The sequence below is a fragment of the Marmota flaviventris genome, chromosome 17, assembly GCF_047511675.1.
Source record: "Marmota flaviventris isolate mMarFla1 chromosome 17, mMarFla1.hap1, whole genome shotgun sequence".
Lineage (NCBI taxonomy): Eukaryota > Metazoa > Chordata > Mammalia > Rodentia > Sciuridae > Marmota > Marmota flaviventris.
Window position 1 is genome coordinate 35,085,239 of NC_092514.1, and position 121,896 is coordinate 35,207,134.

Sequence of the window (121,896 nt, forward strand, 5' to 3'; positions counted from 1 at the left end):
TGGCCTTTGCCTGGCAATCACAGCCAGGGCCCCACTCTGCCAAGCCTGATTCGATTCTCCAGTTTGCCCCACCCCTTCTTTGATTAGTGCTGGCTCCTGATGGACTATGACCAACTCATGCAGATACACGCTGTCCTTCTTCATTCCTCAGGACTTGGGTTCTTGCTGGAGACTCTCCAAGCACCCTTCCTTCTCCGTGGTAGGTCTCTGTATTATCTCGGGGGAAGTCATAACCAGGAAGCTCCTGCCTTGCACTTTGCTCATTGACCCTCCTGGAAAAGGCCAACAGAGAACAGCTGGAAATCTAGGGGAGAAGAGATGTGCCCAGTCTGCAGGTGCCAGCTTGTCCCCAGAAGTAGATGGCTGATAAGCTGGAGGTAAAGCTGGGGCTGGGGCACAGAGGTAGCTTTTAAGGAGTTCATCCCTAGACATGTGGGGTGGGCATTCAGAGGCTCCTGAGACAACTAGGGTTGAGCAGGCTAGGTCTGGAGCCCACTGGGGCACATCCCAAGCAGTTCAAGAAGGCAGGGATAGATGGGCTTGTTTTCAATTCCTGGTACCCAAAAATTGAATCCAGAGGCCCTTAACCACTGAGCCACGTCCCCAGCCCTTTTAAAAATATTTTATTTAGAGACAGGGTCTCGCTGAGTTGCTTAGCACCTTGCCGTTGCTGAGGCTGGCTTTGAACTTGTGATCCTTCTGCCTCAGCCTCCTGAGCTGCTGGGATTATAGGGAAGCGCTACTGCTCCCAGAGAGATGGATATTCTTGTACCAGGAATGATTTGTAAGATGTGGGACCGTCCAGCCTAGAGGACAGAAGACAAGGTGTAGGGAGAGTTAACAGGTCTTTGATTGAAGAAGAGGCCAGGGATGTGATCAAGGAGACAAAGAGAGGACCAGAAGGCAGCAGGGCTGGGAGGTCACACTGGGACTGTTTTCAAGAAAACCATTCTCCTGCAAAAGAGGTGCCCTCCTCCCAGGAGGCCTGACAGTAGGGAGAGGTGGAGGAGGGGGATGGGCATCTTGCTCACAGCTCTGAGAACCCTGGACCCCAGATCTGACTCCAGGTGCTGGACTGCACCCTCGCCTTTCACGGCCTCTCTCCCTGGCCCACAGTTTGTCTTATATATGTTCATATCCACCACCCCTCCCCCCAACACCTGGCAAAGTGCTCAAACATCCCTACAAGATCCAGTCCTTGCTTTCCGCCTTGGCTCAGCCCTCACCACTTTTGCCTCTGACCCAGCAATAAGCCGGGCTCCACTGTTTTCACATCCTCCTCCGGACTCTGTGTATTCTAAACACACCAAGGAGCTTCTCTTAGGCATGTTGTCCCTGCTCCTCCTCCCCGCTTTATTGGTTCCATCTTGTTTATCTTTCAAGTCTCAGCCTAAGACTGAGCCTCTTTTGTGAACTCTCACTACAGCCTGAATTAGGGCCACTGCTTAGTGCTCTAGATGATCCCCGTCACACCTGTCCCTGCACGTAACACACTGCATTGCATTCTCCTGATCACCTGCCTGGATCCCCCTCTAGACCATAAGCTCCATCAGGGCAGCGACTGTCTGTCTGGCCCTGAGGTGGAGCTGGTACCCAGCAAATATATGTTGAAAGAATGAATGGGCAAATGGAGGGGTAGATGGGTGGATGGAATGCCCATAAGAGAATTGATAAAGATCACACCAGAGAGCCTGCCCCACCGACTAGCATGGTCTGGTCCCTGCAGTTCCAGTTAAGATATACGTGGGGGCTGGGGATGTGGCTCAAGCGGTAGCGTGCTTGCCTGGCATGCATGCGGCCCGGGTTCGATCCTCAGCACCACATACAAAAAAACAAAGATGTTGTGTCCGCCGATAACTAAAAAATAAAATACTAAAAATTCTCTCTCTCCCTCTCTCACTCTCTCTTTAAAAAAAAAAAAAAAAAAGATATACGTGGGCTGTTGCTCAGATAACAAGGTGAAGAAGTGAATGGGTTTTTACCACCATCAAGATGACAATAAGAAGCCTCTTCTCCTAAGTCTCTATGCCCAGCTCTTTTTAAAAATTGCAGTAAAGATGGACACAGTGGAGCACACCTGTGACTCCGGAGGCTGAAGCAGGAAGATTGAAAGTTTGAGGCCAGCCTCAGCAACTTAGTAAAACTCTCAACAACATAATAAATTAAAAAAAAAAAAAAGATAAAAAGGGTTCCTGGGCTGGGGATGTGGCTCAAGCGGTAGCGCGCTCGCCTGGCATGCATGCGGCCCGGGTTCGATCCTCAGCACCACATACAAACAAAGATGTTGTGTCCGCCGAAAATTAAAAAAAATAAATATTAAAAAAAAAATTCTCTCTCTCTGTCTCTCTCTCTCTCTCTTAAAAAAAAAAAAGATAAAAAGGGTTGGGATATAGTTCAGTAGTAGAGCACCTGTATTCAGTCTCCAGTACCCTCCCAAAAGTAACAAAAATACACATAAGAGAACTGTACACATCTTAACCATTTTATGTGTACAATTCAATGCTATAAAGTATATTCACTGTTGTTCAATCAACTGCAAAACTTTTTCATCTTGCAAAACTGGAACTCCATACCTATTTACCAGCTCCTTATTTCTCTCTCCCCTAGCCCCTGGCAACTACTTCTACTTCTGGTTTCTAAAAGTTTGCTGTTAATACTTCCTAGGAATGAAATCTTACTGTCAGTCTTTTTGTGACTGATTTATTCACTTAGCAGCATGATGTTCTCAAGGTTCATCTGTGTGCTACGATTTCCTTCCTTCTTTTTTGAGGCTGAATGACATCTCGTTGTATGTATGTGCCACGTTTTGTTTATCCGTTCATGAATGCTTGAGTTGCTTTCACCTTTTGGCTATTGTAAATAATACTGTTATGGGCTGAGATTGTGGCTCAGCGGTAGAGCGATCGCCTAGCAAGGGCGGGACCCGGATTTGATCCTCAGCACCACATAAAAATAAAGGCATTGTGTTGTGTCCGTCTACACCTAAAAAATAAATATTAAAAAAAAATTCTATAAAAAATAATACTGCTACAAATATCTTTTTAAGATTCTGTTTTCAATTCTTTTTGATATATTCCTAGCAGTGGTATTGCTGGATTGTATGGTAAATAAACATTTATATCTATATCTAAATCTATCTATTGTTTGTTTGGTACCAGGGATTTAATTGAACTCAGGAGTGCTTAACCACTGAGCCACATCCCCAACCCCTTTTATTTTGAGACACAGCCTCATTAAGTTGCTAAGGCTGGCCTTGAACTTGCAATCCTCCTGCCTCAGCTTCCTAGCATCCCTGGGATTACAGGGATGTATATTTATTTTTTGAGGCACTTTCATACTGTTTTCCACAGTGGTTATAACATTTCTATTACCTCTAATAGTTCACAGGTGTTCCAATTTCTCCACATTCTTTCCAATACAGTGCATTTATTATTTTAACCTAATGGGTGTAAGGTGATATTTCGTTGTTTTGATTTGCATTTCCCAAATGATTAGTGATGTTGAGCAACTTTCCATATACTTGTTGACCATTTGTATATCTTCTTTGCAGAAATATCTATCCAAGTTCTTTGCCCATTTAGGTTATTAATTTTTGTTCTCGATGTTGAGTTGTGGGAGTTCTTCATATATTGTGGATATTAGCTTCTTCTCAAGTATATGATTTACAAATATTTTCTCCCATTCTGAGGGTTGACTTTTCACTCTCTGTCCTTAGATGCATATGCTTAGCTCTTTTGAAGCCTCTCTCTGTTATCTCATTTAAATTTTCCTTTGATATTCATTTTTATTCTGGTTTCACCATCTTAACATTGTGAAGAGGTTGTAGAGATAGGAAGAAGTGGTAAGATTAATGCCAGCTTCCAGTCTTTGGGCCCCTGAAGCTGACGCCAACCACTCATGTACTCATTCATTCATTCATTCAGCAAATATTGACTGAGGGGCAAAGCAGGGTTTTACAATCAAACAGATCTAGCTTTGAACACTGGCTTTATAAGCTTCATATCTATGTGACCATGGATAAGGCAACCTCTCTGATTCCAATTCTCTCTGTAAAGCAGCAAAGAAACTGGAAATGTAGTTGGAAGAAAACACTTGAGGGCTGGGAGTGAAGGTCAGTGATAGAGCACTTGCGCAGCATGTGTGAGGCCCTGGGTTCAATCCCCAGCACGGCAAGAAAGAGAAAAGCTAAGAACAGAAGAAGAAAAAGACTTAAAAGTGACCTGCTGGGTTGTTGGAAGAACTGGAAGCACTAAGGAAAGGTCCTATCTGGTGAAGAAGAAGATGAAGAAGAAGGAGAAGGAGAGGAGGAGGAGGAGGAGGAGGAGGAGGAGGAGGAAAGAAAGAAAGAAATTAATACTTCCTTGGAATTCAGCTTCAGTTTATTTGCCCAAGAGATCATTGGCTGCTGACAAACTAAGCAGGACTCTGTCTGACCAAGCTTCTCCCCACAGAGACAGTGACAAGGTTTTCCTTCCATCAATGTTCTGACCTTGAAGGCCCGTGTTTGTGAATAATGGAGACTTTTTATTTCCTTTTCTTTTTCTTTTTTTGTGGTACTGGGGATTGAGCCCAGGGGCTCTCTATCATTGAGCTATTCTCCTAGGGTCTCACTCAGTTGCTTAGAGGTTCACTAAGATGCTGAAGCTAGCCTTGAACTTGCAGTCCTCCTGCCTCAGTCTCCAGAGTCACTGGGATCACAGGTGTACACCACCATACCTGTCCAAGCAGAGCCTTTGGTGAAGGTTTTGGTGTCTTTTTCCTCAAGACGAGCAAGTCTCAATCAGATTGTCCTGGGTGGGGAGTGGTAACAAGGCTAAGAGAGCTGGACACTGTGACATTCAAATTGGTGTGTGTGTGTGTGGGGGGGGGGGGGTCTCAGCAAGGAGAGCAACTGAAGCACCTCCCAGATGAGGAGTGAGGCTCTTCTCAGTAGAAACAGGTCCTTCCCCTCTTCACAGGCCTGAGGGCCCTGAAATTCTGACCTCGGCTCTGCCTCTCTCCAGCTGTGCAATCTACTCTTGGCCTTTCTGAGTCTCAGCTCCTTCATTTGTGAAATGAACACGAGAAAATGATGCGGAAAGGTGTGCTGCTTATGGGAGGGGGTGTGTGCAGAGCACCTGGTAGGTCCTGCAGCACAGGTGGTCTCCCTCCTTCTCCCTTCCCCCCTAGTCCTAACCTCCACGGGCACAGGGCTCCCCACCCCACTCCTGCTGAGCTGAATGGGGCCTCCACTTCCAGAATGTGTTGCCACCCCCTCTTCCCTCCATGAAAACTCTCCCCATCCTCGAGAGCCCTTCACACGGGCCACGCTTGCCTGATGTCTCAGCCCATCCTGACCACAAAGTCTCCAATACCCCTTTAGGGACATACCGGCTGCTCTGGTTTCTGGCACAAACTGTACTTTTGGTGGTTACAGTTGTCCCTGGCGTGTTCCCAATGAGACTGTGGGAGCCTGGGGGGCAGGGCAGAGGTCTGATTCACCTCCCTTGGGTGGCTGGTTCAATGTGCGCTTCGTCCAGTGCTTTTCTTGGAAAGAGGATCTCATCAAAGGTGCCTACTGACGGACTATACCTGGCTGACGGGTGGACCCACTGGTTACCCTTACAAAGCATCCGGTACTCCACACCCCACCCACCTGCACACACTAAGCTACTTCCTTCAGCCAGTTGTCGAAGTGAGGGCTGGGGTTGTAGCGTGTTTGCCTCACAGGTGTGAGGCACTGGGTTTCATCCTCAGCACCCCATTAAAACAAATAAAGATATAAAAAAAAATTCAAAAATGGAGCCCCTTATCATTTAATTTGCAAAGCATACAGGACTCCAGGGAGAGGGGTGTCCTCACTCTGTGGATCTGTCCCCAACTTTGACACCCTTAAGACTCTATAATGTAAAGCCCCTTAAAGAGGCAGAAGGTACCCTGACAGTTCCAGCCACAGAGTTTTGGGAAGGAAGAGCTGGAGAAGAAGCTAGAGATTAGCCAAGCCATTTTTCTCATTTCCTGCTGAGGAAACTAAGGCTCAGAGAAGTGAAGAGATTCTCCGAGGGTCACACACACGTGGCACATCCTGAACTAGAACTTGGGCTCTTCTCTATGATTTTCATTTTGAGGATTCAGCCAGCAGGAACATATCCTTACCGTGGATCCAGCCTTTGTTTTCTTATTCTTCCCCCCCAACACACACACATTTTTATTGGTGCACTATAGTTGTACATGATGATGGGATTTGCTGTTACATATTTGGACACGCACACAACATAACAATATGATTTGGCCAATATCACTGAAGACTCACCGAACTCCCACCAAACTGCTTAAATTCGAGGTTATTACCACTCACTGAACAGAGGTAAACTCAGGCTTCAGAGAAAAGGAATGGCCTCATATCTGGTAAGTCACCAAGTCAGAACTTGAACCCAGCTCCTTCAACTGGTAGTTCAGCACCCTTTCCACCATTCCACCACCCCTGCACCCTCTCCTTGGCCACACCAAATGTTTGCTCTCTGTGTGTGTGTGTGTGTATGTGTGTGTGTGTGTGTGTGTGTGTGTGTGTGTTATTGGGAATTGACCCCAGGGCCTCATGCATGGTAGGCAAGTGCTCTACCATGGAGATACCTCACCAGACTCTCCTTGGCCATACCAACAGGTTGCTGGGAGAGCTGGCACCCACACCTAGCAATGAGGATGGAGTCAAGGTTAAGGCCCATTGGAGACAGTGGGTGGCACCACTGATGGCAAGGGGCCCAAACGGTGGCCTTCTGGCAGAATATGGCTCTGTTTTACATAACATGCAAATACGGATCTCATTCTTCTCAGGAATGCTGCAGGACAGCTCCCTGGCTCCCAGCAGCTGAGAGCAGGCAGAGTCCTAGCTAGGCCCTCTTCCAAGCAGCAGCAGGGTTCCACCCCCACACCCTCCCTACACATCACGCCTCCTGCTGGACACCTTCTTCAATGCAAGTATCATCCACACCCAAACCTAAGGACAATATTTTTACCATTTTTGGACCTTGGCTTCCTGGCCTCAATTGAAATGATGACGTTATACACAAAGATTTTATTTTTCCTGAAATACCACTTTATGGATGCCAAGTCTCCATTAAAATATCTTTCTTTAGTCCCCACACATGCTTCATAATAACTACAGTTATTGCTTATTATTCAGCATCTACAATATTCGGGAACATAGTTACATCCTTGCAACGTCCTGGTTCAGATCACACAACAAACGAATGATGAAGCTATGATTTATTTGTTTGTTTGTTTGTTTGAGTTGGGGTCTCACTAGATTATCTGGGCTGATCTTGAACTCCTCTGCTCAAGTGATCATCTCATCTTAGCCTCTCAAGTGGCTGGAACTACAGGTACATACCATAACACCTGGCTACAGGTAGGGTTTATCTCGGGATTATCCAACTCCAAATTTAGGACTCTTTCCATGACATCAGGACATCTTTGTTATCTTCTACTCAAAGTCTTGCTTTTATAAACTGTCTCAGCTTCCTTTTCTGTCTTATTCTGTTTTCTGTTGCTGTGCCTCAATACCACATGCTAAATCTATGTAGAATAAATGCTTATTCCGCTCACAATTCTGAAGCTGGGAAGTTTAGGATCAGGCAGCCACATCTGGTAAGGTCCTTGCCTGCCGGTAAGAACTTTGCAGAATCCTAGGGGGTGCAGGGCACTACATGGTGAGACAGAACAGACCAGGTCAGATTCTCCTCTTCTTACAAAGCCATTAGATTAAGGCCCAACCCTTGTAGCTTCATTTAACCTTCATTACCTCCCAAATACCAAAGCCAATCGCTTCTACCTTTTTCAATACCTCGTGATTACATTTTCTTTCCTTTCTTCTTTTCATTTTTTCCCCCAGTGCTGGGGATCAAGCTGGGGATCAGAGTATAACTATGTATTTTTGTGATTGTACATGATGTGGAGTTATACTTGTCATGTAATCATATATGCATATAGGAAAATAATGGCTGATTCATTCCCATTCCCCTTTTTGCCCCCCACTCCTCCATGTCTGTCGCCAGCTGGCTGAGCTGGCAAGATGAGCTGGGTTCATAGGAGCTGTTTGTATCAACAACCAAGAAAACGGTGAAGAAACCATGCAGCACACGAAAATGAGTTTCTAAGATTGAGGGCGGGACTTCTCGGTGACCCCAAGGGTCAGCTCCTTGCTGGGCAGCATTGAAAAAAGAGAGTGTACCCGGATTCTATTTATTTTTATAGGGGGGGACACATACAAGGGAGGTTCTTCATCAAATAAGGCAGGGAATAGGGTTTCGAAGGTGGAGTCTTGCTTTGTGATATCTTGTGGTCAGCAGATTGACTGACATCTTGGCAAGTCACACCCATCTCAGGGGCTGTGTGGGATCACAGGCAGAGTGAGAAGAAAGGCACTCCTTCGTCACACAGCCCAATCAGCACGCAACTCCAGACCAGTCCCCTCATATGCTCAATGCACTTAGCTCACACACACAGCCCATGGATGGCTGGCGACACCTGTCCAATCTGGTGAACCTCTCCTTCTCCCTCTCCCCTCCCCCCAACTATTGTGAGTCTGCATTCGACATGGTTATATTTGGATGTATGTTTAGATACATATAATTGTAAGTATGTGGGATTTATGATATACATAGTCCATCATTGACCAAAATGTCATTCTATAGCCCACAACTCTGTGTGTATGTTATATATTTGTGTGCATGTATTATATATATGCACTATATATACAATACAACCATGTATAAAATATGTGTGTACATGTGAGTGCATTTATCAGTGTGAGTGTGTGTGGCATGCACATGTGTGTGCCTATTAGAATGCTTGTGTCTACATGTATATATTCCATTAAAGGAGAGAATTTGACAAGTAAGTATTTTGAAGAATCGATGTTCCTAAGGAGAAAGAAAAAAAAAGGAAAAGATTTTGGCAGCTTGTAGCTGGCTGATAGAAAAATCAAGTGTCCAGTTTTCCTAAGACTCTCCCAGTTTTAGCACTGAAAGTCCTACATCCTGGGTAAGGCCTTAAGCCCAGATAAACCTGACTGGTTGTTCATCTTCTGGCCTGTCAATCAACAGCTGAGCTGTGGTGTTCCCATGCTGTACATGAAAGAATATCACAGAATATCAGTGTCACATGAGGTGGCTCTGTGACCATGATAAAACAAAAAAAGGATACAATGCAAGTGAAAAATGACCAAGCACCCTTCCTTCTCAGCTAACACGAAAGATTGTTGCATCGTTACCAGTGTCAACTCTTGCTCTGCTTTGGCCCTCCTGCTTCTTAGATAACAATTACTAAGATTCCCAATCATCAGATTGCCCTTGCTTCCTGACAGCACCCAATACAGAACACACACTTCTGCTTTCTTAAGAACCTGCTACAATCACCCAACACAATTCCAAACAGGCCTCTTCTAATTGCCTCTTACTAACAGTTCCTCATGGTGTGTCTACTGCTTTGCTAAACCTGATTAATTACAGATGTATACCTGGTGGTGCTTAGTTACTGGACTTTATCAGAGTTAGAGTCTAGCAAGATCTCATGGGGGGAAATGTATCAGTTCGATTTTGATTCACTCAGCTGATCACTAAGCATTTACTATGTGTCAGGCAATTATGCTGGGCAATGGAACAAACCCATCCATTGCCAAAAAGAGTCTCTAGCTTGGGGAGAGAGAGAAACTTAAATAATGATAAAAATAATTATGCATTTAAAAATAACTCTAGACACTAGGATCCATATTTAATGGGTCATAGGATATTTAACAACACCTAACCCAGTCCTGCCATTCAAAGAAAAAACCTGGATTTCCCCCAAGTCCTTGTCTTGCCAGACCCCCACAGACTTCTTCAGTTGCTAAGATTCTACCTGCAGCTGGGCTTAGTGTCACACACCTGTAATCCTAGCGGCTTGGGAGGCTGAGGCAGAAGGATCAGGAGTTTAAAGCCAGCCTCAGCAATTTAGCGAGGCCCTAAGCAACTCAGCAAGACCTGTCTCTGAATAAAATATAAAAAAGGGTGGGGGATGTGGTTCAGTGGTTAAGCACCCCTGGGCTCAATCCTACAACAAGCAGGGAAGGAAAAATTAGAAATTCAGTGGATTAGACAAAGGGGAATGAAGGGAATGGAGGGGGAATAGGAATAGGAAAGACAGTGGAATGAATCTGATATAACTTTCCTACGTACATATGTGAATACATTACAGTTAGTCTCACTGTCATGTACATCCATAAGACTGGTGTCCTAATTAGAATAAGATATATTCCATGCTTGTATAATTATATCAAAATGGACTCTACTTGTCATATGTAACTAAAACGAACCAACAAAAATTTTAAAAAAGATTCATCCTTTCAATTAGGCCCCAGGAGCCCCAGGGAGAACATCCTGCCCTAGAAGGTGTTGAGGGTCCTAGTTGCAGCTGTAGGTTGGGAAGGGGAAGCCTAGACTCTCCCACCGAGTGGGCCTTACCCCTCTCCAAGCCTAATTGGGAAGAGGGATAAGCCCTGCTAGATGGCAGGGTCTAGGGTCTATAAAATACTCGAGACCTGAAAATAAAAATAGAGTGGCACCATGTTAAGAGCCACAACCAAGTCAAGATGGCGCCTGGCTCTTTGCCAGGGGGAGTGGTTTGTGAGGTAATGCCAGCGAGCCATTAAGATGATGATAATTAAGTTAAGCTGTGTATAATTCTTAAGATAATGACTGCTTGCTGTAACTGGATGATGCTAAATTGAAACAAGCTGTGTATTCAATTGTGTATATAAACCTCTGCTGTCCGGCAATAAGGTGGCTCCTGCTACCTCGGGTGCTCGATACTTTTGAGTTCTCGTGGAGTTCCCGTTGAGTTTTCGCGGAGTTCCCATTGGCTTTGGGCAATAAAGTAGTTCCTGTTTGAACCTACAAGTGGCTCATGACCTCCCAGTTATTTGTGCCCAGCCAGACTGCGGCATTTGGTGGCCCATATGGGGAACGCCTGAAGCTTAGGGGTAAGTGAAACTGCTTGCCCCTTAGGGCAGGGCGAGAGATTGGGTGACCATTTCAAAAAACAATGTGTTCTTGTTTTGATTTGTTACGTTTCTGTTTCAAGCTGCCTGCACCTAGAAATAAATAGGATGCTAGAAAAGTTGTTCAGCCTTGAGGAAGAGAGAGATAGACCACGGATACACATGCCAAGAAAATAGAAAAACTGATACAATGAATTTTTGTTCCGTTTTTGTTTCGGTTTTGTTTTGTGTTATCTTGTTGGGTTGCGTTATCTTTATAGCAGTAATACGGAATTAAAAATTAGTAACAATCAAACCGAAAGGGTGTTAAGTAAATTGCTGAGGAAGGAGGCATCTCAGTAAAATCAAGAACAGTTAGGGCATACGTTAAGACGATCCAAAGGTGTAGCCCATGGTTCATTAAAGAGGGGTTGTTAAATATATCACAATGGAACCATTATGGTGAAGACTTAAAAAGAATAGAAAAGGAAAGCCCAGGAACTCTGCCAGTTGGCACATTACCATTGTGGACGTTGGTACAATCTTGTTTGCTTAGTCTAGGAGAAGACATCCTATATCAAATAAAAGAGGAAGTCTCTCGAGTTAGTCAGACAAGGGAAAAAAGTTTAGAGGAGGAAGGGCTATCAGGGGAGAAGTTACAATGGGAGGTTGCTACTAACACCTTTCTATCACCAGAGGGCGTGGGTGTCCAACCAACAGCTCCACCTATGTATACGGAGACAACATATGCTGAGTGGCCCTCAACTCCCGTAGTTGATAGATGGGATCCTGAGACAGGACCTCAAAGATTAGCATGCCCTGTATTTGAGGAAGCAGAAGGGCAGCGAATTCACCATGCTTTAGATTTCAAAACAGTGAAGCAGCTGAAAGAGGCTGTAACAACCTATGGTCCTCAAGCACCCTTCACTGTAAATATGGTCAAATCCATTACCAACTTGAACATGACGCCAGCAGATTGGGCTAGTGTGTGCAAAGCTATGCTAAATGGAGGACAATATCTGTTATGGAAGGTTGCCAATCAGGAATTTTGCATGGAGATGGCTAGGTGAAATGCAGCAGCCGGTTATCCTCAGAGAAATCTAGATATGATGTTAGAAGAGGGACCTTATGAGGGTCAACTGCAACAAATTAGATATGATCCTGCCATATACTCACAAATCACTTCAGCTGCGGTTAGGGCATGGAAAACTTTACAGGGGTATGGAGATTTACAAGGTCAATTATCTAAGGTAATACAAGGAGCTAATGAACCTTACACTGAATATGTAGATAGGCTTATACAAACAGCTACCAGAATCTTTGGGGATGTAGAACAAGTGATGCCATTAATAAAACAACTAGCCTATGAAGAAGCAAATAGATGGTGCAGGGAGGCCATTAGACCATGGAAACATGGAGATTTAAACACACATATTAAATTATGCAGAGACATTAATGAACAAGGGCAAGTCTTGGCAGCTGCAGTACAACAGGCTTTAGGTGCCAGGCGAAAAACATGCTACAATTGTTGACAAACAGGACATTTTAGAAGGAGTTGCTCCATAGGAGGAGGGTTTAACAAAACTGGATATGATCAAAGGGGTAGAATACCGGGTATTTGCCCGGGATGCCACAGAGGGAGACATTGGGCTAATGAATGCCGTTCTCAAACCATTATAGAGGGTACTCCGTTATCAAAAAACGGACAAGGACCAGGTGTTTACCCATGATATTGTGGAGAAAAACATTGGGCTCCATTGCCAAAAAACAGACAGGGGGGTCCAATGCTCCGGGGCCCACAACCACAAATATACGGGGCATTGGAGGAACCCAGCAACACCATCAGGGTAGTGCCCAGGACACATTATCCATTAGATCCCTCATTAGACAAACCAGAGGGAGCTCAGGGTTGGACATCTGCGCCTCTGCCAGAGCAGTACTAACTCCAGAGATGGGAGTTCAAATCATTCCCACAGGGGTAAAAGGACCTCTTCCCCAAGGAACAGTAGGCTTATTATTAGGTTGCAGTTCTTCTACTCTAAAAGGACTTATGATAAGTCCTGGGGTAATTGATCCCGATTATGAAGGTGAAATAAAAATTATAGCCAGTTCTCCAAGGGGTATATCAGTAATTTCACCAGGAGATAGAATAGCACAGTTATTAATAATACTCAGCCTACATGATAAATTTTCCAGTCGTACTATAGAAAGAGGTTCCAGGGGATTAGGCTCCACAGGTGTAGATTGGGCTATGCTTTCTTTAAATTTAGATTCTCTCCCCATGCTAAAACTAAATATTCAAGGACATGAATTTAATGGGCTACTGGATACAGGTGCAGACCTTAGCATTATCTCTCTTCAAGAATGGCCAAAACATTGGCCATTACAACAAGCCACTCAAATGCTTCGAGGCCTAGGAGTGGCAACTAATCCCCATAGAAGTGTGATGGTATTAGATTGGAAGGATCCTGAAGGATGTGAAGGAACTATACAGCCATATGTATTGGATCATCTTCCTATAAATTTATGGGGATGAGATGTCCTAGATCAATTAGGACTAACATTAACAAATAACATCAATTCAAATGCGCCCACTATTATGGCTAGACAAGGTTTTAGGAAAGGAAAAGGATTAGGAGAAAAAGGACAATGTATAGTGGCACCAATACAAATAGATCAAGAAATAGATAGACATGGATTGGGTTTTCAGGAGGGGTCACTGAGACAATAAAAATTACTTGGAAATCAGAAAGACCAGTGTGGGTTCCTCAGTGGCCCCTAACTAAAGAAAAGATACAAGCAGCCCATGACCTGGTCAAACAACAATTAGCAGAGGGACATATACAATCTTCCGTATCTCCCCATAATACTCCCATTTTTGTCATTAAAAAGAAATCTGGTAAATGGAGATTATTGCAAGATTTAAGAGCTATTAATAATGAGATGGTTATTATGGGACCTGCTCAATCGGGGATTCCTCAATTGTCTGCTTTGCCAAAAACCTGGTATGTTTTAGTTATAGATATTAAAGATTGTTTTTTTTTTCAATTCCAATTCATCCTGAGGATAGTCCACGTTTTGCATTTACTGTCCCTGCGTTGAATCATGAAGGTCCTGATCAGAGATATGAATGGCAAGTACTCCCTCAAGGGATGGCTAACAGCCCAACTATGTGTCAAATTTATGTTAACAAAGCAATCCAGCCACTTAGAAATCAAAATCCTGAACTACAAATATTTCACTATATGGATGATGTATTATTTGCACACAAAGATAAAAACACATTGCTAGAATGTTATGCCACACTTACAAACTTATTAAAAAATTATAATCTAGAGATAGCAATAGATAAAGTAAAATTAAATTTTCCAGTTAATTATTTAGGAGTTCTATTATCCTCGACCATGGTCTGTCCACCAAAATACGAGTAGATCAACTCAAATCACTTAATGACTTTCAAAAGTTATTAGGAGACATAAATTGGATAAGGCCTTATCTAGGCATACCAACAGGAAAGTTGGGACCTTTATTTGATATCCTAAAAGGTCCATCAGATCCAAATTCACCCCGCATGTTAACACCTGAAGAAAGAAAGACATTAAAAATCATTGAAACATATATGGAAAATATGCATTTGGATAGAATTAATATGTTTGCCTTTATTATTTATTGTATTACCAACAAAAAATATTCCTGCAGGAGTATTTTGGCAAGAAGGTCCATTATTATGGATACATTTATCTTATTCTCCTAACACTATTCTTACTAGGTATCCTGAGGCTGTAGGACAATTAATACTCAAAGCAATAAAAGCAGCAAAGGGAGTGTTTGGAATTTCTCCCAATAAAATTATTAATCCATATACTATGGATCAAATTGATGAGTTAGCTAATGAGTTAAATACTTGGGCAATAATCATGTGCAAATCTAATGTTTCATTTGATAACCACTTACCATCTAATCCTTTGTTGTCTTTTTGGTCATCGCATCCTGTAGTTTTTCCAAAAATGTCAAGAAAAACATCCATCATGAATGCTCCAAATATATTCACTGATGGGTCAAATAATGGTACAGCAGCATTAGTTACCCCTGATCAAACTTTTACATTTTTAGTACCCAAATAATCAGCTTAAAAGGTAGAGCTTAATGCAGTATTACAAGCTTTTGTGATGTTTAAAGATTCTGTATTTAATTTATTTTCTGATAGTCAGTATATAGTTAATGCTATAGTATCCCTTGAAGATGCTGGTAGGATTTCCCCTTCCTCTACTGTTTTCTCTTTGTTTTCCACTCTACAAAGTCTAATTTGGGACAGAAAAGATCCATTCTTTATAGGACATATCAGGGCAGATACAGAATTGCCTGGAGCCCTTAGTTTGGGCAATGATTTAGCAGATAAAACTACACATGACATACATACTTTTTCTATGCTAGAAGAAGCTACAAATTTTCATAAAAGTTTCCATGTCAATGCAAATACTTTAAAAAAAAAGCGTTTTAAAATAACTAAGGAACAAGTTAGACAAATAATAAAACAATGTCAAAATTGTGTGACCTTTTTACCACAAGTTAATCTTGGAATCAATCCTAGAGGACTGATACCTAACCATATTTGGCAGATGGACGTCACACACTTGCCAGAATTTGGAAAATTAAAATATTTGCATGTTACAGTTGATACTTCTTTCGGATTTTTCATGGGCTCCCTTCATGCTGGAGAAAAAACTAAAGATATTATAGCTTATTGCTTACAAAATTTTGCCACTGTGGGCGTTCCAAAACAGTTAAAAACAGATAATGTCCCTGGTTATACTTCTACCTCTTTTAAGCAATTTTGCTCATCATTTGGCATTACTCATATAACAGGAATCCCATACAATCCACAGGGACAAGGCATAGTTGAAAGAGCTCATCAAACTATTAAAATGTACTTATTAAAGCAAAAAGAGGGAATTGGGAAGGGGTATATATCCCCCAAAGATAAACTTAAAATAACCCTTTTTATTCTAAACTTTTTAAATTTGGATTCATCAGGGCTTAGTGCTGCGGAAAGGCACATGTGTCCAAAAAATGTACGTAAGCCCAAGGTACTTTGGAAGGATATTCTAACAGGACAATGGAAAGGTCCTGACCCAGTGATTGTCTGGAGTCAGGGGTCTGTTTGTGTGTTTCCACAGGGAGAACAGCAGCTGATTTGGATTCCAGAGAGACTAACTAAAGCGATTTCTACAGACCAAAAAGAAGATGACTTGGCTCAAATCCATAACAGCTGATATCCAGAACTTCAGTTTAGCTATCCTTACATCTGCGACAGTGGTTCTCCCACACCTGGAGGCTAATGAATAATGAACACCATTAAGGCCTATTTCAAATGTAAAAAACCTTGGGGCTTGCTTGTGGGAATACCTTCAGACCCATATGCAAGTTACAGGAAGAAGGATGGGGTATCAAAAGAAGAGTCAAACCCAGGTGGTAACCAGGATGCTTTTTTCAATATCTATTTTATTATTGCCCTCTCCCACATCATGAAGTTCTATTTTATTTTTTGAGCTCATACAGACCTAGGTTAATGTTTTTCTGATCAGTTCTATGTTTTGACTGTGGAGTTTTTAAACATTGCAATGGAGATTTCACCTGTGAAAAGCTACAAGGCCTTTACTATTATGTTATGTGTTGTATGTATTGTATTATGTGTGCACACTTGTGTTTTGTGTTGTATGTCTATATGTGCGTATGTCCATATATCATATATGAGGAGCGCTCATGAAAAAATGGATCCAAATATTTTTTTTTATTCATGTGATTTAAATGGTTTAATTTAAATTGGGTAAACAGCTGTTGAGGATTGTTTTAAAATGTGAACAAAAAAGGAGGTTAACAGATCTGTTTGTTTACTTTCACCTTTCCTTTTCATTATATCTAATTCTATTCAGGATACTAAATTGTTTAGAAAATTACTTTTTTTTTTTTTTTAGTGCCTGCTGGAATGTTACATAATTTTTTTTTTAGCCATCATTGCCAGAATTCCTATCTTCATCCCAGTGCCGGTGAAGACAAACATAAAACCAAACTACAGCTTCTGCGATAACTATCACAACAAACTGTATAAACTGATGCATCAGTGAATAATAACTCAACAAGTGATGCTCAATCAAGGGAGGAAATGGACATATTAATAGATTCCTCTGCTTTGAACTACTTGCAGAACTATGTATCACTTGTATGCATTGTGAACTATCTGTTGGTGCAGCGAATTGTGGTCGTGCCGGGGTATCTTTGCTGTTGGTGTCATCGGTGGTACAATTTTTCCAAAAGGAGCTGTCAATTGGCTTGGTGTCGTGGCATTTTGTATCCTCCTCCCTTCTGCTTGTGATGGTCATTATCCACAAGTATGGCTGAGTGTGTTGGGCCAGTAGTCAAAGACGTGTAAGATCCAATTACAATGGTACCAACCTAAGACAGGAGGCTGATGATTTGAGGTCAGACCATCCAATGACGGGTAAGGACCATATGTAGTATTGGACAACCTAAAACAGGCACGGTCCCTTAGCCACATACTTGTTGTTTAATTAAACAAAAGGGGGGAAATATTGAGAGCCACAACCAAGTCAAGATGGCGCCTGGAACTTTTCCAGGGGGAGTGGTTTATGAGGTAACGCCAGCGAGCCATTAAGATGATGATAATTAAGTTAAGCTGTGTATAATTCTTAAGATAATGACTGATTGCTGTAACTGGATGATGCTAAATTGAAATAAGCTGTGTATTCAGTTGTGTATATATAAACCTCTGCTGTCTGGCAATAAGGCGGCTCCTGCTACCTCGGGTGCCCCATACTTTTGAGTTCTCACGGAGTTCCCGTTGGGTTCGGGCAATAAAGTAGTTCCTGTTTGAACCTACAAGTGGCTCGTGACCTCCCGGTTATTTGTGCCCAGCCAGACTGCGGCAGCACCAAAATTTACAATTCAAATTGTAAGAGAAAAAAAAAAACCTCAACTAAATTAATTGAATGTCTCCCTGAAGAGACATGCCAGGGCCATTCAATTAAGTGGTTAAAGTTTATTTACTGTAGGAAGGGCATCTTATTAAATAGGGGAATGTCAGGTGGAGCTTCCAAAAAGAAGGCCTTCAACTGGCCCCGGTGTGGAGGACCCTGTGGCCCCTCTGTTGACAGAACCTCCCAGTTCTTCTGTGCAGGCTGAGCCAGCCCTGTGCTGGGCCACACTCATCTCCACAATCGTTCTCTCCAGGACTGAGTCTTCCCTACAGGGTGGCCAAAATGTACCTTAGGGGTGGCTATAGGGAGGCAGGTCAGGTCAGGAGGTAAGATACAGGACCTGTCACCCCTGATCACAGTATCACTTCAGAAAGTCACAATCAGAGAAAAGGGGCCATCAGAGTTCCCCACCCAGCTGCAGCTGTGGGGCGCTGTGGGATATGGTGCAGGGAGACAGGGAAGCCTGGCTTCAGCATAGTAGGTGAGAGAGTAACTTAGGGTCCAGTGGGGCATGGCAGAACCACCAAGCCAGCCCCAACAAGGGCCCTTAAAACCAAGGCATCAAAACTCCTCTGGCAACATGAGGAGTTTTGATGCCTTGGTTTTGTTTTTATTTTTGCCTTCATTTTCCAGGACTGTATTAGTTGCATGCACCTTCATAGTTGAATCTTCCTGGCAAATTGAACCTTGTATCATTATATAGTGACCTCCTTTATCTGTGGTAAGGCTTTTGAAGACTGTTTTGTTGGATATTTTTACAACCATTCCAGCTTAATTTTGTTTAATATTTGCTTTTCTTGTATTTTTCCATCCTGCAGTTTCAAGCTTAAGGTGTCTTACATCTTGGGCTTATATCTTGTCAATTGAATACAGCTGGAGCATATAGCTAGATTTTATTCTTTTTTGAGATAAGATCTTGCTATGTTGCCCAGGCTGACCTTGATTTCCTGGGCTTAAGTGATTCTCCTGCCTCAGACTCCTGAGTAGTTGAGACTATAGGCATATACCACCATCCTCACTTTAATCCTCTAGGTTTCTTAAAGTCTATTTTATTTTTCCCATTTTATTTGCCTCTTTGCCAAATTTGGAGTATTTCTTCAGTTCTATCTTCTAGTTCACTAATTCTCTCTTCATCTGTGTCTAATCAATACAAATGATATTTATAGTCCATCTGAATTTTGTTTACTTTTATGAAAAAGAAAAACAAACCTAATCTATCTATCTATGGTATAAGTAGGACAGGATGAGGTGGAGGAACATATATGGGTAAAGGAAGTTTTTTTTTCCTTAAGATTGAATCAACTTAGCATGCTCAAATGCTGACAGGGAAGACCTAGGTGGGAAAGAGAGAGAAAGACATTTTCTCATTCTTCCTTGTGTGGTAAGTATGACTCATTGGCAACTGTTGGATTATTCATTCTTAGGCTCTTAATTACAGTCACAGCATCTATTCTGATTTAAGCAGAAAGAAGTTTATTGATAGACATCTAGAGGTTCAGTCTCCAAGATGGTTATATTACTGAGCATGGAAGTTAAATTAGTAGCCCTAAGCCTCCAGGAAAATCATATGTAGAAAAATCCACATCACAGGATTTTCCAGCAAGGACATGTCATATATTTCTACTCCCATGGTTCATTACCTAATCCCTTTAGGTAAAGTATAGATTCTGGAACCCCATTCCCATCTGCAGACTCATCAGCCTCTGCCATGCGGGAAGGCCAGAAATCAATTGTGATAGTGCCGAGTAAGCCAGTCTACCACAATTGCCACACAGTTTTATGTCTAATGGTAAGAGAGAGTAGATTCTATTCAGGGGGTCAATGTCCTGTGGTGTTATCAACAGCAGGGTACATGTCCAACAGTGTCCTAGCCACAGTGGTGACCACCAATGTCCCAGTCAAATAATTCTTGGGCAAGCCATGGTTTGTTGTTTATTTTCCAAGCCTGTTTTCCCAGTCAATTCTGCAATTTCTTCAGTTACCTTTGGTGCATTCCTTTGTAAATGACATTCCAGTGTCTATTGCTGTCAAAAGAATCTTCACTCAGACCCACCACAATTCTAAATTTTTAAATTTGTGAATAGACTTTTTATTAAATAAAATAAAGGATCAAAACCCAGTGCCTCACACATGGATTTCACACATAGGACCTGGTCCCCAAGTAAAATATAAAAAGGGATGGAAAGCTGTGTGCTCAGGAGCTTTACCACTGAGCTACAACCCCAGACCATAATCTTATATTTATATAATCACTTAATTTAAAACACTGTTGCAGGCATGGTGGCTTGTGCCTATAATCCCAGAGACTGGGGAGCCTGAGGCAGAAGGATGGCAAGTTCAAGGTTAGTTCAAGAATTTAGTTTGACCCTGTCTCAAAATGAAAAATAAAAATTCTGGGAAAGTAGCTCAGTGGTAAAGATCCCTTGGGTTTAATTCCCAATATAAAAACAAACAAACAAAAATCCCTAAATTTCACTATTATCTGACAAGTAAGATAAGAATCAAAGGACAGGCCAGGAGAATCAGGCATTGGTCTTTTTGCACTCTGAGCATCTACATCCCTCCTCTTGATTTCTTTTGAGGACTCAATCTCTCCTCATTCAGTCCATGCAACTGGGGTGAACTAATCTCCACCCCTGAGATCCAGGGGTGAGCTGAGGATACAGGGTTGGCCAATCAGAACATTCCCTCCTCCTGGTCAGTGATTGGCTCAGGGCCTATGACTGAAGCCAAGCTGAAGAGAATCGATTCTAGAATAGTCAATTCTTGTTCTTTGCAGTAGTCACATTCTATAAAACTTCTTTTTGCTTAAAACAAAACAAAGCAAAGGCAAATGGTAGCAAGGTCTTAAAGGGTGTAAAAGATTCAAGCATGACTTTTTTGATAAAGGGACAAAAATATCAAAGTGTTAAAATGATTTGCAGCTTCTTGCCATCACCCAGAAGGGCTGCTTGATCCTCTATTTTCTGGTCTTTTTGTGAAAACTGAAGAAACTAACAGGGAGAGAACCAAAAAGAGGAATAAGAGTGATGGGAAATAGCCCGGCATGGTGGTGCAAGCCTGTCATCCCAGCAGCTTGGGAGGCTGAGGATGAGGCTGAGGAGGATCACAAGTTTAAAGCCAGCCTCAGCGACTTAGGGAGGCCCTGTCTCAAAATAAAAATAAAACAAAGGGCTGGGGTTGTGGCTCAGTGGTTGAGTGAAACTGGGTTGAATCCCTGGTTAAAAAAAAAAAAACAAAAAACGAAAAACAGAAGCTCAGGAGGTTGATCAGAAGGATCACAAATTCAAGGCTAGACTTAGCAATTTAGCAAGACCCTAAGAAACTTAGTGAGACCTGGTCCCTAAGTAAAATATTAAAAGGGATGGGAAGCTGCGTGCTCAGGAGGCTGAGGCAGGAGAATTTTGATTTCCAAGCCAGCCCCAGCAACTTAGTGGGAGCCTAAGCAACTGGGCAAGACCTGTCTCTAAATAAAAAAAAAAAAAAGTCTAGGGATGTGGCTCAGTGGTTGAGCAACACCGGGTTCAATTCCTGGTTAAAAAAAAAAAAAGTGACGGGAAATTGACGGAAGGAAGGAGAAAGCAAATAAGATTGGGTGGTAAAACAAACAGAGGGAGGAGAGCAGATACTGGGTGGGTGATGGAGAGGGGGGATTTGAGAAGGAGAACAAGAAAAACCACAGGCACATAAGAATGAGGGGAAGGGGTTAATCATTTTTCTCCTGAGATAAAAATATGTATACAGAAAAGTGCATACACCATAAGTGTACAGCTTGATGAATTTCCACAAGGTGAACACACTTTGTAACCAGGTTTGTTTTGCCAGTTTTGCTCAGAGGGGATAAATGGACTTTTTTTGTATTTGCTTTCTTTCACTCAGTGTTATGTTTGTGAGGCCCACCCATGGCATCAGGTATAGTTGTTGTTTGCTCATTCTTGCTGTGTAGTATTCCACCGTGTGAATACCCACAATTTATTTATCTGTTCAGCTGCTGATAGACATTTGGGTTGTTTCCATGTTTTGGCTATCTTAGTCAAGACTTGATATTTTTTTTTTTTTGTCTTTTGCATTTTAGCTATTCGGGCATATAGTAGTATTGCATCGAGGCTTCAATGGGTATTTCTCTGGTGACAGGTGAAGCTGGGCAATTTTTTCATGTGTTTATTAGTCATTTGGATAGTCTCTTCTGTGAAGTGTCTGTTCAGGTCCTTTGCCCATTTGTAAAAACTTCTTCATAATTTTTTTATTTTTTGGTACCAGGGATTGTACGGAAGGGCACTTACCCATTGGGCCACATCCCGTATATTTTATTTAGAGACAGGGTCTTGCTAAGTTGCTTAGGGCCTTGCTAAATTGCTGAGGCTGGCTTTGAACTTGCCATCCACCTGGTCAGCTTCCTGAGCTGCTGGGATTGCAGGCGTGTGCCACCACATCTAGTTTTAAGTTTTATTTTAATATAGGATCTCACTAAGTCCTTAGGGCCTCACTAAATTGCTGAGGTTGGTCTTAAACTTGCGATCCTCCTGTCTCAGTATCCAGAGTCGCTGGGATCCACAAGCATGTGCCACCACGCCTGGCAGGAGTTCTTCAATATATCTCAAATATGAGTTTTGTCAGATAAATATACTACACAGATCTTCTGCTCCACGGTTTGCATTTTTACTTTTTAAGGGTATTTGTGAAGAACAGAAGTTCTTTATTTTAATATACTATGATTTATCACTTTCCCTTATGTTTAGTACTTTTGATGCCCTTTTGAAATATTCTTTGATATTTGTAGCTCAGTGATAAAGTGCTTGCCTAGCATGTGCTAGGCCCTGGGTTCAATCCTCAGCACCTCAAAATAATTATTTGCCTGCTCTTCTAAAAAGCTTTATTGTTCTACCAATATAATTTATCTACAATTGAGTTCTGTGAAGGCGGAGTGTAGAAATCAATATTCTTTTCCCTCCCATGCAGATTTTCAGTTGACTAAGCACATTTTTATTAGACAGACCATCGTCGTGGTTAATTATATGCCAACTCAACTTGGCTAAGGGATATCCACATAGCTGGTAAAACATGAATTCTGAGCATGCTTGTGAGCATGTTTCTGGCGAAGTTTAGCATTTTAATTGGTCAACCGAAGGAAAAAAAATTCACAGGCACCAACATGGGTGGACATTATCCAACTGACTTAGGGTCTGAACAGAACAAACAGGCAGAGGAAGAATTTGTTCTCTCTATTTGAGCTGAAACATACTTCTTCCTCTGCTCTTGGACGTTGATGCTCCTGGTTCTTGGGACTTTAGAGTAGAAATGAATTATGCCCCAAGTTTTTCTGGTTCTCCCGCGTGAGGATGGCAGATTATGGAACTTGATGGTCTGCATCATCACATAGGAGCCGAATTCTATAATGTGTGTGTGTCACTCTCCATTCTTCCCTTTCTCTCTTACTTTCTTTCTATCCTACAGTTTGCATCTGGAAGTCCTCAAAGGCCCATGTGTTAAGCTTGCTCCCCAGCATGGTGTTACTGGGAGGTGGTTAAACCTTTGAGGGATGGGCTTGGTGGGAAGTTTTAGGTCATTGGGGGCATGGCCTTAAAGGGATTGTGGGACCCTGGTCTCTTTTTCTCTTTCTTTTGCTTCCTGGCTGCTGCGAGGTGAGCAGCTTCCTCAGCCACATAGTCCTAGCATGATGTACTGCTTCACCATAGACCCCAAAGCATATGGGGGTAACTGACCATGGACTAAAATTTTCAGATCTGTGAGCCAAAATCAATCTTTCTTTCTTTCTCTCTTTCTTTCAAGACAGGGTCTCACTAAGTTGCTGAGGCTGGCCTTGAACTTGTAATCCTTCTGCCTTAGCCTCCTGAGTCACTGTGATTATAGGCATATTCCAGGCTAAGCCTTCCCTCTTTTTAAGTTAATTATCTCATATATTTTGTTATGGTAATGCAAGGCTAACTAACACAACATCCTTCAACAGATGAATGGTTAAACAAATTGTGATACAACTATACTAGGAAATACTACTTAACAATTTTAAAAAAAGCTATTGATATAGAAAAATAACTTTGAATGAATGGCCAGAGAATTTTGCTGAATGAAAAAAAAAAAAGGTCAATATGCTAGGCACAGTGGCATATGCCTATAATCTCAGTGACTTGGGAGGCTGAGACAGGAGGATCTCAAAGTAAAGACCAGCCTTGGCAATTTAACAAACTTCGTCTCAAAATTAGAAGGTTAGGGATATAGCTTAGTAGAGCTACAGTAGAGTGGCCTGGGTTCAATCCCCAGTACTGCAAAAAAAAAATCAATCTCAAAAGATTACATATTTTATGTTTCCACTTAAATTATATATATATATATTTGGTACTGGGGATTGAACTTAGGGGCACTCTACCACTGAGCTATATTCACAACCCTTGAACTATAACTATAGTTTTTCAAGAGGTTACCATTTGGGAAAATTTGGTTAAGCATACATGGGATCTCTCCATATTATTTTCTACAATTGCATGTGAATCTATGATTAACCAAAAATTAAAGTACTTAATTAAAAATCCAGGCTGGGCATGATGGTGCACAACTATAGTCCCAGCTACTTGGGAGGCTAAGGCAGGAGAATCACTTTAGCCCAAGAGTTTGGGGTCAACCTGGGCAACAGGGAGAACTTGTTTTGAAAAATATAAATCCTCTACAGATTGGAAGGTTTTTGAATGCTGATGAGGGACTTCATTAACACACACATACACACACACACACACACACACAACTTCTTTGATAAAACATTCTGGTTAATGAACCCTTAATTAACCACCATTTTCAATGAGAATTGCAACCTAAAAGCCTTGAAGTCCCAGAGGAATGACTCTCATGTAGGATTTCAGGCATGAAATCAGTAGGTGTAGCCATTTGGTCAGGAAGCCACCTACAGCCCCAAAACCCCACTTATTGTTAGTGATCATGCTTCCTCTTACTAGATGTGGGGCTTCTGGGTCTGCTTATCTGTAAAGCTGGTATGTCCACAGGTCTTGGTGACATAATGATGGTTAGATAAAGATTGTTAAGTATTTAATATAGTGACTTCTCCTTTCTTCCCTTTTTAATTTTAATTTGTGTGTGTGTGTGTGTGTGTGTGTGTGTGTGTGTGTGTGTGTAGGATGAGGTACAGCTTATCTTCTAAGGACATCCAACACATGGGGATTGAAGATGTCAGGTGGCTGGCTGTTGAAGTCTGGGGATGAAGTTCTATCAATCAAATCTGGAGCAGTGTGTCATCGAGGTCTTATGTCATCAAGAAAGTGTGCATGGGAAATGGGTGCATACTGGGAAGGAATTTCCTGGTGTGATGGGGTGTGAGGTGTTGACAGGCTAAGGTTTCAACGTGTGCACTTTTCTCCCTAGTGAGCCAAGAGGTGTGTCATCTTGGAGGGACTTTACCACCATTACCCCCACCCCTGTTGGGTATTGGGATTTGAACCCAAGGGTGCTCTACCACTGAGCTCCAACCTGAGCCTGTTTTATTTTTTATGTTGAGACAGAGTCTCACTAAGTTGTCCATACTGCCTTTAACTTGTGATCCTCCTGCCTCAGCCTCCTAGGTTGCTGGGATGACAGGCCCAGAGTTACAACATTCCAGGGCAGCTCTGGTGTCGGTACTTCTACTAGATCAGCATAAATGACCTAGATCATGGCTTGGTGTATGTGACTGCTAGTGCACACCTTTGTCATTACATAAATCAACCCATCAAAAGAATTCATCTTGACAGGTATTTGGAAATATTGTTGGCTTGCTGCACTGGCTCATTTTCAACATGTAAACTGTGTCCCTCCGTGAAGACTGGGGACTATTTCTGACGGAGAGCACTGCAATGCCAGGCATGGCCAGCAGGGGGAAAGCAGGAGCAGCTGTGGCCTGGTCTGTAGAGGCAGTTGTTAGAAGCCCCACCCAAGGAAGGAAGCCACAAAGGCTCCCAGCGAGCCAGAGCCCAGAAACCTCCTGGCCAAGCAGGTTGAAATTAGTCTTGCTGCTGAAGCCTGCTTTCTGGCATCATCCATGAGGTGGTGAGCCCAGGTACACTCCTTAAATCCTAACCTGTCCCTGGGCAGCATCTGCTCTGAAGGGACCGCCTGCTGCAGGGTTCCTCTGCTCTGAAGACAGCCTCAGATGCACCCTATAGGAACTTGACCCAAGGTGATCCTCAGCACAGAACAATAAATCTTGCCCACCCTAGCTTCCACAGTCTCCAGAATTTGCTCAATTTATGTTAAAAGAACAGCAGCATCAGTATCAGAGTATCAAAACTCACTTCTGGATAACAGCATCTTGTTTTGCCTGCTGCACTGGGTGCAGCCTCAGAGGCACTATCTCACAAGATGTCTCCCTCTTGGCCAAGGGGAGAGGGGTGGGGCTCAAATAGGCCAGCCAGCCTGTTCCCTGGGGACTGGAATCTTGAGTAGAGTGACAGAATAGGATTACTGCTGATCTCTACGATAGCAATGTCCTGCAGACAGAGTATGTCACATGATTCATGCGCCTGGATTCCCAGAACTGTCCTTCTTCCTGCTATATTTATCACCTAGTTGGTCAGGTGTTGCTCCTCTAGAACCTTCAAATTCCTTTTAAAAAACAAATTCATTTAAAAAAAATGCAAACATATACAATGTATACATGTATCAAACAGCACATGTTGCCCTCTGATATATACAATTTTTATGTACCAGTTAACATTTTTTTTGCTTTATTTATCTATTTATTTATTTGTAGTACTGGAGACTGAACCCAGGAGTACGCTACCACTGAGCTACATCCCCAGCCCTTTTTACTTTGAAACATGGTCTAGTGAAGTTGCCCAGACTGGCCTTAAATTTGCAATCCTCCTGCCTCAGACTCTCCAGTGACTGGGATTACAGATGTGCACCACTGTGCCCAGCTTGTAAGGACATTTATGAAGACTGTGAGCAATGTGAGGACTGTCCTGTCCACAGATAAGTCTGCAGTGCCCATGAAGGGAAGGCTCACTTCTGATGGATTCCACACCTAGAACAGATAAATTGGCAAATTCTTTCTTTCCCTTTGTTCTCCACTTCCTGGACACCTCCTATATGAAGCCAGTTTTTTAGTTGGAACATTTCTGCACTACAGGCTGTGCATTTATTTCTTCCATATTATAGAAATCAAGGATGTAAAAGCTGAGCATGTCATATGGAGGAATCCATTCTTAGAGTCTAGAGATGCTATAAAATCCCTATTTATGATGTAAAAGCTTATGGGTACTTTTAAAAAAATCTTAGTTGCTGATGGACTTTTATTTAATTTATTGAGATGTAGTGCTGAGAATCAAACCCAGTGCCTTGCACATGCTAGGCAAGCACTCTACCACTGAGCCACAACCCCAGCCCTTATGGGTACTTTTTATACTGAGATGTTATTCAATATATGCATGATTTTTTTTTTGAAATCTTAAAACACCATTTCTGTAACAAGTCGATGGAATACAAACAAGCTTTGGGGGACAGGAGACAATGGGAAATGGAGAAAAAAAAAAGATTTAGAGCCTTAACATTCTCTGTCCTCCTCCTCCTCCTCCTCCTCCTCCTCTTCCTCCTCCCCCTCCTCCTCTTTCCCCTCCCCTCCTTCTTCTTCTTTTTGGTACCAGAGATTGAACCCAGGGGCGCTTAACCACTGAGCAACATTCCCAACCCTTTTTATTTTTTTGTTTTGAGACAGGGTCTTGCTAAGTCCTTAGGGCCTTACTAAATTGCTGAGGTTAGTCTCAAACTTGTAATCCTCCTGCCTCAGCCTCCCAAGTTGCTGGGATTACAGACATGTAATCCATTTTAACATGCTCTTAAAATGCAATGTTCAGGCTTTTCTGAAGTCTAATTAAATACATTAGTCATAAAAAGAGATGTTTTTTGAAACAGTTATTGAGTGTCTAGTATCGTTATCAAGTCTCAGAATTTTTTAATGCTAAGGTATGATGATATCTTACCCTTACTTGAAGGTACTTCTGGGAGAAAATATCCGTATGCTTCAGAGATTCATGAGAATGTATGTAGGGGTGAGCCAGGTAGTGCACACCTGTGATCCCAGGGATTTGGGAGGCTGAGACAGGAAGACTGCAAGTTCAAAGCCAGCCTTAACAACTTATTGAGGCCCTAAGCAACTTAGGGAGACCCTGTTTCTAAATAAAATACAAAAAAGGGATGAGGATGTGGCTCAGTGGTTAAGTGCCCCTCGGTTCAATCCCCAGTAGAAAACAAAAAACAAGAACAACTACCTTCAGTAAAGGGGAAAATAGATAAAAATCTGTGGCAGATTTGTTGAATCTCAGTGATGAGTATATGGAATTGCATTGCTCTATTTTTCACATGCTTAAATTTTTTTTTTTTTTTTTTTTTTGGACAGGGTCTCACTGTGTTGCTATGTTGCTGGACTCACACTCCTGGATGCTGCTGGACTCACACTCCTGGATGCTGCTTCTCAGCTTCCCCAGTAGCTGGGTCTACAGGCATGTGCCACCACACCCAGTAAAATAGTCTTTCCTCTGTGGTGTTGGATATTGAACCCAGGACCTTCACGTGCTAGGCAAGTGCGCTACCGCTGAGCTGCACCCTCAGTCCATCTGTTTTGTGTATGTTTGAAATTTTTCATAATCACGTAAAAGTTAAAAATGGATTAAACAATAGCAACAATAAAAATTAAATTTCTAGGTTTTTTCCCGCCTTTGGGGTACCAGAGATTGAACTCAGGGGCACTGGACTGTGGGAGGTGGTCGCTCTGAGTGACCAGCATTTTCCTTCCCTGATCGGTTAAGGCTCTGTTGGTCACTTCCAGGGATCTGGCCACATCAAAGCGGCCCTAGATGGCTTCCCTGATCCCTGAAGTCGCAGAATGTCGCAAAATGTGTCTTCATGCGTAGGTGTGCCTTCCTATATCCCCAGGGGTTGAATTACCTTACATGTCCTTGTAACCCTGTCCCTCTTGACCTTTTTTGGATGGAAATTTCTAAAGAATGAGAGTTCCCCCAATAAAAGTCCACTCCTGAACGTGCTAGCTCTCTCTTGCCAGCCTCTCATGACATTCCTCGCTCTCCCATTTGGGGGGCTTGAGGCTGAGGACAGAGGAGCCATCCTGGGGCTTGAATCAAAGGTAGATTGAGTGTCTGTGTTTAATCTGGTGCCCTAGAAAATTCACTCGAGAGACCCTTAGTTTGGGTGCCCGCGGTGGTCGGGGGTGGCACTGGACCACTGAGCCGCAGCCCTATTTTGTATTTTATTTAGAGACAGGGTCTCACTGAGTTGCTTATTGCCTCACTTTTGCTGAGGCTGGCTTTGAACTTGTGATCCTCCTGCCTCAGCCTCCTGAGCTGCTGGGATTACAGGTGTGCACCATGGCGCCCGGCTTTAGGGTCATTTCTTTTTTTTTTTTTTAATAATTTTTTAATATTTATTTTTTAGTATTCGGTGGACACAACATCTTTGTTTGTATGTGGTGCTGGGGATCGAACCCAGGCCACACGCATGCCAGGCAAGCGTGCTACTGCTTAAGCCACATCTCCAGCCCTCTAGGGTCATTTCTTACTACCCATTTCTTGTTCTCTTGTCTTAGGAGACAGGAGAAATTTATTTCCAGATTGAGAATAAAGACTTGCTGAATTTTCAACAGGGATTTTGTAGAAGACAGAACAAGACATTATGGTGTAAATGTTGATGGGGTTGTAGGAACTTTTCTTTAAAATCTTCAAGAGAAAAGTGAACACTAGTTTCTTGCTGGAGGAAGGATTTGGTAATGACCTGGCTGTCCACCCAGAGCTCTGCATGTCCGGGGGCATCAGAGGACAGGAGTGAGAAGTCTGGCTTTAGAAGCAGACAGGTAGGAGTTCCAGTCTCGACTTTGACCCTAAATTGGCCACAGCACCATTGATAAGCCACTCACCCTCCTTAAGCTTCTGTTTCCTTTATCAATGGGAGTAACAATAACCAGCTTGTACATAAGGTTCTATAAGGTGAGTTGAGCTATTTCTGTGCTTAGCACTTGGTAACTGTTCATTAACCATTAGCTAGTTTTGTTCTTACTATTGCACTTGGATCAGCAACATTTCTTTGTCATTATTATTAATTTATGTTTTGGAATATGACTTTGATAGTTTTCCTACAAAAAATAGGCATTCGGGAAACAGAGGAGATCCCACTCTAGAGAGGCTGGATGCAGCTCACACCACGTTATGGTTCTCTGTGATTCATGGGGGTCACACGGGCTCTCTCTTTACCACTACCATCTTGCAGATCTGTTTTAGGATCCACAGTAAAGAGAGGTCCTTGTACCTCACAATGAACACACTCGGACTATATATTTGGAATGTGATTCAAGTGTATTCTTAGAGAAAACAAGGAAGTAAAGAAAATGTGCATTCAAAAGGTGATTAAATATGCATTTTTAAAATGGGGAATTACAGAGGACAGGTCAGATACACACACACACACACACACACACATATATCTGAAAGGAGACTCAGGCACATTCAAAAAGAAAGGGCATAATTGCTGAGCATGGAGGTGCATGCCTGTAATCCCATGACTGGGAGACCGAGGCAAGAGGATAGCTAATTTGAGGCCAGTCTCTACAACTTAGCCAGACTCTGTGTCCAAAGAAAAAGGGCTGAGGATGCAACTCATTATTAGAGTAGGGTTCAATCCTGAGTACCATGAGAAAAGAAAAAGTGTGTTGTGGGGGTGACCGTATCAGTTCATGTGACATAATGTGCTTTGAATGTGAGAGACTCGTCTTCCTCTCTCTGAGGATGCACCATCCACACACTGAGGGTCATACTTCACTAGGCTGTAGAGACCCTGTAAGAGACCCTGGAGGGAGAGGGACACAGTGAGTGGTGGGGTAAGGAGGGCCAGATGCCCACAGTGGCTGATATAATCACAAACAAGGTCAAGAATTAGGAATCTCGTGAGAAACTCCCATGCATGTTCTGTCATCTTTGTCCCAGTTCGTCCCAGCAGTCCTGTGCTCCAGGTAGATGTTCCTGATCCTTCATTTGTCACTTTAGAGACCTCCCATGTCTTCCTAGTTTAGACCCCCTCTTCGAGGCACAGTTACATCATTCCTAAATGTTCCTTAAAATCTCCTTTTCTTCACCACTGGACACCCCATCCCCCACCCTTAGTGCCATGACCAACCCACCTGTGGCCTGCATCCATGGCTTTCAGGTGCCTGATGATTTTCTATCTTTAACTGAAGTGTATTTGCCACTCAGTGAGACAAAATAAGAGCAACTGTCCCCCAAATGTCACAATAAAGCTAAAAATGGAGAAGGCACCATGGGACAGCCTGGGGTGTTAGATGTCCCAGCTTAGCTTCCAACAGGTTTATACATGCAAAAGGGTCCGTGCTCGGACCATAAAAGGCCCTGGCCGCCTGGACAGGTTAATGCCTGGAGCGTGCATCTGCAGCAGTCATCCACCTGACCAGCCAGGGTGGGGCCAGGTTGAGTCCTTGGCCTTCTCTCTGCCCCTGACCAGATTTCAGCCTCAGATATGCTCCAGGAGATTACACAGGCCATGGAGATCACACCTACTTACCTGCCCTCTCTGCCTGCCCCTTCCCCATGTCTGTCCTGAGTCAGACCCCTGCCCAGGCTCCTCATCACTTTTCATCTCCTCATAGCATGCTCTGTGCAATCCCTTACCTGTGCCACACAGATGCAGTTGACTCCTGCCCACCCTTCCCCATGAGCTCTGGGCACAGCTGCCCATTGGAGCCTCTCCACCAGGATGGCACACAGGCATCTCAAATTCAGTGAGATCCAAATGGGATTCCTTAGAGACATCACCTGGATCAGCCATGAGGCATTCCTGAGGGTCTCCCAAGGTCAAGAGGCTCTCAGCCTCTTCTCTTATTTGAGAATCCAGACAAATTAAAAATGAAGACTTGCCAAGGCAGGTTTCTATAATATATTTTATTATTTATTTATTTTGAGAGAGAGAGAGAGAGTTTTTTAATATTTATTTTTTAGTTTTTGGTGGACACAACATCTTTATTTTATTTTTATGTGGTGCTGAGGATTGAACCTAGCGCCCTGCACATGCCAGGCAAGCGTGCTACTGCTTGAGCCACATCCCCAGCCCTCTATAATATATTTTAAATATTTACATTTAATAAATTAACACATTTTGACACACAATATAATACTACTTAATTGTGCTATTCACACATGATTTCAAAATCAATATACAGATGGTCCCTGATTCATGAGAGTTCAACTTACCATTTATCAACTTTACAATGGTGTGAAGGCAGTATGCACTCATTAAAAATTAAACTTTGAATTTTGATCTCTTCCCAAGAGAGAGAAATGCAGCACAACATTCCCCCATGATGCAGGGCAGAAGCAGCTGGCCACAGCTCCCAGCCAGCCCCATGATCATGGGGGTAAACAATGGATACTCTGCAGCATCCACACAGTATTCAAGAAATAAAAGGAAACAGGCAAGTGTCTATTACAACAGGTGTGGTGTTTTTTGGGGCGGGGGATTGAACCCACAGCCTCGTGCATACAAAGCAAGCACTCTACCAACTGAACTATATCCCTAGCCCCTACAACACAGGTTTTTGGTAAGGTGATTGTACCCAACTGCATGATAATGTAAAAATTATGAGCATGTTTAAGGTAAGCTACACGAAGCTGTGATGTTTTCTAGTTTAGGCATATTACCACATTTTTGGCTTATGATATTTTCTATTTCTTATGGGTTTATTGGGATATAATCTGATCATAATGGGAGACATTTCATTTATTGGAGAAAGCTTACAAGAGATCAGTGATGTTCCAAGAAGAGTTCAGTGGCGATAGGCTGAACTAATATCTCCTCCATCCCTTGAGATGCTTCATCAAGCAAAGACTCCTCTCCCTCCCTGCATTTTGTCCAGAGGAAGCTGGCTGCGTAGGTGACACGTATTCTTTCCACAGTGCCTTCAGTTCTGCTCCAGTCACCACTGACAGAGGGGTTTGATCTGTTAGGCTACAGAAGCAGTGACATCATCAGCATGAGCTTGCTTAGTTTGCTTGGGTGACCAGCATCCCAAGGAGCAACTGCTGTTCCTGCAAGAAAGTAGCTTTCTACAGAGAACACTAACTTGCCCCAGTTCCCAGTTCATATAAGAGAAAGCTAGGGTCCTTCAAGGTAATATGTATGTGGGCATTTCAGCCCAGGCTTGCTCTCGTTGTTCCTTTAATTTGGCCAGGTTTTTGGAAACAGAAAGAGGGTATTCAAGGACTCGTGTTTTACTGTCCCCCTTTTCTTAAGGCTAGTACAAGGATTAACACATATTAAGGCTTGGAATACAGAATGCACAAGGAGAGTGTAGGGAGAATAAAACCTGTGCCCAGCGTGACAGGGACCATTTCCCTTCATTCCTCTAGTCACAGCTGCATTAACTAGAAAAGTGGGTAGTCAGACTTACCTCCTAAATTGTGGTAAGGATCCAATTAGATAATAGACACGTAATGCACTCGGTGAGGCCTGGCTCCATAGTCAGCTCCTAATGATACACTCAGAACTCCAAGGATATGAAGCTGATTTTTGCCACCTGAGGCAGAACAGGTGTTTTCATCATTTACTTATTTTTTGCAGCATTAGGAATCGAACCCAGGGCCTTGGGCATATGTTCAAATGCTCTATCACTGAGCTACATCCCTAGTACCCCCTCCCATTTTTAAAAATTCTGAGACAGGGTCTCAATAAGTTGCCCAGGTTGGCCTTGAAATTGTGAGTTGCTGGAATTTCAAGTGTGCACCACCACACCTGGCTAGCCCTATGCTTTTAAAGACATATATATTTGTCAGGCACAGTGGGGCACACTTGTAATCCCACTGACTTGGGAGGGTGGGGCAGGAAGATTGCAACTTTGAGGCCAGCATCAGCAACTTAGCAAGGCCCTAAGCAACTTAGTGAGATGCTGTCTCAAAATTTTAAAACTAAGAATAAAAAAGTCTGGGGATGTAGCTCTGTAGTAAAGCGCCCCTTGGATTCAATCCCTAGTACAAAAAAAAAGCATAAAACTAGGAACGCATTTGCCTAGCATGCATGAGGCCCTGGACTCAATCCCTAGGATCATTTAAATAAATAAATAAATAAATAAATAAATAAATAAATAAATAAATAAATATGATTAAGATAGTACCCCAATTAAAAATTAAAAGCATTGACATGGCTTAAGGGCTTACAATCCTTGACAGGAGATGACATGAGAAAAATGAAAGCCAGAAGACAATGGAATGACTTTGTCAAAGGGATGAAAAAAATAAAAACTGAGCTTCACACCCAGGAATAATATCCTTCAAAGTGAAAGTGAAATAGAAATATTTGCAAACAGAAGCCAAGAGACTGTGTTGCCAGAAGATCCACACCATAAGAAAAAGAAAAAGGAATTCACTCTTTAGGCCAAAGGAAGATGGTAGCATAGAAGAGAAGAATAAAGAGCACTGAATAAAGAAAATAGGTAAATAAATATCAGCACTTTAAACCAGCAATAATTATAACATGGGATTCAAAATACACTGGGATTGTGGCTCAGTGGTAGAGCGCTCGTCTAGCACGTGAGAGGCCCTGTGTTCGAGCCTCAGCACCACATAAAAATAAATAAAAAATAAAGGTATAAAAAAAAACCACATGGAAGTAAAATGTAAGAGAGCAAAAGCACAAAAGGCAGCAGGTGCTTAATGAAGTTAAATGATTTTAAGATTCTACATTGTTCAAAATGCAGTAAAGCCAGGTATGGTGGTGCACTCCTGAATCCCAGTGACTTGGAAGTCTGAGGCAGGAGGATCGTGAGTTCAAAGCCAGCCTCAGCAAAAGCAAGATGCTAAGCAACTCAGGGAAGCCCCCCTAAGGAGTACATGCATGGGAGTGTACCTCCATCCCTGTGTGCTTCTGGATTCTGGAAAGCATTTCTCTGAGGCCCAGCTGTTCCTCTCACCCAGGACAGCCTGGCTTCTTTGTGGTGAAATCTCTCCTCACCACAAGCACAGTTCAATAGCAACCACCATCTCTGGCACCTGGACACCACCACATGCAGCTCCCAGCTACACATATTTTTCATTTGATGTTAACAGCCACCCTGTGGGTAGGTGTAGCCCCTGTCCAGCACAGATTATGAAACCAGGGTCACTCGGGTGAATTGGGCTGGCACAAATGAATCACACAGAAAATACCTTTTTTGGGGCCATTCAGGGCAGCTTCTCCACCTCCAGCTCTAAGCTCCCACAAGGGAGTGAAGGGAAAAACACTGGAGGCTGGAGAGAGAGTGAGGGCGTGTCCTGAAGCCCTATTTATTGAGGGGAGCTGCTGGATAGAACATTCCATCCAAAAAAGGTCAGGGGTAGTATTACGAAGGAACAAGAAGGCAGCCCACTCCCAAAGCCTTACTCCCCTGCAGCACAGATGGGATCCACCTGTTTCCCCCACACAACAGAAACCAGGCTCCACATTTCCATCTCTCAGGGCTAAGGGTTTTCGGCTCCTATGTGGCAGCTCCCGACAGGTAGGTATTATTGCTCTATTTTTACAGACAAGGAAATACAAGACCAGAAATTATTTCATAGATGAGCAAATTGAGGTCAGACAGGGACTTGGCCAAAGTCTCACAGTGACAGGGACATAGTTGTAACTCCCACTCAGTGCTATGAACACACCCTTAGTCCATGCTGAAATGGATGCTGATTTGACTTTTAGGGCTGATACATGAGAAGCAAAACTCAAAGCAGGAAATGGCATTTCCTCCTGCATGCCCCTCTCTTCCTCTTTGTATCCTAAAACAGAAACTGGAAGTTCTGATTGGCCACTTCTGGAAAGAAAGCTCAGACTGGGTGCAGGCTGACAAAGCTGCCATTAGAGTGAGGAATCCATGTTCCTTGTTCCAGTGTCCCATAGGAAGAAGCTTCCAGGCACTTCCCAAAGCCTCTCAAAGCTTACTGAGCACCTATTGACCTATCCAGGATTAGACAACATGGTGTTGGTTTTTATTTTGTTTTTTTGGGATACTAGGGGTAGAACTCAGGGAGTACTCAACATCCTTAGCCCTATCTTGTATTTTATTTAGAGTTGCTTAGTGCCTCACTGTTCCTGAGGCTGGCCTTGAACTCTCAATCCTCCTGCATCAGCCTGCTGAGTCGCTGGGATTACAGGCCTGCGCCACTGCTCCCAGCTTAGACAACAGAGTTTTGTTTTGTTTTTAATCTTTTTAGTTGTAGATGGACACAATACCTTTATTTTGTTTATTTATTTTTATGTGGTGCTGAGGATCGAACCCAGGGCCTCACACGTGCAAGGCAAGCACTCTACCGCTGAGCCACAGCCCCAGTCCCACGACACAGTTTTGAGTGCCCAGGACTTACCACCCCTGAACCCATGGCAAACATTGCTAGTGGACCACAAGACTCCTTCCCACCAAGCCAGAGAAACAGTTCATCTTAATGCAGCAATTAAGGCGCCCCTTCCTCTCTTCAGTTGACCTCACTAGACCAAGATTTGAATAAGTGTGTGGGGGTGACAAAAGGCACCCAGAGACTTGAATGTTTCATGTGGAATTGTCTGGAAGTCCATGGAAGGGAGTGGGGCATCAGTACCTAGCCACTTAGTCTGAGCCTCAGACTCTGGCCCAGGAGAGATGAGGATAGTCACGAAAGCCCAGGCACGCATGGTCACTGTGGTTAGAAACGGAGTCACACCTTCCACCCCAAGAATCAGGTGTGCTTCGAGCCATAACTGGTGCAGGGCCTGCCTTCAGACAACCATGCATTCAGCTGTCCTGTTAGTTGTCAGGGGAAGGCCTTCCCTGATTCTGACCAGGCCTCTGAATGAGCACCCTTGGAGCCTCCCACCACTAAGTATTTGCCTAGATTTCAGTTTTACGTCAATTGGTGAGACAAATCAATTCCATCAATTATATCTCCCCTACCATTCTAGAAACTGCCAGGCCTAGTGAGGACTTTGTCTATTTTCTTCAATATTATGTTCCCAGAGTCCCCCAGTATGGTGGCTGGTTCATAAGGGTGCTTGATAAATGCATTTAATGAGTGAATAAATAAATGATAGGGAACAGGTTATTTATTTATTTATTTATTTATGGTTGCCAGGCAAGCATTCTACCAGTGGGCCATACTTCCAGCCCTGTTATTTCCTTTTACAGGCAATAAAACAGAGGCCCAGACAGGAGGTCTGAGCTGCTCAACAGCAGACCAGGTGACTGCCTTCTGGCCCAGTTCCTGCAGAGGTAGCACCCAAGAAAATAAGGCCACACCCAGGGAGCCCTCCACTGTCTTCTGCTCACACTCTGCTCCTTAAAGGGAATTGCAGAGTCAGACCCCAGCCCCAGAAACAAGTCTAGTTTTGCAGGAAGGGATTCTAGCTCAAGAGTGGGGCAAGTGACAGCCTACTATTAAAAATAATAGCACTCTCAACTTATCAGACACGGTTCTTTCCCAATAACTCTTTGAGGCAGGTTTTATTACAGATGAAGAAACAGGCACAGGGAGGTAAGTGGTATGTATGCCAGAGACAGTGGCAGAGCCCACGTATTCCAGCCGGGACAGTTGGTTTCAGTCTCCACGCCTCCATCCCGAGTTGCCTCTCTACAGTCCTGCAGAACATCAGCACTGGCATCAGTAGTTACGTGCTCCTCTAGCTCTGAGTGCCAGGTGACCTTGCTTCCACATCAGTAGATGTGGATAATAGGTGTGGCTACCCTATTACATTGTTGGGAGATTAATACACGCAAAAGATTTAATACTGTGCCCTGCATACAGTAAGTGTTCAATAAATGTTAATTATTGATGTTATTGTCACAAGTGTTTCTGGGCCCAGGAGGGAGGGCTGCCGGCTGGTATTCTTGCCAGAGTACGAGTGAGGTCACCCTGCTGGCCAGGGCTGCTGAGTTCGTGGCCCGCCACACGCAGCCAAAAGCGCGCGCAGCAAGAGTTTGGGGTCTGAGTACTACGCCCCGCCCCGCCTAACTTTAAGAAAGAACGCCGGACGCGGGCGCAGGCGCAGACAGCGCAGGCCCCGGCCTCCAGCCACTGGTCCCGGGAGTCACACTCCAGCCCTCCGCCGGCCGCCAGCCAGCCCCCGACGCGCACGCGCATGGAGGGGCAAGCGAGCCCCCTGCGCCAATCCCGCACCCGGCGCGCGGCGCCCGTGCTGTTCCGCGGCCCCGTGGAGCCCCTCGTCTTCCTGGGGAACTTTGCCTTGGTCCTGCAGAGTCCGATCACCACGCAGTATCTGTGGCATCGCTTCAGCGTCGACCTCGGCTACAATGGCACTCGCGACCGAGGGCACTGTGGAAACCAAACCGTGGACCCCAGGATGACGGTAACAGCGTGGCGAGGGCTGGGGGCGGGCCCTGGCCTGGAGCGTGGGGGCTGCCGAGGGGCGGGGCCTGCGGGAAGGTGGGGAGGGCTGGGGGCGGGCCCTGGCCTGGAGCGTGGGGGCTGCCGAGGGGCGGGGCCTGCGGGAAGGTGGGGAGGGCTGGGGGCGGGCCCTGGCCTGGAGCGTGGGGGCTGCCGAGGGGCGGGGCCTGCGGGAAGGTGGGGAGGGCTGGGGGCGGGCCCTGGCCTGGAGCGTGGGGGCTGCCGAGGGGCGGGGCCTGCGGGATGGTGGGGGGCGTCCGAGGCGGGGTTTGCGATTGCAGGGTGCGCGGGGCGGAGCACAGGGGTTCTGCCTTAGAATTGCAGCATAAGGGATGCGGGCTGTTGATCTAGAGAAAACCTGTCTTGGGCAATTAACAAAGGGGTAAAGGCAGGGGAATGGGGCAGTTTCCGTGTCCCATCGTCCCCCACGGTGACCGTTTTTGAGACTGTATGAAGATTCTCTGAGGTTTAGGTCTCCAAAGAAAGTTCTCAACCCTGTATCTCCCAGGATGGCAATGCTGGGGGCAGTAGGCGACCAGTGAGGAGTCATATCCTAGTAATTGTGTTCCCGCAGGAAGTGGAAACCCTTACCTCCCACTGGACCCTGTACATGAATGTGGGCGGTTTCCTGGTGGATCTCTTCTCGTCCACGTTGCTTGGAGCCTGGAGTGACCAGGTGGGCCGCCGCCCTCTGCTGGTGTTGGCCTCACTTGGCCTGCTGCTCCAAGCTGTGGTGTCCATCTTTGTGGTGCAGCTGCAACTCCACGTCGGCTACTTTGTGCTAGGCCGCATCCTTTGTGCTCTCCTCGGTGACTTCAGTGGGCTTTTGGCTGCTGGCTTTGCCTCCATAGCCGATGTCAGCTCTAATCACAGCCGCACCTTCCGGATGGCTCTGCTGGAAGCGTGCATTGGCGTGGCTGGAATGTTGGCAAGCCTCCTTGGGGGTCACTGGCTCCGGGCCCAGGGTTATGCCAACCCCTTCTGGTTGGCCTTGGCCTTGCTAATAGTCATGACTCTATATGCAGCATTCTGCTTTGGTGAGACCTTGAAAGAGCCAAAGTCCACCCGGCTATTCACCCTCCGTCACCACAGATCCATCGTCCACCTCTACCTGTCTCCAGCCCCGGAGAAGTCCAGGAAGCATTTAGCCTTATACTCATTGGCTTTCTTCGTGGTGATCACTGTGCACTTTGGGGCTCAGGACATCCTGACCATCTATGAGTTGAGCACACCCCTCTGCTGGGACTCCAAGCTGATTGGCTATGGTTCTGCAGCTCAGCACCTCCCCTACCTCACCAGCCTGCTGGGCCTGCGGCTCCTGCAGTGCTGCCTGGCAGACAGCTGGGTGGCTGAGATTGGTCTAACCTTCAACATTCTGGGGATGGTGGTCTTTGCATTTGCTACCATCACAGCTCTCATGTTCACAGGTAAAGTATGTGGGCTCAGGGACAGCTAGTCCCAGAGGCAGTGGGTGAAAAGTGGGGGCCAGCCCACTCACTGCTCTCAAATGTAGTTCAGACCTGTGTCTTTGGAAACCTGAGTTATACCCACAGCCTGCACCAGAGGACAGATAACTAAAAAACCCAGAAAAATACCATCAATTTAAAATAAATAAATATATATATATATATATATATATATATATATATATATATATTTAGTTGTAGATGGACACCATACCTTTTATTTATTTAGGTACTGGGGATTGAACTCAGGGGCACTCAACCACTCAGCCACATCCCCAGCCCTATTTTGTATTTTCTTTAAAGACAGGGTCTCACTGAGTTGCTTAGTGCCTCACTGTTTCTGAGGCTGGCTTTGAACTCGCCATCTTCCTGCCTCAGCCTCCCAAGCTGCTGGGATTATAGGCATGGGCCACCGTGCCCAGCTATTTATTTATTTTTTATGTGGTGCTGAGGATCAACTCAGTGCCTCACACATGCTAGGTGAGTGCTTTACCACTGAGCCACAACCCCAGCCCAGAAAAATGCCATCTTTGATAGATGGAAAATATAGCCTTTAAGTAGCCAAAGTAATTAATGCACATTATCAACCATAAATATTATTAGTAATTAGAGCAAAAGACAAAAGTATGGCTCATACACTAATTGCTTCACCCCTTGGCCTCCCGTAGCCTATCCATGGTGCTCTTAAACAAAGTCCATGCCATTAATGCCTGGATACTCATTTCTCTGATAAGAACCACAGGTCCTGCCTCAAATATCTCAGTCTACTTTTATTTTTATTTATTTATTTTTAAAAAGCCAGTCTTCTCAGACCACAGGAAGTTGCTGCTTGCTTAGTTCCTCTCTTCCCTGCTTCCTCATCACTTTTTTTTTTGGCTTCCAGCTGGGTGGCTAGCAAAGGAGTAAAGAAATAACTATTTTAAAGGGACAGATTTATTTTGTTAGAGCCCTAAAATAATGTTGTGCACAAAGTCAACCATTCAATAGTAACAGATTTCTTAACTCAGTTTCTTGACTGACAATGAAGGTGGGGGTCCAGGTACCTTTCATTCATACCTGCAGCCCTTGGGGGTGCAGAGAGGATGAAGTTACTGCCATTATTCTGAGAGTCTTAGCAGAGTGGAATTTGGGGGTCCTGACCCCAAAGAGGTCTTGGGGTGCTTCATCATATACTGACTTTGGAGGATACACTGTCCTCTAAGAATCTGAAATTTTGTTGAGGACACAACAGTCATGTAGGAAGAATAGTTCTGAAGAAAACAGGGTATGTCTATAAGTAACTAAATGCAAAAGGAAAAGGAGCTCATATTTACTATGTCCTTACTGTGCTGTATATTTACTGTGTACTTACTGCATTTTTTATAGTTGTCACCTCTTTACCCTGTGTATGTTTCTTAAGGTTGCTGTAACAAATTATTACAAATGTAATAACAATTATTACAACCCCAGCAACTCAGGAGGCCAAGGCAGGAGGCAAGTTCAAAGCCAGCCTTCAGCCACTTAGCCAGACTGTCTCAAAATTAAAGTAAATAAATAAATAGGACTAGGGATATAACTCAGTGGTATAACTCTGAGCACCTTTTCAATCCCTGGTACTTCAAAAAACAAAAATTACCACAAATTGGGTGGCTTAAAACAACAGAAATTTATTCTCTCACAGTTTTGGAAGCCAAAAGTCCCAAATCAGTATTGCTAGACTGAAATTAGAAGTTGATAAGGCCAGTGCTCTCTCCGAAGGCTCTAGAAGAGAATCTGTATCTCACCTCTTTCAGCTTCTGGTGGCTGCTGGCACTCCTCACACATGATCACATCACCAGTTTCTGCCTCTGTGGACACATTGCCTTCTTATCTCTGTGCCTTCTCCATTCTATCTATGTCAAATCTCCCTCTACTGGAAAGGATATGTAGATTGCATTTAGGGCCCAACCTGATCATCCAAGATAATCTTTCCTTCTTAAGATTCTTACCTTAATCACATTTGCAAAGACCCATTTTCTAAATAAGGCATCATTTACAGATTCCAGGATTTAGGACCTGATACCTTTTGTGGGTGTTATTCAGCCCCCTATACTGCAGATGGATGTCTTATAATCTTCCTTTTATAGGCTGGGAGTTGGGCTCAGGGAGGTACCCAAGGTCCCACACATGGTAAGCAATGGCATCAGGTTTTGAACTTGGAGCTGCCTCCAAAGTCTATGCTCCTGTGCCCTGCCACCTCCCTCCTGACTGCTCCATGGGTGGGTGATGCCTATAGCGGCCATAAGAGGTATTCTGACAACAAAGCCAGTGGTGGGAATCAGCACTCATTCTTGAAACAGATAGCGGATAGGTGAGCACAGAGAAGGATGCTCTCCCTACCTTCACCATCAAGGAAGAACTTCCTGGGTCTAACTTAAGTCCCATATGGGTATGTATAGGAGCCCTGCTGCCTCTCCCTGACCCCACTTTCCTGATGTGTCTTTATTTCTCCACAGGATATGGCTTGCTCTTTCTGTCGTTAGTCATCACACCTATCATCCGGGCCAAACTCTCCAAGCTGGTGGGTGAGTCTGAGCAGGGTAAGTATCAGAATCAGTCTGCATCTTGTTCCTCAAGCCCAGTGTTGGCTGAACTGGGCAGCCAGGCTAGGGAACAGCCTACCTTCCTCCCATGCTGGGGAAGTGGCCAAGACGAATGCACTTCTGTCAGATGGCCTAGGTTCTGGTGGAGGGCTGGGTTTTTGCATTCAGCAGCACTTGATAACTGGCGTGGAAGATTTACTCTTTGCAGACCTCAGTTCTTCCATCCATGATGATTTTGGAGTTTCCTGATTCCTTGGGGTCAGAGTGTACAAACCCAGAGGAAATGAGCAACCTTGTAACCTTGGTTTCATTGTTCCCAACTGTCAGGTGAAGAAACAGCCCCAGAGGGTTAACTTGGTTCAATCAAGGTCACTCAGTAAATGGTGGAGCTGGGATGCACACAGAGGTCTGTTTTAAGAGCAGTGGTTCTTGGGAGCTGGGGTTCAGCCCTGGCTCTGTCATGGGCCTCAGTTTCCTTCTGTGTAACGAGTGGTTTGCTCTTGGTGACATCTGCAGGCCCTTCAGCTCTGACAGCCTGACAGTTTAATCTTAATTTCTCTTCGATCATTGCTTATGTGTGCAAACTGCTTATGTGGCATAGCTGTAAGACAGCTCCTCCGACCTCTGGGTCCTTATACTTTAGTCTGGAAACATCTGCCCTGGATCTGTTGATGGACACCTGGTGGCTTACACAACCCACTATGGGCTCAGGTGTCTCCAGAACCCAGCTGCCTTCATTCACTCACTCAGTAAGCTTTCTTCCCAACACTTTTCACTGTGCCCAGACATGTCAAGGGGAAAAGGAGAAAACAGCCTTTATTTACTAGCTACCTCCAGCAGGCACGCTGGGATGCGTGCTTTATGTGTGAGCTTTAAGTTGCTGACAAACTTTGAAATAGTTGTTAGGCTTATTTCACAGGAGGGGGAACAGAAACCCATCAGGATAAGCCACTGAGTATTGGAACTGGGAATCATATCAGCAGTTAATGCCAAACAGGAGGTGATTCCAAAGAGGATAACCCCCTCCCCCAAACACCATTTCCATCAGGCTTTCATTAGAAGCTATCACATGTACTTTTATTGTGGATTTAAAAGCAGTCACTAATGTAGTCGCCCTTTTGTGGGGGATGCTTTCCATGCATGACATTACTGAATCTTTATCATGATGTGGTAGGATTTTCAGGTGAGGGAGAGGTTAAGTGACTTGCCCTGGGTCTCACAGCTGTGAAGTGGTATGGTGGTACCAGGATTTTACCCTGAATCTTTTGAACTCTGGAACTTGGCTTTTTTTTTTTTTTTTTCTTCTTTCTTTTTCCTTCCTGTTTTAGAGGTTGAACCCAGGGCCTTGCACATGATAGGCAAGTGCTCCACTGCTGAGCTTCACCCCAGCCCTCAGAGTGTGGCATTTATTTCTTTGCAGGTGCTCTCTTTTCCGCTATGGCCTGTGTGAGCAGCTTGGCCATGCTGGCAGCCTCCGGGATCTTCAACTCACTCTATCCAGCCACTCTGAACTTCTTGAAGGGCTTCCCCTTCCTCCTGGGAGCTGGTCTCCTCTTCATCCCAGCCATTTTGATCGGGTAATGTAGGCCCTAAACCCATGTTCATAATGGAGCCCTTTATCTTAAAAGGTTTCTTCTTCCTCCCACTCCTACCTGGAAATGGCAGCATCATTTCTACCTCTTCTCCTGTGGGTGTCCCCTCCTGGCTGATTGTCCCCTTGCAGATGGCTGCCTAATCCTCCAGGAGCCATTCTCCAAGGGCCAGGCAGAGGGGCAGGTAGGGAAGGATCAGGCTAATTTGTGGCCAAGCTGTTACCTCCCCAGGTCCCCTCACTTCCTTCCATTCCCATTTTACAGGTGGAACTATGGGCAGCAGAACTGTGTTAAAGGGACTCCACAAAGCTTCCTCTGTCCTGGTGGCTGGGCCACAGGCTAGCCCAACTCACTGACTTCTTCCCCCTTTGTCTCTTTTATTGTTGGCACTGGGGATTGAACCTGGAGTGTACTACCACTGAGCTACACCTCTGTCCCTTTTATTTTTATTTTATTTTATTTTTTTTTAGTTGTCAATGGACCTTTATTTTATTTATATGTGGTTCTGAGAATCGAACCCAGGGCCTCACACATGCTAGACGACAAGTGCTCTATACCACTGAGCCACAACCCCAGCCCCCTTTTTATTTTTATGAGACAGGGTCTCACTAAACTGCCCAAGCAGTCCTCCTGCACTAGCCTCACAAGTAGCTGGCATTCTAGGCCTGCACTACTGCACCTGGAGCCACTGCTGACTTAGGAGTTATTTTCCAGAAACATCTATCACTGGATAGTGTCCTTTACCTTGCAGCTTGGGGAGGGAGGAATTCAGGAGAGGACACTGGGACAGCCCACCTGAGTGAATCCTGTGTCACTTTTCCAGACAGGAGTCGAGGATTCTTGTCAAATCGGAACCCTCTCTCTGTTCTTTTACAGGGTGCTGGAAAGGGCTAATCCTCACTCTGAATTCCAGAACATTTCCTAGAACCCCTGATCTGCCTGTGCCAAAGGACAGAGGGCAAGAGGAGCAGAATGAACACACTGACTGCGAGTCTGCATCTAGGAGCCAGCCCACAGCTGAGCTGCAGCTCCCCTCAGAGGGCAGCGCTTCTTAGACAAGGTGGTCAAGCTCATTCAAGGTACCACCTGGTCCAGAACTGAGCCAGCCTCTGTCTAGAATTTAGAATCCCAATCTGACAGGCCCACTCCAGGGCAGGCAGCAGGGGTCTGATTACTTTTTATGCCATCCATCACTTGGAACCCTTTAGGGGAGGAATCCTGATAGAATGAGACCTCAGGGACCAATGGAGTGTGTGTTCCTGATGTGTACAGCAGCTGCCAATCATTCCTTAATGATGACTATATTATCCATTAGTGCCAGCCTTGGGGCGGTGCGGGAGGGGTTGGGAGAGCATGGCTCCCCTAGAGAGAGAATGCTACTGTCACTGTGGATGGACTCAATCCTTGACTACAACCTTTGCACCCCTGGGCTTAACTGTGCCAATCACAATAAATTAATTGAATCAAACCAAAAGGAATCTTCTGGTCTCTAAGGCATTGTATTTGGGGCCCTCTGTTTTCCTGGTCTGCTCACCATAGGTCAGACTCCAGCCATCTGCTGCTGCTGGGCTGGGTGGGGAGCCCCTGGGCTACCTGTGGGGTTGGTCCTGGGTGTGGCTATCCGGCTCCTGAGCTGTCAGGTGATAAGCTGCAAGACTTGGAAGAGGCCAGCAGGAAACCTTGGGCAGGGCTCTGGCTGCCTCTTCCTGAGGGTCAGTGAGATGCACTTTCCAGAAGCACCTACGCTGATCTTCCTGGCTACACCAGGCAGGATCAGTTTTCGTTGACACAGCCTTCTGACACCTGTCGTTGCTGAGCGCTTCAGCAGTCATGTGCCAAGCCCATCCCTGTGTCTCTGTAGGTCTACTGGGAGCTGAACCTGATTTTCCATATGATTCATGGACCAGAGCTTCCCAGAGAATGAGGGACCCATTTCTAGGGAGGTAGGAAGGTCTGGACCTGAAGTTGAAAGGTAGAATCTTATTTAATATTAAAGCACTGGCTTTGATAAGGACCCATAAGTCCCCTAGCAGACCCAAATCAGGGGCTACTTCAGTCTTCAAACCAGAACTGCCCTTGGGGGCTTGGCCTGCTGCCATTTTTCCCTACTTTCTCATCTGCCCTGTTAGCCAGTTTGCTGGCTGAAAAATCATGCAGGTGAAATGGGTAGTTCAGGGCTGGCTAGAGTCCCTGCAGCCTGGGCCCTTGTTGCCAGACTTCTGCCTCCCTGACCCCGCACCATGGGGCTGAGCTGGCCTGAGGCCGGGCTCTACTCTGGATAGCTGTGTGACTTGAGCAGTCTCCTCTAGGAAAGGCTAGATCAGCAATGCCCCCAAATAGTCTGAATGTGGGAACCACACCTGGATGGACCTTCCAGGACACATTCTAGGATGAGATGCCTATCTTCATGGGCTAAAGAGAAGGATGAATGAATTGTGGCTGGACTTTTGATTTCTGAATGTCCCTGAGCAGCTCTTAGAGGGACAGGTGAGGTGGGGTAGGGACCTTGTTAACTCAGCCTAACTCAGCCTTAATCTGGGGGCAATGCCTATAGCCCAGACAAGCAAAAAACCTTGATTCTGCAGACCTGAGTCAGAGCAGGCTGTGGGAGGGGTGCTACTTCTGAGCCCTATCTCAGGATGAGCTCTAAGGTGGAGGTTAAGGGCCCAGCTGTTTGCCCTAGCTGCAATCTGAGCAGTGTTTGACATGGCAGAGGCGGCCACCACCCCTGAACATACTGGCCTGGCTGGGACAGGCTCCTCAGTTCAGTTGCTCTGTCTGGAGCCAGAAATAGGCTCCTGATTGCCTGGAGAGACAGAGGACGGGGCAGAAGGCTGGACAGTGGAGGTGGACAGTGGTGGAGCGTGTGCTTGAAGAAAAACCAGGAACTTCTCTGAGTACTACCCATAGGGACAGAAAGGCAGAAAGATCCCCCTGGGAGTATGCAGACGCTGTATTAGTGACTACTGTGTGAGGGCAACTATCCAGTCTGCTTTGTCTGTCACATCCAGGACAGAATCCTGGGCTTGAACTAGCATGCACTTGGGCTGAGTGTCTGGAAGAGGATGGTGTATGGTCAAAGCCAGAATTGGGCCAGGATCCACTTAAGACAAGGGGAGGGTGGAAAGTGGAAGGAAGGAGTCCCAAGCCTGCAATGAGATCTTTGGCTTCCTGATGATGTGGTCCAAAAGCAAGGAGAAACCTGGCCAGCTCTGCAGGGCTGGGGTCTAGGAGCTGAGCCAGCCCTGAGGTGTGAACCCACTGCCCCCAGAAGGAAGTACAGGGCAGGTAACAGCCGACCCCACTAGCTGGAGCGTGGGTTATTGGAGGGAGGGCCACAGGGACATTTCTCCCTAGCTATTTCTGTATGACCCCTGGGTCAGCCTTTTGGCTAAAACCTATCCCCCCACTGCTAGATTCTCTGAAGCATGGGAGAAGCCACAGCCCTGCAGAGGTTCATCCACCAAGACGATTCTCAGGAATCATCAGCCCAGTCCATCTGCAGTGACCTGGGTGCTGGGATACCTGGCTCTGAATCCTGGGGCTACCGATAATGATTTGAAAAATGGGATTTATCACTCAGTCTTTCTTCCTTACTTTCTAGTACAGGGGGACAGTACTGGACAGGGTTGCTGTAATGATTACAGAAACCAGGAGTGGAATGTTTGGGAAATGACAAAAGATTTGTGAAGGACTTTCTGCTTAGTGTGGTCCCTTGACCACCTGCATCGGTTTGCCCAGGGATTTGTGGGAAATGCATACTCTCAGGCCCTGCCTCAGGTCTCTTGCATTGAATTTTAACAAGATTCCTGAATGCACTTGACATTGTGAGAAACCGCTAGGTCATCACCCTTGCCCTTCAGGATCTTGCTTCTTTCCACAGAGCTGCAGGTGCTGTCCAGGCTACTGGGGCTGCCGGGGGTTGGGGGTGCCTGGTCCCCCTCTTCCCTGAGCAAGTGGGTGGGAAGCCCTGGGTGGGTGAGGAGCTGGGGAAGCCAATAGGGCCTGGGTGGTCAGGCATCTTAGGCAGAGCACCAAGGCCTGGGGTAGGTGGGCTTTGAGACATGGCCTCCCTGCCCAGAACTGGGCCCTGGTAGGAAGCTCCCATGCACAAGCACAGCAAAGAAACCGAGGCATATACAGCCTGTGGGCCAGCTCAGCTCAACCTTGACCCCAGCTGTGAGGAAGGCTGGGAGGGGCACTGAGTGGTTATAGGGCAAGGCCACAAGACAGTAGGAAGTGGCATCAGGGCCCACGAACAGCCATTGAGGGGCCTGTCCATGGCTGCCTCCCAGGTGCAGGCCCTTGCCCAGGGCCTGCACATGGCCCTGATTTCTGTCAGAGGCTGCCTACTCAAGCCGGCTGCTCTCAGGGCGGCGTATGAGAGAATATGCCGTGACCCTCCCCTCAGTCTCCTGCGTTTCCAGAACTTGGCAGGGACACAACTCTGAGGACGGGGGACAGAGAACCTGATGGCAGGGCCTGAGGGAGGAGGAACCCCCACACCCAAGCCCAGCTTCCTTCCCTTTCCACATAGTGAGGAAGGGGATGTTGAAGTGGGCCATGAGGGTAGAGTACAGGGAGAGCCATTTCCTGAGAAGAGCCTAGGCTGACTCTGTTTAAAGAGCTGTTCCTTCAGGGAGGACCATGGAAATGGGAGACACAGCAGGGACTGGGAACTGGAAACTGGTTAAGGTGGGCCCATGGGTGCAGCACCCTCCAAACTGGTGTCAGAGCCTGCAGATGAGTCCCGGGAGGAGCGACCCTGCAGGAAGCGGATGATCTTCTCAATGGTGGCCTCCTGGTACTCATGGGACCACCTGTGGGCACAAGGACCAAGGGATCAGATGGCTGCACAGATGGAGCTGCTGGCCAGGGGCCTGTTTGCTTTATCCTCATGCTGCCTGTAGGGGTGATGTGTACCCACTCCCCTTGGCTTTCATTCCCTGGGGCCCTGGGGCTCACTTGATGCCGTTGAAGGTAAGCACAGCCTGCATGTCCTCGGGCAGAGCCTGGGGCTCAGGCCACTCAAAGCCATCAATGACGGGCACAATGTTCTTGCCACAGCTTAGAGCAGTCACAATCTCCTAAAAGGAGAAGAGAAAAGAGGAAGAAACCCCCTGTCTCATCTAGGAACCCTAGGGCCAGATAGGTGCTGGGGTAGTGGGGAAGTGGGGTGCTGGCCTGGGACTGAGCCTGAGGCAAGACACTGGTCTTCAAATCCCCCCAACTTCTCCTTCACCCCCCTACAGTGAAAAAAAGATTTGATCTTGGGACAGAGTTGGCACTGAGCTCCTAAACCCACTATAGTTTCCTGAGTGATAAGAGTACATCTTCTGCTAATGAGATAACTCCCAGCCAGGAGTGAGCCAGGGCAGTGGCCAAGAGAGTCAGGAAGAGGGCTGATCACCAGAAAGACCCCGGCATGCTTAGGTGACATCTGGAGAGGGGCTGCAGGTTGGGTTCAATCCCCATCAACAATGATTGAACAATCATGCCTATTTAATAAAACATGCATCAAATCCCCTATACAATGGATTTAAAGAGCTTCTGGGTTGGTGAAGAAGCCAGGAAGGTAGTGCCAGGGAGAAGGTAGGGAAGCCCCTTGCCCTCCTTACCCTGCCCTGTGATTCGTTTCCATTTGGCTTTTCCTGAGTTGTGTCCTTTATAATAAACCCCACTAAGAGTAAGTCAAGGATTTTCTGAGTTCAATGAGTCACAGAGAAAAACTGAACTGGGCTGGGTGGGTGGTGATCATGAGAACTGCCAAACTGATAGTCAAGTCAGACAGGGGTGGCCTAGGCACCCAGGACTTGTGACTGAAGTCAGGGTTTGTGGAACTCAGCTCTTCAGCCTGTGGAGTTGGATACTCCAGGATCAAACTCAATTGAAGGGCACCCCCTTGGTGTCAGAAAATTGATTAGTTGTTAGTGTAGGAAAAAACCCATATAATTTTCTGTCAAAGAAATTCATCTCACCCCTGCATCTATGTGGCTCCATCACGAGCCCTGCCCATTGTACTTCTTACTTATTTCTCAATTCCACCAATTTTCTCTACCTATACCCTGCTCAGCCTTGTCCAACCCCATCCTATTTACCAGGTCTCTCCTCATCCACTCTTGCTCCTCTAATTTGTTTTCCAAAATGCTTTTCACCTGAATAATCTCTGAAAAATGAAAAATCTGACATGTCTGATCATGTCACATCCTACTTAAAACTCCTCAAGACTTTGTCTCTTAGAATAAAGATGAAACTTTCTAATGCAGACTGCAAGGCCTGTGTGGTTGGCCACAGCCCATTTCTTAATCTCTACCCCTTCCCCATCCTCTGGGACACACAGAACCTACACCCTTAGCTCTGTTATCTTCCTTCCCTGCGAGGGCTTCTGCCTATGCTGTTTCCTCCGCCTTGAACATGCTTCTCTGCCCTTTCACTTACATCCCCACATCTTTCGGATTTGAGTTCAGTCAACAATTTTTTTTTTAATATTTTTTTTAGTTGTTGATAGACCTTTATTTAAAAAAAATTATTTCTGTGGTGCTGAGAATCGAACCCAGTGCCTCACACATGCCAGGCAAGTGTGCTACCACTGAGCCCCAGCCCCAGCCCTCAGTCAACACTTTTCTAGGGAAGTTGTCCTACTTCCGTGACCAAGTCAGCTTCCCCTCTCATATACTCTCAGGCTCTGCAGCCCAGGCTACAGTTGCAGATTTAAATTAATTAACATGTAGTTTACTTAATGTTTGTTTTCTCTGCCAAACAGAAGGACAGGGGCTGTGTGTGTTGTTTACTCACTTTATTAGCATCTTTCCCAAAATCCTGCCCATGGTCAACCCTCGATAACTATTTGACTGATGGATGAAAGAATGAAACAATGAATGAATGAACAAAGCAACACAGCCCAGCAATTAGGGGGCTGCACTCTGGAATCATCAGATCTAGGTTCCTAGTGAGTCTCTGACACAAGCTCTGTGACCAGAAGCAAAAATAATGGGGTCTCAAAAGTTTCTGTTTTCTAACATATAAAATAAGGTTAATGACAGTCCTGTATCTTGTAGGATTGTTGCATAAAATAACTGCAATATTCCACGGCAAGTGCTGAGCGCAGTGCTGAGCATGTAGTGAATGGTTAAGAAGTAATCGGTGTCCTTATTTCCTCTGTAAAGTGGAAATAAAACCTACCTCACTGGGTGGTTCTGATGGTATTTCTTACTATTAATGGCACTCTGGTAAGTGCTTATTGAATGTTTTTCCTTTCAAGGGGGAACCACAGGGATGTGACTTTCTTGAGTGCAGTTCACTTGTGGTTTTCCAGATCGATTACCCACCAAATGTGGCTTCAGGGAAAGGAGGATTAAAACCAGAAGCAATTAAGCATTAAAAACAACCAGAGAGGGATGATGGAGCCTTTGGGACCAGTCCAAGGCAAATGCTGTCACCACCCTGCCTCCCACCTCCCCCTCACTGTCTGCTGGGACAATGGGTGTCAAGCACCTTTGTGGGGTAGAGAAAGAATCAGCCTAACTTCAACCCTGACTGGCTTCTGGGAGCCTCTTGGTTTTACAGCTGAAGAGAAGGAAGCTTAGAGAAAGGAAAGGACCCCCCAACAATCACCCAAACACCCACTCCGGGAGGGGCCAGGCCTGCAACTGGAGCCTTCAGAGCCTAAGTCCAGGCCTGTTTCAACCAAGCCCTGCTGTGTCTCTGCTGAGCATCTGGATGGATTTTGATCCTGTCACACTTAATCACAAGTCTTTAGAATAATTTGTTTCATGTAAAATTACATAGAACCAAAGAGATTGCTCTGTGCAGATTCAGAGACTGGCTAAGGAAGGGATAATGACTTGTTCAAGTTCCCTCAGCTGGCTAGAATGAAAACTTAAGGACAAGTCTTCTAACCTGGTAAACTTAGTAGATGCACATCAAAATCATTCATTTGTTTAGTCATTGGCTCAATTATTCTATAAACTTTTTTTCTGGTACTAGAGATTGAACCCAGGAGTGCTTTACCAGTGAGCCACATCCCCAGCCCTTTAAATTTTTTGAGACAGAGTCATTCTAAGTTGATGAGGCTGGCTTTGAACTTGTGACCCAGCCTCAGCCTCCCAAGTTACTAAGATTACAGATACGTGCCACTGCACCCAGCTTCTATACACTCTTTTGAGCTTCCTTTGAACTCTCATGGAGCTCACAGACACTTCCTCTCTCAGAAGGCTACCTGCCACCTGCTCAGAAGGCTGCCTGCTCTTGGTCCTCAGCCATGTTCCTCCAGGATGTCTTCCTGTTCCAGAGCCTCCTCCTGAAACCAGACCCAGTATGTGCCTCCTCCTGCATAGCTTCTGGAGCTAGGCCCTCCCCGCAACTGCCAATCTGGACTACTCTAGTGCTTCCATCCAAACACCCATTGCCCATCTCCCCCATCACGGGCTCCCTGTTTCCCAGTGCTTCAAGCACAGATCTAACAGGTTCATCTACGTAGTTTAGCATTTATATCAATTTATATATGATCTAGGCAATGCGAGCATATGCTGTGTGCGTGTGTGTGTGTATTAAGAGACAGGGGTCTCACTATGTTGCCCAGACTGGTCTCAGCCTTTTTCCTGCCTCAGTGATCCTCCTGCTTCAGCCTCCAAAGTGGCTGGGACTACATGTGTGAGCCACCACACCTGACTCAGGGATGGCACATTCTTTTCTCATGAACTGCTTGAAGATAAGAACTCCATCTCAGATAACTACGGCATCCCTTAGCTCCAACCCTCAATTCTTTTTGACTGATTAACGATTAACTTGAAGACGCGATATATTTGCATCTACCCATTCATTCTATAAGTATTCTTCTTTTTTATATATACTAGAGATTGAACCCAGGGATGCTTAACTACTGAGCCACAAGTTCAGCACTTTTTATTTTTTATTTTGAGACAAGGTTTCACCAAGTTGCTTAGGGCATTATTAAGTTGCCAAGGCTTACCTGGAACTTGCAATCCTCCTGCCTCAGCCTCCCAAGTCGCTGGGATTATAGATGTGCACCTCTACAACCAGCTATTCTATAAATATTCTAAGTTCCTATTAGGTGTCATACATTGAATATATAATGGTGAATTAAACAGATACAATCGGCATAATAATAATAATAGCTGTCATTATTGAGCAATCACTATGTGCCAGACATTCTGCTAAGCACTTCAGTTTAGCTCTTTTAATCCTTTTAACAGTATCCTAGGGAGTTGCTACTATTATTGTCTCCACTTTACAGTAATAAATATGAAGTTCCTTGGAGTTAAGTAATTTGCCCAAGGCCAGAGCCAAGATCCAAACTTCCAGTTTTATGTTCTTAACAATGATTCCTAACTGCCTGTCACTGTACTCTCTTCTGCCTCACAGAGGTTATTTTGCAAAGCATTTTCATCCCCCTCTGACACTCACAATAATCCTACAAGGTGAACAGCATGGGTAAGTTATCCCCTTTTGTAGATGAGAAAACCGAGGTTCAAGATCCTAAGTGGGGGCTGGGGTTGTGACTCAATGATAGACTGCTTGCCTAGCATGTGTGGGGCACTGGGTTCAATCCTCAGCACTACATAAAAATAAAATAAAGGTATCGTGTCCACCTATAACTAAAAAATAAATGTTAAAAAAAAAAGAGAGAGAGATCCAAAGTGGTTTGCTAAAGCTGCATTCCAGTCAGAGCTGTGGCTCCCAACTTCCAGCTGGGCCAGAGAGGTGTTCTGGGGCCAAGTGTTGCTGGGTGTGTAGAAAAGAAGGGATAGAAGGGGAACTCAGTCCCCTGGGCCTTGGGCCAGTACTGGGATGGCAGAGGCACAGGTCAACACCTACCTTGTGCACCCAGTCCTTGCAGTCATGGTCCAGCATGCACTTGTCCAGGGCCCCAGGTGACAACACCAGCACAAAGTTGCGGGCACCCATGACGCTCTGGATGAGCTTGTCCTCAAACTTGCCCGCTTCTAGCTTCTCCACATCGATAAAGACACTGAAGCCATGCAGCTGTAGGTGCACCTTCAGGAGACTGCAGAGAGGCCCTGTGTCACCACCCTGGCCTCTCCCCAAGGCCCAGGATGCCTGCTGCCTACCCCTCCTTACCTGGCCAGCTGGGAGCCTGAGTTTCTTCGGTAGCTGATGAAGACATCTGGGATGTCCCCGCCGGGCTTGCAGCCAGTACAGGGCAGTGGGGAGTGTAGCATTTCTGAGGCCAACAAGAGAGACAGCATGGTGAGGGCAGTCCCCCCCACTACTTACGATGAAGTCCATCATACCTTGGAGACTTGGTCCTGTGTCTACCCAGTCCTCTCAGCCCAGCTTGGACAAGGTAGCTTGCTTCAAAAAAGGTGACTGAGGTGGAGATATGGGGCCTACAGGAAGGAAGGCCATCATCATTGATGAGTCCCTCTCAAAAGGTTCATTGACATGGACTTCTAGCCTTGCCCTTTCTCTGGAACTGCAGACCTGCACAGCCAGCTGCCCACAGGCACTCCAAACTCAATACAGCCCAGGTCCTCCCCTCATCCCTTCATTCCAGTTTCCACCAGAAACCTGGGTATTTTATTTATTCAACAAATACAGATGTTGGGGATGGGGTTGTGGCTCAGCAATAGGACACTTGCCTAGCATGTGCAAGGCCCTGGGTTCGATCCTCAGCACCACATAAAAATTTTTAAAAATAAAGGTATTGTGTCCAACTACAACTAAAAAATAAATATTACAATAAATATACAAATAAATACAGATGCTTCTCCACTTACAATGAGGTTACTACTTCCTGAAAACCCATGATAAGTTGAAAATATCATGTCAAAATGCATTTAAGCTGGGCGTGGTGGAGCATGCCTGTAATCCCAGTGGCTCTGGAGGTTGAGGCAGGAGGATCAGAGTTCAAAACCAGCCTCAGCAACTTAGTGAATTGCTAAGCAAATCAGTGAGACCCTGTCTCTAAATACAAATAAAAAGGGCTCAAGGGTTAAGCACCCTGGGTTCAATCCCTGGTACAAAACACACACACACACACACACACACACACACACACACAAAGAAAAACAAAGAAAGAAAGTATTTAAGGCTGTGGATGTGGCTTAGAAGTTAAACACCCTGGGGTTCAATCCCCAGTACCAATAAATACATAAAAATAAATAAAATGTATTTAATACATCTAGCCTTTTGAATATCACAGTTTAGCCTCAGCACCAGGCACCCTGCTCAATGGTTTCTACCTAGCCACAGGGTCCTATGTGCAGATCCTTGACACTATTCACCTCAATGGGCTCCCAAATCCAGCTAGGATTGTCCCATCTAATTCATTTTTTACACCATCCTTCTTTCTTTTTTCTTTTCTTTTCTTTTTTTTTTCTTTCTGCAGTGATGGAGATAGAACCCAGGGCCTCATACATTAGGCAAACACTCTCCCCCTAAACTACATCTCCAGTCACCACAGGGGTCTTTCTAAAACCCAAACCTAAGCATGTCTGCCCCATTTAAAAACAGTGCATGCTGGGCATGGTGGCACATGCCTATATTCCCAGCGACTTGGGAGGCTGAGTTAGGAAAATCACAAGTTCAAAGTCAGCCTCAGCAACTTAGTGAGGCACTAAGTAACTCAGTGAGATCCTGTCTCTAAATAAATACAAAATAGGGCTGGGGATGTGGCTCAATGGTTGAGTGCCTCTGAGTTCAATCCCCAGTATCAAAACAAAACAATAACAATTATACACACAAAACAAACAAACAAACAAAAAAACCTGTGCATGGCTCCTTATTCCCTAGAGAAACTGTTTTTTGAAAGTTATTTTTGCCCTAGACCTTCCTGTTTTCTTAAAACAATAAAATCTTAGACTTTTGTTGAGAGCTGTAATGTGAAAATGATAAAAGCTGACCTGGTTTGGTTGAAGCAAAAGAATGAAGCCAAGGCCCAGTCCCTTGTGCCATGAAGGTGCTCAGTACCTACTTGCTGAATGAATGGGTTCAATGAAAAGAATTCTTCTTCCTATAGTATTCAGAATTAACACCCACAGATATTTGTCTGTTTATGAAGCAGAAAAACAGGGGCTCAAATCCCAATTCTGACATCTTTTGGCTTTTATAACCTTGGGAAATTAAATGCTTTAAATCTTAGTTTCATTATCTTTAGAAGTAACACTTATGATTGAAATGCTCTATCACAGAGGCGTATATTTTCCAAACTCTTCAAATTGGAAACTTACTTTTCTTAGGGCCTCTTTTTATTCTTTTTTAAAATATATACTTTTAGTTGTAGGTGGACATAATACCTTCATTTTATTTTTATGCAGTGCTGAGGATCGAACCCAGTGCTTCACGCATGTTAGGTGAGTGCTCTACCCCTTGAGCCACAACCCCATCCCCTCTTTCTATTCTTTAAAAGGTGTTATAAAGTTGATTTAAAACATATTAACCACCCACTGCATAGGATGGTTGTAGAAATTAATGAGGTAATATCTTAAAAATTTAATATTAGGGGGCTGGGGTTCAATCCTCAGCACCACATAAAAATAAATAAATAAAATAAATGTATAAAAAAATTTAATATTAGTACCTGGTGTTAATGATAATTACTACCTAAATAGAAAATTAGTGAAAATAAGTTTGTAAATAGGGTTTTTAGAGCTCTACCTAGATGCTATTGCAAAACATCTCCAGAAACCATACTTTGTAAGCTGGCTACTACCCCATGTATGGGCCCATGCACTGTCCTACTACTATGGCACAAGCTGAGCCCTGACCTGGGCTGCCCATCCTGCTACTCCATCCCTGCCATACACCCCTCAATACTTGGTCAGGCGTCTCCTCTGAAGTTTAGATCTGGGTGAACAGGGTAGTAAGTGCTGCCTCCACCCCCTACTGGAATCCCGGGTATGCTTCCCAGTAGAACCACCTAGCCTTACTCAATTCAGACTGTGAACTTCCTGAGGTCTACATCTTTAGATCCTCACAGCCCAGTCTGCCATAGCGCAGAACTCCATCACTCCCTTGCGAGGCTCTGAGCTCCACCCTGTCTCCCCTCGCCCCTCCAGGGTCGGAGCTGGGGTGGGGTCCCTGGTGTGTGGGCTGACCTCTGGCAGCGGAGAGGATGCGGGCGCGGTGCACGCCCACGCGGATGCCACAGTCATCCAGCAGCTGCTGTTCTGACACGCGGTGCAGCAGGGAGCGGTCCAGGCCGCAGCTGACCAGGCCATAGGTGTACTGTCGGAAGCGTGGGTCCAGGCTGCCCAGCCAGTCGGCCAGGTTGCTGCGGTCGCACGTAGCATAGTTGGCAAATGTCTTGAGTTCCGTAAGCTCCCTAAAGAACCTGCACCACAGGAGGAAAAGATGCTGAGATCCTGACTCAGGACTGGCTAGTGGCCGTGCGGGCAGTTAGTTAGACCTGGTAGGGTCCTGCTGGCTCGGGGCTCCCCTTACCTTTTGCGGGTGATGCTAGATTTCATGCCCAGGTCGGCTTGGAGTTCCTCCTCTGTGAGCCGCAGAAGAAGGTCGCCATCTACCTGCTGCTCCTGGGGGAGAAGTCAGATGTGAGGAAGGACTCCCCTCCCCCACCCCCAAATTTCAAGCACAGATACAAGGGTAGGAAACTGGAAGTGGCAGTGGAGGAGGTGGATGGGACCCAGATCAGAGATGAGGGACTTCCAGGATGAGTGCAGGCTCCCCATCCCCAAAAGGGCACCGTGGCGCCTGGGGCCTATGGGGCCACGAAGTATGCAGTCGCTTGTGCTCATGGGGACCCCAGTGACCCTGCGGCTCTCAGGGAAGCGCTCAGTCCCACTCGGGGAAGCCCGACCCCGAGGCTCTACCCGGAAGCTCTCGCAGTACTGGGAGAAGCCGATCTGCTGCAGCCACGTTTGGACCTCGGCCTCCTTCCAGCTGGCCACGCAGGGCAGAATGCGCCGCGGCACCTCCTCGCCCAGCAGGCGCAGTGCGCGCTTCGCCAGCGCTGACGTGGTGCCATTAGTGGAGTAGGAAACGAGGCGTTTCAGGCTCTGGATAGCGCCAATGTCGCTGAACACCTATGGAGGAGGGGAGGAGAGGACGTTGAGAGGACGTCTAGAGTCCGCCAGCTCACCAGCCGCTCCCAAACATGCCCGGTCCCTCCCACTTGTCTCATCTCTCTTCTGAGAATCCCCTCTGCATCAATCTGCCCTAGCCCTGCCTTCATCCACTGTCACCTGGTCCTGTGGAGTCTCCCTTGTGAAGTTCACTGGACTCTTGACCAGGTTCCCCTTGCCTGTCTCTTCCACAGCTTCTACCCACCTTGGGATGAAGTCTGAGCTCTCAGCATGGCCAACAGCCCACCGCACCCAGCTCCCTTCACATACCTACTAAGGTGCTCACACCTCGGGTCTCCACCCATGGTGTCTCCAAACTCTTAGTTCTTTCAGCCTGTTTGTGGGAAACCTACTCATCCATCAGAATCCAAATTGATTAGCATCTATTCTGTGAGCTTGCTTTGATTCCTCCGAAGCTTGGGCCACACCTCCAGACAGGACTTGTATCATGCTCTGAATGTCACTGTTACTAGTGGATAATGCAATTTCCATTGGATTATAAGGTAAGGACATGCTTAGTCACCACAGAAGCTCTATGCCTGGCACAATGAAGGACACAGACTGGAAATTCAATATATCTTTGTTGAACTGCACTCATTTGTCCTTGATGGGAAAGGGGTGACAGAGCTTGTGGTCACAACTGCTGCCTAGACCCAGTCCTTGAGGTCCTGATCCCTACACCCATCCAAATCCCTTCTCCCAAAGCAGAATGATGTGCTTTATAGAGCAAGTCTCATGGCTCAACTCTGAGACTCAGAGAGAAGAATCAGAAGCTCCTAGAAAATTAGATGTTGGAAGAGACCTCAGAGACTCCTAACACAAGTCTTTTTGCCTGAAGGGACACATGTGATGAGTGGCCATCACCTGTGAGCACCCATGAATAACAGCTGTGGGTGCAGAGAGAGTAGGCCATGAGATATACCATTCCCTGCACACTAGCTGTTACCTACACCCAAGGCCTCCAGAGGACTGCAAAGTAGAGAAAGTAACATTATAGGAACAATGTTGAACCAGTAATATTTAAAAAAATAAACCCCACAAACTTTTGATGATGAAACTATTACTAGCCCCACAACCAGGGTAAAAACTGCAATCTGTGGTCCAATCCCTTCAATTTTCCAAAGGATAAAAATTAACCCCAGAAAGGGAGAGAAGGTGCCCAAGGTCACATACAAAGTTAAAGCAGTAAGCAAAAGCCATGGTTTAGACCCTGGAGGTAGGGACCTTTTGGGACTAAAGTGAGAGGTTTTTGTTTTTGCTCTTGGGTACTGGGGATTAAACCCAGGGCCTTGCACATACTAGGCAAGCACTCTACCCAGAGCTGTTTATTTCATTTTGAGACAGGGTCTTACTAAGTTGTCTAGGCTCGCCTTGAATTTGCCATTCTCCTGCCTCATCCTCCAGAGAAGCTGGGATTACAGATGTGTGCCTCCACATCTAGCTGGTGAGAGTTATTTGGCTGACACACTGATGTCCTACCACAAGCCTCTGTCTCCAGTCACCATCTCCATTCAAGATTCCAGAACTCAGGTGGCTAAACTGCCCACTGAAGCTTGCCAGCCGGGCATCTCTCAAGTACCTCCAACTCAACATGACCCACTGCATTCACTTTCTTCCTCTCATCAACTTTGCCCTGTCTTTCACCCAGTTTACCACATCCACTGGGCCTCCTATGTTCATGGCCAGAGGTATCCCTCAGCTCTTCTTTCTCCTCCCAAGCACCAAGTTGCAAACTCCATTCCTAAACATTTCTTGAGTGCTTCTCTGTCGCTGTTGACATTCCTGACATGCCCTGTCCCATGTTATAGCCTTCTATTAGGTTCCTTTACCTCCAATCTCACCCTTGCCAACCCTCTTTCCACACAGCGGCCAGGATGATCTTTAACAAACACAAGATCCCTGTTTTAAAACCTGTCTTCCTCTTGCTCTCCAAACCAAGTACAAACTCTGAGTCTTGCCTTCAAAGCCCAAATGACTGGCCCCTCAACCTTTGTCTTGCTTCATTTAATTATTTTATTTATTTAGTTAGTTTTTGGTTTTAGGTGGACACAATATTTTATTTTTAAGTGGTGCTGAGGATCAAACCCGTGCCTCATGTATGCTAGGCCAGCACTCTACTACTGAGCCACAACCCCAGCCCTCATTTAATTCTTAGGTGTACTTCTAGTCCCACTTGAACCTCTCTTCCTCTGGGAAGCAGGTCCAGGCGCTCTCTAACCACTGACCCACCCTACCCTGTACCGCACCTTTGTCTTGCCCTGCAGGCTCTTGATGGCAGCCTCCGCGCAGAGGTAGAAGGCCCCGATGCACTGTGCTTCCAAGCGTGATGAGTCGAGTAGAGGGACTAGGCGCTGCAGGTCGTCTGGCCCGCGGCCCTGTCTTGTGTCGCTGGCGTCCACCAGGCAGCGCGCAAAGCGGCCAGGGTCTAGCGAAGCCACGAGTGGCTCCACCAGCGCCAACGTGCCCGAGCGCTCTACCTCGCGCTCCACTTCCTTGTTGGTTGCCAACACAGCCACAGCGAGGCAAGCGTGCAGACGCAGTAGCTCGTCCTCCTTGGAGAAAGCTAGCGGAAAAAGCCACTCAGCCGCGCGCTTTTCTACCATGTGCCGCTGCGCCGCTTGGCCGCCGTGCAGCGCGCAGTTAGCCAGCGCCAGCGCGCAGTGGCGCAGAAGTGCAGGGTCTGTGCGGCGGCACCAGAACAGCACCGCGTCCAGGCCTCCAGACCCCACCAGCCGCTGGCAAGTCTCCTCTGAGTGCTTGAACATGTGCTCCAAGATGCCTGCCACGCTTCGCGCCAGCTCCACGGGTTCGCGCTCCTTCGCCAGGTTCAGGATCACGCCCAGTCCGATGCGAGCCACGCGGTCTCTGCGAGGAAAAAGTGGAAGGGGATGAGGGAGTTACCGCAGCCTGGGGAGCTTGGCTTTCTCATTATGGGGGCCTGGTCAATTATCCTCTTAACCTCACTGGTATCACATGAGACATGGAGGACAGCATTATCCTTCCAGCCTCACCCTCACTTCTAGACCTGCAAGGAGCAAGCTTCTCTGAATATAAAGGTGCTCCATCTTGGCTACACCCATCTCTTCCGTATCTCCTCCCCGATAGAAGCAGTATGCTCTGGCTCTGAAGCCAACCGCCAGGGTCCCAGGTCCTTCTCTGCCATTTTGTGAAGGACCTTGGGCACGGTCCTTTATATCTGTACCTCAGTTTCCTCATTTTATCAACAGGAAAATAAGAACACTAATAGAATTCTTATCAAGACTCATTAGATGGCCTGGGGATGTGGCTCAAGCGGTAGCGCGCTTGCCTGGCGTGCGTGCTGCCCGGGTTCGATCCTCAGCACCACATACAAACAAAGATGTTGTGTCCGCCGAAAACTAAAAAATAAATATTAAAAAATTCTCTCTCTCTGTCTAAAAGAAAAAAAAGACTCATTAGATAATCCATATACAGTGATTGGCACCATGCCTCCATAATAAACACTCAAATGTTAACTTATGGTCAGTTTAAGTATCACTTGAATTACATCACACTTAGCTCTGCCTTCAAACTAAAAAATAAATATTAAAAAATTCCCTCTCTCTCTCTCTCTCTCTCTCTCTCTCTCTTTAAAAGAAAAAAAAAGACTCATTAGATAATCCATATACAGTGCTTGGCACCATGCCTCCATAATAAACACTCAAATGTTAACTTATGGTCAGTTTAAGTGTCACTTGAATTACATCACACTTAGCTCTGCCTTCAAACCTTTCCTCACACAATGTTCCGTGACTAAGGCACATTATTCATTCACTCACAGATGTTTGTTGAGCACATACTGTGTATCCTGCTTCGTGCTAGAGAGGCTAATGTTAAACACTGAACAAGGTTTACCCTCAACTAATAAGAAAGTCAACGATTAGCAAGTAACGAGTGAATGAACAAGATCTTAGTGATACAGCCATGATGCTAGCAACTGGATAATGTAATAGAGCATGCCCATTGGGAAGATGTACCTAAGGAGGTGACATCTAAGAGTTAAATATTGAGAAAATCCTGCTTGCAAATACCAGAGAAGAGCATAACAGTGAAGAGCATAACAGTGAGTAAGAAGACCAAGACAAAGGTCTGGAGGCTGATGAGCTCCATCAGGGTTGGCATGATTGAGGAAGAAAAAGAAAGCCAGTTAATGCAGTGTCTAACCCTAACCAGGAAAAACTGAAAATCAGCAAGAGATCATATGGAAAGTGCACAAGTAATATTCAAATCAACATGGAAAAGACAGTGAATTTGGTAGAAAATGGGCAAAGGACATAAACAGGTAATTTATAAAGGAGGAAATCCAAAATGTAAGCAAACAAATAAAGAGATGCTCTAACCCACTAGTATTCAGAAAAATGAATATTAGAACAACAGCTCTAACTTTATGCCTATTAGATGGGCAAAATCATATGCTGGATCATAAGAAGTTGGCAGGGTGTAGGGCTATAAATGTGCTGAGGCACTGTGGGTGGAGGTGCAGGCTGGGGCAGGCAATCTCTCCAAAGAGTGTCCACAGATTAATGAGAGCAGGAGGGTAAGGATGCTCGCCACACTATTATTTGTGGTGTGAGGAAGTTGAAGTTGGTATCAAGGCCTGAAGAACAAAGGTAATGTGGGCGGGTGCCCAAGGAGGATTTTGGAACAGTAACAAATGACTGAGCAGATGATAACACTGCAACTGGGGTTGGTGCTGGGGTTGAGGGCTGGGGATATAGCTCAGTTGGTAGAGTGCTTGCCTTGCATGCGCAAGGCACTGGGTTTAATCCCCAGCACACACACACACACACACACACACACACACACACACACACACACCAAAAACAAAAAACCTAATATTGAACACAGTGGTGCACACCTGTAATCCCAGGTCTGTATGTCTCCAGAGTTCAATATGTTTCATCTTTACTTTGTGCTTTCAGATATCTGATGTGTTAGGATGTACTTAAGAATCACCTAATCTAACACTCATTTTCAAAGAACCTACCTAAGGCCCAGTGAAGGAAAGGGCTTGTTCAGGAATATCAATTCAGAGCTAGGACTTTATTCCAGGTCTCTTTACCTGCAGCCCTTATCTTTCTATATGCACCTGGCACCTTGCCAGAGTTAAAATGTGTGCTGATTGTGGGAACTATTCACTCAGTTCCCAATTCTGTGATCTGAGAGAATACGAGTTTGATAAAATGGACACATGCAGGTCTAGGTTCAACTCTCAGCTTGAAAAGGGAAATTGTGTATATGTGACTTATACATATATATGCAAATACTTGAGTAGGCATAGACTTTCTCTGGAAGGATATACAGGAAACTTGCTTTCAGTGCATTGCTTCTGAAAAGGAGATTTGGCCAGGTGTGGTGGCACACAACTGTAATCCCATTGGCTTGGGAGTTTGGGGCAGGAGGATCACAAGTTCAAAGACAGTCTCAGCAATTTAGTGAGTCCCTGGATTCAATCTATGGTACCAATAAGCAAACAAACAAATAAATAAAAATGAAGAGGGATTTGGTTGGTGAGAGGTTTTAGCTGTATTATTTCTGCACTTTTTGAACCTATGTGCAATATTTTTCTGCTTTTATTTAAAAAGCCTGTTTCCTATATTTATTTATTGTGTAATCTTATGAAAACCATTTAACCTTTCTGAAGTTATATTCATTATGTGTATGAATTTAGAGGGTTGGTAGTCAGATGAGACCCTCATGGGGTGTTGTGGGGCCAGGTTCAGAGACCCCACCTGTTGGACTTATTCTGGCAGTTTGGGGTGAGGGAAATTTTGGCCTGAGCTTCTGGGCAGTGGGTACAGCACCCCCTGGGAAAAAAAAATTGTAAGAATAGGAAGAACTTTCTTTAACAGGAGCTGGTGTGGGGAGGGGTAGATTGGTATAGAAGGAAAAACATTTCATGAACACAAATTGTCATTATGTTGTCCCCCTTCTCTCTCTTCCCATTTAGAGGAACGCATTTCTTGGGAAGGATTTTGATCCTGCACTGCACTCTGTCCTTGGTCCTGAAGTAACACTGGCACTGGTACATGGGTTGTTTCTTGGGACCAGGGACACTGGTTAGTGACTGCTCTCTCAGTAACTAGCACCAAGTGAGGATTGTCATTTTCATCCTTGAGAAATAAAACTGTTTGCATCTTGAAGGCTTTCTCTTCCCAATTCCCAGGGGATTTAATTATAACTGTCTCAATCCACATGTAAAGCCCACACCCACCAACCTGGACCCCACCACACCCAATGAGCACCCACTCCATTTTTCTAGCCCTCCAAATTCATGACCCATTTCAATCAGGACACATGATGATAGATAAGACATTAATGACCTGCTAAACGGAAGCTGATCTTGGTCTTTTAGCTTAAACTGTTTCATTCATGCATTTTTTGACAGTTGTATAATTTCCACTAATTGCAAGGTGATTTGTTTCTTTTTGAAAATGGCAAACACTCCAACACACTCCCATCACACTTGTGAGGACTGCATGACTTGAAAGTAACTCTTGCAAAACTCTTCTAAGCCCTAGGAGCCTGAGAATTCAGAAAGAGACTGGAGCGTGACAACCTGAACTGCTGTGGCATCAGAGGGGAGAGAAAGTGAACCCTTGGGTCTTCATGCATCAAGGGAGATCCCTAGAGGGACGCAAAATAGAAGCAACTAGGCTCAGTTGGACCCTGCTTACTAAATCTTGGTGCTATTTGGGAAGGAGGAGAGAACACATGCTTTGGCGCCTGCCCAGCTCTGCACCTCCTTTCCTCGGCCCCCACCCATTCACTCCGGCAGAAAACTTTCTGTTCCCCATCAGCAGCAGTACAATGAGATCATGTCTAGTCAGGAGAGAAGATAGCATAGAAGGGCATAAAAGGGCACCTAAACGTTCCAAGAGCTGGGTGTAGGTAGCCATTGGCAATAGGATACCATCTCCATCCATAGAACCGAAGACAGGCTCCTTTCCTAAGCTACTGGTGCTGGGTGTGAATCCTCACTGCACCACTAGTTCTCTGTGTGACTCTGGGCAAGTCACTAAACTTTCCTTAGCCTCAGTTTCCTCGTTTGTAAAATAGAGGCGCTGATACCTAATAGAGGTGTAGTGTGGGACTATATTAAGGTGAAGCAGGCAAAGGTACAGTCCAGGCACACCGGAGACCCAGGCACTCCACCGCTCTGGCTGCCGCACCACCCAAGGCACTCTCCCCCAAGCCCAGAACCCTCACCGGTTCTCAGCCACCAGGATCTGCTCCAGCAGGCGTGCGGCCTGCACGCGGGTCTCCAGCTCCGGTGCCTGCAGCAGCCGCAACAGCAAGTCGAGGCCGCCGTCCAGGCGGATGGCGTCGCAAAGACCCTGGGCCACCTCGCGGCCCACAGCCGGCAGCAGCCAAGCCTCCTCCACTATCTGGAAGACCTCCGATAGGCCCGCGCCCACAGCCCGAGCGGCGCCCGCCTGCTTCAGCGCAGACAGAGCCTGCTGCAGCTCCGGCAGCGCACGCTCCAGGGCGCCCTGCACCTCGGTGCCCACCCCAGGAGACACCTCGCGGGACCCTCGGAAGCCAGTAGCCCACCATGGGCCCGAGCCACTACCCCCATTCGGCCCCGGCACAGTCAACCGGTCGGCCCCGTTCTGTGGGCCCGACATGGCGAAGAAGCGGCACAGCTTGTAGGCAGAGAGAAGCAGGGTCAGGACCATGGGCACAGAGCTCCGAGGGACATTCCCGGCTTGGAGGGGTGGGGCCGGGAGGAGCGACCTGGACCTGGGGAAAACAGACCCGAAAAAGGGCGAAGGGGAAGAAGATGCAGAGGGAAGAATTCAGAGAAGCATCCCAGGCAGCGACTCGGCCAGGAGTGAAGGCGGCCAGGGAGTGCAGCGGTTGGGGAAGAGGATGCAAACCCAGATGCAGGGAGAAGGTGGAAGGGGACAGTGGGGGAGGCAAAGGATGGATCCAGACGCTAAAGGGTAGAGGAGGCGGCGGCCAGAACAAAGCGCGGCTCCAGCTAGGATCGCTGGACTGGGAAGCTCTGCAGCAGCCACGCCCCTGAGTAGCTGTGTTCCCAAGCCGACTCTCCTCTTCTAAGTCTCCTCCCTCGCCGCGTGCGCAGCCCCACCCCAAGCCTTCTCCAGTCCCTCCCACACCCTGGCCCCGCCCCTTCCCACAATCGCCTTCCACTGCTTTGCTCTGGATGCGGAGGAAGTGGAGAAAGAGTCACAGTTCCTCCTCCCGGATTGCGCTGACCTGAGAGCAATACCGCTGAATGTGCCCCTTCCCCTCCTAGTGGTTAAAGCAGTCGTGGTAATGATTCTGTAAAATTCTAAAGGTTTTATGCCTGTTTCTCAAGCCTCACAATACGCCTGTGGGGTAGGATTAGTATTCCATTTTACAGCTGACACCATTGAGGCCCAAACGGAAGACACTGGCCAAAGTCACATTCCACAGATTACAGAACAAAAAAAAGTTAGCTGACAACTCGGTGAGAGGGGCTTCAGAAGCCTGTGGATGCCTGAAATGGGGCACAAAAAACAGGTGATCTGGGGCTGGGGTTGTAGCTCAGTGGTTGAGTGATTGCCTCACATGTGTGAGGCACTGGGTTCCATCCTCAGCAATAAATAAATAAATAAATAAAGATTTTGTGTCCCTCTACAGCTAAAAAATATTGAAACAACAACAACAAGAAGAAACAAACAGGTGTTTTGTTCCAGCAGGCATTTTCTGGGTGGGGGGATAACACTTATTTTAAGAGTCTAAAAGTGTGCTGAATAAGCCTACTCTACAAATGGGGAGATTGAAGGTGGGAACAGGGAGTGGTCTGCCCACCACTGATGAACTAACGGAAGCCTCAGGAATTGGATCTGGTCCAAAGGGTTCATATTCACTTTTTTCTGTGCTGTGAAGACCAGTTTGGAGAGATGACAGACCCACAAGGAGAAGCCAGAATTGAAACTTTGTACTTTAATGATAAAAAAAATAGCATTTCCCTGGATGCTTACCACCTCTGCTCCCACCCCCTTTTCTCTGTCCTAAATACACAGTGGATAGATGAGCACCCAGCCAGAGATGTGCCTGCTCAAATAAATCATGCATCAGTAGTCATTTATGAGAATTAATTTGAAACTACTGCAGGCCCTGAGCACTTTGTCTGTTCTAGCTCATGTAATCCTTCAACATCCCACAAGGCAAAGTACTATTAGTCCCATTTTACTGAAAAGAAAACAAAGACTCAGAGAGACAAAGCAGTTTTCTCAGTGAGTGACAGCATGAGCCTTCCCTCAGCCCTCCAGACACACCATGCTATTCCCTGTCCAGATGACCTGATGACCCTGAGCTTGGCAAGGACTCTGTTTCCCAGCTCTCCCAGGCCTGGGGTTCTGAGAATGTGACCCTTTGTAGTTGCAGCCTGTGGAGTAGGGAAACTGGGGGCTGGGCTGGAGGCTGAGCAAACAGAGTGGCAGAGAGGACAGCTCCTCTTCTCCAGTTCCCTCCCTCCCTGGCTCATTTTCCCCCCTCCCTATTTTAGGCAGCAGAGACTCCAGGAGCTCAGAGCCCAGCTTGCCAGGCCCGTCAACTAGAGGCTCCTTCATGGCACCTCCAAGGCCCCTTCTCATACTGGCTCTGCTGGTGTCGGTTGCTGTGGCTGACCAAGGTGTGAACCAAAGTGTTGATACCATCTGAGGCAATGTAAGGGTGGGTGAGGGTGGCCCGGTCTTGGCTGTATCAACTGACACCCCTTCTCCATAGAGTCATGCAAGGGCCGCTGCACTGAGGGTTTCAATGCTGACAAGAAGTGTCAGTGCGATGAGCTCTGCTCTTACTACCAGAGCTGCTGTGTTGACTACATGACCGAGTGCAAGACCCAAGGTGCGTTCAATACCTAGGTAGGTGGGCCTGGGGTCTCCTCTGTAGCTGGAGACTCATATCACCCATTCTATCTGCAGTGACTCGTGGGGATGTGTTCACTATGCCAGAAGATGAATATGGGACCTATGACCTCTATGAGAGCTCCTCCGTGAGCCCTGAAGGGACTCCTGAGCCGACAACTGTCTCGAACCCTGAGGAAGAAGCTCTTACAGCCGAGTCAAGTCCCCAAGGGCCTGAGGTGGAGACCTCAGGACCTGAGGGGATGAACTTAAGACCTGAAGCTACTGCTGAAGGGCCCTCTGAGTTCTCCACAGAGGAGGAGCTGTGCAGTGGGAAGCCCTTTGATGCCTTCACTGACCTCAAGAATGGTTCCCTCTTTGCCTTCCGAGGTGAGTCCAGCGGAAGGTCTTGGGGGTGGGGGTCTGCCTCAGGAGCATGCTCTCTCTCATACAGCCTCCCCCACTCTAGGACAGTACTGCTATGAGCTAGATGAAACAGCAGTGAGGCCTGGGTACCCCAAGCTCATCCGAGATGTCTGGGGCATCGAGGGCCCCATTGATGCTGCCTTCACCCGCGTCAACTGTCAGGGGAAGACCTACCTCTTCAAGGTGCCAGGCCCAGGGACTGTGGGTCAGGACAGAGAACATTTAGGGAAGGGCTGAGAACTGGTATTCCCAGAACCATGGTGGGCAGGAAAGTCAGATGCAGGACCCTGTGGTACCTGGCTGGGGCTCTGTGAAGACAAGGCAGCAGTCTGAGGTTCCAGGTCCTGCATAGCAAGCCTGGAGTTGGGAATGGCCATGTTAGGGCATGAGACTCTGTCTCTGTGCCCAACCAGCTGCCTCCTCACTCTCTTTCACCTTTCCTGCCTCTTAGGGTAGTCAGTACTGGCGCTTTGAGGATGGTGTTCTGGACCCTGGTTACCCCCAAAACATCTCTGAAGGCTTCGGTGGCATCCCAGACAACGTGGACGCAGCCTTGGCTCTTCCGGCCCATAGCTACAGTGGCCGGGAAAGGGTCTACTTCTTTAAGGGTACTCAGAAGGGTGGGAGAAGAATGGGCAGACAGCAGAGTTGTCTCGGGTTCCTTCTGTGCTATCCTGGGGACAGGCCTCAGTGTATGCCCACCCCCTGTGCCAAGAGCTCCTAACTGGAGCAGCCTCTGGGCTCTCCAGCCTTGCTTAGGCCCACCCTCCTGATGCCAGCTCCCCTGCTCCTCAGGGAAGCAGTACTGGGAGTACGAATTCCAGCACCAGCCCAGCTGGGAGGAGTGTGAAGGCAGCTCCATGTCGGCCGTGTTTGAGCACTTTGCCCTGCTGCAGAGAGACAGCTGGGAGGACATCTTTGAGCTGCTCTTCTGGAGCAGATCCTCTGGTATGGCTGAGGGAAAGGCTTGCTTTCATCTCCTGAGGACCAGAATCCCTGGGGAAGGGGAGGGCTGTGCTGCCTGCAGGGGGCCGGCCGATTGGGGAGCTATTGATCAAGCGCTGTTTACTCAGACCAGACTTTGCTTCTGTTGACCTTTAGGGGGAGGCTTGGCTCCTCCACCCAGACCCCACATCTTGGACTTTGCCTAGAACAGCCAAGGACACAACCAGCAGAGGGAGGGGCCGTGGATGAGGGGGGTCTGTGGAGACCTAGGCTGTGGGGTGGAGACACAGGAAGGAACACTGGACAGGGAGTCTGAGGTCTGCACTGGACTCTGCCCCCAGCTTGCTATGTCCTTTGGCAATGAAGGTGAAACAGATGAACCCTAAAGGTCCTGTTGGAGAGGGCAAAACTGGGTCCTCTAAACCCCTCCCATGAACCCCTTCCCTGCCACAGGGGGCGCCAGAGAGCCCGGGCTCATCAGCAGAGACTGGCATGGTGTGCCTGGGAAGGTGGATGCTGTCATGGGCGGCCGGATCTACATCTCAGGCTCAGCACCCCGCTCCTCCTTGGCCAAGAAACAAAAATCCAGACGTCGCAGTCGCAAACGCTACCGCTCCCGCCGTGGTCGTGGTCGTGGTCGTGGCCGCAGTCACAGCCAGAACTCCCGTCGGCCATCCCGTTCCACCTGGCTGCACTTGTTCTCCAGCGAGGACAGCGGGCTGGAAGCCTACAACTATGACTATGACATGAACTGGGTTGTGCCTGCCACCTGCGAGCCCATCCAGAGTGTTTACTTCTTCTCAGGAGGTGGGAGCCCTTGCCACCTCTGAAGCTGGTTTTGCTTGAGCCTTCTCTGCTGCCTCTGGTCTCCATGGTCTGAACGCAGTCTGAGGGCAGAGACCCCAGAAAGCCAGGCCAGGAGTCCTTAGTTGCACTGTGGATACAGTCTTCTTTCTCAGGGCAAGAGTGGGCAGAACCATATAGGGTCTCACCCACCCTCTTCCATCCTCTCTTTCAGATAAGTACTACCGAGTTAACCTTCGCACACGGCGAGTGGACACAGTGACTCCTCCCTACCCACGTCCCATCGCCCAGTACTGGCTGGGCTGCCCTGACCTGAAGTAGGAGCCAGAGTCCACACAGCTGGTCTTCCACAGCTTTTTCCTCTTCCAGCCTTTTCTCCCAACCCAATAAAGCTCACTTGGCCCTAAGTTTAAGACTACTGTCCTGACTGGGGTCAACGGATCCCTACCTGGGTGGAGAGCAAGCTGGGCTGTCAGGACAGGTCAAGGGGAGGAGGAACAGAGGAGCTTCAACTGTCAGTCCATGCTAGGCTTATTGCCCTCTCTGTGAACCAGAAAAGTTGGGGGCTGAGGAGGGTGTTGGGAGAACTACCCTTCCTCTGAGCTAAGGAGCCTCCAGCAGCCCAGGTAGGCAGGCACTAAACCCCCTGGTCATGACAGAAGTCACTAAGCCACTCCTCCCTGGGTTTGGCTTGCTTTGAGCCTTGGACTTGACTAGGGTCTTAGGGTTTTGATGGAGATAGAAGGGGCAAGAGAAGAGGTAGGGTCACCGGGGTCATCATGCTCCTGTAACCCATCCCTAGGTAGGTGGATAGGCTTGCCTTCCTTCCATCCCGTGTTTTTTTTTTTTTTTTTTTTTGTATGTGTGTGGTACTGAGGATTGAGCCAGGGGTGCTCTACACTGAGCTACATCACCAGCCCTTCTTGTTTTTTGAGACAGGGCTCCTTAAAGTTTCCCAGGCTGGCCTTGAACTCAAAACCCTCCCTGCCTCAGCTTCCTGAGTAGCTGGGATCACAGGTATGCACTACCACAACCTGGAGGATGGGAGTTTTTTGAAGTTTTTGTCCTGGGTTCGGGGTGGAGGGCAGTGAAGTCAGGAGAGAGAGGGAAGGACTGGAGCTGGAAGGAAATTCATATGTACCCCTTTCTTTTAGCAAACTAACTTTGAAGGCTTCTAAGGAAGAGAGCACTGTTAAAACATCACCTTTAAACCCTTCAATTGTACCTGTGAGGCCTCCTCTGGCTCCAGATTCCTGGGCCCCAGAAAGCCTCAAGGGTCAGCCAGAAAGTGAAACAGCTCTGGTGTGGACCTTTGTTCCCCAGCCCTGCTGAAAGCATGTGCTCCAGCTCATTTTGTCCCCTTCATCCTCATCTTGTCCAGCTTTACTGCCCAGTCAGTTGTGGGGTAGGCCTCTACCTACTCTTCCCTGAAGGCAGCCAGAACCAGGGCACGGAGGGCTCCAGAAGGGGCAGTTGAAGTCCTGGGAACACTGGAAAAATTTCAGTGGCCTTCTGGAAGGAGCCCTAGAGGATTTTCATGAAGTACAGGACTGCAGGCAGATTGCCACAGGTTGTTTGGAGAGAGAGGCTGGGACCAGCTTCCTTTGTGAAGCTGGGGAAGGGCAGGGGCCATCAAACTGGCTCACCCATACCCCATCAGCCCAATCCTAGCCCTGGCCTCCCCTCCCCGCTCTGGGCTTCTCTGTCTCACTCTAGCTGGACTTTAAGCCTCTCTCCTGCTGGGGGTGGGGCCAGGCACTCAAACAGCATAAAACCCCAAACAGATGGGTCTGGTGTGGGCACAGGCCTGGCGTGGCCCTCTGGCTCCTCGGCCCTTGCCAGCTCCATGGCCAGCCCTGTGGAAGCATCTCCAGCAGGTGAGGTGACAGGGATATAGGGTGGGTTGGGTAAGAGGTGGGGCAGGGTGTGATGGGGAAGGTTGAAGAGGGTTGGCTAGTGCAGACTGCAGAGTCAGGCTCTGGCAAGGAGTCCTGGCTTGACCCCCATGTCAACCCCTAGGCCATGCCAGTGGGTTGGGTCCCCACCGGAGAAAGAGAATCACATTTAGTGTTGGGCAGCTGCTGGAGTTGGAGCGGGTGTTTGCAGCACGACCCTATCCTGACATTGGTACCCGTGAACACCTTGCCCAACTCACTCGCCTACCGGAGGCCAAGATACAGGTGAGCCATGACCTCCCCCCAGGATAGGTTACTTTCATACAGCCAACTTCTGGCCTTAACCCACAGCTCCTCTCTGGGTATTCTGCCTTCAGGGTCTGTCCTGTCCCAGGGAAGTGGTGCTGGAGACAGAATAGTCCTCTTCATCTTCCTTACCAGGTGTGGTTCCAGAACCGCCGGGCCAAGAAAATCAAGAACAGAAATCCAGGAGGCCTAAGTCCCAGGCCTGAGCCTCCCCAGAGCTGCTATTCTCTTCCAGATACCCCCCAGCAGCCCTGGGCACCCCCAACGCTGGTCCAGCCTCCATCTGCCACCAGCACAGCTCAGTGTACCCCGGTGTGTTCACAGGCCCTGTGTGCAGCTCCCAGCTTGGGTCTAGGTCAGGGCTGGGCAGTGACGAAAGCTGTAGCCCCACGGGGACCTGCTGAGGTCTCAGGGGTCCACCCTTCTTTGGAGCAAGCTACTCCTCAAACCTCACTGGGCAGCCTATCTGACCTTATTTATGCCTCAGCTGTTATCACCAATGTGGACCACTCCTGATCCAGGTCCAGAATTTCCAAGACCTCTCCTCTGGCTCTTACGGTCCATCCAGCCCACTTAGGACTGAACACATCAGAACTGGATCCCCTGCCCTCTTATTTTACATAATGGAGAACTCTAATGGGAAGAGTTTAGTTTTGGGACCCCTCCCTTCCACTTCCAGGCCAGCTCACATGCAGGTCCTCGGTAGTGACTGCAGCATGGTACTTGCTACCCAGCACTCTGGACCCTCCTAGGGCATATCTATTGTCCTGACAGTACCATCAGGATGAGTTAAGGAGTCATGTTTCCCATCTCTCCTGCTAGGACCTGTCCCCAGTTCTCACCACAGAGATGACCTCCTCCCTCTGATGGGGCAGCCATTTGTCTGACCAGGGCCCTTTAGAACGTTACCTAAATGCCTGCTATGCATGCTAGGGGAAGAGGGCTGCTCCTACTCTTGACTGCTGGAAACCCACCTTTTTATGGTTCAGGGGCCCCTCATCTCCTACTACCTGGACAAATTAATCATAACTATGGACCTGAAGAGAGAGTGATATTAAAGTAATAAAAGTAGAAAAGAAGCCTGGGGCTTAAGTTGATTTAATTTTCAAAAAAATCAGATTGCCTTCTGACGTGGGGCTGTGGAGACAACCTGACAGATTTGGGGTTGAGGAGGGTACAGCAGCACTGGGTTTTGGTATCACTGTCATCTGTAATACCAACTAATCTCCAAATAAAATCCAACTCTGTATTTTAATCTGGATTGTTGTATGTTGCAAATAAATGAGGCTGAAGGCTGTTTGCCTTGGAAATTTATCTTTATCACCTAATCCCTAAATAGGGCCAGGTTCCACACAGATTCTGGGTGGGAGGTATTACAAAGGCTTCTGCTGGGATTAGTTAGGGGGATGGTTAATTGAAGGGCTTAGGGCTCTGACTGAGGCCCTGAGTGATGGGAGCCTCTGCCAGCACCCCTGTTGCAGTCCTACTAACTTCAGCACATCCCAGTTACCTCCACTTCTGGAGTTGCTCAGCTTTGGGGAGAAAAGCAGAGTTGGTGATCAGACTGCACTGGACTGAAATCCTGGCTCTGCTATTTAACTGGCAACTCTCTGAAACTATGTGCAAGAAAAGCTGAGCGGAAAAACTTGCTTGTCTCCATTTTGGGAATAAGAAACAATGTAGGCAAAGGGCTTCATGAAGTGTGTGACACATGATAAAAACTCCAAAAATTGCTAATTCCCTCTGCTGTTCTATACTAGAGCTCAAGAGGAACTGGGAAGGGGCTGGGGATGTGGCTCAAGTGGTAGCGTGCTCACCTAGCATGCATGAGGCACTGGGTTCGATTCTCAGCACCATGTAAAAATAAAATAAAGATACTGTGTTTAAAAAAAAAAAAAGAAAAGAAACTGGGAAGGCCTCAAACTTCTTGTTTCTCTGACCTCCTGCCAGGCACTTCCTGAACCCAGAGTGTCATGGAGAAAGCATGGTACCCTGAGAGGAAGTGGCAAAGACAATGCTCCCTTCACTGAGGTAAATGAGGACTGGACCTAGCAGATTTTTTTTTTTTTTTTTTAGGTGCTAGGGACCAAACCCAGGGCCTTGCACATGGTTGGCAAGTGCTCTACCATTGAGCAACACCACCATCCTACCCTTACAGATGGAACCCTCCTTGCACAATGGCCATTGCCTCCTCTTCATTCACTAGGCAGGAGCTAAGTCTTTTGCCTCAGATGCTAACTTGGTGTCCAGCCCATAAAGCAGCTCTTAATAAGATTGAAATGCCATAGAAGCTTGTTAACTTGTGAGGAGGTGGTTGGGATCTAGTGTAGATTCCATCCTAATAAATGGTGGAGGGAAGAGAACAACTCCAATTTTGCCACATGCCTGTAATCCCAGCTACTTGGGGGGCTGAGGCAGGAGGATCACAAGCTCAAGACCAGTCTGGGCAACTTAGTGAGATCTTATCTCAAAATAAAAAATAAAAAGGGCTGGGGATATAGCCTAGTGGTAGAATGCCCATGGGTTCAATCCCAATTTGGGATCAGGGGGAGAGGGAATGACCCCGATTTTACTGTGGGATGTCCTAGGGTCAGGATCTGTTTTGAGGAGATTCTGATTAAGTTAGATCTCTTTTAACATCTGGAATCCATTCAACCTAAATTCAAGTCCTGGGGAGACGTGAAAGCTTATAGCTAGATGGGCAGTCTGGAGCACAGAGTACAAGGAAGTACAGCCATGAACCCCACAAGGCTTTTGAAGCTTTCTGACCAAGCTTCAACAGTTCAGGTTACTAGAAACACTGTAAAATGTCACCTACATTTTCTCACAGGTGACATTTCTCTCAACTACCAGAAACTGGCAAATGTTGTAGAGGAAATGTCTATTAAGCCACTGTGTATATAATCTCTAAGAATAAAAAAGTTCTGGGAAAAAACAAGAACTACAGGAGCATGTACAATGAACAAACAGTAATGAGTCAATCTTTAGGAGCAAATCCTGAAAAACTCACAGAAAATTATGGAGATCTTTTTGCTTTGTGTATCTGACACAGGATTTGAAATAAGAATACACTGGGCACAATAAATATTTATTGGATAAATAACTTAAGGTTGATACACTTTCAAATTCCATATAAAGATTCTACCATCACACCACTTAACTAAGTTCTCAGAAGTTTAATGTTAGAGACATCAGGGCAACATAGGAATCTTTGACTCCAATCAACAGAAGAAAGACCATAGCTGGCCATTTGGTCTCAGTCTAGACTGTTTTGCCTTCTGGAAAAGGGGCCCAACACCACTTCCTTTTCCAAAAAAGTAGCTGCCTGGCTTCCAGATCTACCATACCATACCAACCTTTCTTTCTCTTATTTGATACCTGTCCTCTGGTTCCTCTTCCAGCATAAACTGAGAAAGGAAGCCTTTCTGCTTTCTTGGAGGCTTCTGCTCTCAATTATAGGCCTATACCAAAGATGTACAGATGAAGGATTTGATTGATTTGTGCACTTGGGCAAGTTCAAGGCAGTATGGTCTACTTCTGAGAAGGCCTGGATTCCAATTACTCCTGCTGAAAAAAACCCAGTCCCAGCAGTGCCCAGAATGAACTGGAGACGGCAAATGGGCACTGAGTTCAGTAGAAAGTTTTTGAGAGGTCAGTTCTTTTAGTTTTAAAGAAGTGGTGTTGTTTGAATCTCCTCCAATGCTCCCTCTGGAAATTCACAGAAGACAGGGCTTCCTGTAAGAACAGGAGATGGCCTAGCCTGGTCCTCTGACTAATTGGAGCTGAGTACAAAGAGCTTCATAGGTTGATTGAGTTGGTTATCAGCAGTTGGGGGCCTGGGGCCCCCCAAATCTTCTCCAGACTTTGTTGATGAAGCACCAGTTACAGTTCTCCCAACTCACCTTCCATTGCCCGCACCATGACATACAGCTCGGCTAGACCCACCACTGAGGCAACGATCAATGCAGCCAGCACTTGCTAGGGAGGTGGAAAATCAGGCTTAAGGAATGTAAGCCAAGACTCAGCTCTCTAGCCCTCAGCACCTTTAATGGGGATGGAAAACCTCCAACCCAGCTCCTAAATCGAGGAAGAGGGGATCTGGCTTCTCTTGTGATTAATACCTGTCCAGCCCTCCCCCCAAAATTGCTCCCTTTGATTAGTGCATAAATATGCACAATTTCTAACCTGTGTAAGGCATTTTCACACACATCACCTTCTTCCACTAACACCCCCACTTGGGGCATTTTGTCTAGCCCATACTCACCGAGGCCATTTCTGTGAAGATATACTGGCTTCCAAGGTAAGTGCAAACAAAGGCAGCTGCCACCGTGACAATGAAGTTGAAGATGGTGATGACTAGAGCCTTCACTGACCTTACTTTGAGGGGAGAAATTTTTAGGTCAGCATTCTCCAGGAGGCCCTGTTCCCTCAGAGCTGCCTCCCTCCATCAACCGCATTCCTTTCAAAGAACAAGTCTGAATAGCTCAGCCTAAACCCAGAATGTTGGGGTGGAAAGAAATGCCACCTCCATCCCAAGGAGAGGCTCTGGAAGCCTAATTTCCTAGTATCTCACCTTGTTTTCCTAGATCACTGAGCATCCCACCATGGCGTGAATCCTAGAAAAAAGAAAAAGTAGATGATTCAGAATGGAAGCAGCTCAGAGACAACTCACATATTTGTCAGTCTGGCCTCACCTCTCTCTATTCCTCAACACACTAACTCTGCATTTTCCATGTATTCTTTTGTCTAGGACCAGCCTGACTCTTTGCTGGACCACAGAGCAAGCATTTCAGAGAAGAGGACATAGGCTCCCAGTACTCATCTACTTCTCTCCTGTTTCAGGGAAAGAACATTCCAGAGATTAGTAGGGAACCCTGTGGGAAAAAAGGCTGCAAGGTTCATCTCCATCTCTACAATGTTTAAGAATCAGTCACATCTAAGCTCAGAGTCTCAGTGAGTGAGCTGGGAATTATGCAGTTTTAGATAACACAGAACTTGTATGGTTTTGGAATAGGAGACAAGCCAAGTTCCCATGTTGTTTCTTTCCTCTGCACCAGTTTTTATTTCTGTTTTTAGGGACTACTCAGTCCATACATTAAGAAGCAGGCCCTTACCTGACAGGTGACATTACGAGTGATCCGCTTATATTCCTCATTGGCCAGTTGTATCTTAATCTTCTCAAGCCGGGCAACTAGCTCTGGGTTCTAAAGCAGAAAAAAGTATGTGAAAAGACTGATGTTCTTTTACATGTGTCTTGCTAGGAAGCATGTCGTAATCATTGGTTCCAAGGGGGCACTGAATTACTAAGAGTGCCAGAGGACCTGCCCAACATAAAAACCAAGATCTAACATTTGCCTTTGGGTTAGGTCATTTCTGTGGCCACAACAGCTCTGTCCTAAATAGATTTAGGTCCCAGTGATGCTAAATACTCACAGGTCCACTGTACCTGATACTCTCTAAGATTCTTTATTTTTTATTTTACTTTTTTTAGATGTTGATGAACCCTTATTTTATTTATTTATTTACATGCAGTGCTGAGAATCAAACCAAATGCCTCACATATGCTAGGCAAGCGCTCTACTACAGAGCCACAACCCAGCCCTTCTAAGATTCTTTTTAGTTCTAAAGAGCTGCCTCCCCCTAATAGTTGAGCAGTCCACATTTTATACTTCTGGCTAGGCTATGTTAATTCTGGAAAATACCCAATTTGTCTATTCCACCTCCTTTTAAAAAATATTTGTTTTAGTTGTAGGTGAACACAATAACCTTCAACTTATTTTTATATTGTGCTGAGGATCAAACCCAGTGCCTCACACATGCTAGGCAAGTGCTCTACTACTGAGCCCCAGCTCCAGCCTCTATTTCCTTTCTTTATAGATAAGGGAATTGAGGCCCAGGAAGGAGGAGTGACTTCTTTGAGGGAAATCAGTGACAGAACTAGGATTAAAACTCACATGCTATTCTTGGTTAGATCTTTCAACATAGCTTTTGTCATTCTATCTTCACTGTTTTGGAAACTGGGTTTTTGGATCTCAGCTTTCTAAAGCTGTCAAATAGAGAAGGCAATACCTGGTTTACTCATCTCAGATGTCAAATATTTAAAAGACAAAATTTCAAGCCCCAAAACTGATTAAAAAATTTGATGCCCTACTCAGCCAATACCCACTCTCAAAAATATATCCTTTACATACCCGGGGAGGCTTCACAACTTCTGGGAGATAGATTTCACTGCCTTCCAGGAGCTCATGAAGGTATAGTGTGGAATCTGAGAAGAAAAGGTTTCCACAAATGTAGTGAGCCATAGAGTTAAGGTTGAAAATCTAATATCAGAGAAGGGTCTAGCTCTTTCTTTTTTTTTTTTTTCCCTGCCGAAATAAAAATATGGCCATACCTTAATGTCAACACATTGCTAGGATCACTTTCAATTGGGAAAAATCTAGGGCAATTCCACCTAAGTATTTCCTAGTGCTGCAAAGTTGACTATAATTGTCAACTCTCAATTACTCTGCCAACATGAAAACCAAGACCTAACATTTACCTTTGGGTTAGGTCATTTCTGTGGCACAATAGCTCTGCCCTAAATAGGTTTCGGTCACAGTAATGTTAAATACTCAGAAGTCATTGTACCTGACACTTTCTAAGTTTTTTTTTTAGTTCTAATACTTGAGCAGTCTATGTTTTGCACTTCTGGCTAGGCTATGTTAATTCTGGAAAAATACCTAGTTTGTCCTATTCCCTTTCTTTATAGATAAAGGAATTGAGGCCCAGGATGGAGGAATGACTTCTTTGAGGGAAAACAGTGACAGAACTATGATTAAAACTCACATGCTATTCCTGGTCTAGATCTTTTAACATAGCTTTCATCATTCTATCACCAAGAGAAAGGAACAAAGAAAGACAACATAAGGGGCTGGGGATGTGGCTCAAGCGGTAGCGCGCTCGCCTGGCATGCGTGCGGCCTGGGTTCGATCCTCAGCACCACATACAAAACAAAGATGTTGTGTCCAACGATAACTAAAAAAAAAAAAAAAAAAAAATTAAAAAATTCTCTCTCTCTCTCTCCCACTCTCTCTTTAAAAAAAAAAAAAAAAGAAAGACAACATAGGATATCAACTCTTGCTTTTGAGATGGACCAAAAAGAATTAAGTGGTTCCTAATGCGGCAAAAAAAAAAAGGAGGAGGAATAGAATTTGGGAGATGTTATTGGGTTAGATCCTCGACTTCCTCAGGGTCAGGTGTGCCTGCCAAGTGAATAGGAGATTATAAGAGAACAGAATCTGAACAAGTAAATTTTGTCGTCCAAGAAGAATTCCCTTAGGAGTGAAGAAAGAAGTGTGGGTGGCCCCTGGGTTTATGAGGAGACTCTTAGTTGGTTACTTAAGTGCTTTACAGGTTAGAGACAATGATAGGGGAAAAAACCAGGAGGAAGTAGATCTGGAAACTCGGAGGCGATCTAGACTGGAGACAGACTCACCCCTTTCTCTCAGGTGCTGGTGCAGATCCCGGATTAGACGGAAGGAAACTAAGCGTCGGGGGCCACTAGGGCTATCACCGTCCGTGTGCTTCTTCCCCAGCGCGGCCTCTAGTTCGGCTCGCAGCTTCCGAGGCAGCTGCTCTGATTCCAGTTCCCCGCCGGGGCCCAAAGCGTGTACCAGTCGCTCACCGGCAAGAAAGGAAGACGCCATGTCTAGCTGCCTCTATGGTCAGGTGACCGCAAACCGGACTTCCGCCTGACGCTCGCCGGAAGTAGTTCGGAGCTCGCGGGGGCGCAGCTAGGCAAGGCAGAGGGCCAAGGGGGCGGGGCGCGGCGCGGGGCAGTGTGGGGCGGGGGCGGGACGCCGCCCCGCCGCGGGTCGGGCCCTGTGTCAGCAGCCGAGCCGGCGCTCGGACGGGACATGGCAAGTTGTGTGGCCCGGAGGGCCCTGGCCGTGGGCAGCCGCTGGTGGTCCCGGTCTCTCACCGCGGCCCGAGGGTCGAGGCCGCTCTGTGCGGCGGGTGGAGCGGGGGCCTTCCCGCTAGTGGCAACTACGACGTCGCGGAGGCATCTCTCGTCTCGGTGAGGGACGGAGCACTGGGGTCCGTCCGGGCCCGGAGACCGAGGAGCGGTGTATCGTGTTCCTGGCCCGTGAGGGAGCTAGGAGGCTGGGCTGCCTGGGGGTGACCGGCGTATGACTTGGGACAGGGTCTGGAGCACTGAGCGACGTTGGTTGTCTGGGACATGTGCCAGGAGCAGAGAAGGGAGCGCGGCCCAGGGCCCCTCGCTGTGCAGGCTGGCTCTGAGCGGGAACTAGTAACACTCCCCGAGCAAATCCTACCTTCCCAGCTGAGGTTCCCAGCACTGCTGTTAGTGGACAGCCTTTGAATGCAGCCCCAGGGCTTTTGACTTCAACTCCCGGCCCCTATTGGGCCCCCCCTCAGGAAGATGCTAGAGGTGGGAAGCAAGTCTGCTTGAGTGTGGGCCCTCGTGGGTCCCAGGTTTTGCTATGATCTTGGTACACCCGTTGTCTCTATGTGATTTGGGGAAGGGGATTTGAAGTATGGGAATGGTGTGAGCAGTGCCTCTGAGGTTGGGACAGGCAGATGAGATTGGAGTAGTGGTTCAAGTGCATGTCTCCAAAATAGAATAGCAGTGCTTGAAGGGCCCCTAGAAAGAGCAACACTGTCGAGAGAGGTAAACTGACAGAGCTGACCTTATAGTGATTCAGATTAGACACCAATATTGGGGAGAGATGATAGTTATTTGCAAATTGGAAGACTCCTGAGAAAAATGACGTCTGAACAAAAACTAAAATTGAGAGTCTTCAGTACTAGGTGTAATGCATAGAGTACATTAGAGAATCTAGAAATGATTAAACCTTTAGTGGCAAGGTAAGGACTATAGAGGAGAAATGGACATGGAATTATTATCAGAACAAAAAAATTTTTGAGTCCCTTTTATACACTAGGCTCTGAGGGGGCAGCTCAAGCTGATCAGACATAAGTGTTGCTCCTGGAAACTTAGTCTCTAATGGAGATAAGAAATGGACACAAATAACTGAAATGCAAAGTGGGAAGGACCTTTAAAATGCTGTGGGAGTCAGGAAGTGGGTTAGGGAAGACATGGGGTAGGGGACTGTATTTAACAGGGTATTAAGGCATGATATGAGGAATGCTGGTGAAAAGAGAAGAAAGTGACCTGGGAGAAGTCACAGCTATCACTGGGAGATTAGAGAGGTTTTCATCAAGGAGGAGCTGTGGCTGAACCTCAGAGGAGGAAAGGCAGCAGCTCTGTGGTTTGGTGGCTTGGCAGGGCCCTCACCTGTTAGATGGCCACACTTCCCAGCTCTTGTCTGTTGTCATTGCCCTGGCCCTTCAGTACCCTAGTGATTTTTTTTCCTGATGGATAAGTACTGGTACCTTCTTAGCTTTTCATTTGCTTGTTCTTTTCTTTCTTGATCAGAAACCGACCAGAAGGCAAAGTGTTGGAGACAGTTGGTGTGTTTGAGGTGCCAAAACAGAATGGAAAATATGAGACTGGGCAGGTAAGTTTTGGGATGGGTCTGCTTTCATTTTCTTGGAGTGTTCTGCTTTTGAATGGAGTCAGATTTGGTCACAGGCCTGAATGATAAGGTTTTCTACTCATTTCACTTTTATCTTTTTTGCATTGCTGGGGACTCAAACCCAGGGCATTATACATGCGAGGCAAGTGCTCTACTGCTGAGCAACACCCCCAGCTCCATTCCACCTTTGTGTTTGGTATCAGAACAGAATCAGATTTTTTTTTAAATTTTTATTTTTAAAGAGAGAGAGAGAATTTTTTAATATTTATTTTTTAGTTTTTGGCAGATACAATATCTTTGTTTGTATCTGGTGCTGAGGATCGAGCCCAGGCCGCATGCATGCCAGGCGAGTGCGCTACCCCTTGAGCCACATCCCCAGCCCAAGAGAATCAGATTTTTTAAGATGCAGTTTCTGGGGGCTGGGGATATAGCTCAGTTGGTAGAGTGCTAGCCTTGCAACCACAAGGCCCTGGGTTCAAATCCCAGCATGAACCCCCCCCTCAAAAAAAAAAAAAAAAAAAAAAAAGGTACAGTTTCTGTGTTCCTGTATTTGAATGTACTTAATAGTGAATTTTCTTTCCAAGAAAGCGTGGAGAAGGATTGTTTGGGCTATAGTGAGGAGAAAGCCAAGTCCTTGAAAATTCTTCTAACATACTGAATAGTCAGAAATCAGTAGAGGGAGCTTTCAGGAAAGAAACCTTTAACGTCTTGTTAGCAAAGTGATTACAGTGTGGTTAGCTCTGGGTGTGAGGTTCTTTTTCTGTATCAGATTTGTTCTAGGTCCATTGGGATAGATTTAGGTCCTATGAAGGTAAGGAAGATTTTTGTTGATTTAATCGTGTTTTAGTATGCCTAAAATGGACTATGCATTGTGCATTTGGGTTAAATCAGAAAGCAAGGTAGACATGGTTCTTGCCTTCGAGGAGTCTATGGTCTAGGAAGGAATTAATGATGTGCAAATGGTTGATATCTATATACTGCTAAATGAGTAGATTAAGGAAGGCTTCCTGAAGGCCAAAGCTGAGATCTGAAGAGTCAGCCAGGTTAAGAGGGTGTAGAGTTTTCCAAAGTTGGCTTGAGTTGATCTCAAGGATCAAGGGAAGAGGTGGCGAGACCTTGTGCTGTAGTTGCCTCCACCTGTGCTGCTTTGTGCAGCCCACCTGGATGGACTTGCTGGACTGCATACTCACTAAGGCCACCTCTCTTTCCTTCCAGCTGTTCCTTCATAGTGTTTTTGGATACCGAGGTGTTGTCCTGTTTCCCTGGCAGGCCAGACTGTATGACCGGGATGTGGCTTCTGCAACTCCAGAGAAGTAAGTTTCCCTCTCCTGCCTCACAGTATTCTCAGGAGGAGGCCTGACTCATGGCAGACATACGTAATTGGGGCCTCAGGGGTGAAGACAGTATCCTCTAGGACCTTAGAAATGGCCCCAGAGTACTTCTCTGGCACTAATACTCACAGAGACAATAGAGTTGAGTGCTAAGGACAGCTTAAGCCAGAGGGTCCCTTTAGACCTCCCCAGAATGCTCTCCCACTATCTTGAGTTTTCGTAAGTACTCTTCACATCTTCTTTAGAGTACATTAAAAAAGAAAAGCAGTAGCTCTATTAAATGATCACAGATAGCCCCTGGGATATGAGAGTTGTAGTGTACTCTGAACTGAGGTGGCAATTAGATTTTCTCAACATGGCCCCCTTCCAGGAGACATTTAGAGAACAAGACAGATGGTGACTATGTGGGCCTTCCAGGCTCCATTGTTTATCTTGACTGGAGAACAGGTAGGCTGGGCTGTTGCTGAGCAGTGCCTAGCTGGTACTAAAGCTCCTTCAGCTCAGGACTAGCTTGCTTAGGTAAAGAGGTGGTAGGGATCTGATCAGACACCATTTCCCCTTCTCTCAGGTTGATCTTGGGTTTCTTCTCCCATCCTGCAGAGCAGAGAACCCTGCCGGTCATGGTTCTAAGGAGGTGAAAGGAAAAACTCACACTTACTATCAGGTGCTGATTGATGCCCGTGACTGTCCACATATAGTAAGTAAGCAAGATGCCTGGGCCTGGGGTCCCCTCCTTGGGATAGGCCTGTACCCCAGTGGAGACAGAGAGAGGGAGAGGGATCAGACAAAGCCTAGATCAGCCCTGGCCTCCAAGACATTGGGACTGAACAGTAGCCAAGAAAGCTCCTGACTCACTTCTTGCCTTAGTCTCAGAGATCTCAGACAGAAGCTGTGACCTTCTTGGCAAACCATGATGACAGCCGGGCCCTTTATGCCATCCCAGGTGAGCAGTTAGCATCTGAATGGTGCCATGGAGAAAGGGTCTGGTGTGTCCCAGGGAGAGAGTTCTGCTGTCCTATAATCTCCTGGGAGGGATTTGGGTGCCAGGAGCCATGGGGCCAGCATTGTCCTCCCTGGGCAAGGCCAGGAAATGTTTCTTCTCAGTTGTGTTCCTCTCCTTTCCTCCTGTGTGAATCTTACTCTTTCCCTCTCTGTTCCAGGCTTGGACTATGTCAGCCATGAAGACATCCTCCCCTATACTTCTACGGATCAAGTTCCCATCCAACATGAGCTTTTTGAAAGATTTCTTCTGTATGATCAGACAAAAGGTATCTTTTTCAAGAAGAGAGATAGGAATAGGAGAGTGCTTTCTTCTAGGAGACATCATAAGAATAATCCCATGACTCTTATTTCCATAACCCCTTTCAACTTCCCCTTGACCCTATGAGGTCAATGGCTCCTGTCTCCTTCCAGGGATAGAAACAGGCTTGAAGGTCATAAGTGACTCAAGGTTGCTTGGTAGTAGCATCTGGAGGTCTGAAAACCAGGGCTCTTAACTTCTAGTACAATTCTCCTCCCATGACATCACTACCCCTCGGGGTTTATTCTTGGTAGTATGTCTGTGCCTTCTAGCTGCGCTCCTTTTGTCTTTGTCCTGTTTGCCTATGCCACCACTGGGAAGGAATTTCTAGGAAGGGCAGTTGGAGAGTGGGTGCAACACCCTGGACTCTGGCTTGGACTAATCTATTGTCTCTTGTCCTAGCACCCCCTTTTGTGGCTCGAGAAACACTACGGGCCTGGCAAGAGAAGAATCACCCCTGGCTAGAGCTCTCTGATGTCCACCGGGAAACAACTGAGAACATTCGTGTCACTGTCATCCCTTTTTACATGGGCATGAGGGTATGTGCCCAGCCTGTGTTCCTTCCCACGGGGCTAGGTCCCAGATTCTGTGTGTGTCCCTAATGTTGACTGCTAGAGTGGGGGTGAAGGCCAAAATCTAAAACATGTCCCTGTGTTTCTGTTCCAGAGTACTCATGTGTTGGGTGGGGTTGAGTAGTCTTTTGATGGTGGCTGACACGAAGACCTAGAGTAGGTAACCTGTAGGTCCCAGGAAAGCATCCTCCATGTGGGTTCACCTTTCCTGGGGCTCAGGGGGAGCCTTGCTTAAGAATGTACACATGCTTACCTGAATGAGAGTGGGCTGATCTTCACACTTTATACAGTTGTCAAATGTTTATTGAGCTGTGTCTTGCCTCACTCTGAGCCAGGCTTGGGATACAAATGGAAGATTGTTTCTGCCTTTCAGGGCTTAGGGTAATGGGGGGGGTCAATGTCCAACATATGAAGTATTGCAGTATTAGAGGTTATGGGAGGACAGAGGACAGGGTCCTGGGCAGCAGTGGCAGAGGCCAGGCCTGGAAAGCAAGGTGGTGAGAAAGGAGGGAGTCTTGTAGTTGATTTGTTGGCATCCAGCTATTGGTGATCTTGGCAAGACAAGAAGGAGAGTGGCCATGAGTAGGAGTATACATACACAGGAGACTGCCTGTGGGCTTGTTGGCCACAGTTCCGATACTGTCATCATCATCCCACACATTCCCAGCTTGAGCTGTTTCTGCAACCTTTCTGGAATTCTACTTTGGATACATGTTGATTGAAAGAGACTTGGTCTTATTCTCTGAGACTTAAATTCTTTGTTTGTTTTTTTCCCCCCCAGGAAGCCCAGAATTCCCACGTCTACTGGGTGAGTGTCTCCCTGGGGTGGGGTGAGCTCAGAAGGTGTGCTCAGGGATCAGATGGGAAGGTGGTGTTCACCTCCTGGTGTGGGTGGAGCCTGTTTAATGCAATTGTTAGCCTTTATTTCTTTTTGCTCTCAGAATTCTGGATAGGTTTGCCTAAGATCTGTTCTTTCTCAAACATGAACTTTCTCCCCACACCTCCACAGTGGCGCTACTGTATTCGTTTGGAGAACCTGGACAGTGATGTGGTACAGCTCCGGGAGCGGCACTGGAGGATATTCAGTCTCTCGGGCACCTTGGAGACAGTTCGAGGCCGAGGGGTGGTGGGCAGGGTGAGTATTACTAGCTTGGTCCTGCCTAGCAAGCCCCAGGGGCTTCACGCGTGGTTTCCTCACAGAGGCTCGCTGTGTGAACACATTGGGTTGCCTGGGGTGATGAATCTAACAACAACCCTGTGAAGTGGGTTACCCTGTAACCTATTTCACAGATGAAGAGAGTGAGACTGAGAAGCTAAATAACAAGTCTACAGTCCCATCACTAGTAGTAATAGGGCCGGGACTTAAATCCAAACAAGTCAGAAGTTAAAGCTTATGCACTTTTTGAGCATCATAATGCCTTTTTAAAGCCTGAATTTAAATGTGTCTAGTTGGGTGGGGCATGCATACTCCCATCATTCATGGTTGTGTTGTCTCTGGTTCTTTATATGTCTACATCCTCTGCTGGTCCTTGAAGAGATTTGGTTTTACAATCCCTGCCTACCCCACCCTGTCTCTTGAGAAATAAAGTCATAAGTAGTACTAATGCCAGGGCCAACATCCAAAGTATTTATCCATGTCAGGAGGGGATTGGGGAAGCAGGGTGGAAAAGTGATTAAGAATAGGACTTGGAATTAGACAGTTGGCTTCAAATTCCAGCTGTATACTCACTGCAAACTTTCAGTAAATTACGTAAGCAAAATCTCAGCTTATTATTGCTAAAATAGAGATCACACATAAAACTTTATGATCACTGGAAGTTAAGCAGCAGAGGTTTGCAGAATACGGACTCTGGTGCCTGACACTTAATTCTCATGAATGGACAGTGGAAGGGATGCTTTCGGAGTGGGTCTTATGCTCAGAATCTTTGCCTGGTACCTTAATCTGAGATTATCTTTCCCAGAGTCAGAATAAAAGGCCCCCTAGGCCACTGCTAAGTAGTCACTGTGGCAGTGCCTGCTCTGGTAGTGTCTTAGGTTGGGGGCATTTAGTCTTGATGAACTGGCAGTCAGTATGTGGCCCTTTGGTTGAGGGAATGTGTCCCTTGTACCTGGCCTGACCACTTTTGTCTGTATTCTCACAGGAACCTGTATTATCTAAGGAGCAGCCCGCGTTCCAATACAGCAGTCATGTCTCCCTGCAAGCTTCTAGTGGGCACATGTGGTGAGTGTGTAATGGGGCACAAACCATTGGACTCAACAGACGCTGCTACAGATCTAAAGAGTGAGAGCTCACAGCAAGCTCAAAATTATGGCCAGCTCTGGGCCAAGCCAGGTTGTGTGGGAAAACTCTGGTGTTTATGAGTGCCTGTTTCTCAAGTTCCCTATGGTCTGTGGGCTGAGGACTTAGGCCCAGGGATCTGATGCTGCACTGTGTTGCTCATATAGTTGGCTGTTTTCCCTTGTGTTTCACGTCTTTACCTGAAAATGCAGCTGGACAGCTCATATAGTATGTGTGGAATGTACTGAAGGGATGGAATCTGCACAACTGTGTTTTTATTTTTTTGAGATGGGGTCTTTCTATATTGTCCAGGTTGGTCTTAAACTTTCAAGTGATCCTCCTTTCCTCAGCCTCACAAGTAGTTTGGATTACAGGCACAAGCCATCATTCCAGTCTTGTTTCTTTTCATTTAGAGCCAAGCGGGACTCTTAGGTCTCCGGACCAGACCAGTCCTTTTTTTTTTTTTAAATTATTTGTAGATGGACACAAAACTCTTTATTTTATTTATTTATTTTTATGTGGTGCTAAGTATCAAACCCAGTGCCTCACACATACTAGGCAAATGCTGTATCACTGAGCTACAACCCTAGCCCTGGACCAATCATCTTGTCATGAGCTAAGATAAAAGAGATTTCAAGCCTGCCTCACCACACTGTGGCTTAGGAGCTGAGGGCATGGGGCCATCCAGCTCCATAGAAGGGCTTCTGACCTGACGCCCTCTAAACCAGCTTTTCTCTGACCCTCAGGGGCACGTTCCGCTTCGAGAGACCTGATGGCTCCCACTTTGATGTCCGGATCCCACCATTCTCTTTGGAAAGCAATAAAGATGAGAAGACACCACCCTCAGGCCTTCACTGGTAGACCAGCTAAGGCCTTGAATGTCTAGGCTTGGCCCCTCAGAACAGGTCTCAACCCACAATTGCTGCAGAACTCTTTTCTCTCCCCATTAAGGGCCACACTGGGTCATTTAATCCTTTGCAACATTTGATTGTGGGGTTCTTTGGGGGGGGAGGTTTGTAACTGTTTTCTTTGGAAGACCCACATGGAACTCTTCCAAGGCTGGCCTCCTCATAAGCCCTGCCTACACTGTGTCCAGTAAATGTTGCCACCAGGGAACTGTGTTCAGCTGCCACAGAGGTGGAGGAGTTTCTTAGCCTGTCACTCAAGTTGTATGGAATATGAGGTTTGGTTAATAAACCAATATATGCTTGGCCATCCTTGCCATTTCTGCCCTCAGGGTCTTTTCAGGTTCCCTTTCTGACCCAGTGGGGCCCTGGATTGCTTTCCATGCAAGGTCATGTCTAGGGAACTGCCTCTACTGCTAAGGTTTCTTTTCCTTCTGAGACCGGCTGGATGTCTCCCAGGGGCACTGTGCCTCTCAGCCAGTGGATAGGCACCGGACTGGACTTTTATTTATTCTTTGCCAAGTGCAGAGGAGGAGGCCAATTCCAGGGCCACAGTGATCTGGCTCTTGGCACTAACCTACCACCCATGTACCTGGCCTCGCAGGGCCTGGGAGAGGAGCGAGGCAAGCCAGTCAAGCTTCCTGCAGCAGTGAGCTTGCCAACTGCAAAGATGGATCTGTCAAGCATCCAGACCACAAGGGCAAGAATTTGGCCAAGGAGCAGCTTAAGGTATGGACACTGATTGAGTCAAGCTACTTCCTGAGCTTCTCTCAGACCTCCAAGAGCCAGAGATGAATCGGGATTATTTTGCCCCAATTCTTAGGATTCTTTTTTCTCCACCATTGCAGTGATTGTTAGAGGTCATTTCATTCTTGAATAATTATTAAATCTTGGTTGCAGCCCTTGTTACTGTTTTTCTTAATCCTCCACCAGGGGGAGCCTGGGTTGTAGGGCCCTGGAGTCCTCCGTTTTATGACTAGCTGAAGGTCAGATGGTGAACAGAAATACAGGAACCAAGCCCACAGCTGCAAGCCTGCCGAGCTCTCCTCACTGTAAACAAGACTCTCTACCACTTCAGTGTAACACAAATTTATTAGAAATTAGTGTTTATTTCCATCACTTAGACTGAGCAAGAAAGGATCGCAGTTATGTGATACAGGAAAAATTTTCTCATGCCAGGATCTGTGCCATCCTTCGGGTAGGCTATGGTCACATACCAGATTCAAAACCCCGTTACTGGTCTGCATTGTTAACAGTAAGCTTCCAGTTTTCTCAGAAACCAACAAGGTTTGACCTTCATCTGACAGTTTTTGCTTACCCCTCCCCACCCACCCGGTTGGAGTTGAAAAATTCAACACTGCCAAGAGCTGCTTTCTGAACGGGGCTGGGAAATTCCCCAAACCCTTAAGCCACAAAGTCTGGTTAAAGAAGCAGAGATCATTTCAACAAATTATGTTAGTGTTTTCTGTAAGACCGAGAAGATATTTCAGTCAGAAGATAAACGCCCAGCCTAGACTATAGTGCTTTCTCAGAACCAAAAAGAGGGGTCACTGAGACAGCCCAGGATCTGAAATATCAGAGCACTAAGTAGAAGCTAAGGGGAATGTGGAGATCAAAGGACAAGTGTGATCATGCCTCAGTGGGGAGCTGGGAATCTGAGTATTAAAGGGCTTCAAAAGTACAGCTGAGAAAACAGGCCAGTAGCTCTAGGCTGAAGCATTCCATCTCCTTAAGAAAGCCACAAAGCTGAAGCCTGAATTTTTTTGTTTTTTGGTGCTGGGGATCGAACCTAGGGCCTCATGGATGCCAGGCAAATGCTCTACCACTGAGCCATATCCCCAGCCCCTGAAGCCTAAATTTGCCCAAAGAAATGGATTGTCATCTTAACTGCAGTGAAGGCTGGAAGACTTAGTAGCTGATCACCAAGTACCTGACTTGAGTCTTCAGCTAATTTTACATTCAAGACTGACTAACATTAAATGCCTGCTTAATAAGTCACATTTCTCCTGTTCCATCATGTCATTCCAGGTCCTTGTGAGTGGCCAACCCTGGGCCTGGCAATTGCCCATAAGCTCTGTGGGGTCAGCTGTGAGCAGCTGCTTAGAGTAGTCAAAGAGGGATAAACCTGACAGCCTGTGCTCCTTCTCCTTTGTTAGGCTGGTAGAATCCTCCCTCCCTGAGGGCATTCCTCAGTAAAGAATTCAGATGAGCAGCCTCCCGAGGGACATGGGATGAAAACCAAAGTCATGAGAACTCATACCCTGGCTGATACGTGGCATTTCCATGCCAAGAAGGAATGAAGACCTTCAAGGGATTTAGGTTTTTCCTATAGCTCTGTGTTCATAGACTCACCACTGGGCCATCCCAGTGAGGGATGAGACTCACCATCCCAGCCAGGACAAAAACCAACAGCATGCAGATTGGGGTGGGCCACGGGGCCTGTTGGATGTGCAGGGCTGAGTCCACTGTCCTTTAGCTAATGGGCATGTTGACCAGCACTGTACAACACCCATGGGCTTTATAGCCTTCCAGATGCTGCTTGTGTTTATGGCCCAGGGTAGCTCCTAGCCACTATTGACAGTGTTAGCCTTTACAGTATGTGGAGTCAATGTGCCTTGGAACTAAGGGCACTCAAGGATAAGAATCAAAGAGAACAGCACTATTACATCCCGGGAGTCAGTGACATGACCCCAGGATGTGGGGGTGAGATGTCTCTTTAGGCAGCATGCTGTGAGACCACAGGTCTCGTCTTACACAGCCTGTCTTCCTTGGTGCACTGGGCTGCCTGGCCAGGCTGAAAAAGCCAAAACTGGTCAGTTTTGTTTTTATTGCTTTCTCTTTATCCTCTCCCTCAGAATGATTCTGCAGGAAAAGGGGATTAGGGTCAGGAAAAGGTGTGGGTCAGGGCAGGCTAATCTCCTGAATAACAGTATAAAGTGCAATAAAGACAGATCCCAAAAGCATCAAGAAGGGCTGAAGGGTCTACCTTATGCAGGATTCTGGCACCCTGCAGGGGTAACAAATGCCTAGTCCCTCATTATATAAAACTATTCATTTCCTAGATTATTTTTTAAAAATCAAGCTCATCAAACCTGTGCTTCAACACCTTAGGGAAAAAGAAGCCCCACCTGTGATAAAGACTGGGCCTCCACAGCACCAGAAGCAGCCTTTCCCCCAGAATGAAGCCATTCCTGTGGGGCTCTGCTGAGGAAGGGCACTCAGCATAGGGCCCAGAGGGGAATGTACTTAGCAGGAGGAGGGAGGCTGGTCAGCTCACCCCACAACAGAAGTAGCTCCTTGCTGGACAGGAAGGGAGATGGATCTGGTAGTGCTCAACAGTCAGGGCCAGGAAATGGGCCCTTCCCAGCCCAGGCCCTTGATTTCACAGGAAGGACTTGTCATGTTTTTGAGTGTTGGAGCAGACAACCAGGAAGTTGCAGTGTGGGGCTGCAGAGGGCAGGAGACAGGGCCTCCTGTGCCCCATCTCCTTGAAGGTCTTATCAGTCACGATGGGCAGATTGGTGGCCGAGCTGCCGGTCATCGTAGGTGCTATAGCGCTTGACATGGATGCGGCGCACACGATCCCGCAGTTCATAGGCTTCCTCATCTTCACTGGGTGAAGCCTGGCTGCGGCTCCGGCTTGTGGCCTCCAACAAGGAGTTGTCAGGGACGCGGGGGGTCTCGTAGAGTAGGACATTGAGTGTCTCCTCATAGATTCGGGCCTCTGGAAATTCCACCTGGGGCAAGGTAGACAAGACTGATTTAGATTTTTGTCTCAGGATGTACAGCCTGTCAGGGCTCTAGGCCCTGTGCTGCTTCATGAGGCCTCCTAACTGTCAGGAGACATGCTCTGTGGACATAACAGAAGACCATCCTGACCCTGTCCCACCCCAATCCGAGACTGATGGACTAATATGCACCCGTGGCCTAGATACCAATAGCTCCATCACTTACTAGCTGTGAGGACTTGGGTCTAAGCTTTCCAGGCGCAGTTTCCATTTGTGTAAAGTGATGGTTAATATTTCCCTCCCAGAGTTATTAACAACAACATAAGAAATATGTAAACTGCTTAGCAGAGAGGTTGACACACAGTTTATCTGTCTGCCTATGTATATATCATCTGCTCTGATGAGCAGTCTTACTGCTTTTTGTTTTTGCCTGACCCAACATGCCCATCCCCAGGATCAGTATGGAGGAAAGAGAAGGTATGGCAGAATTCCAGCAAACTTGCCATGTCATGTTAAGCTCTGTGCCCTTATCTCTCAATGCAAAGAATGGCAGAAGCCTGGCCTGTCTTGTAGGTGTGGTGGAGGGGTCAGAGAAGTTCATGGACAAAAGAACACAGGAAACTAAGCTTGGTGGCACATGTTTGTAATCCCAATGGCTCAGTGGGATAAGGCAGGAGGATTTCAAGTTCAAAGCCAGCTCAGCAACTTAGCAAGGCCCTAAGCAACTTAACCAGGCCCTGTCTGAAAATAAAAAATAAAAAGGGCTGGGGATGTGGCTTAGTGGTTAAATGCCTCTGGGTTCAATCCCTGCCCCCCCCCCCCCCCCCACCAAAAGAAAGAACACAGGCAGGTAACAGGTGTTGTCATGGTTGCAACTCAGCCCCCCAAGTCTTCCCTCCATGGACATGGCTGAGAGCCCCACACTCACTGTCCCATGTCCCATGTCATGAGGAAGCAGGGCCACTTCCTATAAGCTGCTCCTTGACCCTGGCAAAACACCTAGCTGGAGGCACTTTAGCAACCTGGTGACCAAGAAGGTGCTATCTGGGCCTAAGCCCTTTGTACCTACATGACTTCCCCGGATGAACTGCTGTTCCGCCCTAGAAAAGCTCTGCCATCTCTGGGACTGACCCTTGTTATTTTCCAGGGAAGATACCTTCTGCTTGCATCCTGAGAAAAAGGGGTTAGCTGAGTTTGTGTAAACTATCACCTGTCTGATGCCTCAGGCATGCCCAACACTGTGGTGTTACTATAGAGGTTAAGTTGACTGACCAGGAACTCCTTACTAGCCAGGGCTAGAGAGATCCTATCAGTGTTCTTGAAAACTGAAGTCATATCCACTGCATCATGCTGATTTCTGAAGCACTGTCTCATTTTCAGATCTCTAGTAATCTCGCACTCTCATTCCTGTGTTTGCAAAAGAGGAAATGGGCCCAAATGGTTAAATGGCTTATCCAAAAAATCAGCTGGTGTATGTGGCGGAACCAGAATTTAAATCCGAATTGGGCCAACTTCAAATACCTAGTCCTTCCCACTGCATCACACAGTTCCCTGTTGGCCAATGCCTGCTGTCCCTTAGCTACCAGAAGCAGATGGTTTCCATCCATTCCTGAATCCCTTGTTCTGGCTCTGTCCTAGCCAGCAGTATCACAGCATGTTTGGGAAAGAAAGCCAAACACAGAGCTTTGTGGGAAAGCCTCATCTGGGGGCAGCACTGCCTCAGCTGCTTGCTGTGTGTTCCGCCTTGTGCAGAGGAAGTCCCCATACCTTGGTCTGCTTCTTCTCTGTGGCATACACGATGGAGGTGCAGCACACCTCTGCCAGCTTACGACCCTGGCCATAGAAGGACCAGCAGCAGATCTCGTCACCGATGACATCCTTGATGAAGAGCACGCGGCCATTGAAGCGCAAGGACAGCTTGTCAAACAGCTCTATGTTTTTCAGCAGGTGGTCATCGGAGTTGCTGAAAAACCCATGAGGGCCAGCAGGCCTGGGAATGAGGTTCTGGCACCAGAGGAGCTGTTAGGGCGAGCTGGGCCCTCCCCTCCCCTCCCTGCCTGCCATGCTGAAATGAAGACAAGTCAAGATGCCGGGGGGGGACAGGAAGACAGTCATGGGGCAACCTCTGGGTTTGGGGGCCTGTGAGGAAAAGGGATTGAGTTGGTTTTAAGTTACAGCAGAGACTAAGGAAAGCTCAAAGAGACAAAGTCCCGCTGCTACTCCAGCAGGGGGCGTCCCTTCCCTTACTGTGGGGCTGGCAATGTGCCTGTCTACAGGGAAGCACAGGGAGAGTCTGGGACTCTGAGCCCACAACCATCTGGGTATAATTAACTGTGGCCTGTTTCAAGGACCCTGGAGGCCACGGGGAAGTTGTCCAGTGGGAAGCACAAAGGCTGCAGGAGGCTTAGGAGGACTCCCAGCCTGCTGGCTTCCTAGCAGCCCCCTGCCTGGTGAGACAATGTTGATGAAAACACTGGGCATGCTCTTGACATGATACCTGTTAAGGGCGTGTTTCCTGTTTCCTCCTCTATATCCCAACAAGGTCCTGTGCCAAGTTCTAAATGTCTCTACCCTGATTTCCCTTCCCCTGGTGTAGCTCAGTGGTGGAGCACTTGCCTAGCATGCCCAAGACTCTGTGTTCCAAACCCAGCACCTCAAGGAAAAAAAAAGAAATAACCCCAGACCCAAGTTATCCACTCCAGGAGAGCAGGAGGCTGTCCCCGGGTCTGCTGCCCTGTTTCTGCTCTGGCTGTGCCCTTTCAGCTGCCTCTGAAGCCCTTCTCAAGTCCCCCCGCAGACATGCCCACCTACCTGGTGTAGGAATACTTATTGTTGCTTCTATTGTACAGCAGCTTCACCACGGGCTGTGAGGGAGGAGAGAGTGAGGGCCAGGCTGGGGGCATGGCATTCCCTGGCCACAGCCCTCTGAGCTCCCGGTACCTTGGTGGAGGATTCGATGAGCCTGTCCTCCTCCCTCAGGGATGTGATGATGGGGATGTTGCACACAGGCTGGTAGGAGTCCTTCTTGTCCTGGGAGACACATGCACAGAACAGACAGCCTTCCTTGGGTTCTTTGCTTGCCAGGCTTAGCTAGGTACCCCTGCAGCCCCTCTGCCATGGCTACCCTCTGCTTAGCAAGGAGGCATCAGACAGAGATCATGAGGTCCCTGGCAAGAGATCCTGACAGCTGGCAAGCAGACCCCCATTTCCAGAAAACCTGGAGTCCACATACCTAAGCACATGGACTAGAAGCAGAGTCTCACTGCTGAGCTTGAAAACCTGGCTGCCAGGTTGCTGGGCCTGTACAGCATTTCACTGTTCTAAATGGGTTTGTTAATTAGTTACTAGGAATTAAACCCAGAGGCACTTTAACACTGAGCCACATCCCTCCACCTTTTTTTTTTTTTTTTAAAGACAGGGTCTTGCTAAGTTGTTTAGGGCCTCACTAAATTGCTCAGGATGGCTTTGAACTTGCGATCCTCCTGCCTCAGCCTCCCGAGTCACTGGAATTACAGGTGTGTATCACTGTGCCTAACTTCTAACTAGGTTTGGATTCATTGACCTCATCTTCCATACAGAAAGCCTGGCACTGACCCTTTAAGTCTCTAGAGGAGTGGTAAATCCCACCTTCATTAGGTTACCCCCAAACTCTGCCCACTTACCTGCAGGGCAGTCTGGCACATGTTCACTAGGCCCTGAATGAGGTAATATTTTGCTTCAGCCATCAATTCTCTGATTTCTTGCCGGTTTTGAGGGAGGGTAATAGTGTCATCTCGGAGGTAATTCAAAATGGTGCCAAAGTGCTTTCCACATCGGTCTATGAGGATCCAGCCTAGGGATTCAGAATGGGCCCCACAGGATTACTGTTTGTCTCCTGGTAACCTCAGAAGCAGGCAAAGGCCACATGTTGAGCCAGGTAGCAGGTAGCAAGGAAAGAACTTACATGAGCACAGAGCCCAGGGCCTAGGTCGAGAGAAGTGGGAATGGACACTCTAGCTCTCAGGCCCATGGCTGCTCTTTACCCTTCCTACCTAAACCCAAGGACTGGCACACACCATGGGACACAGAGGCCTGCCAGGCTCTGTGGAGGCTCTCTGAAGTCTAAGCTCAGGAGCACTCAGGCCACCATGGCCACAAAGAACTAACCAGCCCCTTGCTCACTTTCTGCCCACAGCCCAGGCTGTACAGTAACAGCTCTTAAAAGAATCTGGTACTATTTAAATATTTTTAAAGTATGGATCTTCTCCTTGGAAAATGTATAAATACACAACATTCTATGTACCATTTCAGGGAATTCTGTGGTTCTCCTAAGAACTCCAGATGAAGAAGTCCTATTCCAAGTGAGAGAAAATGGGAATCTGGATTCTAATCTACCAAGTGTAAGACCTGCTCTGAAGTAGTTTCTCAGGACTCCCCCTTGCTTCCCTACCCACATAGACAGCCCTGATGCCTCACCTTCTTTGTCGGTCAGCACCTCCATGCGTCCACTAAACATGGCCTTGAGCATGGTGTCATGCCGGGTGAGGGCCCGCACCGTGGTGTAGTACAGGGAGCCGCCTACATTGAGCTGCACGTACTTGTTGCCCAGCCCTCCTCCCTTGAAGCCACTTAGCTTGGGCTTGGCACCTGAGGCTGGGCATAGACATGTGTCCCCCGACATCTCCCGCTGCAGGTAGATCACCACACGGCAGGAGGTAGGCTTGGAAGGCTCCGCCGTGGTGGAAGTGTTCACAAGGGAGTGTCCTGGGGAGGCCAGAGCCTCATACTCTCAGTGCTGTGAGCAGGAGATGGGAGAGAAGATGAAAGTCAGCAGAAGAGTCCTCCAATGAGGGAGGGCTAACAGAAGGAACACTGACCATGCCATTCCCTCCTTGGTAAGCCAGGCATTCCCAGCGAGGCTCCATCCCTAGGCAATAGTAGGAAAGACTTTTCTGCTGTTCCTCATTGTACTGGAAGCCAGGTTGGGAGTAGTCTCCCAGACCCCTATCCTGCTCACCTCACTAACCTCTGAGACTCAGCTCAGCTCTGGGTGGCAAGACAAGCAAAGCCTTGGAACTAGACACAGAGGCTCTGAGAAAGAGATCGCTCTGGGGATCTACCAGTGAGATTCCAGATTTTTCTTTATAAACTTCCTGTGATACCAGACTTTCAGCCCAACCTACTAGGAATCCAGCCAGTCTAGGAGTTTCCCAGGAGCCAAAGGGACAGGATGCACTTCCTTTCCCAAGATTCCAGACTCAGAAGGAACCTAGCCAGGGTTTCGTTTAGCACTGGCAGGAGGGAGCCTGTCCTCAGGAGAGGATGGAGTGGGCCAGTCTGGAGCAGCAAGCCAATGTTCTTAGCAAGGGTCACCTGGGCTCCCGCTGGGCTTCCTGGCCTTCCCCTTTCTTGGCACCAGACTTGACCCAAGTTCCTGAAATCGTCACTATTTTCCAAGGCAGAACAACTACAGGATAGCTATTTTTGCTTCTTTTTCCTGAGAAGGAACCCAGTTTTATCTTTTCTTCTCTTTGCTCCAAAGAAGAATGAGGAGAAAGTATCAGAAAAGATCAGATGATAAATCTAAAAATTTTTGAGTAATGTGGGGATTAGAATACTAACTGGAGGGCTGGGGATATACCTCAGTTGGTAGAGTGCTTGCCTTTCATGCACAAGGCCCTGGGTTTGATACCATTTACACACACACACACATACACACACACACACACACACAGAATACCAACTGGAGCTGACAGAACCAAGGAGTAAGGAAAGCCAGGTCACCCTCATGATTTACATTCTCTTTCCCCCCTTTTTTCGTGATTTGTACTCTAACCCATCTGAATCCATGGATTCAATTAACAGTGGATTGAAAATACATGAAAAAAATAATAGCACTTGTACCGACACATGCAGACTTTGTTCTTGCCATTAGTCCCTGATATAGTATAACAACAACTTACATGGCATTTACACTTGTTATGGTTTGGATATGAGGTATCCCCCCAAAGTTCCTGTGTTAATGAGGAATGTTAAAGGTAAAATGATTAGATTGTGAGAGCTGTAACAATGGGGTATGGCTGGAGGAGCTGGATCACTGGGGTTGTGCCCTGGAAGGGAACATTTGTCCCTGGCCCCTCCCCTTTCCCTCTCTGTCTCTTTCTAACCTTGCTGTGAGCTGAGCAGCACTGGGCCCTTCCCTCATGATGTGCTCTCCTCTTGGGCCCAGAGCCATGGAGTTGGCCATCTTTAACTGAGACTTCCAAAACCTTGAGTCCCAATAAATTTTTCCTCCTCTAAGTTATTCTTGTTGGGTATTTTGGTTGTAGTGATGAAAAGCTGACTAAAACAATATTCTAAAAGTATAATAACCAATATAGAGGTTTAAAGTATACAGGAGGATGATCATCAATTATATGCAAGTAATATACCAGTTATATAAGGGGACTGGAGCATCCTTGGATTTCAGTATCTGCAGAGGTCTTGGAACCAACAGAGGTGCAAGGGTATTATGTTTTGGCTATCTAAAGAATCAATATAACCAATTCACTGAAGAAAAAAATACAATAGCTAGCATTCATTGAATAAATATTTACTATGTACCAGATACTATTCTATGCTAATATTTTCATATCTATTTTTAGCTCATTTAATCCATTCAGCAATATAAATATTGAGTGCTTACTATGTTAAACAGAAGGAAATTTTTGTTTTGGATATGAAGTGTCCCCTAAAGACTCATGTGTTGAAGGCTTGGTCCCTAGTGCAGCAACATTCAGAAGTGGGGATTTGGGGGACTGATCAGATCATGACTTTCTACTTCAACAATCTATCAATCCATTAGGGATTCATATTGGATAGCATTATTGGGATGTGGTGGAAACTGTAGGCAGGGGGGCCAGTAAGAGGAAATAAGTCACTGGGGGTGTTCCTTGGAAGAGTCTCTCTCTTCCCCAGCCCCTACTTCCTGCTCTCTCACTCTCTCTGCTTCCATCTGCCATGGATGAGCAGCTTTTCTCTACCACCTTCTTCCACCACATGTTCTGCCTCACCTCAGGTCCAAAGCAACGGAGCTCACCAATAATGGACTGAAACTCTTGAGTCTAAATAAATCTTTCCTCCTCGAAGTTGTTTTTCTCATATGTATATTTTGTTCCAGCAGTGGAAAGCTGACTCAGGCAGGAACTATGCAAATATATTGTCTTGCCTTCAAAAAGGTCAAAGAACTGTTAGCAAGAATTTTTTTTAAAAAAATGTTTTGAGTTAGCATTTACTGTGCTTCTGCAATGTGCCAGGCACTGGGAACAGAAAGCAAATACAGAAGAGTCATGTCCTCATGGAGCTTACATTTAAGTGGGAGAAGACAGATTATAAACACGAAAACAGACAACTTCAGGAGATGAGAATAAAACAGTGATAAGAGAGTGACCAAGGAAGGCACTAATTTAGATAGAGGCACCTGGAAAGATAACACTTCTGCTAAGGTCGAGAAGAGCACTTTAGACAGTTGGATGAATAAGTGCAAAGTTCCTGTTTGAATTGAGTTTTAGGAACAGAAATAAGGATATGGTAGCTGGCACGCAGAAAACAGGGGAAGTTGATTCGATGAACGCCTGGGAAGGCACCTAAGGTGGTAAATAACAGTAAAGAGTTTGGGTTTTATATTAATTACTGTCCTCTCTCCTTCCATTCTTTCCTTATTTGGAGAATGGCAACTCTACCACTGAGCTACATCCCCATCCCTTTTTATTTCTGATTTTGAGACAGGGTCTCACTAAGTTGCTGAGGCTGACCTCCAATTTGCAATCCTCCTGCCTCAGTGTCCCAAGTTGCTGGGATTACACGTGTGAGCACAGCACCTGGCTGCTCATCATCTCTCATAAATGCCACTAGAAGCATGGTACTGGTTTTCCCAAATTCTGTTAACTGTTCTGCTTCCTGAAAAATGCCATGCACATTTTAAGTATTCAATATATGTCAGCTTGTTAGACTGAAATTAACCCTGAAAAGATTTAGATAGGTCTGTGGGAAGAATGTTCAGGGAAGGGCCAGAGTGGGTGCTGCCGGAAGTAGTGAATTCCTTTGGAGGTTTGCCTCAGGGATGGGGTATGGATGAGATGAACCCTAGGATGCTGTCTAATAAGTAAGTAACACTAGAATGGCATGAAATCACTTTATCTTCCACCCTTTAAAAGGTTTTAGCTAGCCGGGAAAGCGCGGTGTGGGAGGCCTGTAATCCCAGCAGCTCAGGAGGCTGAGGCAGGAAGATCTCAAGTTCAAGCCAGCCTCAGCAAAAGCGAGAGCTAAGCAACTCAGTGAGACCCTGTCTCTAAATAAAATACAAAACAGGGATGGGGATGTCGCTCAGTGGTCAAGTGCCCCTGAGTTCAATCCCCAGCACACACCACCCCCCCCCTGCAAAAAAAAAAAAAAAGAAAAGAAAGAAAAATTAAAGGTTTTATTAAGTTCATGTATTTTGTGTCCAGTCCCAATACCCCCAGTATCCAAGAAAGCACACACACATGTACTTCTGCCAAATCAAAGGAACTCAATGGCTGAGCTTGCCAAGAGAGGAAGTCAAATCCAGAGCTAATCTATTCTTTTCCTACAAAGCAGTTGCTTTAAGCCCCTGGATGACGTCATGCCAGATTCCACCCAGACCAATGGGTGCCAGGAATCCTGTGGCAGGTGACGCCCCAGAAAGTAATTCCGGTGAGATTGAAGTTTCCACTGAAAGCCTCAGTGCTCTTCCTTCCGGACTTGTTTGTGGATATTTGGGGATGCCTGGGGTTAGGGGCGGATCCGTGTCTCACTCAGCAAAGCTAAAGGGAACCCAAGCAGAACAAAGGACAAATCACCGCGGCGGTGGAAGAAGATGGGGTCCTAAAGGAAGAAGGCACACGCGGCGGACGGCGGGGGAGGGGAAGCCGAGCTTGGCAAGAGAGGGCGGATAAAGCAGAAATTCCAGGTGTGAAGTGGCCGCTTCACCCAGAGAGTCCAGGAAAAAATTAGCGACGCCCAGTCTTTCTTGTAGCTAGTGCAGGCTCTCCTCCAGCTCGCACCCTGCCTTTCTACCGAGAAACTGAGACACCCACCCCTCAGCGGAGGATTTGAACTCTCCATCTCCCCTAAGCCGTCCCAACCCTTTTTCCCCTGACCCGTCTGGGGGCCAGTCCTCCCCTTCCCTTCCCTTCCCCTACCGCATCGGCAGGCCAGGCTCTCACCGTCCCCGGGGGCGCTTCTTCCTCTCAGCTGAATGGCAACCGACTCCTTGCCGCCCCTAGCTTGTAGCCGCCTGCCCAACAGCAATCCCGGGCTGTGAGCTCACATCCTGCTCCAGCAGACTCCTCCCGGTGCAGCGGCCCATCCCTGCCTATCTGGGAAACTGAGACTACAAGGCCCGGCATGCACTGCCCCCGATCAGGGGCGGAGTCAGAATTCTGCGAGCTTTCCGTACATCCCGCCCTCGCCGTGAGAGCGCAGCTACTTCCGGCGACCTCGCTGGCGCAAAGGCTTCTGGGTTGTGTAGGCAGTATTTCCCAGTAGGCTCTGTGGGAATGTGTGAGGCCAAGTGCTTCCGGTGTCAGGCAGTGAAGCTATGGTAAACAGATCTTGTAGCCGTGGCAGCAGCCGAGGGGAGCGAGTTACGTACGGAGTGCTGGTAACTGGAGGAAGAAGCTGCCTGCCAACGTCACCCTCGGCCGCAGAGCGCTGGCAGGTAAGAGGTGATTTTGGGTTGGGGTACGCAGGCGGACCGGGGGCTAGAGGAATCTCACAGGCTCCCGCCTTAAGAAAAGGCAGACCCGGGCGGAAAGGAAAGAGTCCGCCAGACTCTTAGGGAGCGGTTTCACACCCAAGTGACGCCTGAAGCGTGGCCCGTTGATAGCCGCGGGGAACTGAGGCTCGGAAACACCGTGGGGTTTACGTAGAGAAGACCGCTAGTTCCTTCGCCCGGGCCTTTTCTGACTTTCTGTCCAGTGCCTCTTCCACAGCCCATTGGTGGAGCCCGTAGGTAGTGCCTAGCGTGGACCTGGGAGAGCCCGGACGCGGGGACAGCGTATCACCGTCCTCATCCTTAGGGAGCTCAGTCCCAGGTCTCTTATGTTCCTCAGATACTCAGACACGTGTGTGGTGTGAGTTGTGAAAGAATACGATAGCCCTCCGTGAAGCTTCTCTCTGTCCCTTACTCCATCTCACCCATCTCTCACCCATCTCTTTAAACTATCCCCTCCAATCATACACTGGTTCAAGCCAGATTTATGGGAATCATGCCTGACTTTTTCACTCCCTTTATTCACTTCCTTACTCTCTTATCAGTTCAGCTTAGAAAACATCTCAATTCAGAACACTTGTCTTCAGCTGCAAGCTTTGGTTTTTGCAGTAGCCTTCTATCTATTTCCACAGACATTCATTCCACAAACATTAACTGAGTGCCAATTATGTGCAGGCACCATGCTAGGTGCTAGGGTGACAGTGAGGAATCAGGTAAGCATGGCCCTACTCTTTTGTTTTCTCCAGTCCAGTCTCCAGACTGAGTCACAGTGATCTTCCTAAATGAAAATGTCACTTTGCTGAGAATCCACCAGGTGCCAAGCTCATTACTGTAGCTTTTGGAGCCCTTCATGATCCAGCACTGGTTTCCTCCTCTGGCTTCATCTTGATCCATTCTCTCTCTTGCTCACTGTTTTGATCACACTAGTCTTTAAGTTCTTGGAATGTGTCGGATTTTTTGTAGCCTCAGGATGTTCTCATATGCTTTTTCTTCTGCTTAGATTGCCTCCCTCTTGCCTTCATCTCACAAACTTTTTGACTTTAGGTCTCAGTTTAGACATCACTTTTTTAGAAAGCTTTTGTTGACATCCCTCTGCTCCACGCTATGTCCTGCTGCATCTTCACATAGCACCATGTGCTTTTCCTCACACTGTTATCATAATTTGTGATTAGTGCACTCTCTGTCCAGAGACATTTTCAACAGCTCTTTATCCCCAGAGCAGGGACTTAGGAGTTTCTGGATAAATGCACTGTCTCAGGTAAGGTAGTGGAAGTTGAAGTAAGTGTTTGTTTGCTCTATCAAGTTATGTGGATCTTTCTGGAGCATCTGGTCTGATTGATTACCTGGTAACTGTTAAGTACTTCGACTAAATGTGTAAAGAGAACAAACAGGAAGACAGATTTAAGGAAGCTTTGAATGATTAAAACATTTAAAAAGAAAGAATCAACTCACTTTAGTTGATTCCAGTGTGGCCAAAGGCCAGAGTCATATATAGACAGCCCAAAGACATGTATTAGTTGGCTCACACAGTGCTGTGGCAACAGTAGGACTTAATTCTTTTATTTCTTTATTTTTTGGTGCTGGGGATTGAACTCAGGGTCTTGCATATGCTGGGCATGCACTTTGCCCCTGAGAGGCATCTCCAGCCCAAGGGACTTAATTCTTTCCAAACATGGCTCTTTCTGTGGCACATCTGTTTCTGATAGCCACTCTCCGATTTCATCCCATTCAGAAACAAACTTTTCTAACAAAGCTGAAAGGGAAACAGGTGCGGCAGGGGGAGATGGGAGCAGAGGAAAGGGGTGGTGCAGGGACAGGTGATGATAGTCTTTGAAAAACCTGGGTTTTGGAATGGGCCTAGAGCCAATGACTAGAACTAATTAGCATTTCCTCCTTTTCTTTCTTTCTTTTTTTTTTTTGTGATGTTGAGAATGGAACCTAGGGCCCCACATTTGCTAGACAGGTGCTCTACCACTGGGCTAGTCTCCCATCACTTCCCTTTTTGAACAGAGCATGCACGTTTCACTTATTTTTAGTATTAAAAAAATTGGTTTTTGAGCCAGAATGAGGGTGAGTTTCCAGTTTCCTTCTCGTCCTTTCAGTGACGTTGTACCTGTGTCCATGCTGCCTTCTCTGCTTGGAATGCGTTTCCCTGGCCTCCTTACTTGGTACGTTCTTGCTGATACTTCATTCTTTTTTGTGTTTTCTGCTAGGAAGAGACTGACCCAACTTTGGTTCCCATTTCGGGCAACGGTATAGTGACTTGCATCATAAAAAAATAGCTTATTTTTTTAACCCTTTTAATTTACCCAGATTTTAAAAATTTGCTTTTGATGTTATTCCATAAACAACACAAAACATGTATTTGAAAAGCCTTTTTTGGTACATAAATGGGGATATATAAATATGTTTATGGCTCATAACAGTCCCGATGTCACTCAAGTTAACTGCTCTGTTCTCTTCTTGTTCTGTAGTGATATTTCGGTAAAGCACTTAACAGCATAATTTTTCAGTTTACCTGTCTATCTTCCTCCAGCTGAACTATGTGCTCCTCCAGGGCGGGCACCATGTTGCATTCAGCTCTGTACCCCCAGCATCTAGCAGTCTTGGCATGTAGTAGGCACTCAAGAAATGTGTGTTGAATGAACGATGCCTGTGACAAGCAACTGGACTTTATTCTTTCCTGACCCTTGCTCCTATGGCACACCTCTTCTGCCACTGTCACCCCTTCAGAACAGAACTTCTCTAGGGAACCTGGAAGGGAAACAGGTGAGGCTGAGAGGTGGAGGCAGTGGGATTGGGGATTCTTTGGAACATCAGGGGTTTTGGCATTAGTGTCTGGGGGCAGGAGTGGGCTTGGGCGGGCAGCAGGTATTTCCTTAGTGGCTGAGAAGTGACTGGGCCCGGTTTCTCTGTAGCTATGGCCAAGGACATCCTGGGTGAAGCAGGGCTGCACTTTGATGAGCTGAACAAGTTGCGGGTGTTGGACCCTGAGGTAACCCAGCAGACCATAGAGCTCAAGGAAGAGTGCAAGGAGTTTGTGGACAGTGAGTATCACTTGGGGAGACACAGTACTATTCATCTTTGAGCAGCACCCCACTGTAGGATTTGTACCCCACTCTTTCTCCTGGCTGCAAGAATGGTCCTGGCTTTGAATCTTCATGTACCTGCTGTCATCTTATTATTATTTAAAAAAAAGAAAAATTTTTTAAGATTTTCATCTGGTGCCAAGGACTGAACCCAGTGCCTCACACATGCTAGGCAAGTGCTCTACCAACGAGCCCCAGCCCCCTGCTGTCTTCTTATACTTGTCATGTCATCCTGTATTGAGCACATTGGGAGAGGAGGGTGTTTTCTGACATGCCATCTGTGATTTTTTTTTTCTCTCTCTCTCAAAAACCTTAATCTTCATGGGGCAGAACCAGGGCTTTGGGGTGGGAAATGGGAATTATGCATTATTTGATTTCTTGATAGAAAGTGTTCTCAGTGGTAGGCGCTCCATTATTTGGAGTGAGAGGTGCTAACTGAAGTCTCCAGAGGCAGCTCAACAGACTTAATGAAGTTATGTTTGAGCTACAGAGTTTAGAATCTCCTGTCCCAGCAGCCAAGCAAGCCCAGTGCTGATGAAGAGAGCCAGATTAGCTGGAGCAAGGGATTTCTGAGCCTCTGGACCTCCCTGTGCTGTGAAGAGAGTTTAGCTGGTGAAAGTTGCTTGGGTTTCATTGCCAGTCTGTGGTTGCTATGTGCATGCTATTGTCTCACCTCTTTTTTCCCCTAGTAAAATGGGGTTCCAGCATACCAAGGATGTTGAAAAAAGTGAGTGGGAGATTAAGTACTTAAATGCTGTGAGCTCTTTACTTGGCTCTGGTTATTGGTGGGAAGGTCCCACCCCACCATTGACTGAAATCTAGGGTATGTGTGGCTAGTCCAGAGGTAGCACTGGTGTTCTGAAACAGTTTTTTTGTGAATTGTGCTTTGTGCTTCTTGTCACTCTTGGGGAATTGGGTCCTCCAGGTGGACCACCAGGAGCCTGCTGCCTTTGTAGCCTGAAGTAGCAGCAGGTGGCTGGCTTGGTGGTAACTCAAGGTCTAGGTATTCCCTGGTCCAACACTGGGCCCCTGGCCACCTTTCTCTAGGTTCAGACCAAGGGTGGGAGGCTTGCACCAGCAGGCACCAAACTGTTTTTGACATAGATTAAAAGGGGCATTCAGTTCTGCCCTCACTGCTTCAGGGGGGTGCTGAGAGAGAGTGATGGTACTGAGAAAATAAGATATTTTTTGTTCTTTCTCCAAAAGAAATTGGCCAGTTTCAGAAAATAGTTGGTGGTCTAATTGAGCTTGTTGACCAACTTGCAAAAGAAGCAGAAAATGAAAAAATGAAGGTAAGCTCAGCATGCTTCTGGCCTGGCCCAGGGCGCTGATTCTCTACTCTCTTAATCTCTGCTCTCTTCATTTTTGGGGGAGAATGAGTGGGTTCTTTTAATCATAATAAGATTCTTTAAAAATTGTTTATTCTTCTTACACATGACAGTAGAATGTATTTTGACATATCATGTTACATGGTGTATAACTTCCCATTCTTGTGGTTGTACACAATGTGGAGTTACACTGATTGTGTATTCATATATGAACATAGGAAAGTTATGTCCAGTTCATTCTTTCTTATTGCCATCTCCCCTCCCTTCCCTTCATTTTTCTTTGTCTAATCTAACCCCCCACTCTTAATTAGTATCTGCACATCAGAGAGAACATTTGGTCTTTGGTTTTTTGGGATTGGCTTATTTCACTTAGCATGATAGTCTCCAGTTCCATCCATTTACTGTTAAATGCCATAATTTCATTCTTATGGCTGAGTAATATTCCATTGTGTACATGTACCACATTTTCTATATCCATTCATCTGTTGAAGGGCACCTAGGTTGGTTCCATAGCTTAGCTATTATGAATTGAGCTGCTACAAACCTTGATGTGGCCATATCACTACAGAATGCTGATTTTAAGTCCTTTTTAATTTTTTTTTGTAGTTGTAGATGGACAGAATGCTTTTTTATTTTTATGTGGTGCTAAGGCTCAAACCCAGTGCCTCATGCATGCTAGGCGAGCGCTCTACCACTGAGCTACAGCCCCAGCCCCAGGTTTTATCTTATATACATGGAAAAATGAAGACTTACATGGTGCAGATAACTTAAAGGGCATGAGGCTGAAGGGCACCGCCAGCCAGCCATTCAGTACCTGCAGGCAGGGCTCTGGGAAGAGCTCTGGACTTGCCTCCTAGCTATAGGCCAGTTCTCCCCAGGCACTCTGATTGGTAGGTTAATCATCTTTTTGGCTTATCCCCAAGCCCTGGTGTGCCACTTTCTTTTCCCCTCTGGGCACTGAAATAACTCCTGATGGCCCACCCCTATTTTGAGGACTTCCTGCTATAGATTTTTAATGAAGCCACGAACTTTGGTGATTCTGTTTCTTAGGCCATTGGTGCTCGGAACTTGCTCAAATCCATAGCAAAGCAGAGAGAAGCCCAACAGCAGCAACTTCAAGCACTGATAGCAGAAAAGAAAATGCAGCTAGAAAGGTAAGAAGCCATGATGTGAAGCAGGTTCTTCATTCCACTTAGATTCTATTTTCCTTCTTGATCATCTTCATTATCATTTCCCCAGGAATAGCATTGCACTAGTCAACCCGATTTGAAGAATTTTTAAAAATTACCTTTGGCTGGGGATGTGGCTCAAGCGGTAGCACACTCGCCTTGCATGCGTGCGGCCCGGGTTCGATCCTCAGCACCACATACAAAGATGTTGTGTCTGCCAATAACTAAAAAATAAATAAATAAATATTAAAATTAAAAAAAATTACATTTGATGGGAAGAAAACAGAAAATTGGTTTTATAGCATCCTTGACCAGGTTTGAGTATGAAAATTCAGATAGCAAGGGGCCAGTTGGCTGGCTCCCAGAGGTTACTTTGTTAGGGGTGGAGTTTTTTTTTTTTTTTTGGTAGTTGTAGATGGATAGCATGCCTTTTATTTTTAAAATATTTATTTAGTTGTAGATGAACACACAGTATCTTTATTTATTTTCATGTGGTGCTAAGGATCGAACCCAGTGCCTCACATGTGAGGCAAGCGCTTTATCACTGAGCTAAAGCCTCAGTCCCGCCTTTTATTTTTTAAATAGCTTTATTTTATTCATTTTTATGAGGTACTGAGGATTGAACCCAGTGCTTTACATGTGCTAGGCAAGCACTCTACCACTGAGCCACAACCCTGCCCTTATTTATTTTTATCTGGTATTAAGGATCAAATCCAGGGCCTTACACATGTGAAGCAAGTGCTCCCCATGAGCCACAACCCAGCCTTGGAGATTTCCTATGGGTAGGACTTTGCCTGTTTTTCTTTCTTGCCCTAACTTCATTCTGAACTCACCATTTCTTAGAATCATTTAAACCTCTGTAGTCTTCTCTAGAAGACTTAAGTCTGTAGTTTATTTCATCTTTTTCAGGGCTTCTAATAATTTTGTTTTTCAGGTATCGGGTTGAATATGAAGCTTTGTGTAAAGTAGAAGCAGAACAAAATGAATTTATTGACCAATTTATTTTTCAGAAATGAACTGAAAATTTCATTTATACCAGGAAGGCAAAAAAGCCCCCAAACCAAAAAACCTCTGTACCATTCCAGTGACTTGACTAATGACCTACGTCATGACAGTGTGCAAGGAACACAGCCCTCTGAAGGCAGTAATGCAGTCCAGGGGTAGGACTGGAATGAGTGAGTGAACAGCTACTGCCAGTGGCCATGCTGGGCAGGTTCTCACCTCTTACATTCTTAGTAGGAATGAAGCAGCCTGTAAACTTTGATCCTCTTTTTTGTAAACTTACAAAGCTTTGGGAAAAAAAAAGCAATAAACTATTGTTTTCAAATGGCTTAGTTGCCTTTTTCACCCCTTGTGAGAGAACCCTGGATGCTCAATTCCCAGTCCACAAAACACATCAGGCAGTGGTCAGCAGCTGCCTTTATTTGGACCAGTCTCACCAGAGTCAGTACCAACAGTCAGACCAGTATGACTTGTGAACAAAAAAGACAAAAAGAGTTGACCAGGACTTTTCATTTACCCTCTTTAGTGTTGGCCTCAAGTAGATTTAGAGAACCCTGATGGAATGCTGAGCATTAATGTGAAGAGACCTGACGTGCACACGTTGGGCTTGTCACACCCAACTATCCCCAGCCCTAAACAGGGTAGGAATGACCATACTGTATTAGGAAGGATGAAGCTGTCCATTAGGGAGCACACTTCCAGAACAGTCCTTAGATGCCAGACTTCAGAATGAAGGGAACTGTCCCAGGTGGTCTTTAAAAATATACATGTCTAAGATTTGGAAATAAGATGAACAAGGTGACTTAAAATCTCTTGGGATGACCTGTTTAAGAAACAAACACCTTCCAGTCTAACCTGTTTGATTGACAAATCATGCTGAGGCTGAACCTTAGGAAAACCTCTTCTGCATAATATTTTCCCTTTTTTCTCCCAGGGGTAGAGGTAGGGCCAAGAAAACATGGTTTTTAATGAATATTAAGGAGGCACAATTTCTAATTTGAATGGTCTGAAACACTCCACTATTTTTGGATTGGTGATTGATAGGCTACAGTGAATCATGAGTCAAAGGTTCAGTCATGTGTATATGCTGTGGGTCAGATGCCTCATGAATGAGTCAAGGAGGCCATGTTTTGAGGGAGCTTACTCAGTTTCTGGTCTGATCCTGCTCTTAGAAATCCTGCAATGGAACTTGGGCACATGATAAGGTATTTGGCACGACTTTTCAACGACACCCCACTCTCCTTTGCCCGCCACCCCTGCTGATGGATCTGTTCATCCCTTGGAAGATAAAGGTTTGACGTGGCTCCTGCCACCATCTTGCTCTTAAGTACTGCTGTTCGTGTTTCAAATGCTACTGAAGACATGGGTTCAGAGTAGTTTTTCTTGTATTGGGTCAAAAGGGGCAACTGCCCTGTGAATGTCTCTTCCTGGGTCAGTGATTGTTTCCCTCATTTTTTCTTTCTTTTCTCCTCCCGGTAGGGGTTCTTCAACATGAACAACAGAAGTATGAAGGGAACGATAAAGTAGGGGGCATAGATGGCCATGAGGGTTATTCGTTCATGAAAACTCTCAGGACCTACTCCTTTGAAACCACTGGCTTTGGAGAAATCCCCAAATAGAAATGTGGAGAGAATTGGAATTAATGTTGTCAGGGTGTGAACTGAGTAGATGATTGCAGGCATACGGATCCACTTGCAATTTCCTGAAGCAAAGAAAGAGAAAAGGATGGTTAGATCTGTGTATGGCTTCTGGGACGTCTGAGATGTTCTTTGCCCTGTCTCTGCTGGCCTGTTCCCTTTCTGTGCTTTTCTCCAGGTAGAAACTCAGAAAAAAAATGGAAAACTGGATGTTACACTATCCAACACATAAACTTAGTTGAGAGCTAGGACCCTAGCTCACTGACTTGCCAGAGAAATCAAGAGTGAGGGTCAGAATATAACTCAGCAGAACTCTAGGATAGTAAAACTCCCATTATCCATTTGGTCTAAAATGCAAAGGGAGGTACATCCCTGTCCCAGCACCCGCCTGTGAAGTCATCATATATAGGCAAGAGGCCTGCAGTTGGATCCAGTGCCTCTGGTAAACTCCAGTAGGCACTTTCAGCTGTATGAGCTTAGTTACTAGGACAGAGGTATGGCCTCTTATTTATAAGGGCATTAATTATATAAGAACATGTAAGAATAATTTTTAAATGAGAAGTTAAGCCTTTTATGAATTCACTTGATGCTACTGCTTGTAGGTCAGTATGATACTATTCAAAGTAGAGCAGTAAAGCCAATGGTTGAGAGACTCAATGGTGGGGTCAGGGGATGACAAATTCAATCTTTAAATGTAATGGGAGAGATTTCCAGATAACTGAGGTAGCCATGTGCCTCAGTTGACCAGATGGTCTGAGCCAAATTAATGTCTCTTTACCAGTTTATCCTGATTGCTTCCACCAGATCCTATGGGGCCCTTGTGCAAACTTCAGGGACTATGCCCCTCTATCTTGGAGATACTTTCTCAAAAAATTTCTGGGGCTTGCTTTCTGAGAAAAAAGGAGATTTTCCCCACCATTTACCAACCTTTGAAGAAGGCATATGTTGCAGCGGGAAAGAAGGGCAGCTGAAACAAAAGCTCACAAAACACGAAGGACTTGAACCACACTGGGGTGCTCTGTATCAGAGGGTCTTTGAACTCTTCAGCATACCAAGCCAGCAGGTTTCTGAGCTGAAAACAAGATGATAATCATGGGGAATTACAGCACTTGGCTTGTTCAGCATCTTCAGTTCATTTAGGGATAACTGGTAGTCTTTTACTGTCCAGTCCTTTTGGCGGCAGGTGGCATACCAGCTGGCTTCTGTATCATAGTCTAGCTCTAACTCAAATGTTACCCTCTCTGCGAAGTTTTTCCTCAACTCTTCCAGTCCCTTCTTTATGCTACCCAGAATTTAAGAACTCCATAACAACACAAGTTCAGATTATGTTGCCCACTGTCAAGAACAACAGACGGCTGACACACAGTAGGCTCTCAGGATGTTTGCTAAAGGAAAATGACATTTCTGCTGACATCCTTTTTTGTAAGGAAACAAGAAATGTGAAAATCATCCTGACATTTTCCCTTTCACAATAACTACACCCAACTTCAAATGGCAGATTCCCTCAATGCAGAAATAAGTTGAATTTCTATTTCTTTCTTTTCTTTTTTTGGTGGAGGAAGGTGGTTGTGAGAGGGGAGAGGATAAATCTAACCTATGTGGAGGTGTAAATTTGGATACTTTAATATCACAAGTAAGTTCCTCATTGTTTTTAACTTTAGCCCCCCTCCCCATTTTTTTTTTCTTTGAGAAGACCAGTAGGATATTTGTAGATGAATGAACTGCCTCAAACCATATAGCTGCTAGGTTGTCAAGGCTTGACTTAGTGGTCTCAGCTCTAGTTTGGGCCCCACCCTTACAATCAAATAAGGGGAAGCAGATCCATGCTGAAGCGGCCATAGGCAGAGGAAGGAAGCAGTAGAGTCTGAGATGCCCACTGTGTTTTACAGGAGCCTAAAGCCTAGAGGCTATCACAGTTAGCTTCCAGGAGGTGGCACTGTCCCAACACATGTTTCAAAGCCAAACAGTGTCTTATCATGAATGAAGGCAACTCCATCAACTGGGCACTGTCTGCAATCCCAGCAACTTGGAAGACCAAGGCAGGAGGACTACAAATTTGAGACCAGCCTCAGCAACTCAGCCAAGACCCTGTCTCAAATAAAAACAGCTGAGGTTGTAGCCGGGTGGTTCAATCCCCAGAACCTCTCCTGCCCCTCACCTCCCAAAATATAAAGCAACTCCGAGGTTAAGAATTTTATCTTACATTAGAAAACTCAAGGACCTTTCTCCTGTTAATATTTAATCAAAAGATAAAGGTTCACTATTATGAAATAGAGGTAAACATCCAGAAACAAATATTCTATTGGCACAATATTAATTTGAGAAAGGTTCTGTCTGTTGACTAGTCTATTGACCAATGATCTCTAGTTGTTTTTTTTTTTTTAATTTTTAATTTATTCTTTAGTTTTCAGTGGACACAACATCTTTGTTTGTATGTGGTGCTGAGGATCGAACCTTGGCCCCATGCATGCCAGGCGAGCACACTACCGCTTGAGCCACATCCCCAGCCCCTCTAGTCTGTTCTTAATGTGAACTCTGAATTCATGGCAAGGTAGTGCCCTCTGCCACCTCCTAAGCACTTTCAGGATAGTAATGTGGTAGGAAAACTCAAAAGGAGTAAGTTTTTGCTCCTCTTCAGGGCTCTGTTTCCTTATCTGTAAAATGAGCAAGTTGAACTAAGTGATTTATGATTTTTTTGTTTTTAGATTTATTTTTAAAAGTATTAGGGAAAACTATGTGCTTTAAAATATTTACTGCATTATGTACAACTATGATGCACTAGTAAAAAACGTGGGAAAAAAAGGAAAGCAAAAAAAATTTACTGCAGCAGCATATGGTGACACATGCATGTAATCCTAGTGACTTGGGAGGCTAAGGCAGGAGGATTGCAAGTTTGAATCTCAGCAACTTAGCAAGGTCCTGTCCAAACAAAAGCAACAACAAAACAAAACCCCAACAACCACCAACCAAAACAACAAAAAATACACAACCTAAGCTCAATCCCCAGTATTACAAAAACAAAACAAAGATTTAGCACAGAACTTGAAAGGCATTCTGGTCCACTTGAACTTTATCTTCGATTCACCTATTTCATAAATCAAGGTCGGCTTATTAGGGCACTAGGCTGCAGGATGAGATTAGCAAAATTTAAAAATCTAGTCACTTGGGGCTGGGGTTGTGGCTCAGCAGTAGAGCGCTTGCTTAGCACATGTGAGGCCTTGGGTTCGATCCTCAGCACCACATAAAAATAAATAAAATAAAGGTATTGTGTCCAACTACAACTAAAAAATAACTATTAAAAAAAAATCTAGTCACTTCACTCCCCTAGTAATTAGGAACCACTGCCCACAGGCAAAAACCAACCACCTGATGCCATAACATGAGCTGAACAAAGGGTAGGCAGAAGACAAGACCCAGGCCCCCGGCAGAGTGGCATGGAGCATGGGAGCCAGAGGCAGAGCTCTTGGCTGAGTCCTGGCTCTGGACAAGACCCTTAAGTGCACTCCTTATTTCCCCATTGATAAAATAGGGCCAATATTACTGTGGCAACACTTGTCATCTTTAGAACAATTGCTAGCACCTAAAATTACTTGACTGGATGTAATTAATATATATCTGGGGATGTTCAAGTTAATTCTAATAAAAATCTTGGCATGGCATTTTCCAAGTGCGGTGGCGCATGCCTGTAATCTCAGAGGCTTGGGAGGCTGAGACAGGAGGTTCGTGAGTTCAAAGCCAGCCTCAGCAACGGCAAGGTGCTAAGCAACTCAGAGCGAGACGAGACCCTGTCTCTAAAGAAAATACAAAATAGGGCTGGGGATGTGGCTCAGTGGCTGAGTGTCCTTGAGTTTGATCCCTGGTAACCCCTCCCCCCCCAAAAAAAAATCTTGGCATGCAACTAACTGGTCATTAATAATTACATATTACTTAAGATCCCTCTCCCCAAAAGAATGTGATAAAATTGTTTCCATTTGGGCTGGGGCTCAGCAGTGGAGCGCTCGCCTAGCATGTGCAAGGCGCTGGGTTCGATCCTCAGCACCACGTAAAAATAAATAAATAAAATAAAGGTATTGTGTCCAACTACAACTAAAGAAAATATTTTAAAAAATTGTTTCCATTTATAGCTGACTTACATTTGACTCAAGTCATCACTGATATCCATGAAAATTCACCGGGCTGGGCTGTAGCTCAGCAGTAGTGTACTTGTCTAGCAGGTGTGAGGCCCTGGGTTTCAGCCCTAGCACCACAAAAAGATTCACGGGGCCTGCACGCATGGCTTTCTAAGCCAAAGTTTGCTGTGAAATCTTGTATTTCTCTAATTCTGAACAAGGACAGACACCTACCTGTTTTTATTTTAACAGAAACATTTTATCTAGCTGCAAAGGATACTACAAAATGCTTCCCATGTGTTAACCAATACTAAATTCTTCTACTGTTTCATAATAAAGAAGGAGTTTTTCCAAGTGATTTGATTGAAACCAACAAGAAATAATTACATAGTTTCTAGCCAGATCCTATCTGCATTGGTTATTCGCCTTTTCAAATCTTTTTATTTTTGATGCTGGGTATCAAGCCCAGGGCCTTGTACATGCGAGGTGCTGGTTACTTGGTTTTTAGTTTACCTCTGAGCTAAACTCCCAGATCCAAAGCGGAGTATAATCTGCCCAACCAAAGACACACGTTTAAATGGGGTCTTCATGATGCTGGGCACATTTTAGTAGTATTTTGTAAGTGGTGAGCAAGGATGGGGAATGGCAGAAAGGATAAACCACAGGCTCCTAAGTCAGGAATGGCTACGTGGAGTAACATGTCAATTCCCAAGTATTTAAGGGACCTAGCTATTATATTGAGAAATTATAAATAGGCAGCCGGCCTGAATTGTGGCCACACAGGTTTCAAAAACCATAGATAAGGCAATACAAGTAACCTCATAAAAGTAAGGCAGAGGGAGATTTGACCAAATAAAAGAAAGTGGCAATGGGGTGATCTGAAGAAGAGATTAATGTGGTGTGGCCACAAAATGAGGAACACCATTCTCCCATAGAACCTCGGGAAGGAACCAGCGCTAATGACATCCTTTAAGATTCATTTTGAACTTCTAACCTCCAGAACTGTGAAAGAATAAATCTGAAAGGAACCAGTTTGTGATTATTTGTTCAAGTAGCAGTAGGAAATTACTACAATGTATGCACATGTGGGGATCAAATTCAGGGTCTGTGTACTAGGTGAGTGCTGTACCATCAAGCTCCATCCCTAAACTTACAACTTATGTATATTTGAGCTTATAATTTAAACTCCTATTTAAAAGTAGAGGCTACAGGTGAGTCAGGGGACTCACCCACTTGGCTAGTTTCTGAAGAACGGAGTAACCAGAGTGTAGCACAATGCTCTTGCTACATACCCGCCTGAGCTTTTCCCATGGAAATGAGGTCAGAAGTCTTTCCAGTTATGCTTAGTTCTAAAAGCGAGCAAAAAGGAGACTTATGGGAGTTGGTATACTTTTGAGTTCTAACCTTTTTGGGAGGGTTTGACCCTGGAAAAGTTGACTCTTCTAGGAAACACAGGGCACATGCAATTTTGTGTACACTACTGCAAGCTCAAGGAGTTCAGATGAAGAATTGCTTTGCAGGGAATGGAGTTGTGGCTCAGTGGTAGAGCGCTTGCCTAGCATGTGTGACACTGGGTTCGATCCTTAGTACCACATAAAAATAAATAAAAAAGAAAAAAACAAAACTGCTTCACAAACTGGGCATGGCAGCACACACCTGTAATCCCAGCAACTGAGGAGGCTGAGGCAGGATCATCACAAGTTGAAGGCCAGCCTCAGTAATTTAGTGAGCTTGTCTCAAAAGAAAGGACTGGGCATGTAGCTCTTAGGTAAAGAATGCCTGAATTCAAACCCCAAATCTCCAGCACCAAAGACAACTAGTTGATCTGCAGAGAAAAAGCAGTTCAGGAGAAAGTGAGGCAAAAATCAAATCTTTAGGTGGGGAATGGTGGCACATGACTGTTATCCCAGTGACTCTGGAGGCAGGAGGATCTCAAGTCTAAAGTCTTAGGCAACCCTGGACAACTTGGACTCTGCCTCAAAAAAAAAAAAAAAAAAAAAAAAAAAAAAAAAAAAGCAGGGATAGGTGGGTGGAGAAAGGAGGACTGGGACTTTGTAGCTCAGAGGTAAAATGCTCCTGGAAAGGAAAGGAAAAATCAAGTCTTTGGGTAGTGGAGTCAGTCTTGCCCAGTTCTATCAAAAGTTTGGAGAAACACAGAATTGAGGGCAGGAATTTCGCAGAAGGAGATTACATGGCCAAGATAAAGGAAAAACAAAACAAAAACTCAGATAAGAAAACAAACAAACAAAAAACCAAGTGTAGGGGCTGGGGATGTGGCTCAAGCGGTAGCACGCTCGCGTGCCGCCCGGGTTCGATCCTCAGCACCACATACAAACAAGGATGTTGTGTCCCCCGAAAACTAAAAAATAAATATTAAAAAAAAATTCTCTCTCTATCTCTCACTCTCTCAAAAAAAAAAAAACAAAAAAAAAAAAAACCAAGTGTAGCTCTGAATACTTTAAAAGCAAAAAAGATTCTCCAATAGCCAGGAAAGGGGAAGGTGGGTGGAGGGGGGTTGGGGTAGGGATGTGACATTTCACCCAGGTGATCATTCTTACTCAAACCCAAGTATAATGGCAGTGTGAAAGGTGTTGATAATTTATTTACCTTTTTTTTTTTTTGTATTTGGGGTTTAACTCAGGGGCACTTGACCACTGAGCCTCTTCCCCAACTCTATTTTGTATTTTGTTTAGAGACAGGGTTTCACTGAGTTGCTTAGCGCCTCGCCATTGCTGAGGCTGGCTTTAAACTCATGATCCTCCTGCCTCAGCCTCCCGAACCGCTGAGATGACAGGCGTGCGCCAATGCCCCCGGCTGGTAATTTATTTATTCTTGAGCTTCGGGTTTTTTTGGTATTGCAAATTGAATCCAAGGGCGCTCTACATTGAGCTACATTCCTAGCCCCTTTTTATTTTCTATTTTGAGGCAGGATCGCTGAGTCGCTTAGGGGCTCGCTAAATTACAGAGGCTGGTTTTGAACTCCCGAGCCTCCTGACTCAGCCTCCGGAGCTGCTGAGATCAGGCGAGCGCCACCGCGCTCGGAAAGAAAACCACAACTTTGAATCCAACAGGTGATGAGAGTGGTTCATTCAAACTACTTCCCTCAAACACTGACAACTGACCACAGGTGAAACTATGCAGCATTACACATACTCAGGGAACAAACAAAACGTTTGTACCTTGCAATGTGGGAGAAGGGACTGGGGCAGATGAACAAAAAGCCAGGAAGACGCAGAATGGAAGTCAGGTAAGAAGTGTGTCGGTCACTGGCAGGTCCCAAGGAAGGCGGGAAGGAGAAACGTGCCAGAGGAGGTTCTTTTGGTTATTTTTTGGTGTTGGGGTGTGTGTGTGTGTGTGCCGGGGATTGAACTCAGGGACCCTCGACTGAGCCACCTTCCCAGCCCTATTTTGCATTTTATTTAGAGACAGGGTCTCCCTGAGTTGCTTAGCGCCTCGCCATTGCTGAGGCTGGCTTTGAACTCGCGATCCTCCAGCCTCAGCCTCCCGAGCCTGAGGGATTACAGGCGTGCGCCACCGCGCCCGGCCAGAAGAGGTTCTATGGGACGCCAGGGGACACCCACAGCGCACCGAGGGGTCTCGAACTCGAGGGGCCAGCGGGCGGGGAACCACGGGGCACTCCTCACCTTGACAGAGTATAATTGTCGCGGCAGCACCACCTGCAGGTCCAAAAACAGGGTGATGGGGATGTGGGAGAGAAAGTAGAAGCCCAGCAGAAAGTCAAGGCTGCGCTTGACGAGCATAGTCCCCTTACTGTGGACGGGCCGGGGGCCGAGGTTCTCTGGGTCCGGACCGGCAGACCTGGGGAGAAGGCCCGCGCCGTGCAGCGGCGGAGGGATCCCGGGCCGCAGCGGTCGCTCCGCCCCCTTGAAGGGCATGCCGACTGTTCTCATTGGCTGGTGGAGAAGCAGGAGAGGCGCGCCTACAGGAAGCGGGACTCTCTGCGGTGTGCTATTGGTTTCTCCGCGTATAGCTTGAGAGAAGGCGCCCCGCAGACGGTTTCCATTGGTTGCCGGGAGCGCCGCGTGAGAGGGGCGGGGCTCTTGCCCAACACCTAAGTGGGCGCGCGGGAGTCTGGTTGCCAGGAGACGCCTGGTGTCTCGGTGCGGGTCGTAGTTGCAAGGGGCTGCCCGCTTTGGTCCCTTTCCTTCAAGATTCCATTCGCCCGCTGAGCTCAGTCGTTTTTACCAGCACCTGTTAAGTGCTGGGCCACGGAGCGTGTGGACTGGAGCTGCCAGTGCACAGTGCGGGTGGCAGAGCGGGGCAGGCCGGGCTTGTGCGATGGCGCTCTCCGCAAGATCCCTGTACGGCCGGGTTGGGGGTCCAGGGAAACTTGAGAAGGACGCATAGGAAGTAACCTCAGGAGGTAGAATGGACTGGACTTGGTGATTGGCTGTGGAGAATGAGGAAAGATCTGTCTATAGAGGAGAAAGAGTAGATTCATTGCTCACTGAGCAAATATTGATTTTTTATGCAGAACCCAGGTCAGGTTGGAACAGGATGGATGGGGTTGCCATTCACTGAGAAGAGGGGACATATGGGGAAGTGAGTTCAAGGGAAGATGATTCAGTTTTGGCCTTGTTGACACTGAGCAGTCTCTGCAACATCTGGTGGATGCTAATAGGCCGTTGGATGAACCTGTTGGAGACTAGACTTGTGAAACATCAGCGTTTGATGGGAGTCAAATTTTTGAGGAGAAAGCCTAGAGGAGATCCTAAAGCTCCAACCTCAGGGGTCTGAGATGAAGGTGGGCAAGGAGGAGTATGACATCACAGGGAGAAGGGAGGGTCACCTGGGTCAGGGCCACCTGGGGTGGTACCCACCAGTGGCCCTGTTGAGAACAGTTGTGGGGGCAGGGTGGCAGATGGCAGAGTAGCAAGGAATAAGGAAGTTAGGGAAATGGAGGCAGAAAGTGTCATAAAGTGGAGGACAGATCCTCAAAAGAAGGTGTTTAAAGTTTATGGTCAGAGGAAAGCCTGTCTATAGAGGAAAAAAGAGTAGAAAATATGGCCTAAGGCTTCCAAGAAGGTAGAGGAAGGATTAGGGTTCTGTTTAGGTGGTTTGTGTGCCCCATGGATAGAGGGATGTTTGGCAGTGCTGAGGTGGGTGGTCCTTGACCTGTAGGCCCCATTCTCCTAGGCTGTGCTTTTTTTTTAAATTTTAATTTTTTTTAATATTTATTTTTTAGTTTTCGGTGGACACAACATCTTTATTTTATTTTTATGTGGTGTTGAGGATTGAACCCAGTGCCCTGCGCATGCCAGGCGAGCGCACTACCGTCTGAGCCACATCCCCAGCCCCTAGGCTGTGCTTTTCTTCATTGCGAGGTCAGCTCAGCAAAAGGGAGTTGGACTCATCCAGAAGAGGTTCAGGAAAACAAAGGTGATTTGAGGGAGTTGAACAGGAGGGTGGTTGAAGTGATGGAGCATGCAATTCAAGCTAGTTAGGAAGACATTGAGGCCAAAGGGGGCTGGTGACAGAGAAAATGGAGAAGTGAATGGGTTCGAAGCCCTGATGAGGAAGCCCTTCGTGTGATGGGTGTCATTAGCCAGAGGCTGGGAGATTAGGACAAGGGGGTGCAATGTCTGGAATCCTGGTGTCAGAAAGTTCTGCCTGTGGGAGGGTATGACTGAAATGGAATGGGGAGGAAGGTCTTTGGAGATGAGGTCAAGGGACAGAGTATCCAAAGGCCACTTAGGCATGTTTGCGTGAGGAGAAGGCCTTTATGTAATGGCAGTAATCAGGAGGAAGGTGGGCATGGTCTTAGGGATCAGGGAGGCTGGTGACCCTGAGTCTGACCTTGAAGAGTGAGAAAATGAACAGCTGTGTGGAAGCTGAGTTCTGGGGAGAGCCAGGTGCCAATTTCTGCAGAGTCCATGGCTGAGGGGCCTGGAAGGGTTTGGCTGGGGAAGCGGGGGTGTTTACCAAGGGAGTACAATTGGCAGGGGGTGAGGAGGCATAGCTGTAGAGGGACGTGGAGGTTCCGTCTGAGTTGGGGAGCAAGGGGGTGAACGACCTGGATGGCTGAACACGCAAAAACACAAAATTCTGACTGGTTCTGGAGCCAGCAGCCTGAGCGAATGAGGGGCGTTCAGTGCTGTTTTTCCTGCTCCAGAGAAGATCTGAGTCCAGGGGAAAAAAACTTCCCTTTAGGGAGGTTGAGGTAGGGATAACTCAGATCCAGCTGCGGCTTTTTCTAGAAAAAAGGCTGGTGTCTGAGGAAACTTCGGTCACCTGAGGAAATTGTTGTTTATGAAGTAAGGCCTTGAAGGCAAGTTGGTCCTTCCTGCCCTCCACTCTGGCCTTCAATTCTGTCTGTAAGCTTCTGCCTCTTCCCCTTCTCCATATCATTCACTTGTTAGAGACTATGAAGAGCTGAGATGTCCCCCTCCAGATAATTGAGGACCTAATACCTCATGAAGAAACTGGGGATCAGAGAGGTATCATCCCAGCTCACAAAACTGGTAATAAGGCAGAGAGTAGAACCTGTGTCCTAAACCCCAGCTTGTCTCTTACAGGGGTGGAGTAGTGTTTGGTTCAGGGCTTCTATCTCTGGGGCAGGGCAAGTGCCTCCCCTATAAGGTCCCCAGACCCTCCCGATGAGGGAAGACAGGGCCCAGGAGAAGCTTGGACAGGTAGGAAAGGGCCTGCGTGTGCCAACTCCACCCCCAACACCCTGAATGGCTTTAAGAACGGGGCAGCATATTTTAATGAGCATGGGAGTACAGACCCTTGTACTCCAAGTTGATTATCACTGCTTGCTGGGGGAGGAGTGTAGGGCCCTAAGCTGGCATTTGCCCAGGGAACATGGTAACTGTACAGCTGTCAGTGTGACTGCAACTGAAAAAACATCTTGCCCAGCCAAGTTTGTTATCTGTAGATAAAGATTTTCAAGGTCAAGCACTTTCACTGGAGGGCCCCTTCATACACACACATACAAATCTCTCCAATTGTTCCTTCTGTTTGAAATTCCTTTAGTGGGAGAACTGTGGTTCTTGACTTGATGAGGTCAGATCAGTCTTGGAATGCAAATGGTCCTGGGAGAGATCAGCTGAGGAGGACACAGCTAATCTGCAGTCATCACACAAAAGCATGTGTCCTTAGGAGAAGAGACTATGTTTAGGACCTTTTGAAATTTATTTGCATTATGACAAGACAATCATCATCAGCTCAACACTGGACACTGTGCTGGTGCAAAGGGGATTCTAGCTATTTTCCTTCACTTTTCTACTTAAAATGCACCCACCCTTCTTACTCTATCCCCACCTACCTCCTTACATCCTTCTGTATTTTAAGGCCCTGTTGAAAGCCAACCCCTCCCCATTACCACCACCTCTTTTTTTTTGGTAATAGAGATTGAAACCAGGGCCACTCTACCACTGAGCTTCACCCCAAGTCCTTTTTTATTTTTATTTTTTACTATTTTTTGAAGTTGTTGATGGACCTTTATTTTATTTTTATTTGGTGCTAATAATCTAACCCAGTGCCTCATACATGTTAGGAAAGCACTCAACCACTGGGCTACGACCCCCACCCACCCTTTTTATTTTTTGAGACAGGGTCTTGCTAAGTTGCCTAGGCTGGCCTTGAACCTGTTGATCCTTCTGCTTTGGCCTCCTGAGTCACTAGAATTACAGGCATATGCCGTGTGCTCCCCCCCACCCCCACTGTCTGAATTTAGCGGCTCTGTCTCTGAACATGTTTCCCACTAAATCTCAGGTTCCTCACAAACAAGCATTGTGCCTTATGAGCCTTGATTTATTAAAACAAAGCTGGAGTCATTGTTGAATGAACTAAATAGAGAAATTAATCCTCTGCCACATGTA

At 46.4% G+C, this 121,896-nt stretch overlaps 9 protein-coding genes across 16 annotated transcripts; 5 read left to right on the forward strand and 4 right to left on the reverse strand.

Moving 5' to 3' along the window:
* Positions 1–38,025: 38,025 nt before the first annotated feature.
* On the forward strand, positions 38,026–45,490 carry Slc46a1 (solute carrier family 46 member 1). The gene is made up of 5 exons (XM_027924379.3): positions 38,026–38,355; positions 38,968–39,820; positions 42,334–42,417; positions 43,841–43,997; positions 44,889–45,490. The coding sequence occupies exons 1-5, from the start codon at positions 38,128–38,130 to the stop codon at positions 44,935–44,937; spliced, it is 1,371 nt and encodes a 456-aa protein (XP_027780180.1). The 5' UTR covers positions 38,026–38,127; the 3' UTR covers positions 44,938–45,490.
* On the reverse strand, positions 41,485–66,132 carry Sarm1 (sterile alpha and TIR motif containing 1). Of its 2 annotated transcripts, XM_027924377.2 has the most exons (9): positions 65,306–66,132; positions 60,325–60,943; positions 57,827–58,039; positions 57,438–57,529; positions 57,092–57,327; positions 54,114–54,216; positions 53,850–54,039; positions 48,978–49,099; positions 41,485–48,832 (listed from the first exon to the last, which is right to left on the reverse strand). In XM_027924377.2, the coding sequence occupies exons 1-9, from the start codon at positions 65,773–65,775 to the stop codon at positions 48,703–48,705; spliced, it is 2,175 nt and encodes a 724-aa protein (XP_027780178.1). In that variant the 5' UTR covers positions 65,776–66,132; the 3' UTR covers positions 41,485–48,702. The 2 variants fall into 2 exon arrangements, with proteins under 2 accessions (XP_027780178.1, XP_027780179.1); XM_027924378.3 differs by lacking the exon at positions 48,978–49,099 and having other exon boundaries at positions 48,736–48,832.
* Positions 66,133–67,543: 1,411 nt separating this feature from the next.
* On the forward strand, positions 67,544–70,511 carry Vtn (vitronectin). The gene is made up of 8 exons (XM_027924422.2): positions 67,544–67,724; positions 67,820–67,939; positions 68,017–68,328; positions 68,408–68,547; positions 68,816–68,972; positions 69,160–69,312; positions 69,763–70,116; positions 70,328–70,511. Exons 1-8 carry the CDS (start codon positions 67,661–67,663, stop codon positions 70,432–70,434), a joined length of 1,407 nt encoding a protein of 468 aa, XP_027780223.1. The 5' UTR covers positions 67,544–67,660; the 3' UTR covers positions 70,435–70,511.
* Positions 70,512–71,959: 1,448 nt separating this feature from the next.
* Positions 71,960–72,830, forward strand: Sebox (SEBOX homeobox). The gene is made up of 3 exons (XM_027924399.2): positions 71,960–71,990; positions 72,133–72,293; positions 72,450–72,830. Exons 1-3 carry the CDS (start codon positions 71,960–71,962, stop codon positions 72,828–72,830), a joined length of 573 nt encoding a protein of 190 aa, XP_027780200.1.
* Positions 72,831–75,383: 2,553 nt separating this feature from the next.
* Vma12 (vacuolar ATPase assembly factor VMA12) lies at positions 75,384–80,021 on the reverse strand. Its single transcript, XM_027924531.2, has 6 exons — positions 79,789–80,021; positions 78,506–78,579; positions 77,429–77,518; positions 76,888–76,930; positions 76,579–76,691; positions 75,384–76,292 (listed from the first exon to the last, which is right to left on the reverse strand). Exons 1-6 carry the CDS (start codon positions 79,997–79,999, stop codon positions 76,197–76,199), a joined length of 627 nt encoding a protein of 208 aa, XP_027780332.2. The 5' UTR covers positions 80,000–80,021; the 3' UTR covers positions 75,384–76,196.
* Positions 80,022–80,139: 118 nt separating this feature from the next.
* On the forward strand, positions 80,140–89,144 carry Poldip2 (DNA polymerase delta interacting protein 2). Its single transcript, XM_027924401.2, has 11 exons — positions 80,140–80,370; positions 81,754–81,835; positions 83,069–83,166; positions 83,785–83,881; positions 84,052–84,127; positions 84,345–84,452; positions 84,887–85,023; positions 85,838–85,864; positions 86,066–86,191; positions 87,198–87,277; positions 88,081–89,144. Exons 1-11 carry the CDS (start codon positions 80,210–80,212, stop codon positions 88,193–88,195), a joined length of 1,107 nt encoding a protein of 368 aa, XP_027780202.1. The 5' UTR covers positions 80,140–80,209; the 3' UTR covers positions 88,196–89,144.
* A 168-nt stretch (positions 89,145–89,312) lies between these two features.
* Tnfaip1 (TNF alpha induced protein 1) lies at positions 89,313–101,339 on the reverse strand. Of its 2 annotated transcripts, none has more exons than XM_027924402.2 (7): positions 101,171–101,339; positions 96,423–96,741; positions 95,630–95,799; positions 94,908–94,997; positions 94,779–94,831; positions 93,735–93,930; positions 89,313–91,976 (listed from the first exon to the last, which is right to left on the reverse strand). In XM_027924402.2, exons 2-7 carry the CDS (start codon positions 96,625–96,627, stop codon positions 91,740–91,742), a joined length of 951 nt encoding a protein of 316 aa, XP_027780203.1. In that variant the 5' UTR covers positions 96,628–96,741; positions 101,171–101,339; the 3' UTR covers positions 89,313–91,739. The 2 variants fall into 2 exon arrangements, with proteins under 2 accessions (XP_027780203.1, XP_027780204.1); XM_027924403.2 differs by having other exon boundaries at positions 101,147–101,339.
* A 144-nt stretch (positions 101,340–101,483) lies between these two features.
* On the forward strand, positions 101,484–108,633 carry Ift20 (intraflagellar transport 20). Of its 6 annotated transcripts, XM_071603140.1 has the most exons (7): positions 101,485–101,664; positions 103,821–103,886; positions 104,255–104,487; positions 104,637–104,765; positions 106,014–106,099; positions 107,186–107,289; positions 108,315–108,633. In XM_071603140.1, exons 4-7 carry the CDS (start codon positions 104,639–104,641, stop codon positions 108,466–108,468), a joined length of 471 nt encoding a protein of 156 aa, XP_071459241.1. In that variant the 5' UTR covers positions 101,485–101,664; positions 103,821–103,886; positions 104,255–104,487; positions 104,637–104,638; the 3' UTR covers positions 108,469–108,633. The 6 variants fall into 6 exon arrangements, with proteins under 6 accessions (XP_071459243.1, XP_071459241.1, XP_071459240.1 ...); XM_071603142.1 differs by lacking the exon at positions 103,821–103,886 and having other exon boundaries at positions 101,484–101,664; positions 104,452–104,487; XM_071603139.1 differs by lacking the exon at positions 103,821–103,886.
* Positions 108,287–117,908, reverse strand: Tmem97 (transmembrane protein 97). The gene is made up of 3 exons (XM_027924459.3): positions 117,697–117,908; positions 110,871–111,015; positions 108,287–110,008 (listed from the first exon to the last, which is right to left on the reverse strand). The coding sequence occupies exons 1-3, from the start codon at positions 117,811–117,813 to the stop codon at positions 109,755–109,757; spliced, it is 516 nt and encodes a 171-aa protein (XP_027780260.1). The 5' UTR covers positions 117,814–117,908; the 3' UTR covers positions 108,287–109,754.
* Between the last annotated feature and the right edge of the window lie 3,988 nt (positions 117,909–121,896).

Bases quoted from the DNA above. Each gene is read 5' to 3' on its own strand.
- Ift20 (XM_071603142.1), top strand. From the start codon at position 104,639: ATGGCCAAGGACATCCTGGGTGAAGCAGGGCTGCACTTTGATGAGCTG. The intron at 104,766-106,013 runs GTGAGTATCACT...TTTCTCCAAAAG, and splicing joins GTGCAAGGAGTTTGTGGACA to AAATTGGCCAGTTTCAGAAA. The intron at 107,290-108,314 runs GTAAGAAGCCAT...TTTATTTTTCAG, and splicing joins AAGAAAATGCAGCTAGAAAG to AAATGAACTGAAAATTTCAT.
- Sebox (XM_027924399.2), top strand. From the start codon at position 71,960: ATGGCCAGCCCTGTGGAAGCATCTCCAGCAG. The intron at 71,991-72,132 runs GTGAGGTGACAG...GTCAACCCCTAG, and splicing joins TGTGGAAGCATCTCCAGCAG to GCCATGCCAGTGGGTTGGGT. The intron at 72,294-72,449 runs GTGAGCCATGAC...CTTCCTTACCAG, and splicing joins TACCGGAGGCCAAGATACAG to GTGTGGTTCCAGAACCGCCG.
- Tmem97 (XM_027924459.3), bottom strand. From the start codon at position 117,813: ATGCTCGTCAAGCGCAGCCTTGACTTTCTGCTGGGCTTCTACTTTCTC. The intron at 111,016-117,696 runs GTGAGGAGTGCC...TCTTGTTTTCAG, and splicing joins GACAATTATACTCTGTCAAG to CTCAGAAACCTGCTGGCTTG. The intron at 110,009-110,870 runs GTTGGTAAATGG...TCTTTGCTTCAG, and splicing joins AACATATGCCTTCTTCAAAG to GAAATTGCAAGTGGATCCGT.
- Vtn (XM_027924422.2), top strand. From the start codon at position 67,661: ATGGCACCTCCAAGGCCCCTTCTCATACTGGCTCTGCTGGTGTCGGTT. The intron at 69,313-69,762 runs GTATGGCTGAGG...TCCCTGCCACAG, and splicing joins CTTCTGGAGCAGATCCTCTG to GGGGCGCCAGAGAGCCCGGG. The intron at 70,117-70,327 runs GTGGGAGCCCTT...CCTCTCTTTCAG, and splicing joins TGTTTACTTCTTCTCAGGAG to ATAAGTACTACCGAGTTAAC.
- Vma12 (XM_027924531.2), bottom strand. From the start codon at position 79,999: ATGGCGTCTTCCTTTCTTGCCGGTGAGCGACTGGTACACGCTTTGGGC. The intron at 78,580-79,788 runs GTGAGTCTGTCT...TTTTCTTCTCAG, and splicing joins CCAGCACCTGAGAGAAAGGG to ATTCCACACTATACCTTCAT. The intron at 76,931-77,428 runs GTAAGGGCCTGC...TCTTTTTTCTAG, and splicing joins CTCGTAATGTCACCTGTCAG to GATTCACGCCATGGTGGGAT.
- Tnfaip1 (XM_027924402.2), bottom strand. From the start codon at position 96,627: ATGTCGGGGGACACATGTCTATGCCCAGCCTCAGGTGCCAAGCCCAAG. The intron at 95,800-96,422 runs GTGAGGCATCAG...CTGAATCCCTAG, and splicing joins GGTGCTGACCGACAAAGAAG to GCTGGATCCTCATAGACCGA. The intron at 94,832-94,907 runs GTACCGGGAGCT...CCTCCCTCACAG, and splicing joins TCATCGAATCCTCCACCAAG to CCCGTGGTGAAGCTGCTGTA.
- Slc46a1 (XM_027924379.3), top strand. From the start codon at position 38,128: ATGGAGGGGCAAGCGAGCCCCCTGCGCCAATCCCGCACCCGGCGCGCG. The intron at 39,821-42,333 runs GTAAAGTATGTG...ATTTCTCCACAG, and splicing joins CACAGCTCTCATGTTCACAG to GATATGGCTTGCTCTTTCTG. The intron at 43,998-44,888 runs GTAATGTAGGCC...GTTCTTTTACAG, and splicing joins ATCCCAGCCATTTTGATCGG to GGTGCTGGAAAGGGCTAATC.
- Poldip2 (XM_027924401.2), top strand. From the start codon at position 80,210: ATGGCAAGTTGTGTGGCCCGGAGGGCCCTGGCCGTGGGCAGCCGCTGG. The intron at 83,882-84,051 runs GTAAGTAAGCAA...TTCTTGCCTTAG, and splicing joins CCCGTGACTGTCCACATATA to TCTCAGAGATCTCAGACAGA. The intron at 85,024-85,837 runs GTATGTGCCCAG...TTTCCCCCCCAG, and splicing joins CTTTTTACATGGGCATGAGG to GAAGCCCAGAATTCCCACGT.
- Sarm1 (XM_027924377.2), bottom strand. From the start codon at position 65,775: ATGGTCCTGACCCTGCTTCTCTCTGCCTACAAGCTGTGCCGCTTCTTC. The intron at 54,217-57,091 runs GTCAGCCCACAC...TGTTGGCCTCAG, and splicing joins CATCCTCTCCGCTGCCAGAG to AAATGCTACACTCCCCACTG. The intron at 54,040-54,113 runs GTAAGGAGGGGT...GCCTCTCTGCAG, and splicing joins TCAGGCTCCCAGCTGGCCAG to TCTCCTGAAGGTGCACCTAC.